We start from the raw sequence: 143,112 nt of genomic DNA, 5'->3' as shown, positions 1-143,112 counted from the left end.
GGGTCATCGAGTCCAACCGCTCCGGTCCGCCGCTAAACCGGATCCCCGAGCACCTCGTCTGCCCGTCTTTTAGACACCTCCGGGGATGGGGACTCGGCCGCCTCCCTGCGCAGCCGCTGCCAGTGCCCGAGAACCCTTTCATAGAATCGTAGAATCGCTAGGTAGGAAAAGACCTCTTGGATCATCGAGTCCAGCTATTCCTGACTGCCACTAAACTGGATCCCCAAGCGCCTTATCCACCCGTCTTTTAAACACCTCCAGGGATGGGGACTCGGCCACCTCCCTGGGCAGCCTCTGCTAGTGCCCGATGACCCTTCATGTGAAGAAGTTTTTCCTTATATCCAGTCTGCACCTCCCCTGGCAGAGCTTGAGGCCATTCCCCCTTCTCCTGTCCCCTCTCACTTGGGAGAAGAGGCCAGCTCCCTCTTCTCTACAATGTCCTTTCAGGTAGTTGTAGAGAGCAATAAGGTCTCCTCTCTCCCTTCTCAAGGCTAAACAACTCCAGTTCCCTCAGTTGCTCCTCATAAGACTTGTTCTGCAGCCTCTTCACCAGCTTCATCAATGGAAAGACCTTGGAGATCATGAAGTACAGCCATACCTGTCCATCACTAAATTGGATCCCCGAGCACCTCATCTACCTGTCTTCTACCTGTCTTAAACACCTCCAAGGATGGGGACTCGGCCACCTCCCTGCGCAGCTGCTGCCAATGCCCAAGAACCCTTTCAGTGAAGAAATTTTTCCTAGTGTCCAATCTGAACCTCCCCTGACACAACTTGAGGCCATTCCCTCTCATCCCATCACCTGAGAGACCAACACCCTCCCTCACAACAACCTCGTTTCAGGTACTGGTAGACAGTAAAGTTACTTAGGCGAGACTGAGTTAGAGTCAGGGACTGATCCTAGTTCCCGCAGTTCCTTCAGTTGTTCTTCTTAACACTTGTTCTCCAGCCCCTTCACCAGCTTCATTGCCCTTCTCTGGACATGATCCAGCACCTCCATGTTTTTTGTATAGTGAGGGGCCCAAAACCAAACAATGCCGAGTACAGAGGCAGAATTATTTCCCTGGTCCTGCTGGCCACACTGTTTCTTATACAGGCCAAGATGCTGATACATGAAATAGTTACTATTACAAAAAGTGGAATACATTTTTACTTAAGCTAAAGTAAAGTTTCATTTAAGTAATTGTAATTTTTTGAAAGTTAGACAGAATGTCACTCTGATAGCATGTTTTATTTCAAGCTGCATTTTTTTCCAGACACTATTCATTCTTTGAGGATTATAATGTCTTCTGTTCCATATGATCTGTGCTGAACAGATGTGTCTTCTTCTGTAATCACCTCTGTTTGCAGTGTTTCTCTCTCTCTAATGCAGGGTCAGACAGAGAGCTGGAGCCAGCTCCAAATTAGCAAGAGTTTTGACTATTGTGAAGTTCATAATAACATTATAATTAGACCTTGGAAAGTAATAGAATATACATAAGATTTCTGGGAAAATTTATACATATGTATGTAAGTGGGAAATACATTCTATAATCAGCTTTTGTCTCCTTGCACACAACTGATGGAGATCACTCCCTCCTGTTGCCCTGGCCTGATAAAGGATCCTTGCTTTCTAAAATTCACAAAATTAGTCTTATTTGCTGGCATTTTCAGTATCAACTCAACCATCTCCCTGGGCAGTTTCATCATTACTTAGATGAAGCTAAACTCTACTTTTGCTTCAATAAAAAATATTCAATTTTTTTCTAATAGTAACTATTTCTTGTATCAGCATCTTGGGCTGTATAAGAAACATCATGGCCAGCAGGACCAGATTCTGCCCCTGTTTAGCACTGGTGAGGCTGCACCTCAAATGCTGTGTTTGGTTTTGGGCCCTTCAATATGAGAAGGACATTGAGGTGGGATGTCCCTGCCCGTGGCAGGGGAGTTGGAACTAGATGATATTTAAGGTCCCTTCCAACCCAAACTGTTCTATGAATCTGTGAGGTGCTGAAGTGTGTCCAGAGAAGAGCAACAAAGCTGGTGAAGGGGCTGGAGAGCAAGTGTTATGAGGAGCAACTGAGGGAACTGGGGTTGTTTAGCCTAGAGAAAAGGAGGCTGAGGGGAGACTTTAACTCTGTCTACAGCTGTCTGAGAGGGGGTTGTTCTGAGGTGGGAGTTGGTCTCTTCTCCCAGATGATGTGACAAGAGGGAATGGCCTCAAGTTGTGCCAGGGGAGGTTCAGACTGGACATTAGGAAAAATTAGATATCATTTAGTAGTAGACAGGTATGGTAGGACTCTATGATCTCAGAGGTCTTTTCTACCCAAGCGTTTCCATGATGATTCTATGGCTACGTTTCCCTCTGGGCAGCCCTGAGCCCTTGCTTTGCTGTTTTGAGCTCCTGCATGCTGGTGGCTTAGGTTAATCATTGGATGCTGCACAGAAATTAAATAATAATCTGTTGTGATTTGAATTAAAGTAGGATCAGTCCCTGACTCTAGCTCAGTCTCTCCTAAGTAACTTCATTTACAGATTTGGTTTCTGAACAGGTACTGTCTTTTTAGCAAAACCGACCTTGAATTGATGCCGTAAGGCAAACTGAAGATCAGATACATCCAGGTAACATGCAGTTTGCTTTCAGAAAACGAAATTACTTAGGCAAGACTGAGTTAAAGTCAGGAACTGATCCTACTTCAACTCAAACCACAACATAATCATAGAATTGTAGAATGTCACGTAGAATTGACCTCAAGGATCACCTGGTCCAACCTTTTTAGGTGACTGATAATTTAAATGAGGTGGCCAGCAGCCTGTCAAGCTGAGCCTTAAGAGTGTCCAATGCAGAGGAATCTACCGCTTCCCTGGGCAGGTTATTCCAGTGTTTAACTGTTCTTGTGGTGAAAAAATTTCTTCTGGAATCCAATAGGAATCTTTCCCAGGGGCAGTTTATACCCACTACTCTTCCTCTTTCCACATGACTCCTTGTAAAAAGGGAGTCTCCATCCTCTTGGTAAACACCCTTTATGTACTGGTACCTGGTAATAAGGTCTCCCCTAAGCCTTCTCCTCTCAAGGCTGAACAAACCCAGTTCTCTCAGCCTTAGTTGGTAGGTTTCCTAGTCCTCTTAGTTGCCCTTCTCTGGACCCTCTTCAGCCTGTCCACATCTTTTTTTTTTATAGTGGGGACCAAAACTGAATGCAGTACTCTAGGTGCATGGGTGTTTTGGTTTTGTTTTGTTTTTGGTTTTTTTTTCCTTTTTGCAAGCTAAAAGCCTCTAATACATATTTAAATAGAGTTTTCCAAAAGATTTGGACATTCCCTACCAATAAGTCATTTCAAGTCTGGAGTCTAAATAGGCCATAAGTGGAACAGACAGAATATTTAAGTATTTAGAGCAATCTAAGCCACCTGGTGCACAGACAGTAAATTCCTATATCTTTGGCTGCCTGCTTGTTAAAACAAAGTACAAGGGAAATGGGCAACAGCTGTGCAGAGCAGGGTAGGAGCAAAGGGGAGCTCTGTGTTGAGCAGGGCGACTGTGGGAGAGCTGTGGTGTCTTGTTTTCCCTGCAGGTTGGAAGTACTGCGGCTGAGAGGAGTAGGAGGAATGTGCCTTAGAGGGAAAGGTGAGGAATAGGCACGTGAAGCAGAAGGTTGCTGCACCTGAAGGCATTGCTCAGAAGAAGAAGGTGTATGCTAATGAGTAAGTCAGTCTTTTGAAGATTCAGTTTGTAGTACTCCGGGCAATACCGAACCACAGAATGAAATAAATTTTGTAGTGAAGCGCGGAGTTTAGAAACTTGACTGCAGCCAAACAGATTAGTTGCTAAAAAAACAACAACAAAAGAATGAAAAGGTGGAGTGGTCTCTTAAATGAGAAAGCAGGAAAGTGGGAGACTTTAGGAGGAAAAGCTGAGGTTCTGCTTTTTTCATGTGTAGTTTCAACAAGCAGCAAAGCCAAATATAGGAAGAAAAGCAGCCTTGGATCAGGAGGGAAAAGTAAGTGTGAAAGTCATCAGCACCGACGAAACTGAGCGAAGTCACCCAGAGGCCAGGGCAGTGGGAGGAGGGAGAAGAAGAAAAGAAGCTTACTAAAGCCAGAAACCAGCAGAGTGAGTTTTCCTTGTGTTTGCATAAGTTAGCACCTGTATTGCTTGCAGCTGGAGGAGAGTACGTGGGGGGTGGGAGACTCGTCTTTCCCTGGGAAACACCGGGGTTACTGTTTTACATATGAACGAGACCTGATGACAGAAAATTACTCCAGTTTTATGCTAATGATGAAGCACTTATGCTGGTAATACTATTGAAAGTAGCATTTCCAGCGGGGGAGGACCTACGGCTTTTATTTCCCTGCAGGATCTCCGCTAATCTCCATTATAATATCACACTTACAGTTCATTGTTTCCCTCAAGTGGACCTGAGGGAAGGGCGATACGTGGACGTAAGTGATACGAAATGTCTTTTCCACCTAGCTTTAGTGTTTATCTGGAGCGAGAGCCCTGGTGTGGAGCTGCCTTAAGTTTCTTGCCACAAATTTGCAACGATGTATTAATAAATCGTAAAACTGCTAGTGTTTTGTTTGATTTTTCTCAAGTAATGGCAACACGAACTTTAAAGAGAACTGTAATGTTGTGTATTTTCATTACGGGGTATTTCCCTAAAGGAAACGGTGAGTGTGTGTGTTAATACTGTTAGATATGTGGCTGTAAAATGATACTCTAAGAGAAATCACAAACAACAAGTGACAGGCCAGATATACAGGCAGGGAAAGAGACACACAATTACTTAGTTTAGAACGCTAAATGAATAATTGTGGACATACCACAGATACAGTGTTTCTCTGAGCATTGTTGGAGTATATCCTCTTTCTTGTAATCAAATAGTGAAGTTGAGTGACACAGAAGTTATGAGCACTGCTGTGAAGTTGAATTTCTCTTATTTTAACAGTGGCAGAGTAGACGGACAACTTTATTGCTAATGTTCATAATCACCAGATAAAGTTAGTTTATGCAGTAGTTCGCATTACCTGCGTACGAGATAAATCTACTTGTCCCAAGATTGGCCAGTGAGACTTCAGCAGTTTTCCCATTAAACTGAACCCTGCTGCTTGTTTTCATTCTCTGCCTGGGAAAGCTACCCTCAAGTTGTATCTTTTTGTAACCAAAAGGTATTTTGTAACACTTCTGTACCACAACAAAACAGTCTTTTCAAAGTGTGCTTTTATAATATTATGGTGTCTGTGATAAACAGCTTTTCTGAAAGATGTCAGCGTTAGAAAAAATCCCCATGGATCCTGTTAATTGTGTAAATTATTTTAATGTGTAGATTAAAGTGTACAAATTCAGATGTGTATATAGAAGTCATATTAGACATGTTCGTGATTCTGAATATTGAAAATATTTGGTTCTTCTGTTAGTAAAGAAAGTTTTAATTTCAAATGCAGCAATTACTTGCCATTTAGGAACTGAGCTTTGGTGGAGTTTAACACCTTCCAAACTGTAGCTCATGACTGAGTGTCCATAGGCAGCAATGACATTGTATGTGGTTATTTCTCAAGTCAAGGATTTGATATAATATATTTTGCTGAAACATAAGCTAATACAACTTGTCACTCTACTTAAGAGGAAAATCTAAATTACAGCAATATGTGCAGCATACCAGCCTGGGACAGTAATGAATTTTTGTTGCTCAGTTCTTTCCCTAGATGAATGGTCTCTGCCTGGAAAAATAACGTAACAAGTCCTTTATAGAGTCAAAAATGTCGTGTGATGGTTAGGAGACAGATCTAAGTGCTTAAGGTAATGCTTTAATGGGAATCGTCTGCCTAAGGTCCGAGGAGTGATCTTCAAAGCTGCAGCATGGGCTGCTGCCTCCAGATGTGGCTGGTGTGGCAGGAGGCCTGGGCTGCCTCAGCTGCTTGCTGACAACCAAAGGGTAAGGCCGTGCTTTCCCCCCTTCCACCTCCCCTGCTCCACCCTCCTGCTCCGAGGGATGCACTCTGGCCACAAGGTGAACAGTAGATTCACTTCACTGGCAAAGGAACATTTACTTTTTTTTTTTGCCAGACGTAATTTTTCTGTAATTTCACTGAGCTGAGTCAGCTTGCTTTGCGTCAAATGAGCGCTTGCTCAGGGCAAGCTGTGGTGGTGGTGGTGCAGCCAGAGGCTGCTGGAAAGGGAAAGGAGATGACAGGCAAAAGCAGGGAACTTTTGATGATGAGGTGTTGACTTTACCTGTGGTGTATTTGGTTTAGAAATCTTTGGAGTCTAGGAGTGCTTGAGGATATACCCCTGTAACGGGCTTCTCTGCACAGATGCCAGTTCAGCCAGAAGCAATCCAGCTCTGTTGCTGAACTGTGCTAGCTAATATACGCTGCCCCTTAGGGAAGTTTCCCTGGTTTCGTCTTTCTTTTTAAATAATTTAATTTAATGTAATATTGCTTTTTGAGATCTAGTTTTAACATAAACAGCAGTATATGTGATTAATCATAACTGAAACCAATATATCAACCACAAGTCTAGGGACAGAATGATGCTCCAGTTCGGTCTTGGCATTGGTTTATTTATTTGTAACTGATTTATTTTGTAGGTTCTGTGTTGCTTACTGTGCTATTATTATTACCCATGTCAGCCAGTTTTTGAGTTGAGTGTGATTGAGTATGTTGTACATGTAAAGACTGGACAGGCAGAAGGCTCCATGGTACGTTACGGTTTTAACAGTGCCGCAGATGTTAAATACCAGGATAACACCACTGAGGGTCCATGTGTGTGCAGGGGCAGGTGTTACTGAATGGGGTGATTCTTCATAGTGCCAGCAGTTGCTGCCTGTGCTTTTGGCATCCTTTTCCCTGCAGGTACAACAGACCTGGCTCTACAAGGCATTTCCAATGTCATTCTAGCCCTGTATGCCCTCCTCTTCCACAGAGGGCACTGCTGCTGTCCTTCGCCTTTCCATAAAACGTGATCCCTGTGATGCCTAGTTTTGGTCTTGTCCTGGCTCTGCCTTCATATTGAAATGCCAAAAAGCCAAATCTGTAAACTGTTGATTTTGCATCAAAATTTTTACTATGCTTCAGGGTGGATTTTGATGGGCTGAAAAGACTTCTGAAAGAGTTGTCAGTTGCACATGCTGGATCAGCAGCTTCAGCTGTTGTTGATGGAAGATATTAAAGGCCCAGCGTGCAGTTAAGGCTGCAAATCCGAGATTACAAATTGATTGTTGAAAGTAGACAAAAAAGATTGTATTTCAGTTCATAGTAGTACTTTATTTTGAGTCCTGGTTTACTAACAAATTCTAAAAAGACCACCAAATAACATTTGTGTGCAGTGTCTTTCTCTATTGAACACTGATGGACAGCAAGAATCTACTTAGAGGTGGTGGATGCAGCACCTTGGTTTATGGGCTGCCAGGCTGTGGTGCCTTCACAAGCAACAATTAGTAAGTAGTTCAGCTATGGTGCCGTGATGACATGAGGCTTGGTTAGGCCTATTATTAATCACTGACCACATTTTTTTTTTTTTGGTTGCAATTGTGATTCTGAGCAAAGCAGAAAGTTGCAGTTGCTTAACAGATCAGATTTTGCATTTAATTTGGCACATGACCTCCTTAAACATAAAGCTAGACATTTAGAAATGTGTAAATAGGGAAGAAACTGTTGCCTTTCAGAGAACACACTTGATCTTGGAACCTTACAGCACATTTTCTCTTGGCATTGCTTTACATGCACAAGTCTGCATTGACTTGATAAAGAGCTTAAGTGTATGTACAAACAAATTAAGCAAAATCTTCAGAATTCATTCTACTAAACTAAAGTTGATCTACTAAACCACAGCACTTCTGACATGACAAGAGGTGACTGAGGAAGTAGGAAGGTCGCTGTGGCAGTGAGATTGGAGGCCTTATTTTCTTCACTTCACCAGTCCTCCTTCTGGTCATGTGGTCACACACCTTCCAAGGTGGAATCACTGGCACTTGTGCTGATCCAACTCACCCACTCACAAGAAAGCTGACTACATTTTTGTTGGATGATTTAAGATGGATTTGTTGGATGATTCAAGAGGGATTCTAGTGCACCAGAACTAGCAGAAGGCAAGTGGGTAACACATAAGTAAAAGAAAACTTAAATAAAACCTTTGCGCTTGAACAAACTCATAGTTTTAATAGGGAGTATTTTATTTCAACTCTTACAAAGTATTTTCCTTTGTATCATATCTGTACTTGGAATTTAACATTAAATACTGGATGCTTAAGTATTTGACGTTTAGTTAGTAGCTACTGATTTTAGAAAAGTTAAACTGAAGCTGCTTGAACAACTTGAGTGATTGCAGGTGTTTCTTATTTCCTAAATGGACTAGGCACTGCACCAGAAATATAAAACCTGTTATAAGGCCTTTTCAAAATTTGCATTTCATTGTACCAGTTTCTAGACTGAAATATTTTCCCCCAATCCTTTGAAGTCTGGCTGTTGTCTTTGTTGTGTGAGCTTCTAGAGGCTCCCAGAACTTAGGCAGCACGATGCCTGTGTCTGATGGCCCCTGCTCTTTTGGTGTTTCTTTAGTCTGGGTGCTGTGTAAAGAGCCCTGAGGACTCAGAAGCAGAAGGGGAAAGAGGAGCTAAAGGCCTTGCTGTCTCTGTGAAGAGACTAGGAAAGCTGTGCAAGAAGAGTGTTTTTCAGAGAATGCGAGGGAACCAAGTGCTTGGGAACCATGTTGAGGAAAAAAAAAAAACCTAAATAAGAAGCAGCAAACGGGTGAGTGTGTGCAACAGCAGGTTATGAATAGACACAGAAAAAGGCATTTGAGAAGGAAAAAAATGTTCAAGAGCAAATTATAGGTAGGACAATAAGAAAAGAACAGAAGGAAATTAAAAGTTAAATGTAAAACAAAAGTAGTTAGCATAGTTTTATGCATTTTGAGCACAGACAAAATTTACTGCATCAAAAATAGCCAAAATACACTTGCTCTTGTTCCATTAATTTCCACATAAGCAATTGCGGTTGACAATGTGAAGTTATGTAAAAGATAATTATGCATGTGTGGCAAAATAGAGGAATTGTGTACACCTAGTGAAAAATTAGATGAGGTTGCTCCTATAGGGTTCGACAGCAAACTGAATTGTGGTTTGAACACTAATGGAAGTAGATGCTGGTGCTTCCCTTGTGGGCACATTGTGGGATGTGCTGCTGTTCACAGCTGGAGCTGGTCTGTTGCTGACATTGCAGTATTTAGCCAAATTAGTCAGGGCAGATTTGCAGTAATTGTTTTTGACTTTTCAAAGTGAATGGACTGGCTTTCTATTAAATGGACATAAAGATTAAAAGGTAGATGGGAAATCATATTAATCTGAGTTTTGGCTAGCTTTTTTTAAAAAAGTGATGTCAGGATGATGTAAATTTGCTCAGCCTCCACATAGTTTTCAGAATTGTTGAAATCCAGTAGATACAAGCTGCTCTTTTTTGTAGTTGTGAACTGTATAGTCCTAATATTGTAACCAAATGAAATAAGAGATTTTTCCGCAGAACTTTTCCCAAGACTTCTAATGAGATTGAAGTCTCTATACCCCACCAGCTTTATGCCAAGTCTAAGTTCAGTTGACCAATTAAAAAGCTTAATTGGATATTAAAATGTAGGAGGAGATTCTTGTATTCTTTGGGGAGTTTTAACCAGCTAACTCAGCTTGTTTTGTGCGGATGGAAGAAAAAGCACAAATCTGACTGTTGTCTTCCAGTGGGCTAACCAAGAGTGGCATAATTTAGTGTAATTTGCTGTACTGTAGTATTTCCTTTATCTAGCTGCCCTCAACTATCCCTCCTGCCTCTCTGCAGAGGTTTGTTCTCATCCCACGACTTGTACCCTTACTTCAGTTTGAAATCACTATTCCCTTCAAGGAAGTTCTGTTCCCCGTGTGGCCTTTTTTGTGCCTGTTCTGGTCCTCACTGGTGTAATCTTTTTTGGCCACATTATTGTGTTAAATCTTCTTACCAAAGGTCTGGTGAAAGTCAAGGAAGATGGAAGGGTACAATGCCTGATTCCGCTGGCTGGTTTGTCTTTAAAAGTTCATCTTCAGTGACTGCAGTTCATGGTTCAAAACCTCAGATGCTTGAGTGAACTAAAGCAGTGAACTAGGAAGCTTCTGTCCAGAGTGGAAATAGCCCATGTTAAAAGAAAACAAACCATGATCCTTTCCCCCTGATGATTGGTGGTGTAGGGCATGAAGAACACTGTATGCTGTTACAAACTTCACTTAAAAATCAACGGGGTTGTCAGAGGATTTTGAACTTTTAACATGGGCTGAGTTAGCATTTTCTCTTTCTGCATAATTAACCAGCATAAGTGCTTATTTGAAAATTGTTTTGCAAAATAATAGAGACTAGCAGAGTTTGAAACGTTGCTACCCTCTTGCTAATAAGATGACAGCACTTAACTTCAAAGTTAGAATGAAAACATAAGTAGTGACAAATGCATTCAAAAGCTGAGTAGAAAGAAATATGTTCAAAAGATTCAGGAAACAAGAACTGTTTTCACAGTTCAGAAATGTCTGGCAACGGTTGAAAGTTACCACCTGAATAAAAAGCAGGGTATTTGTGAAGGTGTACTTAAAATTTTTGAGAGGAAAATACATCCAAGTTCTTGACTGTGGAACTGATAGATAAATTTGTGTGTGATAGGAATTAGTTGAAAGACATTTACAGTATAGAAAGAGCAAGCTTAAAGTGTTTGAAACCCCAAGTTTAAAGCCATCTTTCCTTCCTGTTCTCTGCAGCACACGGAACAAGTGAGAATAGCAGCAATAAAACTTTTGTCGGCAGATAATACTGTAGGGAAAAGTGTGTTGGTTTTTTGTTTGTTTGTTTTTATAAGACTTAAATGAACTCATACTGCCGATCAAAGGATTCAAACAGTGTGGCTAATAACCTTCTGGTGATTAATGCGATTTATTCACAGCTGGTAATCTGAGGAAAGACAAGGAGTTTTGCTATGCCTTCCAAATTTCAAATATGCTTTTTGAGGGCAGATCAGCCTCAAACATTCTAGTTAGTAAGAGTGGGTATCATTAGAACAATAGAATGCTCTAAATCAGGTTTGGCAACAGCATTGTGGTAAATAATTTGGCAGGGCATTATATTTTATATTACCTGAAGTGATCAGTTTTTTCATTTGTGTCTCCAGTCCCAGTTCAGCTGAAGCCAATAAAAAGCTTGCCATAGGCTTTTATAGGATCAGAATAAAATCCTTCACGAGTCACATTTTCATGAACTGTGGTAAGGAAGTGCGCTTCTGTTTGGTACTTTGGTTTTGCTCTTCTAATGAATTCACAATAAACTCCCAACGATCTCCCTTCCTCCTCCCTCCCCAAAAAACCCCACAACCACATACTGCTTGCATTCATCAGAAGATTTGATTAATCAGATAGTAGGCTTTCTTATTTCACTGAAGAAAAAAACAGGTTATTTGTTTTTTGGTTGACAGAGCCAGAGCCCACTTCTCTTACCCTTAGCTACTTGCTCTAGCTAATAAACTGTCCTGATGTATAAAATGTTGCATGCTGTAAGCTCCTATAATGCTGGAAGGGCAACTTCTTGGAAGCAACTTTTTTGAAAATTGTTCAAGGCAAGGGCTAGCAGCGCACAGTGTGACACGTTCGAACCTGTTCTGAAACAATAAAAGTGCTATGTAATTTTTCCCAGTGTTTTGTTGGGACACTTCTGTTTTCAACTGTTATACTGTATCTCTTTTAATTCACTTAAAATCCACTGCCTTTCTTATTGGCCCTTGAAAGACAGACTGGAAGTCAAAACATCGATGATTTACATCTGTAGAAAAACCAGATAAGACCTGCTGCTGCTTTGCTCCTCAAAAACTACCTCCTACTTCTCATCCCATCTAAGGATACTTTACGTTTGCTGCTTTCCATATTTTAGTAGCATCTGCATTTTCAAAGGAAACTGTAAAATTTGGAAATGTGGCAACACTTCTGAATACACAAGCCATCACCATAGTCTGCCTCTTGTTGATTTTTCCTCTGCTAATCCTATGGAATCGTAAGGTCTAAAAAGAGACAAGATACAAGGGTAAGAGTGTCTTGGGCCAGATGTCAATGTATGAAAGAAGAAAACCAAATTCGACCCAAATTGCCATTCAAGGGAATTTTCTCCCTTTACAGTGAGAAGTAAATTTACCTTACGTTCCACTGAACTTTGCTCCTTATTTATGATAAGCAGAATGTATCTTGTAAATTATGTTACATGCAACCAGTATTTGAATGTCAGTCATTGCATGCTTTTAGTATCTTCAAGGTCTAACATGAAGATTCTTTGAGTAAATTTATAGTGTTTTACTGCCCAGAGCAACAGCACTGATGATACTGAAAACAGTTACACCATCTTAAGTTTTTTTTTGTTAATGATGAAGGTCAATATTTTTGCTTGCAGTGCGTGGAATCATTTGCAAATGATTTGTAGGAATAGTGGAAGAATAAAAATTCAAGTGATTAAATAGGTTTCCATACAATTTCTGTAGTTTATTGAAAAGATGACTTTGCCAGATGCATACATCGCTATAGTAACAGTAAAGAATCTCTGGATTCTCACCAACCCTATGAAGTTCCTCTCCTGGAAAGTGCTTATGTCAGTCCCATTAAATTAGTCATTTTTTGAGTCCTAGGACAAATCTAGAAAAAGAGAGTGCTCTAGAGCTTGAGCTGCATATTAATGAATCTTAAAAATTGTTAGCTAAATGACAAGGAAATGTGGGAGAAATTTTTTTGCAAGCTTATGATTCCACAGCTTCGTCATAACTCTGTACTTTGGTTATCAGCGGTGATGCCACACAAATAATTTATTTCAGTCTTATAGAACGGTAACCTCCAAGAACTTCAAAATGCTTTTACAAGTGGGGCAAAAGTGAATTGCAGCTATGACAACAAGGGTGTGCTCCCAACAAGAAAAAACCTCCAAAGAGGTTTATGACTAGTCATAGACTAGAGCTTTAGGAATAGACTAGACTGGAGCTTTAGGAATAAGAAGAGAGTCCTATGTCCACTGATGTCAGCCAGGTTGTACATCAAGGGACAAAACCTCCTTGATATTTTAATAAGTTGTACAGTTAAGGGTGGCTACAAGGGGAGATACAGAAATTGTGTTGATACAGTTAACCAGTAACTCCCTGAAATTATTGACAGTCGCTTTGTGGATACTGGTTATTTATCAAATATGATGCTTCATCCTACTAAAGGTCTTATTTTGTCATCCCAATAAGGCAAATACATACTTCTGCAAAGTGCTTCTGTGGGGTAGTTTGCCCTGTGATTCCATAAGCTAAATGTCTTTTCCAACATCATGTTTCTCTTGCAGCTTAAAAACTTATATCTATGAAACCTGGGTACCTTTTACAAGGGACACATCTCTAGCTATCTGCTTAACATCACCCAACCCAAAGTACTTGCTCAGTGCTAAATACCAGGTCAAAGTGAATATCAAAACCATTTGATAGAACTATCCATTGTCTGAATGGGTAATGTGCTGTATAATTAATGGTTCCTTTTAATCCAAAATTATAATCACAAAAATACAACAGATAGAGCTGTGCGTTAACCAACAATGTCTAAAACACCAGTGTAATTCAGAAGCAGTAACACATATACACTTAAAGATCAAACCAGGAAATAATTTTCAGATTCAAATCTATTACTAGAATGAATAGAAAATTCATGCAGCAATTAAGTGAATATCTCAAACAATAAAGCAGACTTTGTGCAATGGTTTAAAGTTATTAATAGTCACAAAAATGGTAGTGTTAATAAAACCAATTAAAATACTGTTCCTTCTAAAGAAAAACAAAATTAAACTATTAATGAAACATCAATAGTACAATGAGATGCCTCAAAGTGTACATGGAAGAGGGTGGCAGTATGAGATGTACTCTTGTGCAAAGAATAGTCCTGGAGCCTTTGCAACAGCTCACCTCTTTACCCAAATGGGATTTTCACTTGCTTCTAGTTGTGCTAAAGATGTTTCCCAAACTGTCTTGCAATATGCAAGGTAGCACACACTTTTTAAAAAAGTATGTTATGCGTCAGTAATCCCCCTCTGCCCAGAAGGAGGTTTGTGACTAAGAGGCAGGGAGTGACATAGACTTCCTAAACATCCATGCCCCTTTTGGTGGCCCTGGATAAGGGGGTGGTGGCACATCATGTTGTCCGTTTGCAGTAACTGCTTGCTCATACGTTGGTAGTCCTGAATCGTCAGTTCTGAGGGGAAGCGGGTGTAAAGAAAACTCTTCATGCCTTCTGAGGATGTTGGAGGAATTGCGTCTTCTACTTCGTACATAATCCAAGTACCTAAACAAAGATAACAGCATTATAAGTGGCAGCTTCTGTTTTACAGGGCAAAAAGAAACCCCAAAAAGCAAACCAAATGACCACACAAAAAAAACCACCAAAACCTAACAAGCCACCCATCAAAAAACACTTGCCTTCAATGCTCAGAAAGACCTGAAGCCAAACCACAGGGTAAGAATAGCTCAGTAATGTGAAATTTGAAGGGAAGAGGAAGTACAGAATCCTCTTGTGTTCCTTTCCCCTTTAAATGAAGGATGAAGGAACAAGCAGGGCTGGAGAATTGATACAGAAGCACTTCTTCCAATGTACTTCATCTCACATCTGGGGTAGACCACATACACAGAACAAATTACACTTTGACTTGTGGGCCTCAATGTATTAAAATGATTCCATGCTTTTAGTAAGGATATTTTGGAATCAAGAACACACACAAACCCACACAAAGGTACATGAGCCATGCAAGTGTTGTTTCATGGTTTTGTGTTACTAACTTCAGCATCACTACTGCTAGTGGACTCCCAACTTTCTCTCCAGGAAAGTAAGAAAGAACTAGAACTCCCATTGGATTCTCTGAGAATACAGTTAGACCAACCCTCTGTGATTTTTAAATTCTGCTCTCAAGCAAGAGTTTGTTCTGGTGTTTGGGTTTTTTTTAAGCAGTAACATTCCTTACCCTGGTGGTTGCCTTGATTTGCATCTATTTTTGCAGCAGTAGAAGATAAGCAGTACAATTATAACTAACAGTACTCCAGCAGCAACTAGACTGATGAGAAGTCCTGTAACATTAATCTTTTGTAGTGTCTCATCACCTGAAGATAAAACATTGGTTATTGTCATTCTGTGCTCTTTCCATTTTCACAGGATACTGTATACACTATGAAATACTAATTTTACTGTGCTTTAAGGCAACTCCTTCCCACAAATGTCTATCTTGCTGTGAGAAGCCACAATATCTGTGCAACAGAACCCAACACTATCATTCACACTCAGCTTAAAGCAGAAGTGAGTAGGTACTCCCTTTGCTGTACATCGAACTGTTGAGAAGTCTGTCTTTTAATGCCTCCTGAACCTGAATCAGTGTTACAATAACTATTAAACATACTGGGGGGGTGAGCAGGACAGGCAGCAAACAACCAAACCATAGAAAGCAGCCACAGAATTACTGCAAAGTTTACCGATTGTGTAATAAACCAAAGAAATAGAAAACAAATTTCATATTGGCTTTATCTACAAACTTATAATGGATCCCACTGCGAGTAAGACGCTTCAGTGAGTATGTGTTATTGTATCAGATAATGCAATATACTTGCACAGTTCACAGTGAATTTCAGTAAAAAGATCAATTCTGGTTTTGCTAACTGAGTGCACAGTGTATTTTTAAGAGCATACTATTATTACAAACATAACATACTGCAATATAAGTAAAGAATAAAAAGATGACTTACCTATTTTTATTTTAGGCCCTTTAGTTGAATATTCTTTCCAAAACTCCATCTATAAAAACCACAAAGGATCAGTTATAGGAGATACATAATTGGCAGGCTTATTGACAATTTTTTTAATATGGTACTGTGGGCAAAAATTAACAATGGCATAAACAGAAGCAACTCTCACTGAAGGATTTGCTCTTATTTATCCCACCGTATTTTTCTCATACATTTTAGTTTGCATAAAAATTACAATTTTACAAAGAAGAAAATGCCAGCTGTTGAAAAAGAAATGTGCATTTAACTTTGTAATGCTACCTCATATTTCTGCCCGATCACTGTGCAAGTTAGCATATATTCTGACACTAAAAAGCGCTTACAATTAATCTTTGTAAATCCCTACATAAGAGTATTAATGAGGCAAAGTCAAGTTCTTAATAATCAGACATTTGTATGAGCAGTATTTGAATTGGTATCAGCTAGGAGACATAATGGGATTTATTTAAGAGAAAAACCTTTACGTTGCATGATTATTATGCATTAAATGTGTTTAGCTGTAATTTCTAGTTTTGCTACCCAGCAAAAGACTCCATCAAGATTCCAATTTAACATACTCGGCTTTTTCTTAGGAAAATGCTAGCAATGGCAAACATTTCCGCCTTCAGAACAGGAGTATGTTCCTTGCTCTTTTTGCTGGTTAGTGCAGAGGACACCTAGAATCACAAAGAGATTCTTGCTGCGTGCAGCAAGAGTCAATTTTCAGACAATCATCATGTTCCATTATTGGGCTGAAAAGTTTCTTGTGTATTTTTCTCTTTTTTTTTATACCAGTTTTCTCCCAAGTTGTATGTAACTAGTGATTTAGAAAATAATGCTCTAGGAATATACAGCAATAGCTAGACTGTAGATTTGCTTATATTCCTCTCTTCTAAAACACTTGTTTCGCATGACACAAGGACACGATCAAGCAATTAATACATACAGCACGTGGAACACGTTCAAATTGGATGTTGAGAAGTTACTAAAAAACCCAATGAGTTTCTGAAAACACATACAGGTATATCCACAAGCCGTCCTTCTGAAGTTTCACTTGTATTTGTTTACAGAATTGGAGTCCATATCTAAAGTCCTTAGGGCAACAGTACCTATTCAGATATTTTCACTGTGTATTGAGAGCAATAACTCCACGTAATCAGGCCTCTGCTCTTACAGCAAAATAAGCAATCATCTTTTTACAAGTGCTGTTTTCAGAAGGCCTACAGTATTTATATACAACAATGATTTAGTCAATAACCTCCTTCAATACATTAACTTCAGTTTGAACAGTTACCGTTTTAACAGGGTCTTCAAATACTTCTCTTGCTTCTTCATAACTGCACAGCTCTTCAAAGCATTCTCTTTCCAGATTATCTGCTGTGAATGCTTCAAAATCGAATCTGTTATTCAGAAGGTGTCGTCCAATGAATGAATTGGCCTCCTTTTCTGATGTGAACACTAATAAAAAGAAATTAAGTAGATTTAAAATAAGTTAGGAAAACTATATTTGGTATTTTAAAGGAATGTTTAATTTCCTAAAGAGGCACATTGAAATCATGTCTTCCCCTAGGGTCTCCCAACCACATACAGGAAAATGAAACATCAAGGTCTCCTCCTCAAATATTATCTTTGCAGCTAACTTTTCTAACTCAACATAAGATAAACATATTTTCCTTTCTCATAAAGCATTTTGGCTATTCCCTGTCCTGGCCAAGAAAATTTGATTCTTGTGACAGTTCTTGTTCGAGTTCTGATGTTACCCCGTCCAGGATGTGGGCATCAGTTATTTACTGGAGCTCTTAAGAGCAAAGTAATAGTTCCATGAATTCAGTCAGAGCCAAACCCAGCAAGACACTGACCTACTGGAGGAAGGAAGCAAGAAGGGAAAAAAAGAAGGAAAAAAAGTCTTTGTTCTAAAGAATCCTCATTTATCAATATTCTGGTATCTGTGAATTCCAGGCTTCGTTTATGGAATTTGGATTTTATGTCATGGCAGCAGAGTCCTATTCATTTAACATTTTTTTCTTTTAACAATTGTGGGAGGAAAGACTGGCATATTTTCAAGTTTATTTGTTTTAAATTAGTCCCTGATAGGCATTTTACTGACAACAGGCACTTCTGAAGACATTTAGTTCTTCTCTGCTTTTGTGCTTATTACAGGCTCCATGAGGCCTCATGGACTAAGTTGCAAGGGGAGATTCCAGAAGAGTTAGTGAAAGCTTTGGAATACAGGAATGCATTTTCTCACCAGGCGTTTTTCCACAGTCAAGTTTTAGCTTGCTCTTGCTACAGCTTCTTTAAAAAAAAAGAAAATCTTTATATGACAGAACTAGTTTTCTGGCTTGGTTTTCAGTGAAAGCCTAATCTATACTCAAAAGAAATTCAGAGTATTTGGTTAAGCGAAATGACTAGAGGATTAGTTTTGCAACTGTAATGCAGAAACAGCATTGTTACATACAAAGCCAGACAGCTAAAAAAGGAGATGAGGTTCAGAATAACATTATTCAGCTACAAATTAACTCTGTGTTCTTGTTAGCTTGTTTGGCTAGATTATCACATCATTCAGGAATTTTTACCCTAATAGTTACTGTTAGATCTTGCAATGGTATCTCAACATAGCTTGCTCTCTGAAAACTAAGAAAACTGCAGTGTAATTTGCATATTCATTGTTTATGTCTTTAATATTATAGTATATTGAAGGAATAGTACAGCATATATTTATATAATTTATGTTCCATTACAGTATATATTGAAGGAGCCACACGTGGGCACACGTTTGCATAGGAAGGGAAATCTGTTATTCTAAAGTAATTGCAAGGAAGTCTATATCTAAGGGTAACCAGAGGGAAGGACTAATACAAAAACAAAACCCCCACACCCACAGTGGGAAGGGAAAAAGAATTAAATGGAAAAAAATATTGTCAATATCTTAGCTGAGTGCAAATTGTGAGAATAACTTCAATCTTCTGAAACAGAGATCTTCAGTTTTGCTCAGAACCATTTCATTCCTTACGATGGAAATAGTATTTGCTATACTTCCGAATTAACTTAGGTAAAATAATTGATGCATTTTAATTAACGTGGAATGCATAAGCAAGCTGCCTAGAGCCTAGGAGCCCTAATTCCCAGTGGTATATGCTCCTTTTCCTTTTTGAAGAATCTTTATCCATTATTTTCACTTTGCAGGACATGGTCAAAGTGCACTGATCTCCATTCCAGCAGGAATTGCCTACAAGCTGGTAAGTAAGTGAAGAATGAAACATGGATTTGAATTCTCTCCTATATGTGAGAGAAATGAATGCAGTCCTGCAGTCCTCAGGCCGTGGCTCAACAAAATGGTAAATCCCATTCTAGGATGCCTAGCATTTAATTAAAAATGCATCCATGTAAATGTGCTGAATAAAGTAACTGCTGATAAAAAAATGTTAGGAAGATGCTGAAGGGGTCACCTCTCCATGCAGGTACCCTGAACTCTGGGCAGCTCTTCACCTTACTAAGTTACTGGATAAAGAGTTGGACCCCTCTCTTTCCAACTCAGTCTTTAAAGGAGGAGTGATCTGGGCCTGTTGTCAGGCGAGGGTTCTGTACCATGAACTCACAGGAAAGAGGCAACCTGGCAGCCTGACGTTTTATGCCCCAGAGCAATATGGATGGATTTTAATGAATAACCTGTCTCGAGCATTTTCTGCTAGCCAGGTTTTCTGCTCAAAACACTGCCCTGAAGGAGCCTTTTGCTCAATGTGATGACGTTTTAAAATCTGTCTTAAGGTTCCAACACTCCTTATCCACTGAGGAGACTGGACAGCTAAATTACAAATGCCTTTTTGAAGCCTTGATGCTTAAATTTTATGCATCACACAGCTTAGCATGGTGATGCTTGAGTCCTTTTGGGCAAGTTCATTTGTTTTTACCTCAATTTCTCTTCACTTCCCTCCCTCTGCTGCAGTAGCAGCACTATGTTTATCTTTCAGGGTGGTGTAATCTCAATCTGGCATTGAGAAAAAACATCAATCTCAAAAGCCAAGGAAATATACCTTTTCAAATACAAAACAATTTTAGGTCTACAAGTAAAACTGTGATGTGCTCAAGTTGTACCGAAGCTGTGTTAATACAGATCCCAGACTATTGGAATTTTGATGTTACTGAGAGGATTCTGGTTACATCGATGACAATATTCCTAGAGAAAGCTCAGCTGTCCCAATCTGCACTTACTACTGGATCTAATAAATAATTATTATTGACACCCAAGTCAATTATCAATCCTTTAAGCAAAAGATATTAAAATATTCTAAAATTAGAATCACAGAATCACCAGGTTGGAGAAGACCCACCAAATCATCGAGTCCAACCATTCCTATTAGCCATAAACAAGCTTATTTTTTAAAAAAATTCTGTTTAAAAAAAACCCCAAACAGTTACATACATAAAAGGATTTTTCAACTGAAGCGAAGTTAGGTATGGTTTTATTTTGGAAAACATAAAATCACATTAATAAATAAGTTACCGTCTTTCCGTTCAGGTTGCTTCAAGTTATCTAATCTCCCTCTGCAGTGAGGAAACGCAAACACCATCCCAGGCAGTTGACACAGCAGGACCAAGGCGGCAAACATGGTGTGGTATCTGTCAGACAGAAACCAACCTGGGTTAAATGAGAAGTGACGATGCAATCTCCTGAAGTGTCACTAATGAGCCCTTAATGAATCATAGGATAGTTTGGGTTGGAAGGGACCTTAAAGATCATCCAGTTCCAACCCCCTACCACGGGCAGGGACACCTCTTACTGGATCAGGCTGCCCAAAGCCCCATCCAACCTGGCCTTAAACACCTCCAGGGATGGGGCAGCGACAGCTTCCCTGGGCAACCTGTGCCAGCGCCTCACTGCTCTCATGGTGAAGAAATTCTTCCTTATATCTAGTCTAAATCTGCCCCTCTCGTTTATGCCCATTGCCCCATGCCCTATCGCTACGAGCCTTTGTAAACAGCCCGTCCCCAGCTTTCCCGTAGCCCCTTCAGGTGCTGGAAGCTGTTTAAGGTCTTCTCGGAGCCTCCTCCTCCCCAGGCTGAACCACCCCAACTCTCTCCGCCTGTCAAAAATTTCGGGAGGGGAGGAACACCCGTCAGTGCAGTCACCTAACGCAACCCGAATACCTGCACCTACACGCAGCTGCGCCGCGTGGATCCCTGGAAGGGAGACCGGGACCCAAACTGGTCCTGCGTGCTGGGGTTCGGTTGCACAACGGCGCCCGTGCCCGGCGATGCCTCGCGGGGAGGGGGGCGCATCCCTCCTCTCCCGGGGCAGCCGGCAAAGCAGCGGGCACGGATCGCAGCCGAGGCGCTGCGGGTTCGCTCGGGAGCCCCGGGCAGGGATGCGAGAGCTCCCCGACGGCAACGGCCGTACGGAAACCACTCAGCCCGGCGACAGCCGCCGGCAGCCTCCCCACGCCCAGAGGAGAGCCCGCACTCCCCTGCCCGGCCTGACTGTAGGCGATAAGAATGAAACGAGACCTGAATTCTTCCGAGAGAGACGCCCAGCCCCGAGATGAACACGATCGCCGCCCGCGGCGACCACCCGAGGGCACCGGGGGCGTCACCGGGACCCCCGACCCGAGCAGAGAAAGAGAGCGAGAGCGAAGGGACCGGGCAGAGAGAGCGGGGGGACGAGGGGCTCGATGTGGGGGAAGAGGAGCCGCGTCCCACTTGGCCCCGCGCGTCCCTTACCTGCGCGCGCAGAGCGGCCGGCGGGGCAGCGTCCCGCGGGGCTCCTGCTGCTCCTGCTGCTGCTCCGGCCGCTCCCGCCCCTGCTCCTCCGCTCCTGCCCCTCCTGCAGCCCCGGTGCTTCCTGGAAAGGGCGCGGCGGAGGTTCGGCGCTGCGCCTGAGCCGCCCCCGCCCGGGCTGCCCCGGGGCAGCGGGCGGAGCCGAGGCGCTTCCACTCCAGAAACCTGCTCGTTCTCCCCAGCTCCCCGCCGCGGTCCTCGCCAGGTCGAGGTGGCCGTCCTTTCGTCTTTTCTCAACGCTTTTCGCCGTTCAACCTGGCTTTGCGCTCCCCCTGCCCCTTCCCCCGGGTTAATCGCTAGGCTGAAAGCCTGGTTTGGGTTTTTACTCCCCTAAAGTAAAGCCGCTGGGTGCCCGCTGAAGGGCCTCCCTGCCTGCCACCTGCTCGCTGGCTGCTCACCCGCACCTAATTCTTCATCTACCAGCAAACGGGAGTGTTTTGCCTCCACCAAGCTTTTCTAGCTGGGCAGCCAACCACAGGGGGAAGGGACCAGGGTGTTATTTTGCACAAGTGAAAATAACACTGATGGGTTTATTGAGGTTTTTTTAAATAAGTCTTAACGTAAATCTTAAGCTTAAAGGCTGGAGAGAGGCAAATGTGCTTCCCTGGTCTCCACTGCCCTGGGGTCTCCTTCGCTCTCCTTCCCAGCCTGGATGGAAGCTGGGTTCAAGCACATCGACCTGTGGCTGGTTTGGCTCCTCCAAGGGCCAAGAGAGAAGCGCTTAAGTGCTTCACGTTTGCTTTAATAGTATTTCCCCAAACCACGTGTGGTGTTTAGTGAGGACAAGAAGTGGCACTTGGAAAGCCTTATAAAAGGTAAGGCTGAGAATGAATTTTGCTGTGTGCTGGTAATATTACATATTGGGAGAATTTTTGATGGGTTGGGTTAAAAATTACACATGAAATAAACTCTTGAGACACACAAGTAGAATGATTTTGCTACCAGGAGACCCAGGGACTGGGTATGATCTGTATCTCTGTTAGCACAGCTCCTCTGGCGACTCTGGATTGCATTATTTATTTAAGTGCTTGTATATAAGGAAGCGGGAAAGAGTGGAATGAAGGTATTGGATAATACTGGGGGAACTGATCAGATATTCCCCAGGGAAAAACAGAAACTTCTGATGCATGAAATAAGGAGAACTGTTTGGAGGTATGATAACTGTAGTTAAATATTAATATTTACCTTATGACATAAACACACCAGGGTTAAGAGGTGCTGGATGAATATGTAACTTAGAAGCAGGGGTGGCTCTAATGCTTTTTTTAGCTGGTGGAGATCTTAACAGAAAGTTTTGTGATGTGACTGTGTGTGTGCCTGTAACACAGTGAGGGTAACAATATTGTGTAAGAAAAGAGCAGAGCAGTTTAGGCTGTTTATTATCTAGATAATGCTAAGGACTTGAGAATACTTACTTGCTACATACTGGAAAACAGGAGAAACTGCCATTACTTCATTAAGCACCTTAGAGCTTCCTCCTGTGCGCCTCTGAGTTCTTGCTGCCTCCCAGAATGGTGTCAGCCAGCGGAATAGCTGAGAGCCACAGTGCAAGGGGATGAGTGCACGGGAACCCTGCGGTGCGTTTAAGTGTAAGTAAAATACCTGCACGCCTATGTGGAAACTTTTTATGTGTCATAACAACAGCTTCGTATAAGGAACTTCTATTGTACAAGCAACAGGTAAATCTCCATTGTGTTATGCCACCACTGCGTATTGTTATTAAGAGAGAAGGAAAAACATTTTAGAGTTGCTGATGTGTGTCATCTGGGGAGTGGAGGTGGAGCTCGCTGTCCTCGCAAGAGTGACCCTTGTGCCCAGCCCTGCAGGTGTGGACTGGGAAACAGATCAGCCCCATCTGAACTCTTGGCTGGGCATCACCCCTGCTCTGAAGGTTGACGAGTAATGCAGTGGAACTCTGGCAGGAAAGGCCCTCAGATCTTTAACACTTGCTGGTGGTTACTCAAATGTTTTTCCCTGTGTGGATCTTGGCAGAAAATTTGTGTCTTCTGTCTGTGTGTGCATGGCTGTAGTGGAGATTTTTCAAAATCATACCATGCAAAACATAAACAGTATGCGTTATTTATTACTGAGAGGTAACAATAAAAGATTAAGTTGTTATACACCAGAAAACAGGAGAGGGTGGTCCTCACCTTGGAAAAGACTCACTTTCTCCTACGTGCCTCTCTCTGAGCTCAGCCTGCATTCCCACGTGCCCATCTCTGGGATCTGGAGGACTGTCTGAAATCCTCAAGGAGGGCTATATACAGGCACACAGATGTGTGAAAACTCTAACAGGTTTATATGTTAATCTTTACCAACAAACGGCAAAAGCTGTAACAAGTCTACGTGACTCCTCTAGTTCCTTCTTGTGCTAACGTGGTAAGCATTTCTTGTTTTATGCATCCTTACAACAAAGTCCAACAACAAAGATGGACTCAGCGAGTTTATTCTCATGCCCCATTGGGTGCGGATTGACCCCATTATTCCCAAGGGAGGAGCCACCCCTGTTTCAGAACCGTAGGTGAATTTTGCTGCCCCAAACCAAAGACTGAAGTTTGCTGTTTAAAGCAGCATTACGGACGCAGGTGTAAAGATGACAGCAGTGTACACAGTTCACGCTACTCATTACATAAGGAAATATTAAAATGTTAGAATCCTGAATCGTATGTTATAAATTTGTCCCTTGAAGTTCTCGTATTTGTTAACGAAACTTCTGTCCAGCTAGCCTGATTTCGAGATAATGCTTTTTCACCAAAGGGAATCACAGAATCATAGAATAACCAGGTTGGAAGAGACCCACCAGATCATTGAGTCCAACCATTCCTATCAAACACTAAACCATGCCCCTCAGCACCTTGTCCACCCGTGCCTTAAACACCTCCAGGGAAGGTGAATCAACCACCTCCCTGGGCAGCCTGTTCCAGTGCCCAATGACCCTTTCTGTGAAATTTTTTTTCCTAATGTCCAGCCTAAATCGCCCCTGGCGGAGCTTGAGGCCATTTCCTCTTGTCCTGTCCCCTGTCACTTGGGAGAAGAGGCCAGCACCCTCCTCTCTACAACCTCCTTTCAGGTAGTTGTAGAGAGCAATGAGGTCTCCCCTCAGCCTCCTCTTCTCCAGGCTAAACACCCCCAGCTCTCTCAGCCGCTCCTCATAAGGCCTGTTCTCCAGCCCCTTCACCAGCTTCTTTGCTCTTCTCTGGACTCGTTCCAGAGCCTCAACATCCTTCTTGTGGTGAGGGGCCCAGAACTGAACACAGGATTCGAGGAGCGGTCTCACCAGTGCCGAGTATGGAGGGAGAATAACCTCCCTGGACCTGCTGGTCACGCTGTTTCTGATACAAGCCAAGATACGGCGTGACCGGCAGGTCCAGGGAGGTTATTCTCCCTCCGTACTCGGCACTGGTGAGACCGCTCCTCGAATCCTGTGTTCAGTTTCATAACTTTCATAACTTAGATTGATTGGCTTTGTACGTTAATGTCAAAGGGCCTTCATTACCAGATTCAGCAACAAGCATCTCAAATGAGTGAATCGTATCAGAATCTCAGATAATCCCGTTGTCCTTTTCCACATAGCAGATACTGTGGGGAGGGTTTATTTTAGACCAGGCCATACCTGGTAAAGACAATTACTTTCTTAGGTACCCCTCGGTGTCCCTTACACCTTCCTGAAGGAATAAATGCTGGGTTTCCCAGCTATATTGGTTGCTCAAAGAAAAGACATGATAAATAATATTATGTTGTTTGACAAACTGTTGTCAATTAAATCTTTACTTGGAATCAAGATTGCTATTGTAATAGTGCTACAATAGAAATGTTAAGTTTATTTTAAATACACTTAAATTTCTGATACACATAATACTGTTTTTAGTTAACCTCCCAGTTTGTCCCCACAAGACGTGATGAAGTATTTCAAGTGTGTTGGTCATGAGATTCTTTGGAATTGAGAGGTTGAATTTAGCTGATTAAATTCTGCTGACATTATTGTTTACTTCTTTAAGGGGAGCTGTAGTGATTTTTCTAATTAAAAACCGTGCTGGCACCAGAAAAAAACCATGAAATGAGTTTTTTCATAGCAAAATAACCAGGATTTCAAGGACAGGTTTGTAGATCAATGTCAGTTGTTAAATTTCACAATGAGGGATATTTTTTTTCCTAAAGATCTTTGAGGAGAAGGCCTGCACCTAATTAGAATATTTAGTTATCAACCACTAAGCTGTTGAGATAGTTTTTACTGCTCAGAAATAATGGTATCCACTTGTAATAGCACATAAATAACAAAAGTAACCATACATCCAACTAACAAAGTTTGTTTTAGTCAGTCCTTATGGGAAAGTTATTCAATAAAAAATGCTTACAGGGGGTCAATTAAAGCCTTTCAGGGCTGAATTTCATGCACGCTCATCTCTGTATTCAGATTTTGAAAGCGAAAGGACATGTGCTGATGGGGAAGCAAACACCCACTCTGATTTCAGTAACAGCCCTGGTGCTCCCGGATGGTGAGTGCTGTCAGCTCCCACTGAAGGCATCAGGAATGCTGCTCATCTAATAGGATTAAAATTCTGCATTGTCAGTTGCTCAAAATATTTTTAGATGCAGCAAGTTTAATAAGGCCGAACGTTTTTGTCATTGGAAGGACCAGTGTGTTGTGAGGCTTATGCGGACGTGTGCTGATGTGAGGATTCCACAAATGACCTGTGCAAAACTGTCAATATAAATTAGCTTTTTAAAACAATGTCCTCTCAAATATACTCAAGGTAAAGAAATTCATGTCAAAACTGTCTAGCGCCGTGATAAAAATCTGCTTCCTTGATACAATTTTGTCTTGTTTTAGTGAGATTCTTTTTGACTAACAAAATCATCCTGTTTAGTTTTCGTATTTAAGGTCCTTAGGCGAGAACAAAAAATTTTGGCCTCGGTATGTGTGTGTGAATCTCATGGATGTGCACAAATATTTATTTGAAGGGAGGACGTAAAGCTGATGGAGCCAGGCTTTCTTCAGGGGTGCCCAGTGACAGGACAAGGGGTAATGGGCACGAACCGAGACACAGGCAGTACCTCCTGAACGTAAGGAAACGTCCTCTTACCGTGAGGGTAGCTGGCACAGGTTGCCCAGGAAGGCTGTGCAGTCTCCATCCTTGGAGATATCCAAAAGCCCCTTGGACATGGGCTGGGCCACTGGCTGTTGGTGGGGGGACTGGACCAGATGACCAGCCTGCAGAGGTCTCTTCCAACCTATATTGCCCTGTGATTCTAGGGTACTGTTTGCTTCTAACAGAGCAAAAGCCTTGATGTTTCAACCTCATCTCAGCTTTCTAAGATCTGGGGTTAATATTTAGCTCCTTTACTATTTATTTTGCATCTTTTTTTTCTTTCTTTTTTTTTTTTTTTGTCTCAGTAACACATTTCTCTGTATAATCGATATCTTGGACTTCAATTATTTCTTGTTCACACCAGAGGGAGCTCTCTGGCCTTTCATCTTACTCCTGCAGCTCTGCTTTCATTTATAATTCTGAGTGTTCTTGCAAAGAATCCATTATCAAAGTATGCAAAACAAAGCTGTATAAAACGTGTCTCGAAAATATATCATTTTCTAACAAAACTGAGCTGTTCAATTGTTTGTAGGTGAAGTAATGTAACACCAAATCGGCCCCTTTGGCTGTGCTTTAATTTTGGTCAGCTGCGGCAGCGATGCAGGCTTCTGACATGCATTAATGCAATAGATACTGATGTTTCTGTTATGCTTGGCATTTATTTTGGTATCTGTGGAGATATATTTGTAAACTTTGTATATGTTGCTGTGATACAGTCAGTTTCTGTTCGGTATGTATTTGGTTGATCCACAAGGAATTTGTGCTTGTGGGAGGGTTGCCGGAAGACTTAAGGTGAGAAAGGGATTTTTAAGAAGTTTTCTTTAGGCATGTAATCTTAAAAATTCAATTTATTTCCACTGGTGAGTAGAAGCCAGCTTTAATTGGATGAGGTGCTTATTTTAGATGCTTTTATCTAAGCAGATGTAATGGTTGTTAGGGTTGACAATAGATCAAATTTTTACTGTTTTTTATGATTAGTAATTTTATAGACAGTGGTGTTAACCTGTAGTTTTTTCCTGCATATTGTAATTTGCCATTCTTTTTATTACAGTTTCTAGAAAATGGTCTAGCAGATTAGAACCAGGAAAAGAGCCAAATTAATTTTATTGAATGTGAGGAAGCAATTGGAGAGTTTTCAGGTTTTTAGACCAAATGAGAGAAAGCCACGTGTCTGAGGTTAAGCCAGTGCAGGTCTGTTGATGATGCAGTTATTCTTTGCTATTGCCTAAAACCTGATACTAAAAACATTTATAGGCTTTACAGAAGCAAAGATTTTTGTGGAAATGTTATTCAGATCAGATGTGACAAACTGCCTAAAATGTCTCTCTGCCTAAGAAAATTCATAGAAAATTTAGGTAAGCAGTCTCTCCAAAGAGAGGAGGAATTTTTGTGACATAGAGGATTGCAAGGCCCTCAACAACCTCCTCCATGAATGCACGAGGCAATCAAAACAGCAATAGTGGTAAAAGCCTACTGGACTTTAAATTTTGGTAAATGATTGGAAGACACCATTGGAAGGGGCTCCATTCTGTGCTATTTCAATTATGAGGTGGATCCTAGATATCCTTCCCTAAGGAAGAGAATTTTTAGTGATAGTTCCTTTGATCATTTCACTACTGACTTATTTCCTCAAGCAGCTGAGATCTTGTCTGCTACTAAGTTTTTATGCAGACTTCCTCTTGTTCTGCTTCTTTTAAGTTTCCCTGTAAGGGGGAGATGGAATTGAGGATTGTTTTTACTTCTCTATGATTAATGTTACATTTCTTCCTCTGGGCAAAGAATGCATCTTATTTTATCTTTGCAAATTAAGGTTAACATGTTAACAAAGATGCTATGTGGACTCACTCAGATTTTGTTTTTTAAATAAGCTACTAATCAAGCAATAAATTATCTAAGAAAATGAAGAACTTGTTCAGCTTTTTCCTCTCAGTTGCGTTTTGCAACTTAATTGTTGGCAGTTTTGAAAGAGAAGAATTATTCCAGTGCACTGGATTAAACACATAGGTTGAATCATGATGTGTGAATACTTTTGAGACGGTCTTGCTTTTGTTCAGTGTAAACTTTGCTTATCTAATTCCTATGCTCTCATGTGTCTATAGTTAAGTTATTTGCTTGAACACCCAAACAAGAACTTCCTATTAACTTCCTAGTAAAGAGATCAGCTAATTTCCCCCCGTTGATTAATTGCTTACTTGTATTCCACTTTTTCCTCTTCTCCTACAATGTGAATAATGAGCATAATCTTATTATATGAATTCACAGGAATTCTAGTTACATAAATTAAGGTATGTAAAAAGGAGGTAACTTGACGAACTTCTGCAAAAATTAATCACTGTTCTCCACCTAGGGCATTTTCTATCTTTGGTGTGTAACTTAGGGGATAATTTTGTGTTTGGATTTTTGAACCTAGAAAATTAGTGGAAAAAATATTACAAGCTTTTAAATAAATAATATTTTCAGGTTGAAAATAATTTTTAAGTTCTAAGTGACTATTCAGGACAATTCCCTTAAAGGTCATTGTTTTTCAAGAATTGCGAAGGTAGTTTGGCACTCTTCATTCATGGATTTTATTTAAAAGATAAATTACACAACAAGGCTTTTTTTGGTAATCATGACTGTCAAACAGTTATAGGTGTTACCTAACTCTGAGAGTTTGGTGGCTCTCACTTGGGAATTAGTGATAGAGGTTAGAGTATGAGTTTAGGTTTATAATAACTGCAGTGCAATTTCAGAAATACAAATGTCTTATGACCTATTTCTTAAGAATAGTACAGTAACTCATGTGAAAGATGGTAAAAGTTGGAAAGTCAGCCATTTAAGTTTAAATACTGAAAAATAAGAAATTAAAATAACCTGTGTCTGTATTGGTATAATTGTGGACATGATTACTTATTTGTGCATGGAGACAGAGGTCCCATAAAATAGCATGGACTTTTAATTGTCTCTGACTGAGGGATGAGAAATTATATTCTCTTTAATGCATTTGAGGTACTTGAGGAAAATTAAGTTGTAGGAGGCTCTGTCATGAATTTTCTTACTCTTCTGAGCCCTTAGGCCAGAAGTCCGTGAAGGACTTGACACTTTTAAAGGACTGGCGAATCTAACTTTCCTGACATTATAATCTCTTGGATCCGCTGTGCTATTCTTCTATTCAGGGCAGAGCTTGTGTTTGGCCAAAGCATGCTGTTTGCAAAGGCACCTAGCCTTCATCTGAAGATACTAGGAGATGGAAAAATCACTATTATCATTCGCAGATTTTTCACCCTGATGCTTAAATGTCCAAGTTCTTTAGAAAAATGTTTATGATTTATTTTTTCAGTAAGAAAGATGTTGGATAAAATTGCTGTGCTATTTATGCAATAGAAGGCTAAATAAAAATTCCATTGGCATAAGCTCAATTTGAGGTGATTTACTTCGCATAAAAGAATGTAAATGGAAGAATATAATGATGCAATGATGGAAGCACACCCTATGAAACACATTTACAATGAGAGAAAAACATTGAGTGCATAGGAAGTAAAGTAACTTTGAGATGCTTTGTAAATTCCTGAGTACCAATGTATCCAGACACCTCAAGCTACTTTGCTTCATTCTTCAAACTAAGGGGGTGATGCTTTTAAAACCTTTGGTTCCTGTTAGAGCAATCAAAAAACCCCCCATTTTTGATGCATGTACCTGTATGTATGAAAGTATAGACACTTACGGGCATGTAAAAAGCTGCAAGAACATAGGTAGAAAAATAACACAATCAGAGTAGGAAGAATTGAAGACTAAACAATATGCTCTTTAAGTAATACCACAATTCTTTATAAAAACTGTTTTCAGATACTCTTTTTCTATAGAGAGCTTTATTATATTGGGTTTATAGGACCAATATTTTTTCAATATTTTTAGAATATAAGAAAATGAACCAAAAAATACCCCACATGTGCTACCAAACTGCTTTGAAAATGTCTGTTTAGGATTAATTTAGAGAATTCTTTCAACCAAAAAGTATGTGTACATATTTATCACTTTAATAAAGATATATTCAATTAATTTTGAAAACCAGAGTAAGAAATTAATTTCCCTCCCACAGGCTTAATGAAGAAATAAAGAAACTAATTTCCCATTGCTGTTAAAGGGGTAATCCACTCCTTCACATATTAAGAAATTAATGTAACACATTCAGTTAGCCAAAGAGTCCCAGATTCTTCCCCTCCCCCCCAATCTTTTACACCAGCTTATTTTGTACAACAGTTTTGAAAAACAAGATTGAAAGTTATTTAAGTCCTTTTATGTCTTTCAGGTGCCATTATGTGCTAATTTTAGGTCTGGTGCTGTTCCCAATAAAACAATCTGTTGAATTTGATAGTACTTGCTAGTTTTGATTTTCTTTTAAGAACAACAGAAAAAAATGCATGTTTAAAATAAAACCCCTAAACACCTCACACCCTTTAAAAAAAGCCAGAAAGGTGTTAAGGAAGAATTGTGACTGATTTTTAAATACCTTTGTAGCATTTGTGGGGTTTTATGTGATCAAAAAGTCATCCTTTTTATTTGAGTTAAATACGGAAGAAAGATATTTTCTGTCTTTTTTATTTAAAAATTGTTTTGAATTTGCTACCATTTTTTACGCTAGGAATATATGTGAGCAGAGCTTAATAATGAAAAAAACAGGTGAACGTGTTATTTTAAGGTCTTGGAAATGGGTATTTGAGAAATGCTCAGAATTGCACAACTAGAAATTATTTTCTTGTCTTAAGATGGACTTCATCTTACATACATAAGTAGCTTGATTTTTGTTTTTAATTTATTCTTTTTAACCAGCAGTCCCTGCACAAGTAAGGCACCAGTTGACAGTGCACTCGGTGTGTGTGCAGTTTTATGTCCTTAACGTAATGAAGAAAACTGTGAGATTGTGTTCATGCTCCTTTAAGGAGGCAGTTTAGATTTAAAAAAAGGAGAGGGGATGGGGAGAACTCAGATCAAGGTCTTGGAACTTTTTACTTGTAGCAGACATTTTGGGCGTTTAATCTTTTTTTGATGCTGAGTGTTCAGTGTTTGTGTACATAACTAACTTGTGAATAGTGGCATTGATGACAAAAAGCTAAAGGTAAATATACATTTAATTGATTCTTTGATCAGGACTGCTTCTGCAACAAGTGGAACATCTGAGCTTTATTAGCCATCACTGGTTGGTTGTTTTGTGTGAATGTGGCATAGTTCAGAAAACAGTGAGATATCCAGAGCAAGAAGCAATGAAAATACAGCTGCTCTAAAGACAAAGGAGACATAATATATAAAGTTTTTTGGAAAGACTTTAGACAATAGAATCTGAAAGGATTTAAAAATCAAAGTTAGGAGGCCAAAGCCATTTCTCTGGTATGCAGGGATGATGGAAAAAACTGAATTTCCCTCCTTTGCATCCACCTGCCCATTCCCTGGTTTCAGCACAAGTAACAGAAACAGTGTAGGAAGACCAGCAGACCCATTTAATGTGCAAAGAAGAAAAGTGGGACTCTGGTGCTGAGCTTGGCAGAAGGTAAGAGTCCCAAATTCCTGTGAATTAGGGGCACCAGCACCATGACTGACTTGGAGTAAGCTGGGCTGCCTCCTTGCCCAAGGCAAGGCACTGCTGCCTGAGGGGCAGCATCTCTGTTCCCCTCACCCTGTGTCCAGTGTCCGCAGGAAGAGATGTCCAGCGACACCTGCCAGCCCCGGAGCAAGCCCTTGTGCAGCAGCAGCAGGAACTTTCAGCTCTGACAACTGCCAGTTGCTGAGGAACCCTCATGACTCAGGGTGCCTTGCCACAGGTACAACTGAACTCCTTCAGGAATCCCAAAGGGTGTGTTTCCCATCCTGGTGTAGTGCCATGCCACCAAGAGTCAGCCTGGGTGCAAAAATGAATTTGCCACGGTGAAAGAGTTAGCAGAGGGATAACAACCACATGAAGGTCCATTGCACCAGACAAAGGCGTGCTTAAGCTGTAATATATTAATTTGATTCATCTGGGCTGTCTTGATAGGAGGATGTGCTGTAGCTGGAGTAACCGTGGTACCTGCAGACACAGCCTCAGTTTTACAGATGCAAAACGAGAACAGAGGCTAAATTCAACCCCGTTTGGTAGATTCTGAGCAAATAATTACTTCCCTGTGTACCAGTGACTTTTTGACTCTTACTTTCTTCTTTAAAGACAAATATTTATTCTCTCTGGTAATTAACATTTTCTTTTATGTTTGCTTCCATTCCATGTGCAACATAACATCTCAGTAGTTATCATCTGAAAGAACCAACAGAACTGCCTTATGAGAAGTGTCTTTCAGAACTGTATTCCTGGTTTTATTCTGTTGTTGTTTTGATGTTTGTATGCAGCTGTATTACTTATTTGCAAAAATTAATCCCAATGGTTAGTTCTTTTACTCTGGTAGATCTTGTTTGCAGTATTTCAGAGACTTTTTTTTTTAAGTGTTTCAGTATTTTCTTCCATAGATTTCTTCTTGTAGACTCACTTTACTTGGTTGAAAACAATCAAAAAAAGACTGACGCTGAATTAAAAAGCAGCAGTATAACTGCAATAATTAATAACTTGGAGGAACATACAAAAAATGTTTGGGGACAGATGTTCTGCTGTGGTTCTGAGAGCTTGACAAAAAAATATGAAAGGCTGAAGAATAGTCCGCCTGCTGTAGTCTATCTGGAGCAGAATATTCCTTCCAGATGCATTAGTCTGATCATATTAAAGATTTATTAAAAAAATATTATGAATGAAACCATCAAATAAAGCTTTGTAAGCACAAGCCAAATCAGAGTTTTCTCATTTTCCCTCTTGGACATCATCATATCTAAATTACTCATAGAACATGTTAAAGCAAACTGTAGTCCAGATTATTTTATGCTGCTTCTGTACTGGGAATATAAATCTTCAAGCTCAAGTAATTAATATTTTCTGTAAGAATTTGTGGTTCCATGCTCTAGTTGTAAAATAATATGAAGTGAAAACACAAAGTGAATGTTTTCACTTCAGTGTCCCATGTTCAAATTACCTCACAAGTAAAGGGATATGAGTACATAAGGAACTCAAACACAAACAAAAAACCCACCCTAAACCCCACAAGACAAACTGATGTAACTGCAAATATTACTTCCTAGAAATATGTCACGGATTCCAAAATTTCTAAATAAATGTCATGTTACTACTTAATGAAATATCTCAAGTTAATAATGTTGTCAGTTCTAATTCTAAATTAACTGAGTCTGGGTTAAGCCTAGCAATAGCATCTGCTGAGACAGAAAAGGCATTTGTAGAAACAAAACATTTGATTGGCATGTTTAATTATCAAGTATACATTGTATTTAAAAAATGTGCATGTGATCTTATGTAGGTATTCACAATAAAGATGGATGCAGATTTGAGATAACGTCCAAAAATTAGTTATATGGAGGCTTTGTTAGAAGCCAGATATTGCTGAAATTATAAAGTACAAAAAAGGTATTTTAAAAATAATTTGGCTTTTCTTGAGAACGGGATTTTTGAAGTATAAAAATATATGATTAACATTATCAGAATTCTTAGTGAAAGCCATTAGAGCAATAACGGTTTGCTTAGTATGTTAATCTACTTAGATTGCCAAATGTATTTGAAAGATTGGAGTGCTGTGTTGAATTGCAAACACTATGATTTCCAACAGCCACCAGAGCCAATATATACTAATCTGGTGTTCATATGCAGCACTGTCTATAAGCTTCAGTGTGAGGGTCAGCCTTCTGCTCTGTTCGGTTTTTAGCCTTCCAACTGTGGCCTTGACAGGAATAAATCTCGTGTTACTGGTGACAGTCCAAATTGTGTCCCGGTCTAGTAGATCTAGATTACATATTTCAAAACTTCTGCAAAGGAATGCTTTCTGAATTGTACTTTGGAAAATATTACATTTCCAGGTATCATTTTTTCAAATAAATATTTTAGGTTTTGCCAAGTAAATCATAGGATTTCAGGGGAAAAAAACCCCAACTCGTTCCGCAGTGACTGTTATCTTTCCATAAAATGTGATTTATGTGTAACACAAAATGCACATAACTATTTGCTATGATCTTTATTGAAAGACACTTGCACTATACAATTTACAGAAATGATGCTTTCATGGAAGTTCATGCTGTTGTTGAATACTGTAATCCAGGGGAAATGCAAACAATATGGATTCAGAAACAAAGACCTTTTTGTACATTTATATTTGAAATTTATAACGCAGAAGAAAATAATTGAAAAGGGTTCCTGTATTACCTTCAAATTTGTGTTTTGTTTTCCTTTGAGGTAGGACATGTATTTCTGCAAGTCACTTTAGATCATTATTCCCCTTATCCAGGAAACAAAGTAGTTACCCTAAACTTAATTTAAGTCTCATGTTCATTATCCCTTTTTTTTTTCCTCTTTCAAGTTTGATCAAGCAACAGAAATGGACTCTACTAGCCAGATGACTTCAGCTCGCATTCCATGTTAAATGTAAACACTTGATAAATAAGTTTCTGCATAACTTTGCATTGTAGTGCTCATTTTCACATTATACTCCTATTATGCCTTGCCTGAGTTGCATGACTTTGCTCTTTGCCCTTTCTTGCCCTTATATCTGGGTTTCTTCCATAGAGCAAATCAGCATTGATTTATTAATGATATGAAGATAGTTATAAAAATGAATGTTACGTTTTGCAGAAAGCTACTTAACTGGTAAATTCATAAACACTACATAAGTAATGAAAACCAGCGTAGCTTATCTATCTGTCTAGAGATATATATATATATACACACACACCCCCCCCAAGCACATATTATCAGGTACCCAATTAAAAAAAATCCTATATATGTTAAACTGGAATGGTTTGGAAATGCTGATTTTGATATATAGTTTTCCCTTCCTCACGTGTTCTAAGAAAGTTGGGCTTTGTGCCTCCCAAAAGTCACATCACCTCCTCCTTAGTATTGTGTGCACTTCAGCAAGCAGTTGAATAATATGGTTTAAACAAAATCAAGAAGATAAATCTAATTTATTGTGCCAGGAAAAACACTGGGGGGAAACCAGTACAAACTTGTGGCGAAGCACTCCTGTGCTTCAGAACTACATAGCGGGATGTACAAGGAAAGGAAAAAAGTACCAGATACACCTTTAAAAAACAAATTATGTTCCCATTCATAGTGAATTTAGGCGCAGCAGAGTGAGGAGTGTGAGATGTGCATCCTGCATTTCTGTGTTGTGATGCATTACGGGTGCTCCAGGCACACAGTCCTCTGCCCAGGGGTTCCTTCTCCTTCCTTCTCCTTCCTTCTCCTTCCTTCTCCTTCCTTCTTCTCCTTCCTTCTTCTCCTTCCTTCTTCTCCTTCCTTCTTCTCCTTCCTTCTTCTCCTTCCTTCTCCTTCCTTCTTCTCCTTCCTTCTCCTTCCTTCTTCTCCTTCCTTCTCCTTCCTTCTTCTCCTTCCTTCTCCTTCCTTCTTCTCCTTCCTTCTCCTTCCTTCTCCTTCCTTCTCCTTCCTTCTCCTTCCTTCTCCTTCCTTCTCCTTCCTTCTCCTTCCTTCTCCTTCCTTCTCCTTCCTTCCTTCTCCTTCCTTCTCCTTCCTTCTCCTTCCTTCTCCTTCCTTCTCCTTCCTTCTCCTTCCTTCTCCTTCCTTCTCCTTCCTTCTCCTTCCTTCTCCTCCTTCCTTCTCCTTCCTTCTCCTCCTTCCTTCTCCTCAGGGATCTTTTACCTTAGTGACTGACAAGGACATTGTGTTTCGCTCCGCCCGCCATGAGGGGCGCGAGGGCGCTGTGGGCGGGAAGGGGAGGGAAGAGGCCCCAGGGAGCCCAGGCCGCCGGCCCTCGGGTTTAGCACACGGGACCTGGCCTCTTGCTTTTCACAGGGATTTGCTTATGGAATGCCCCATCCAGAGCCTGGAAAGCCTTATTTAAGTTTCTAGCCGGGCCATTCAGCTGTCAGCGCAAGAACAGTTTGATCGTGCTACAGGTCTGTGAGGGAAACATGTTGATACCCAGGGCATCTTTTGTGTCAGTGCCTGCTTTTCCAAGTCTGTTCTGTGTCCAAACGGGCAAAAAAGCAGACAAGAGTGTCTCCTTTTCCTCTGTCTCTCTCCTCCCACTTGTTACCTTCCCTTGGTTTATTGGATGCTCGTTTCATTGCTTGTGGCTGACTCCCAGCCCGTTTCAGCCTTCAGGCAGCGACACAGAAGGGTTCCTGGTTTGGTGTCTTTTCTGGTTTAGTCTCCTCTCACAGCCCAATGCCAGCTGCATGTCACAAAAGCCACGACGATAATTTTTGGCTGAAAAAATAAGTCGACATGTAGCCAAAAGCAGAGTGCGTCAAGTTGCAAAAGTTATCCCCAGTAGGAAAGTTTAATTCTTGTCTTTTGCTTAGGAATTTGACCAAATATATAAAACATCTGCGTTTACTGACTCGTACTGGTAAGAGCTCAGTCACGTCGCCTCTCAAATTCATGGTAAAGGTAATATGAAGAAAGCTCTAAAAATCATAGAATCAGAGAATAGTTTGAGTTGGAAGGGACCTTAAAGGTCATCTAGTTCCAACCCCCCCATGATGGGCAGGGACACGTCCCACTAGGTCAGGCTGCCATCTTCAGTATATTTGCGTCATCTTAGAAGTGTTGCTGTTTTGGTTTCTTATGCCCTTTGCATTCAAGTTTTTATTGCTATGCTGTGCAATTATGGTTTTCACTGGCATCTTTATGGACATGTTATGTATTCTGTGCTGCAAAACTCCTGTACCTGTTGAGTGTCTACCAAACTGGGTACCCAAAGAGGGGGAAGACCATCCACCTTCATCCACCTTTTTTCTGCAGTCTCTGGTGCTCTGGAGTTGTGGGGTGCTGTGGTGTGAGGAGGAGACATAAAACTCTGTGTTCTCGTACAAGGCAGCTCCTTGCCTTCTTCTGCCATTCCTGACCTCATAGAATCAGAATAGTTTGGGTTGGAAGGGACCTTAAAGACCATCCAGTTTCAACCACCCTGCTGGGAGCTGTTCCAAATCTGGTGCTGCAGAGTCATCCTTACGCTAGCCTGTAGCAGGATGCATGTCCATAGGATTAGGAACTTGCTCAAATGATGACCCAGGATTTTTTCTTGACTGATATCTACATTATCTGTGATGCTCAGGCAGGAAAGAAACAGTTTTCTTGTTATATTGTGCACCACTGAGATAATTTTCTTTACTGTAGGGCTCCTAATATATTAGTAATGTTAGTGTAAGTTGTATTGAGGAACAGTTTGTAGAGAGAAAAAAGTAGAACTTGTCAGACACATTTAAAATAAGAGAGAATAAAAGAAACTCCAGACTAGCCTTCAGGCAAAACAGTTCTTTCTGAATATAAATAGATAATTCCAGCATGTTGGAAAGAGTTAAATATCAGTAGTGTCTGAACTTGCTGACACAAGAGATTGCATTTGGTCCTCCTGCTGCTGTATCCCTAATCTTCTGGATTAGATTTAGCCAAGAGAGCAATTTATTCTCTTTAATTAGGCTGTCATGTAAGAAACACTCTGCTGTTTGACATAGTTCTGAATGACGCTTCCATAGCAGACAGCCTTCTTTAACTGATAAAACTGAACACCACTGATCTTTAGGTGGTCTCTCACATATGGGTGTGGTTTTCTTCAATACTTTACTTAGTGTAAATCTGTATAATGTTAATATAATATTTCGGACTGATCCCTTACTTGATGGGACTGAATCTAATTACTTCCTTGTATTACGCTTGGTATGGTTATTTTGCAACTATAACTACAAATAAGTAGCCAATACCACATCGGAAGGTTTGACTATATGATCTTAAAGGTCTTTTCAACCTAAGCGGTTCTATAATTTTGCATACATTTACTTTTAATGTAGAAAGTGAGTAACAAGTTGCAAATGAGTTCCAAAAGCTCCAGTTGCTTTGTGCTGCCAGAGTACTTCTGCTGGAAGATGAAATTGTTCGGAATTCTCATGGTTTCTGATACCTTGATGCTTACACAAACATGCTTTTAGGAAATGATTTAATTTTTATTCCATGGCTCTAGCTGTAATTGTGGTGCATTAGGTACGAGGACAGCATAGTTTGCTAGGTTGTCGACTAGGTGGCAGTATGGTGTTTAAAACGAAGGTAAACTGCTTTTTTGCTCACTAAAAGACCTCGAGATTTTTCTGTGTCTGTGAAATCTGGGTAAACCTGAGTTTTATTAATCCCTTGAATAATTAATGGCCATATACTAATAAGTAAAAGGACGGAGAGTAAACCTTGAAAAATCTTTGGATTTAAGGGTTAGGGAGAGTAAGAATTTAATCCGACCTACAAGCATGTAGTAAGCAGATAAACAGTTTTACAGTCTTAATTAGAGTGACACTGCCTTTTTATCTTTTCATAATTTGAACTGAAGAAAAATACTTTTTTCTGCTAATTTCTTAATAATCTTTTTTTATTTGTAGTTGAAAAAAAATCTGTTATTACCTATCTTCTTACAATATGAAATATACTGTGTAATTATTTTTGATTACAGCAGGTAAGGATCTTCAACATGTATTTGTGTTTGCTAGACCTACTAACCAACTTATATGATATGGAAACTTTAAATCACCTGTTTTTTGAAAATGCCTGGGCTGGTTGTAGAAGATTATGCATTTTAATCGAAAGTGTTCAAAGTACTGAAGATATTCTCTTGTAATGGGGAAAAAATGCGCAAGACTAGCAGTTCCAATCTCTTAAACTTCATCCAAAAATCAACAGGTAGCTAACACAGAGTTTGGAATAACTGACAAAATATGCTTAAAAATGTCACCCTTCAAGTTACATTTACTACAGCTCTGTATTTGATGCAGTAATCTTTACTGGATTATGATCTAAAAAGCTGAATTGGAGCACTGTGATAATTGCTTGAAACAGCTGCTTTCCTATCAAAATAAAGTATTGCAGATGGAATAAAAAAGACTCTCAGAGGCACTTTCCCATATGCTTTCTGGGTCATCAGTTTGGTCTTCTCAGGAATGTGTTGTTCAGCTTCCCTTTTTTTTTTTTGTTGTCATACGATGAGTACACATACAGCCCGCTTAGCCGTCACATTTAGATGGGTTTAAAACACAGCTAAAGATGTTAATCGTATCACCATATTTAATAACAACTCACTTATCTGTACTCCCTAACAGTAGCTTCACTAACGTGTTGAAACAGATTTGGAAATGCAGAGTCTTACAGAATAGCATATAAAAACTTCTAGGCAGACAAGGAAAATGAAACCAACAAACCAGACCCATTACTTTTTGACCAAGAAAACCTGAGGGTTCTAACAGCTGAGAATTCTTTTTTTAATACCTTTCCCACAATTTTATTAAAACATGAAATTTTGAAGAGATGTGTCACCCACCAGATTGTCTCAGATCACTGGTATCTAACAATGGTTTTGTCAGCAAAGATTCTAAGGCATATTTTTAAGGACAATTGTTGTGCTCTTTTAAGGATGTAATGTTGGTCCCTCTCCTGCAAAGAACACAATGCTTCCCTGGGTTTTGACAAAGGCAACTTTAGAACAAGTGTACGGCCTCCAGAATGAAAATCTTTACACTTACCTTGAATTTAAACAAATGCCGTTGAATGTAGGCCAGAAGCTTCTAATACCATAGGGAAGAACATCTTGATATGACTAGGACTACTTTTTTCTCTGGAAAATAAGAAATAATATCAAGTTCACAAATCTGTTCCTTAGGTAAAATGTGGGATATCTACTATATGGAATAAATCTGTTATTTTAAGCCTTCATCTGTCAGGGCAGTAAAGAACAACATCTTTGCTTTCTTTAGTAGCAGGCTATATATTATATTCAGTGTTTCAGAATTTCTATCATGAGCCCTCTGGCCAATTCTGTCCTGTGTTGTTAAGGTAATGTAGTAAAAGTGTAACCCTTAATTTTAGGAAAGAGCATGAAAAAGGGTAGATAGAGTAGACACAGTGAAGTATTACTAATCCATATAAAGGGATAGAGAATATTCTTCAGCAAAACCTTGAAGAAGCAATCTGGTTTCACCAATTTTCAGTGGTGTGTTGTCAAAATATAACTTGCTTGCTGATGGTAATGTTATACTTGGCTCTTGCACTATAAAAAGCAACACATGATCCAAATTAGTACTCCAAGCTAATTTAAAAATCCTGTAGCTGCAGGGTCAAGGAAAACTACCATTACCTTCCATTTAGTAGAAAAGCGTTACAACTGGACTTTTCTATATTATTGATGGACTAGTGAGGTGGAAGGAACCTTTGCCTTACTTGGGGCAACTGTTCTTAGATTAAGTGTACATTCACCAAACTGACATTTCTGTAATATATATAAACAAAAAGATCCTATGGAATATTAGTATTAATAGATATTTATTTTGAATTAAAATTAGTATAAAGGGGTCCTTATTTAAAATAAGTATTTTAACATTATTACTTGATTTGCTGTAAAATTCCAATAAATCATACAATCTTCTGTATTCAAAAGCCACAAGTCTGCCCTACCCTTCCTCTAAATGATTTTTGGTTTAAGACAACTACAAAACCCCCAAATATTATGTATTTATTTTCTTCTGGCTTTAATAAAGACTCAAGGTTTTGATAGTATATTTTCAAGAATAACATAATTCTCCGTAAGGGAAAACCAATATGCTGGTCTATTAATCTTACCTTTTAGAAACCAATTGTCTAATAAGATTGGAAACACACTTTTTGAAACTGAAAAGTTTGGGAATTTTTTTGAATTTATTAACTTTGAAAGCTTTAGAAACTCTGGAGGAAATACTGTGTTGTGTGGTGCTATGATTTTTAGATCATTGTGATACCAACTGACCACAGTAGATTAATATTTTTAACAGAACTGTAGAGGGTAATCATTAAAATGAGTTGCATGGCAGATTATCTCCTAGGAAGGAAATATTTGTTGCTAAACACCACCCCATTGTACGCAGACAAAATTTCTGCCGTTGCTAGAGGTGATACTTTCTTTCTCAGATCCTGCATTTTTGTGTAATGTTCAGGTTATTTGCTTTGTTTGATTTGTATGTGTGAATGAGCCATTCTCAGCTGAAAAACAGAACAGTTCCCCAAAGACACAATTGGAAAGAAAACAAAATAGAGAATGAAAACAACACAGCTCATTGAAGAGAGTGTGTTGCATCCACTGTGTGTTAACACCTCATGGGCAGTGTACACCACTGCCTGCCCTCTGGGACCTGAAAGGAGCTCTTGACGTGGTAGTAACCTGCCCGCTTAGCTTTGTCAAAGCTCAAAGGAGCTGCACCTTCTGGACCGGTACGGATGAGTTGTGGGTAGGCAAATCCAGTGTGTTGGTTTGTTGTGAATAGTGTCTGTTGTATTCAAAACTAGCTGTTTTGCCTAAAAGGATAGTGTATATTCCCGTTGGAAGGTGTGGGATGGAGAAGTATTATAAGCTTCTATTGAAAATTAAAAATAACTTATTTTTCTATAAATCTCTAAATTGAAACAAATTTTAACAATATAAAACATAACCCTACAGTATTTTTCAGTATTTTCATATGTAGAAGTTTAAAAATAAGTAACCATACCTCCAGAAAATCTCTGAATCTAAAATAGAAAAGAAAAAAAAGCCAGTTGTGATGGGGTGGTTGCTGTCTTCAGATTTTTTGGTTTTAATCCAAGTGAGGCCGAGAACTGTAAAAAGCTGAAACTCTCTTGATCCAGTAAAACTGGTGTTAACCCACTCTAAACATTTACATGATGGATTCTAACAAGTCAGTGGTTCTGACACAACGTACCTTATTTCAGATTTCTTGGTTGTTGTCTCTGCGTAGGCAATGGACCAAGTGGTCTCATATTCCCAATTTTATGGCACTGTGTGGGAGGAAACCCATCGGCTTTATGCAACCAAGGTGTGGCAGACATTGTGGAATATGGAAAATGAACACCTGCTTTTTTATCTAGTACTTTCTGGTGAGCTCTTCCTAGCATGATTATGGATTCTGGGCTCTTATGCTTCTGTTTTTATTTCTCTCCAATAAAAGCAGATGTTTGAATGATATCAAAAAGACATTTCCTTGGAAAGTGAAAATGTATGTGTGAAACTTTTTATCTTCCTTTTTATGAACGTGACAGTGCCTCTTTATGAATTTTGGTCCTTAAAAGTAACCTTATCCTTTGTGGTGTGGTTATTTAGTAGATTTATTTGTAATACTGATGAAATCTTCTATAAAATTCAATCATACTATGCCTTTTCTTGCATATCAATATTTTTAAAGGATTTTGATTTAAAAGTAGACAGTATTCTGTACTCTTCAGTTTAACAAGACAGAAATGGAGCATACTTGTTAGACTGTGAACTGACTTGATGGTTCCACAGCATCATGTGAAAATAAAAATTTTGAAAAAACAGTAACTCAAAATATTCAGAATTAAATTCTAGCCCTTGACTAGACATAACTGTATGTACATGGATGTATTATTACCTGGATTAATTTATTTAGTATGGATAAACTTGTACTGTTTTTCACAGACAGTCACAAAAGCTTTTCTCGCAGCTACGATGTCAGTCATAGTGGGCTGCATCTGAAGCAAAGAGGTGATAGAGTTGGTTCTTATAACTAGTGTGTCTGCATTTTACGAGGATGCCCATGCTTTTATTGCCATCCCTTTGACCAGAAGCTATTACTTCAGCAGGTAAAGTTTCTCCAATACTGTTTTCATTCCCATATTTCACCAAGCACAGAATTTGCCATTTGCACTGCAGTGGACTTTTTTTGGAGGTGGAAGTTGCAAGCACCTCACACATAAATGCCTGATTTTCTTAAGGCAGATCCCTTGTCTGTTTCTTGCATGTCTGTAAGTACCTATGAACAAATGAAAATCAATAATTATTTATCAAGGATGTTACATGCCTAAGAAATTATTCAGCCTACGTTGAAGTGGCACAAATTACACTATTTCTAAAAAGTCACTTGAGATGTTGCTAAAATGTACTTGAAGGAGATTTTGTACAAAATACTATAGAATTCTGCACACATGCAATATTAAAATGTGTTAAATCAAGTAGTAGGAGGAATGTATTTCAAAATAGTTTTTTTAAAGGTATTGCTATCAGTTGCAGTTCTGGCATTCAAGTGTTTTAGTTAATATCAAAACCTATAGTTGTTATTGTGGTAAAATGATAGTGTGAAATTGATGCTGTTATACTATAACAATAAGGACGTGACTCATGTATTTTATGTACACATGCATTCAACTGTAGTGACAAATGGCTTCATGCTGTGTGATTAAATGCATATTAGCATTTGCCCTAGGCATTTGATTATTACCATCTTTACTTCATTACATTACCACACTGTATGGCCATATAATTTATAAGATAATACAGACATCACTTTGTTGCTGATAGGAATTATTCTGTTTTATGGATGGTGTCCTTTAATTTTGCCTTTCATGGATTATAAAATTGGTTAATATCTGCTGAAGTGAATCACTGGAGAAGCAAATAAAGATGTTGGCCTCGGGTCACAGTGTCATTTGTGATACTGGCAAAATCTTACAGCCTCATTTATCCCTGTACATGATTGATAACACCATGGGTTAAATGGAGAAAGCTTTGCTTCCATTAAAGGATCATCATGAATGAAGACCTCCCACTTAAAAGTCAGGCGTGATGAGAAGACAAGAGACTATCTACAGGTCAAATTAAATAACTTAAATAATTTAAGTGGAATGACAGTGTAATTTGTTCATTCTGTGTTATTACCCTGACCCCTATCAGGCTTATAGGCTAACTTACTTTCTAGTGTAGGGTATTTAAGATGTAATTTTTAATAAGTGCTTTTCAAAGATATAAAGCCTTTTACAGCACTTAAAATTGTGTTAAAATGTATTTTATAATGTGCTTTTTAAAAAGTAATTTTTGTCCTTATTTTGTTAAACATAAAACAAGTAATAGGAAAGCAAATGTAGTAAATGCTTCAAATTAGGAACCTGAATAATTTTTACTTTAACTTTTAGAATGTTCTCTCATGTATGCTCTGCTTTATTCTTAAAATTATTTTACAGGTATTCTGACAAATAACAATTGTTAAAGTAAAAATACATCTACTTGGGAATATCTCTGATTACATGCGTATTTTTTTGTATTTTCTGTGTCAGAGGGCATTTATTATTATACATCTTTACTGTAGCTCTAGACAGGTGTATTAATGTGAGATATTGAAAGCAGGCATTTTACCAGTATGGCAGATACTTTGACGTCTTCTGTGACTTTATTATTTTATTTTGCATATTTTGGTTTCTAGTCAAGCATAGGATAAACTGTTCAGCAGGTAACTAATTTCTTTGATCTCTCTATGGTGGAGGAGACCACAGAAGTGTCTCGCAGTCAGCTTGGAGGAAGAAGAGAGGGAGCGTGTGTGACATACACTGTACCTTGCAGTTTGCAACAGCAGGCTGTGAAGCAATTTGTTGAAGTCTTAGAAGAAGCACTTTGAGTATAAATTTCCCATGAGGAAATAGTACTTACACAATGAAGGCATGGGTGAAGACGCAATGAGCTTCACTCAGAAAAGACTTTATCCTCACTCACTGCATTAGGCGGGTGAAGTCTTGTCTGTCAAGCGCTCCTGCTGCGATCAGTGAACTGAGAGAAAGCTTGTGGATGCCTGGGGCCCATTTTGTTCCATCCCTTAGAGTACAGCATTGGTTTGAAAGTAACCCCCCATGAAAATAATTCTCACATTGCTTCTGTGATGAGAAAGAAAATTGCAAGCCCCAGTGTTTATTGGTTAATACACATTCTTCTACTGACTTGAACAGATGTTATTTCATTACTGAAGTGCACCTTAGTAGGACGAAGCCCAGAGTCAGACCATCCTTCGTCTGTTGAAGTTTTCACAAGCACTCTTATTTTTTGTTCTTATTGACACAGGGTATCAGGGTTCTCCATTTGGTAACAATACTGTCTTGTAGACATTCATCACTGTAGAATCCCCCAACTCTGAAGCTATAATGTCAGCTGAGAGCGATAGAATTGGAGCATATATCGTGTCTTAACATTATATTTCCCTTCAGATCAGAACATAGCATCATTAAAAATGAAATCAAATGGCTCCTTGCCTAATCTGTTGTGCATAATATTAGCATTTTTATTAGTTTTGTAGCTATGATAATCTCCCAATACTTGATATGCCATGAAAAGTTTTGTTTGTAGTAGCGCTTCATGAATTAGTGGTACAATATCTGTCAGTAAGGAAACAATTTTGAAAACTTGGGTGAAAGAAAGAAATTTTTAATGTGCTTTTAGGAGATTCTGATTTCATAAATTCTGAATTCTTTGGCTAAAAAAAAAGTAGTTTTTTTTTTATCCTAATGCTTTGCTTTAAAAATAAAACCCAAACAACATAGGACTAAGCTGTGTCTAAAATGTATGCAGATTGGCTGCATGGTGCCTGATTCGTATTGGCACATTGACACAACAGATTTGCTGCCTGAAGTAGTACATGTTTGTACATTGTTGTTGCTCAGACTTTTATTTGCTGCCTTTTCAGAGGTCCTTTAAATGTGCACATTTTGACGCTGACAAAAGAACTTATGTAAATATTTCGTATTGGACAGTTCAGTATTAGTCACATGTTTTAAGATGGAAGAAAAAAATGAGTCTGATTTTTCTGTTTTTAGCAAAACCTTTATTTCAGTAACTTCAAATAACTGTTGTAGTTGGGCAACTAAGCCAGGCATCAATCTGTTATCCATGACCAAGCAGCTTAAATTTGATCTATGTTAGGGTTTTATTTAGACAACAGCAGAAAAAGTGGTGAGCTCTGATTTGTAGTTGTTATAGCCCTGTGATACAGACCAGGTCTCTGTTCTTCCTGCAGGAATTCCTTCCTAAGGGTTCTGTGGCAGTGGCCAGGTCAGTCATAACTCCTGTGCTCTACCCCTACCTCTTTAATTCTTGGTAGAGAAACACACACAGGGTGTCTCTAGGAAGAGATAGCGTTATGTATTCTTGTGGAATGGTGGAAATTAAGTTTCAAATATTTTTAAAAAATTATCTGGAAAGTATAGTTGGAATATGTACAGTTACCTGTTTGTAAATTCAACACTAAGTTTTTTAATCATCTCTGATGTGATTATACAAAAACACTCTGTCCCTGCAGAGATACAAGGATCCTTTGTTAAGCATAACTTCTTGCTTGAGAACAGTTGATGTAATTAGCTTAGAGTATCTTTTGATACTTGATCTTAGAGGAACAGAACCAAAAAGCTTTCTTATTAAAATTCAGAAGCAGCAACCATGGCTATCACTTTTAGTTCATAATTTCAAGCCACTCTGAAGGTCTTTAAAATTTAGCCTGCCTTGTGATTTTTGAAATCTTGAGGTAGGTAGTGTTCTACTCGTCCATGGCCTGATGGTGTCCATTGCAGTATCTTCATGCCAGTGCTGGGCGGTAGCTCTGGAGAAGTATGAACTGTACTATTTCCTTTTTCATGCTTGTTACAGTCTCTGTTTAAAAATAAACCCATGTCAAATACAAATACAAGGAAAAACAAATGAATGTGGTGAATTATTGATGAAGCTGTTTGTTTTCTTTTACAATATTGCACAGTAATTTAAAATGAAAATATTGTTGATAGCATAATGGCTATAACTAGTAGTTTTACTTTTTGCAAAGAGAATTTACTTCTTCATTCGTAAGTTTTGCAGTTTGAATATCCTCTTAAAGATAAACTGGAGAGTAAATACGCATTTTTGTTTTGCAGAAACAAATTCCAAGAATGGATGAAGACTTTAAAACACAGGGTCTTGACTCTACTCTTCAAAGTCCATCAGAGACATTGCTTTCAATTCGACTGTTAGACTTTAAAACAAGTTTATTAGAGGCAATAGAAGAGCTGCGTATAAGAAGGGTAAATGTGCTTATATTGCTTTATAGTGTTTCTTTGTCTTATTTCTGTCTTCTTTTATGTAATCACAGAAAATGCTGCTCGTATGTGTAAACTTCATGCTGTATTTCATGAACTGGGATTTATTTTATTTTTAAATACCATAGATTTAAGCAGTGTCTGTATTAGAAAGATCTCTGTAGGCAACACAAAGACAACAGGATTGCATGGGAATGAATTTGGCTTGCTATAATGTATGAAGTTGCTATAGCTGATCACCAGGTTATTGACAAAAATTATCTACATTACATCTTTTTAAATTTTGTTATAATGCTTCTCTTTAGAAGCAGTCTTTGATAAACAAAGGAGAGAGAAAAATCCAAGTCATCACCAAGTTCATAAGTCTTTCTTATTTAATGGATTGATTTACCATTTGCTAGAAAAGCAGTGGGTTTTAATTATTTTTGTTTGTTTACTTATGCTTTTCAGAATTACCTAAGAGAGCAAATAGCTATTGTGGTAACCAAATCCGCTTTATTTCACCATTTTTTAATTGCTGAACTATTAAGCTGGAGCCCTACAATAAGAGCGTGATAGTATTGGGGGGTGGGGAGGGTGTTTTCGTCTTGAAATATGAGTTTTGGCACTGTTGAAGGCAGCTATATTTTGCTGTGGTTAATTTTTCAGTTATATTTGTCTGTGGTTACTTTTTCAGTTGTATTTATGTAAATGATTGTTTCTACTTCTCACCTTAACATCTCTTAACTGTTGTATTTTTGAAAGACCTGAAGTATATCTTTCTGCATTTGATGAATTTGACCTGTTCAAAAGATGTGTATTATTACTTTAAAAATATTAGTATTGATGACATGCTTGATTTATGTTTATTTTGATCTAAGTTAAATGCTGTAATCCTCTTTTTAAAAACCATAAACTAAAGAACGACTGCCATAAAAAAAAATCCAAGGCAAAAGCTGCGTGATCCTACTTTCTTGGTGCAGTATTGTTGAAATTCACCATGGTCTGATCCCTAGACGTTTGTTACAGTGGTAGCATTTAATCTAGTCTTAATTATTTTTGTGTTAAAAAGTAAAGTCTGAAGAATTTAACTTTGATAATAATTATTGGAGTGTACTTTTCCTTGTAAGATCTGCGAGCTAAATTCCATTTGCATTCTTAACTTAACTTTACATTTTAATGTACTTAGTCAGAGCCTAAAATGTTTAAATTAGGCTATGGAGTGCTATGGAGTTTCATCTTTTGAGATTTTTTGGTTTGTCTTTCTTATATCTACAATGCTAAAGAGTAAAGGACTTGGATTCGATGATCGGTTGACTGTGGAAGGTGAATGTTATTTTGGCTTAGAGGTGATTTTAGTTTGAAAAGTGATACTGATGTCAAGAGCCAATTTTATAGTTAAGACATGGCCCTCAATTTCTAAATTATTCGTGCCTTCCCTGACCCTGAGAAAAAAAACATAGCTCTTTCTAGTTACAAATTTAAGTAATTTAAGTTAAAAAAAGTTAATCACTTTATAGATAGTAAATATGAAATCTTAGCGTATCCTTGGATGCATTTTTGTTATTTGCTTTGCTTTGACAATCAAATCAGGAATGCTTGCTTAGAATATTTGAAAATTGTAATATAGAACATTAATATTTTGAACAAGGATGGATTATAAAATAACATGGCTGTGCACAGCACCATTCATTTTATTTTTTTTTAAAGTAGAGCTCTGTATGGATGTTTTTGCTTAAAAAATGACACTACAAAATTCTCTTGTGATTTTAGCTCTGAATCTCTTACGCATCAAACCACCACAGTGTTATTCTGTCAGTTTATAATCAGCCCAGAGAACAACGTAGTTCAGAGACAAAAGCACAGCACTAGCTTGGAGAATTATAATACTTCTCTTCACTGTGGTAATTTCTCCATGAACAAGAACGGTACATACTAATTTAAACCGTGTCATGTGCTAAAAAAGAAAGTCAAGTCAGAGTTAAAGATCTGCTGTTTTCTTACTATTTTTTCCACTTCTTTTCCAAGCTGCTCATGAGCCTCACAGGAGACTGAGAGCCAGATGGAGTCAGTATAGCCAAATATAGTGGGTTTTACTTCTCAATTTTGTCTTTGACCATTGGCTTGACCTCAGATGAGATATTTTACCTCTGTTTGCTTCTGTTTCTCTTCCCATTGTTGGTCTTGCTTGTCACTTCGAAAGGAGTCTTTTCAGGACAGGAACTATCATGTATTTTAAGTTTAATAAACTGCCTCGAATGGTCAGTTGCCTGCAGTGTAATTTAAAATTAATAAAAATAAATTTCTAATGAAATTATCTTGTGTGAGGTTAGATGAATAAAAATTAAAACAATTAAGTATTAACATATTTTGAGTTTTGATACCATCCATACTATTTTAAAGTAGAAATTTCGTTTTGAAAAAAAAAATTATTTAAATAAATTCATTGAATTATTTCAGAACATCTACCTGATTTTCACTTTTCTTGGTTAAACGTATAGCTGTAGTTAAAAATAAGTTAGAGGAGTTTCCCATAATTCTGGTTTTTTACCTTGGAATTACTGTTTTGTTATTTTACAGATGAAGTCCCAGCTAATGGTAGCTGTGCATGTTTATTTTGGAGAATACATTACTTAAGTTGTATTTGATAAAGCTTTGCTTTATTCCTTTAGCTGTTTGTAGAGTCTTTACTCTTAATATGAACTGACGTAATATGAATATGTATGTAATTAGAAGCTACAAAATATTATATTACTCTTTCCTCTTGCCCCCCAGGGATCACTTCACGCTCCAATAGTTTGAATGTCCTTATATTTTTTTGCCAGTTTCGCTTTCCTACTCATCACGCCCTGATCAACTCAGTGATTGTTTTGTGGTGAATATCTCATTTGCTTTGTTCCAAAGCCTGTAAACCTTGGTCTGCAATCAGCTGATTTCATTTTGTTGAGTAATATGAGACAATCCTTTTCTTAAGGGATAAATATAATTGATTTTGACAATGTAAAGTTGCGGCATAGTAGGTCAAATTGGAAGTCTTTAATGCTTCCTGAAGTACAATACATATAGGAGAAGTGACTTTAAATTTAAAGATAATGTTTACAAGGACAAGAAAGCACCTATGTTGTGCATTGAAATATTTTATTCCTTTTACTAGCTACAGAAAAACTTTCGTAGGCAGAAAAGCTTGTAAACAGAAGAAATCAAGGAAATTCTTCCTTACTTCCATAGAAATGTATTCTAATACCCTAGAGATATAGATCTTTTTGGTAGCAGTTGAAGCAGGGGAGGTGTTGATAAGTTGAATTCAAGAAAGATAGGTTTTAGTGATGATTTTTAAAATTTTACTCACTTTCTTTGGTGCAAAGGACAAGATGCAATGACTGGACCTGATTCCATACCTGAGAAGAAGCACCTGTTGAGGATCTTTCTGATGTTGACTGGGACATCACAGAGTCTGGCTAGTCCTGTAGTTTGTCATTTATACTTTGGGTTCATTACATTTCATACCTTTTTTTAGTAAAAAATGCAAGGAATAAATTCTGCTTTTTTACTCTTTGAGCAGTTATCATCTTGATATAACTTGGTAGTGCTTATTTTTTAACTAAAATGCTTTCCTTAAGATTTTTTTTCCAGCTCCCGAATTTTCTTACATTTTCCGCAAAGTATTTTTTTACCCTAACCATAAAAGGAAAATGTGTTGTATTAAAGAATATTAGAGTTGGGCATTGGGATTAGCCATAAAAAATTTTTATATGTTCAAATATTTTAATATTTTAAATAGGGCTCTTTAAATATTTCCTTTTAGAATCCTGAAAGCCAATCTCCACCCCATAATTTTGTAAATTGAAGCCATATTGACTTGTTGTTATTGGTAGTTACCATCCAACTATTTACTGTCAAGCACTATATGAAACTTCTCCCTTGCCTGAGCTAAAGGAATATGTTGACATAGAAGGTGGTATTAGAATCAGCCACTGGAGGTGGGGAGGAGATGTCTGATTTGCCAGGCAATTTCATATCTGTGCTCACAGCATGGGAACATAGGGGCTCAGGACTTCTTGTGGACAGGGATGTTTTTGAAAGGCCAGTTGGTTCTATCATTTTGCTGCTGTTGACTGTAGTCTCCTTCCTTGCCCCTAATGCTCTTTCTCTCTCTTTTACTTTTCCCTGTTCTTTTCCTAGTTTCTGTCCCTTTCCATCTTCTGTTCTGCCTTCTGCTTCAGTACAAATTAGACCTCCCTATTTGCTTACCAACTTCCATGCCAATGGTCAGTGTGCAATCTCTGAGAAGGAAAACACAAGGATATTTACTTACTTATTTGCAAAGTGAGAGAAATCCTGAATCATATCTGTTGTCATGACACAGACGTCATGGCTCTCACAACACTCACCTTGTTTTTTTTCTAGTTGCTGTTCTCAGGAGCTGCAGCTCACGCTAGTTCTGCAGAGCAGTATGTGCTCTTCCTTTCAGATAGTTTTGAGCAAGTTTGTCTCAGTTCCCCTTACTCTACCTTTGTTGTGACTTTGGCTGTTTCCAATCCAAGTTCTTCTGCCCAGTGGCCTAATTTTTCTTAGGCGGAGGACACAACGGAACTTTTCTCACCCCTATCTGCTCTCTCCCATTCCTAAAATATACTTTGGCTTTCTGGCAGCTATGGAGGGGGTTGCAGTGCACAGTGTAGCACCACATAGCACGTTATAGCTCAGGATACCTGATTTCAGAATGGAAGAGATGTACATGGCTGTACAGAGCTAAATTATCTATTTGGCAGTGTTTCACAGATAAGATCGGCGAGAGAACTTCAGTATTGAGAGGAGAACTGGAAGTGGCAGAATAAGGCTTGTATTTGGAAACATCATTTGGGTCTAAAAAGCAAATTTTATTTTGAGATAATAAGAAAGTTGATGAATCCATAAATGTACTTATCAGAAGGAGCAAAGCAGATGGACTAAAACTGAGTTATTAGTGGTATAACAATATTGGTGGAAATGCCAGTTATGATCATAAGAGTCATATTGGTTGTGCTATATCTAAACCTAAAAAACCCCAGAAACATTAGAACACACCCAAGCTAAACCTTGTTGGAGGCGTGTTCTGCAGGAGAACTACCTCTTTCAGAAGTGTGGAATAGCAGAAAAGATTAAAAGGGCACCAGAGGCACCTGCTGTAGCTCAATAGACAGCACTGTGGGAACAATAATCTACAGTGACCAAAAGGTGAGATTGAATGAAACTGTTGCAGAAATGAAGATTTTGTTTGTTTGTTTTTGATGAATAAAGAGCTTGGGTTTAAGCTACCTTCAGGTGGTTGCACAGGATAAGTATAGAATCATGAAAGAAATAAATGTTTTAATACCATATTTAGAAATTTTTATTCGTGAGAAGGATTATTACTATTTTAGAAAGTAAGGCAGAAGCGTTTTCTAGAAATAAAGATGTTGCTAGGAAAATTAAAGATTTTGGTGAGGTTTATTGCAAGCAGCAATTCCAACTGCTAACAAATAATAATAATAGTGAAGAGCTTGATTTGATTTTCTTAAAGGATAGAATAAAAAGGAAATTGCAAGGGAGAGGGGAGAAACAATAATAAAATAACACAGAAAAGAAATGCAGGTGGCTTTTTTGTTTTCTACCTACGTTGGCAAACAGGACACCACTAGCAGAGGCTGCAGAAAAAGAGAATTAAGACCAAAAAATGTTGTATCAGGAACTAAAGGTAAAATAAAGCTGCTATAAATATTTTCTCTCCTTTTAACATTTGTCCTGGGAACAAAACTTAAGAAGGATATATAGAAGTTATACTGGACTGTTTAGTTCAGGAAAGGTATTCTAATTATAGTATTAAACAACTTGAAACTGTAGTTTCTGTGAGTACTATTTGATTGACCTGCATGAGAAATTGGATGTGCAATTTTGTAGGAGGTAGATTATGAGTTTGAAAAAGATAATAAAAGTACCTAGCAGCAGTTTTGGCTGTTTGGACATGAGCCAGCTGTACTCTGTTCCTAAATCTGTTCAGGGTCAAGAATTGAGGGGGCTTGACCAATCCACAGCCCATCTTGTAAAACTACAGCCTGAAGCAAGCACTTTAAAGAAGGCTTGACACTTTGTAAAGGTTATAACGAGTAAATAAACCAGCAAATTACTCCTCTTTTATTGTTATGGTAGCCTTTTTTATAAAAACACTTAAATCCATGTAGTCCTAAGGCGTCTAATAAAACATGAACACTTTTAAGGTTTTGTGGGTTTTTGATACCTCCTCAAAGTTATATACAATATTATTCTCCGAAGTGCAACAAAAATGTTTTCATTTTATTAAACAGCTGGTGAAACTTCTAAAAACAAGTGCTTCACAAGTTTCAAAAGCTTTCAATTTCAAGTGGGTAAACTGTAAACGTCCTTTGAAAGAAGTAAAAATGATTGATAAAGCTTATAATTGCTAGTGATTCTACATGAGAACATTTTTAGCACATAATTGTCATTTTCAGTTTAAGTATTTATGTTGTTTATTTTTTTCAACAGTAGTTACATGTATACACTTTTTTGATAGCTTCCAGATTTTCCTTTATAATTTGGGAGTAAGTTGAAGGAGTGTTGTTCACTTAGAACTTTGATTCTTATCCTCTTTAGTATTCAAAACAAAGGGCTTAAAATGGATTTTATTGCAGTTTTCAAACATGTATTATTATATTTATTCAGTTAAATGTTAAGTGTTTGGTATGGGTATGGAAATTAACAGTTATAAATATCTTAAATTTTAACATCCTGTTTCTTAGAACAATTGAAAAAATTTAAACCAAGTATTGGCACAAGAATGTATTTCAGTGTCCTAATTAGGATTTAAAATACTTACACATTTAAAAATGGAAATGGTTTATATGCTTGATTACAGACAGTCTGCAAATTCCATTGTTTATAAAATCTTTTTGGGGTTGTACTAAAATTACTTCTTTTTTATATACACCAAAGGCTTGGTTTCATTTAGCTAACTCTTGCATTTTGGTAAGCCCAGTCTATTTGAAGTTTTCTTTGTCAACAGTCTCTTGTGCTAGTATCTGCTGCATTGCTCCTCTTTAAAATATTGCATTCTTTTCCATATATTTCATGGTAAGTTTAATAGAGATAGATACTTGTTGATCTCCAACAACCATTGAGATTACTCATATATTTGCGATACATTTCAGTGAGGTCAGAATCACAGTGCACATGTTAAACTTTATCTCTGTTACAACTTTATCTTCATAGCTGTATTTCTTTTCTGATGCTGGTTGCAGTTTGAAGTTTGTTTTATAATTGCTTTACACTTGAGCTTTCAGCTTATAAGAAATACGCCAAACTAGATGAGTTTACAAAGAGAAGAAGATATAGTTATATGCATAGATCTTGAAGAAATGCAGAAATCAACGTGATTAGTTTACATATTTCAAAATATATACATGAAAGATTACCTAATGTGTACTAGGACTCAATTTTGCAGGCACTTGAAGTATTCTGGGGACCGTTTTACTGTCAATTATATTGACCTAAGTCCACATTACATTTGCAGCAACATGTTACTGTTGCTTCTGTTGCACTGGTACCTATTCTTGGGTATCCAAGAGGTAAATGATCACCTCCTTCTGCCTGGTTAGTTCTGCTCTCGATCAAAATCTGATTTTGTCTCTGAAATACCCTTACATACACTAGTGCCTGCAAAGGGGAGTGGTGGAAATGCATAGTCTGGACTTGGGGAAGAATACTGCAGCAGTGCATTTTGATTAGTTTCGGAATGTAGCGTGTTTAAGGGTCAGATTTTGTAATCCTTACTTCTTACATTTTGAATAGAACTTTCACTAATGATATATCATTTTAATGGCATTTGTTGCTTAATGATGTAAATTGCTTAAGATTATGCTTCTATAAACTGTAAGTCAATCTCATTTATTTTTATCACTCCGGGGAACTTAGGGGGATGTAGTTTCTTTCAGTACTTCTAGATTAGTATCAGAAAACATATCCATTGCACCTCTGAAGTACTATTGGTTAAGGCAGAACTGGGAAGTGTTAATCTTTTCAATTCTCCTAATTATTTTTTTTTATCATAAGGCATATGAAATCTTTCAATCCCTTCTCCATCTCCATTCTGCTGCTACATATCAGAGAAGCAAAAGCTAGCAAAAGGAAAAACTTTTCTATAGTTCTCTGAGCCAAATTTTAATGCTAAATGTGTGTTCAATATTTCATATGTAAAATTCATGTGAGTGTGGAGGCGTATTTTCAGCTCCCACAAGTAACTGTTGAAATCCTTAGAGGTAGACTCCTGTGGATAGAAGTGTGTGTTATTTCTGTCCACATGTGTCTGCAAACTGCCTGTTAATCAAGGAAGTCAGTTTTGATCCTAAAACCTGTAAAAGATGTCAATTTCAAAAACCTGTTTTAAATCACCTGAGGACATATTTTGCTGTTTTATTTCTATTGACAGTACAATGGGACTATGGATCAAACTTTATACTAAGTGAGAAAGGGTTGCAAAATCTTTAAAGCAGTTTTGTGCAAATTGTTGAAGTGTTGTAAATGACTTTGTATTAAAAACTTGCAGTTCTCATTTGTACTGGGTTTAGGAGAGAATTGCATTGATTAAAGATAGAGCATACTTTATACTTCATAGCCAAAACAGTTGTATTATATGCCTCACTGTGGAAGGAGGAAGAACCTCAGTTTGCTCTTTCACTGCTTCAGAAAATTTATTACTTCATTCAGAGGTGATTCCCCCCACCATAGTAATTAATAGTTGTTCATGGTGTTGCAGCTCAGTAGACTTTTACTTATAACTTGATATCAAGAGAAGAATCTTTTTGAGGCATGCTTTTAATTTTCTACTAGAGAGAACCATAAATGGCTTTTTTTTAAGCTATCACCATTTCCTGTAGGATTATAGCGACTTTTGCAGTGGTCTGGGCTGTTGAGTCATTTCAAGAGTGCTTTTATTTTCATCAATTCAGAATGCAGATTTTAAACTGGAGTGGGGAAGTTGGACTCAGAAGAGTATAAGCATAAAGGTGCAAATAATACATCAAAATACAGTAATTCAGTGAGCACAGTTTGAGTGTTGAGAGAACTTTTTTACTCTCACACAATCAGTTTGGCCCTTGCTGGAGTGTGTCCAACACAAGACCTCAGTAAATGTTACTAGTGCACCAATTCATCAAAGAGAAGTCAGTCTTACCTTAATGTGGTTCCTCTTTCAAAGTGATCATCAATATGCAGAGAAAAGGCAGGAAGTTAGCCTACTGAAGCTCAGAACAAAACATTAATGTAGCTTTCTAGGTCTGTAAAGGTTGTTCATTATTTTGACTGTATGCAATAATAGGACAGCAGGGAGTTGCTTATGATATACATCAAAACCCTAAATACTGTTCTTTGAAGAAGTCATGACTGATTGGGGAACCTGTTGTTCTTCCTTTGAGTATTATATTTGCAAAGGAAGACCCGTGCTCATAAAATCTTGACCCAAAAGGGAAGGTGATTCCAGTTAGGAAAATTTAAATTTAATACCAGAATATTTTAGGAGAACTCAGATAAATTTTAAGCAACTCTGATTATCAGCAGATCAGTCTCATTTATTATCACAGTTTGATTCTTGATAAAGTGCTTCTGCAAGAACAGGAGATGTAATGCACCTCCTGTTACTAGCGCACCTTCTAGATTGTGAAGGAAACTTCAGTGTCATCAGATTTTCAGGTAGCTCATCTTATCAAAGTACATGTTGATTATCTGTGACTTCCGTTTAACTGCTTACATTCATGTGTGCATTTGAGTCAAATTTATTTATTCTGCAAATTTTCTGACCAAAACAGCTGAACTCATCTGCTATTTCACCACGTTCAGAGCTTTTGTTTCCTTTTTTTGCTGCACAGTATGTAAGTACATACTGTTCTGTGTACTGGACTGTAAAGGAAGAAGAGTATGGCTACACAACTTGATTGCTGGTAGTGTCTTATGTAAATTTGTTTTTTTGTTTTTATTTAGGAAACAGAAATTAATTATGAAGATCAAATAAGTAAAATTGTTGTAGAGAAACAGGAACTCGAATGGCAGAAGGTAGCTTTCCTATATGTTTTTAGCATTTTAACTGCTGGGATTTAATTTTAATATAGTATTGATATGGACTGTGATTTGGTACAATTCCTGTTTTTTAGGGCTATTGACATTTCTAATAGTTGAATATGGTGCCAATAGTTTATTGCTGAGCTATGAACTTCTGTAGTTTTTATATTGATTTGGATTGCACGTGATCTGGAAATCTGATTAACAAGAGAGTACCCTCATAATCTTTGGCAGAACTGGAAATCTTCAGTCAAAAGGGATATAAATACTGAAGCAATAAGACGTTTAGCTTAACATGAGGCATGTTTACACGTTAGTGTGGGGGAAGCTACACAGCAGCTTCTCTGTATTATGATTGTCTTTGACAAGTGCAAGTACCAGCAGAGTTGTACAAACAACTTCACTTGCAATGTTTTGGAGGTGACAATTTTCCAAAGAATTATTTTAAACAGCAACTTCTATGTTAGACCTGCTCAGAAGGGATTTGTCAGCTTTCAAATGCTCAGAATGAAGTTTTCAGTAAAATAAGTATAACATTCTTCTTAGGGTTAGGGCTCCTGAGGTTATGCTTTCATAGGAAATCCATTCCCTTCTCTAATACAATCAAACCTATGACCCCTGTCACTAGGTCACAAGATAAAAGGCTCTACTCTGTATATTTTATGATCACAGAAAAAACAATAAGTTCAGTGCTATCCTTGATCTTGGGATATTTAACATCTTAGTAGTAAAGGAAGACTATTTCATCTTGGAGTTCATCCTAACCATCTTAAATTAATAATCCTAACTATGTGGGTTTTTTTTTTCCTGCAAGATATATATGTGCACACAGAAACAGGAAACATTTTATATTTGTAAAAGCAACAGTGCTTTCAGTTTGTTACCCTTTTTTGCTTTGCATTGCAGTCCTTAATAACCTGAGTTCAAAAGGGATGATTTCCATACATGCTGAGACCTTAACAGCAATTTAATTTACAGTTAATAAAAAGATGGGACTTGCAGGCAGATAGGTGAACTTTTTTTTTTCTTGCACTTTGCATTTAACATTGGGACATGGCAAACCTAATGTAAACAATGAGTTGTAGATTTTAGGAATTTCATGTAAGCACATATGTACAGCTCTGGAACTTCAAAGGAAAAAGCTCATATGAGTTTCCAGTTCTGGAGATTCCAGTAAGATAAAAATGCTAAGTATGACATTTAAATTGAATATGTGACCTGGTGGTTTCTGAATGCAGAATCACATTGACCTCGATAGTAGTTCACTAGGTGACAGCTTCCCCTGGCTTATCAAATGTTCTGTTACATTTTCTCCTTCAGTCAACATTTCTGTGTTTTAGTATGTGTTTTCTTTTACCTTAAATTTAGCAAGCTAGTTTAAAATAAATACATGACTTGAACTAAGTTTCTGGTTTAGTATTACAGTTCTAAAGCAGATGTTTGTCTGCATTTTATGAGTACTGTTGCTGCTCTCGGAAAAAACCATGCCAGAGTAGGGAAAACAGAATAACTAGAGACAAAATTCCTTTAAATCTAATGACTATACATGTTATACTTAGTACAACATCCAATATCAAAGGTGACTTTGCTTATATTTTTGAAAAGTGACTTTGTTCTTTACTCTCCATGCACTGCCTGCATGATATGTGTGGAAAATTTATACCAAAATTGTTTTTCTGAGAAACTTATATATAATAATTTTATTTAATTGTCACAGCTATGAGGCCTGTTAGGAAATAAATACCTGTAGAAACATCCCGGTCTCTCTTGTATAGTAAAATACAAGACTTACATACATACAGTACAAGGAAGACATATTATGAAGAGCTCAGTAGTGCTTATTTCCAGGTATCACTGGAAATCATCAATGACATCAATGACAGAACTGTATATAGGATGACAGTTTTGTGAAATCAAACTTATATCTACATAAATCATAATATAATATTTGCTTGAATGCCTATAATCTAAATCTATAATCCCATAATCCTAAATCTAAAAAGTGTTCATTTAATTGACAGTTCTGTGGATATAAAATTTTATTCCTATGGCGAGTAGGAATAATCCACTGAGAACAGCTGATCTGCTGCTGCTGCAGTACTGTTTCTGGCTTTCTAGCATTCTTGGCACACCCTTTTACTACCAGAGAACCTGGGTCTTTGAAGACAGATCTAAGATCAAAAATTCACATTTTTGAATATTTGTCCATGTAGTATTGTTTGTTAGGTGCCAATCAAAACTTTCTCTGCCTGTCTTACAAGGAATTAATGAATGTGCATGTGAATATGAAACACCTTACCTTCACACACTCTTGCCTTGTATCAAAGGGCAGTAGCTATCACTTGTGGACCTTGAAAAGCAACACCAATTTGCTGGAGAAAGTAGCAGTATTGGAACCAGCTTTATGTCTGTATAACTCTCCATTAAGACAGGAGAAGAAATTAGACTTCCTGTGTGAAACAAATGGTTGATTTATTTTCTCCCAGTCATTCTTTTTTATATTCTCAATTTTTATTTTTTTTAATTATTTACTACTTCACACTAATATTTCTTAGCCTAACACTCATCTGTATTTTGAGATAACTGTTCAAGACAGAGCCTTTTGACTACCTTTACCTGATGTTTTTTTAGTGTCTAGAACTTAAAAAACCTGATCTTACAAAGAAACCTTCCCCTATTACTTCACTTTGATTATGGGGTGTATTTTGCCTGCCTTGTATAGGAAAATGATGCTTAAAGATGTTAAATATTTCCATCTTGCAGAGTGAAATATTAGTCTGTGAGATTATGATGTGAAATAATAACAAGAAGAAAACCAGTAGTACATCTTTAACTTATTTTCTTGTAATTGTGGATGAGAGTAAAGCCAGGCAATAGGATGATAAAAATCTTACTCTATGACCTTGTGCTTAATTTTTTCTGCCCTCCTTCAGCTTTTTCATGTGATTTGTTAAATGACTAAAATTTAACTAAAATCAGAAAAACATTTTTTTTTTAATGGGATTATATTATTGTTAATGGAGATAATAGTTAGAATTCTGTTAATAACTACTTGGATCTTTGGAAGTAGTGAAATATTTCACAAATGTCTCATAATACTTAGCCTGTTAATGTAAATTATTTCAATAATGAACTATTCACTTCCTTAAAAATGCCTCCTTATTTATAACTACCTGGATCTGTGTCAGGGAGCTGTCTTAAAATTGCAATAGGTGTTGGATTGCTTCTGCAGGTTGATAGAATGGGTAAGAGTTGCTTGTAGCAGTCTTGGCAACAACAAATCTGAATTCCACAAATGAGAATTGTTACCTGCCATGAATTAAAGAGAAGCCACTACCAAAAAGAGGATTACTGGTTAAACAACGTCTCTTGATAGTCTAAAGGTTCTGTTTTGAGTCAGTCATCTTTCTAAAAACATTTAACAAGGAATCAGATTTTTTCTGAAATACTATATGTATGTTTTCCTCTAAATTAATATTTAAAACTCACTTGTTATTTCACATGAGCAGGAAACTCTGCAGCATCAGACGGACACATTGCACCAACAAAACAAAGAAGCTATGGCAGCTTATAAAAAACAGGTAGCAAAAGAAAGCCTTCTAGCTTTGACTATAAGATTTTAAAATACAATGGTATAATAACGAGTTATCAGTTAGTATTAAAATACCTTTCTGTTGCATACAAAATGTTAGAATATACAGCTTGAGGCAATCAGGTCTTTTTCTTTCTCCAAAACACAGTATAATGCCTGTATTTCGACAGCTCTTTCCAGTAAATCAGTCTTCCTGGGATTTTTCATTTTTATTTTTACAAAAATTTCTGGAGAAGCTAATTCTGCTCTTAATCTCTTTTTATTTTTGCCGGGGAAAGTGGTGATGTTGGTCCCCTCTCCAAGATGGCATGTCCTCTGCAAACTTAAACATAAACCATGGTAGAGGATCTACCACATAACTTACTCTGTTCAATATTAGAAAGTGTTTCAGTCTTTCAAATCAGGGTTGTGGTTTTTTTTCTCTTTCTCTCACGCTCAACAAGCGTGAATTCTGAAATAGCTTGCAGAGAACAGTCTTAGGAACTGAAACTGTTGCACATTGTGATGAAGAGTTTATCACTGATGTTTTGTGTCATCAGATCACACAAAAAAGAAATTGAGAAGCCATTAGGTTTTTCTTTCTCAAACAAATAATTTTTAAGTCACAAGCTTGTGACTGTTGCAGAAAAATAGCAGGACGTACACTACTCTGCAGGCTAATAGAACTATTTTATCTTGTCAAGTTGTATGAATAAAATTAAACCCATGTGCTGTATTGATTTGGCTTTCCTTTTTTTGTTTTAATGCCACTGACAATCAAGTTACAGGCAAGGATGTTTGCCATGGAAGAAGAAAAGGTACTCTGCTACAATTACCTGTTATTTGTAGTCAAGTGAAGTGCATGAGCAAACAATAATGCTATGTAACTTACTGAAAATGGTTAAGTATCAAGTACAATTAAATGATTTTTCTTGTTGTGGCCTTTGCAGAAGAAATTTCCTTATAACCTTTTTTTACTTTTGCTTTTTTTGTTTATAGCCTGTAGAATTTTTTTAATTACTTGTGAAATGTCACTTTAAAATCTGGTAATGCTAAAAATGGAGAATAAGTCATCTTTGATTATTTATTGTAGGGGTTTGGGACAAAATGTCATGAGAATTTTCATGTTCTAGTCAAAAAATAACAAATGTAACTGGTTTAATAAACCAAGATTTTAGTGGTGTTTTTATTTACCTCAGCTGCTTTCCTAAGGAACCTGGGCTAAATTGAAGAAGGATATACTTAAACCTGAATTTCTAAGATTTTTCTTAACTAAATGAGTTTTTATATCAAGCTGAGTGCCTGCTTCCTCTTCTGAATATTTACATTTGGTATACTAGGAGCCTGTTTCAAAGAGTGAAGCCAATGAATGTCTACATGTAGACTCTATTGTTTCACTTAACTTTCCCAATGATAAGAGTGGATGAGTATGCTATATATTCCATAAGAACTTGCCCAGAGATTTGCAAATAGTCATGTGCATGTATATGTGTGTGTATACATGCATATATATATATATATATAAAGTATAAAATGTGCTTGTATGTGTTTAGTAATTAATGAAGGCTCAGCTTGACAGGGTTCTGGGCCATCTCATATAAACTATGTACTACCTAAAATGTTGGACCAGATGATCTCTGAGGTCCCTTCCAGCCTGGCATTCTATGGTTCTGTGATTCAGTGTTTGTGGACTGGAAAAGCTGAGAAGGTTGTTTCTGTGAAGATACTGCTACAGTGGATAAGAAAATGGATTTATCTGATACCTTCTTTGTTATTTAGTGTTTTTTTTAAAAACTACAGTAACTTATTAACTCTGCCTTTCTGTCAGGCTCATCTCTCCCTGAGTAGAAAATTTGAAAACTTACTAACTAGCCTTAAGTGGTGAAAACATACTGTCACGTTGTCAGTTTTCTTTTAAAAGCAATATATATGTATAGTTTAAAATTATTAGCTGAATTTTCACCTGTTTTCACCAATGAATTTTTCTGTCATAGCTGTATAGTGCTTTATCTTAGTAACATTCTTGTTGATAAATTCTTGTTGTAAATGCATTTATTCTGCCCAAATCCTGAAGTACAGCTTTTGTTAAAAGGGAAAATATCAAATTGCTGTAGAAACAAAAGAAAAAGAAATCGGTGGACTGAAAGAAGCATTGAAAGCATTACAGGTAAACTATTACTTTTGCTAAATAACTTCCCTTGGTATGCAGGGGTCTTGATTTTATGGGTTTTTTTGCACTGGTAAGAAGAAGGTTATTTTAAGAGAGTCTTTAAGGCCTTCTCATATAATCTTTCTAGTACATGTACACCTCACTCTCTAACACTGAGTTTCTGTTCTGGTCTTCAGTGTCAAGAGTACTGTAAGTTAGCCTTCCAGCTGAAGTTGTTCTACTCCAGAGAAACTGCAGACTCAATAGAAGACCAGATAGCGTGTGAAATGTGGTTTTGTGTCATTTTCATGATCTTCCTCTTTCTTTTTGTTCTTGTCTTCTTGCTTCTCACCTATCTGGAAAGTCTGGTTTTGGACTCCTAAACAGAAACAATTTTCATACTCAGCCTCCAACTCACAGTACTACCTGGTTTTTATTCTATTCTTTTATTTCACTTGGAGGTTTCTGTATTTACCACTTAATGCATGGCTTTCTAATGCCCATTTGTCAGTAAAAGTAAAATTGTTGGATAAAAGCACAATTTACTCTGGTGCCACTTGGTGTTATTTTTGTGTTGTATTTTATATTGTTATGTGTTGTTGAAGCACTTGTGGCTCTGATTCAGTTACCTGAAATAAAGGAAGGAATAGGGACATAACTAGTATTTAATTTTCTTCTAAAGACCAAGGTAGGTATATTGAAAATGGAATAAAAGAGTAGAACTGGGAAGGGTTTTGTACAACACAGGAGAGATTTAGCATTGTAATGCATTGCCAGGTTTCAAGTGTTGTCAGGAACTAATTATCTTTCTACACAAAAACTGAGCAAGAGGATAATTAATTCTTTTGAAAACAAAATGGTTATAATGGATTATTAGCTACGATTTTGCAACGTGTTTGGTTCTTACTAACATTCTCTTATAAAGGGGTGCATTTACTTGGTATCAGACTGTTTAATCGTTAGTTAACACTGATGGTAGTTAAGGAGCAAAAGAAATTTATTCCCATGGCTGGCCACCTGTGCAATAGCTGTAAATGATTTTGTTGCCTTTTTCAAACTCGGCATAGTACAGATGATGTAGAATATCCCTCCATGGTCTGCTGAACATAATACGTGGGCAGCAAAGCAATGAAAGATTCCACTGGCATTTCTTTTGTAAGATAAAACAGAAATTTCAAAAAAGAAGGCCTAACACTAGATGTTTAATGTTCACAGCTCAAACATTTGTGTACCAGTGTAGTTCAGATCTAGGAAATTCTATGGTGACTTGAGGAAGCAGGAGGTCACAATGAACCTGTGAACCCAGAAAAATTGTTTGGAAATCAGCCTGAAATAAGAGTGAGGAATTTCTGGTTTGGTTCTGTAGTCCTCCCTATCCACAGTGTCAGATTTCTGCCTTAAAATGATAGTTCTCTAGGCTTAGTGTTTTTCTAGAAATATTTTGTGTTTAAGATTTACACACATGGGGTTCTTTGACATTTATATTTTTGTTTTCTGGATATTGTCAATGTTTTTTTAAATGTTCTAAGAGAAATGGAGAGTGAAGCTCTTGCAATCAAAAGTGTTATGCTAGTGAAAACTCTGATGTTAATGGTGTGTGGAAAAGTGTTTGAGTTCAATTGTCAGTACCACATGTTTTGTTAGCTACCATTCAGAGTATCTACCTAGATTTTTTTTTTTCCTTCAATAGGGAACACACTTATATTCCTCTAGGACCTGAGGGAATACCTATTTTCTTCTCTCTCTGTTTCTAGAGTCTAGTTTACAGACTGTAGTCCATGTATACATTACTTTTTATGATGCATGCCAGAAAACACAAAGTTTAATGCATTTTCAAAATTCTTCTAGTAACGAATCAGCATAAAGCATTTTTACATAGTTTAGATATTGAAGTGCAATTACATAATGTGATCTAATGATAAAAGAAATAGTCTCATCATTAATTCAAAACCAGTATAACTATATTAGATTGGCAATAAATGCTATTAAGTTTTAAGTATGAGAATACTTAATAAGCAGGTTGTTGTTAGAACAAACATAACTGCAATTTAACTCTTTTGTTTTACAGATTTCAAAATACACTTTACAAAAGAAACTGAATGAAATGGTAAGAAATTAATAAAAGTAAAAAAATACAGAATAGTTTTTATGAAAAGAAAATGTCTGCTTAGAGTGTAATGTGAATGCTAACCAACTCTAGTAATTAAATGATGTGTGATAATTGTTGCAAATAACCAAAAGATGCGGTATCAGCTTTGAATCTGAAAATCTTTCAAATACAAAGCTTTTAGTCTTTATAGCTTGATAGCTGCCATTTATCTAGTGGATTTTTTTTTTCCTCACTGCATAAAGTGGAATTAATACATTTGTTCTCTTTCTATATTAGAGTGAAGATTTTTTTTATAGCATGCATTTTGAATAATGTAATTGTATTACTCTTATATTTACTTATAGTATCTAGCATATTCCTCTCAAAGAAGTAATAGAGAATTCCAAGTAGTTTTTAGGATTTTTTTAAGAAAAGCTGGTAATGTTTTTCCTCTCTCGCTTTTTCACTCCTCAGAATTACTTCTTAACATCCGCTCCCCTGAACAGTTTAGATTTCATCCAGTCCAGCTTACTCCCTTTGACACAGAGAATAAATTTATATAGAGTGACAGCATAGTTGCTCTGAACCCTGTTGTCTGTTTTAGGAAGTGAAAGAGTGAGCACAGAAACATTGCTAAGCTTGATTGAATAAATGCTGTGAAAATTCTGCTGCTGCTCAACTGGAAAGAATAAAGATAATATTGTCAGACCATTACAAACTGTGATTTTAATTAAGAAGCTCAAAAAACTAGAGTCCAGTTTAGCTTTAAGTACCATGACATTTGTACTGAAAGTCATCTTCAACGCTACAGTGGTTTTACACAAAATATGGTGAAATTGAATAATGTGCCCTCTGACCTGGGAGATAAGGCTACAAGTTAAAGATCAAAGGCAACATAAAATGTGTTTTGTCTTACTTCACTTTTAACTGATACTTATTCTTAAAATACATCTAATCTAAAAATGTGTTTAAAATATACAAAATTATTGAACTTACATTTAGGTCATTTCACATATTACTTTTCTTTCATAACTTACAAGCTCAGTCTTCCATATGAATGAGACTATTTAAATCACAACTCTTTTTCTCTAAGATGGAAATATATCTGTGCTGCTTTCTTATTCTTATAAACTTTTCCAATAATTGATTATTTGAATATTTTTAAAACATTGAGGTTAGAAATTCTCTTTTGTGTGTAGCACTAAACATAACGTATGGCTTGGCCATATTAATGTGAAGTGATGAAAACAAAAAAAGCACAAAGTAAACACAAGTGAATTCTTTCCTACAATCTTATGCAGCAGGGGGCTAATACAGTTTAGTTTCTGTCGGGCACCTTAGAAACTGTGCCAGTCAGTGAAGTAGCTTTTGTATGTGCTGGGAATTAAGCATGCCTTATTCAAGTAGCATTTTGTTCTTGTTTGTTCCCTTAGTTCTGTTCTTTTAGTCTAGCATATGCTAATATATTGCACATACACCATAATTTAACATGCCATCCAGTTAAGTTTATGTAAAAATGTAATGACAATATAGTTCTTATTACCTCTGCTAGAATTTTCACAGAATTGCAGATGACCTGAGTTGGAAGGGACCTGCAAGGATCATTGAGTCCAACTCCTACCCTTTCATAGGAAAACCCCAAAATTTACACCATGTGTCTGAATACATTGTCTGAATGCTTCTTGAATATTATAAGGCTCGGCGCTGTGACTGCCTCCCCGGGGAGCTGTTCCAGTGCTCCATCCACCACCCTCTGGGGGAAGAACCTTTTCCTAATATCCAGCCTACACCTGCACTGGCACATCTTCCTGCCATTCCCTTGGGTCTTGTCATTGGTCACCAGAGAGAAGAGATAAGCTCCTACTCCTTCCCTTGTGAGGAAGCGGTAAAATGCTATGAGGTCCCCACTCGGTCTTCTCTTTTCCAAGCTGAATAGACTAAGTTACTTCAGACACTCCTTCACTTTTGAAATAGTGGAAGGTTTTGTTTCCTATTGAAATACTGTATAGAGACAGAGAAATAGAGGCTTTATTTTTCTTCCATCTTTCCTTTGTTTCCACAGTAAGTATTGGTTATTGTGTGCAGCATAGTCGCTTTGCACCTCTCCTCATATGGATAGTAGCACTTATGCAATCAGGAGGCTACAGGATGACTAAAGCTAGAGTCTGATAGAATAAGCTTGAGTGTGGGTTCTTTCTCTTGCTGCTGAAATAAAGTAAAAAAATGGAGGAGAATGGCCTTGGTCAGGTCTTGGTTTCCTCTTCATGCATTTGCTGGCAGGTGATACAATGTAGAAGGCAAGAACTCTCAGCGTAGAATAAAAGCTGATGCAGGGTTGAAAAAAAACCCTGAAACACTTTTCATCTGTTCATGTGTTGCTTTGAGAACTGGCATTGTCTAATCCTGGGCATGTCTGAGAGTGAACATTTAGAGTTATTTGTCTTTTGTAGTACCTAAATCTTAAATAGATATCATGGTGCTAAAATGTAAAAAGACCCTCAAGAATGAGATTAAGGCCAGCATGGGTTGCTTGGTTTAGAGACCAAAACTCATGTTGCAGTTCAGAAGAGCAAATCTGGAGTGCAAGATCTCTGTGTAGTCAATGTGGAGACATCACTGCCTACAAGGTAGTGATTCAGTATATCAGTATTAATGAGTAAAGCAGATGGGGTGACTGCCCCTCTGAATGACTGGTAATTAGTCTAGTTTCACTTGCCGACCGTGTTTATACTAGTAAACTAAATGTTTGTGGGACCATTTAGTGAAGCTGCAGTCATGTGATATGAAATGGTTTAGGTTCATTAAGCTGTACTACCCTTCAAAAGAGGGAAGCTGCATCCAAATAACCCCTGTTGTTCCCAGTAGACAATCTCCTGAGCTGTGCCCAGGATCTCCTCACATGAGTGCTTCTTCACACAGGCCAACACGCCCGGCACACTTTAACAACAGTACAAGCATTTCCTCAGAGCTTCCCTGTCACCATTTAGTTTCCTTATACAGATATAGTTGCCAAATGAATGAAAAATTAATTCCTGTAAAACATTAAATATAATTTTAAAAGTTAGTTTGTTCTTACTAATCTAAGGTAGGAAGGTTATTGTTATTTCTTTTCCACATTGTGTAGGAATTTGCCTGTAATTCTACTATGTTGTTTAAAAATATGGTGAGAAGGCAGTGATACAGTATAAATCAGAAATAATTATTTTTAAGTAGAAAAATGGTGGAAACTAAAGGACTGTTTTGAAGATTTACAGTTGGTAACCCTTTGCATAATTTTCACATGAACTTGCCTTGGATCTCCATGCCGCTACAACTCCTTTGTTTCTCTGACACTTTCACCTCCCAATTACCACCTTCTGCTTCACTGAGTAACTCTGACTAGTGACTCAATTTCCAGAATATCTTTGAGATATGAGCAGTTCCCTCTTTGTCTTCCTCCAGTCACCTACCTGACCCTGAGCTATTTCTCTGGTCAAGTTCCACCAAGAAATCATTGTGCCTCAACAAACCATATGGCCACAATCAGTTCCACTCCCCATCCCAGCTTATCTTTATTACTGGTGGAGGGCAGGGCAATAATTCCTGTTCTTGCAGTATCAGACATTAGGAAGGAGAACCAAGATTTTGTAGCTCTTACTCCAACTCCAGGGTCATACCCTCCCTATCCTGCAGTATCTCCTGGTGTTTCTTGATTGTCTTCTATGGGAGAATGTTTTAAGACCTTTACACTATGAGCAACAGAATCACATACTCAGGCTTTTATTATACTGTTGCAGTAAGCCTGGAGAGCAGCTTGCCTTCAAAAATCATAGGTAGGCAAGTGGTAAGCTCTTAATAAAACTCTTAAGCGAGCCAATCCCTTTTCTTACTGGAAAGAGCCCTGGGTTACTAATGAAGCATATTTCTACTTTTCTAGTGAGAAGGAGGAACTAACATGATCTTGCTGACTTAAGAAAGAAATTCAGAGAACACAGAAAAAGTCCATATAAAAGGAAGTGCAAAAAAACTCTGATCTTGCCACAAGCTGTCTAAGTCTTAAATTAGCAATGCCTCCCTGTTCATTGATCTCTTAGATAAATGCACCTGAACTACTATCAGGAAAAACAAATATAAATTTTCCTTTTTAGTTTTTTTTCTATTATAAATTCGCATTGTAGCATTAGTTAAGCACAGTTCATCGACAGTTCACTTCTGATTAGGAGAAAGAAAGTGTAGGAACATTCCCAACCTACATCTCTTGCAGTGATCCTGTAAGTGGTGGTGTTTCTTTACCAGTGCTTCCATTATAACTTTCCATTTGCTGTAGTGTGTTTAATTTCATACCTTATAAAACATGATAAATTTGTATTGTATATCTGGTTTTGCTAGCCTTATGTTGGTAATTTCTTTTGATTACTAACAGCTTTTATTATCCTCTGATGCTTTGTCCTGTATTACATTTGTTACAGTATGGAAATGGAGCCTTACGGAAGCCAAGCAGACCAGGCCAGCTTCATCCTTGTGTAATTTTGAATTTGCACACAGGAGTGAATTTGGCCCAATTCATTTTAATTGCTGTGTTGTTCTACTGTAGAATAAAAATAGATTAGGTGCCTAAATAAATGGATATCTTTTCTGAAGAATTAATTTAACCCACTCTTCTCAGGGAAAATGAATTCTAAAATCGACCAAATAGTACCTACAAAGCTGTTAACAAAAATACAGTATAAAAAGGAATGCAAAACCCATGGTGTATGTGAAAGAAAGATAACAAATAATTTTTTTTTTAAATCAGTGGCATCAATCACTTAACATAGACTCCTGTGAATGTTTTTTTTCAATCACCCCCTCACAACACAAGAGAGAAATTAGTAAAGTTTATGAAACTTAAATGCATTCTACTTAATTACCTTGTGGGATTAATTGCAACAAGATATTACTTAGGCCAAGATGTTAGTAGAAGGAAAAATAAAATCTTAGATGCTTGCAAAAGCACTTAGAATCACCACCCTTACAGATACGTAATCTTAAAGTATTGAATTTATCATATTTCAAGATACTACAGCTGCTAATCGATACTGAGGAATTAATAATTATTCATTCGAGTTTACTTATGTTTTTCTGGGAAGCATAGCATATTAATCTGCATTTGAACGCTAATCTAAATCAGTCACCACCATTCTTTAGAAGTAGTTGATACACTTCTGGTTTTTAGCAAGTATGCTAAAATTCTTTTATTTAAATTTTTCAGATACACAAATCCTTTCCCAATTGTTCTTGCACTGTGTCATTTTTAGCAATCCCAGAACTGGATGAGGCTGGCAGGTATCTCTGGAAGTGGCTTAGTCTGACACTGCCCTGCTCACTGCAGGGTTGCTTAGAGCCAGTTGCACAAGGCCATGTCCAGTAAAGTTTTGAATATCTCGACAGATGGAGACTCCATAGCCTGTCTGTGACACCTGTTTCAATGTCTGACCACCCATACAGCAATTTTTTTGCCCTCAAGTTTAACTGAGATTTCCTGTATTTCGCTTTATGTCAGCTTTTTGGTGCCCACTGAGAGAAGTCTGGCTGCATCTTCTTTATTTCCCCTGCTATCTGTACACATTGATAAGATCCTCCCTCAGTCAACAATTCTTCAGGCTGAAAAGTCCTAGCTCCACTCCCTCAGCCTCTCCTCATATCATGTGCTCAAATCCCTTGATTATCTTTGTGGCCCTATACTTTGAACAGTGCTGTATTGGCAAAACCTCAATATTTTCGTTTGAGTTTGTATTGTAATATAGCTTAAAAAGCTTTCCTTGTTGAGTAAGACCAAGTTATGCTGGAAAGCATTTAGGACCATAAAAGGAAGATAGCGCTTTGACTACTGGTTTTACAAAGAAGGCTGAACACTGTTTGCATAATAGATTGCTTTTTTAAAGTAACAGAAGAGAATAAATGTCTATAGGCCTTATTTTCATGATGCATAGGCAAGCACTGTTGCCGAAGTTAAAGTGTCTCCAGCCGCTTACTCATTTCTGCCCTGTGTCTCTCTGTGAAGGTGCTGGGGCAACTGGTGATGGGCACTGTGATTTAAGCTGTCTATAATTTTTAAACAAGCCCCATGTTTTGTTGTGTTGGTGTGACCTGAGAGTGTGGTGTACTCAGATTTATGTGCTGTAGGGGCAAATAAGCAGCTGGGGCAATGAGGTACAAACAGAGCTGCTGAAGCCACTGTATTGGTTTGAAACTGCAGCCAATGATATGAGCAGGGAAGGCATAGCTCATGTGAGGTGGGTACTGCATTAATGTGCATGAACATCCTATATCAAAGGAATAAGAGAGTGCAAAGCTATACTGAGTGGTAGGGCAGGAGGATGAGCATTACCATTTTAGGCTGTGTTCACAATACAGTGGCAGATTAAATAAAATGATTAAGACATGTAACAGAGGAAAACTTGAAATCAGGATTTGAAAACAGATAAAACAGTTCTGCAGACATTTACATAAAAGTTCTCCTAAATAGAAGGGATAATGTGAAAATATGTTAAAGTGTCTTTTTCATAATCTAACATACAGTTGAAGGTCTTTGGAATGAGATTATAGAATCACAGGATGTTTTTGGGTTGGAAAGGACCTTAAAGATCACCCAGTTCTGACCCACCTGCCATGGATAGGGACATGTCTCACTAGACCAGGCTGCTCAGGGCCCCATCCATCCTGGCCTTGAACACCTCTGGAGATGGGGCATCCACAACTTCCCTGGGCAACCTGTGCCAGTGTCTCCAAATTCTGTGAAGAATTTCTTCTTAATGTCTGATCTAAATCTTCCCCCTTCCAAATTAAAGTAATTCCCTCTGGTCCTATCACTCCATGCCCCTGTTAAAAACTCCCTCCCAGCTTTCTTGTACGCCCCTTCCAGGTGCTGGAAGGCTTCCATAAAGGTCTCCCAGGAGCCTTCTCTCCACCAGGCTGAACAACTCCAACTCCCTCAGCCTGTTCCCATAGCAGAAGGGCTCCAGCTCTCTGATTACCTGGAAATGGGAACTGGTCATTAGTTATGAAACAGACAACTGAGGTATTTGAGGAATTACTTTGAATTTAGGCTATTATGTTAAAAGGCATTTGGAGAGTTGGTTTATACATGCTAGTTACTGTCTTTAAGTAGGTGCTTCATTTATGTTTCCAACAGGATCAAAAATTACAGATGCACTTAACAGCAAAAGAGGAGCATCATAAGAAACTGAATGAAGTTGAGAAGTGTTATGCTACTATTGCTTGTCAGTTTGGAATTGTAAAAGGTATTCACGGAAAACTAGAGCACAGTGGTATGTATATCTTAAATGTCCTCCAAGATTTGTTTTTCTGTATTTTGGCAATACTGAGGTGGAGACAGCTGACAATTCGGAAGAATCAAATATACTGACTGATGATTACTATACCTCAGTAGCTTCCTTGGTGTGTCTGTGAGAGTGCCAGGTTAAGCAGCACAGGCCCTGTACCTCTTCTGCTCTTTGCTGATACTCTGCTGCTGTTGTGTCAGTAACTAGATAGTAAATTATATTGAGGAGCTGATTTGTGCACGAAACAGCCTACCAGCAGACCCACGCCTTCCAGAGAAATAAAAAATCATGCTTAATTTGGATCATCTTCCCATTGCCATTCAACATAATCAACATAAAAAGTTGTACTAGCTCAAATGAGGGGATGAAAGTAAAGGAATAAGCAAATAGGCGAAATACTAGTTAAAGTAGGTTTGATGTTGGGAAATGGACAGAAAACAGTAATGAAATAACAAAAATTCTTTTGTTGTACAGAAATATACCATCTTGAAACCAATTCAGTATATAAATAGGGTGGTGTGAATAATTTTATGCAGTTACTAGTGTTACGTAGATCTGACTATATGGCTATTCAAGCTTTATAAGTCTATACCTCATCCCTATTCATGTGTTGAAACAGAAAAAATTACTATTCTGTATACTTTTATTTTATATAAAATCATAATTTTTATCCATAAAATAATAAAGCTGGTAACCTCTGGTAATAAAAATACCTAATTTGCATTAAGTTTATACTTATTAATTTGAGACAAAACCTTGTTTCTCATAACGAAGTGATAAATTTCTATGCAAACCGCACTGTGTATGTGTAGTATGTGGAGCTGTTTATTGTTTTGTGTGCCTGCAGTTTTCATCCATGTAAATGCATACACAGGACATAAAAAAAAAGAGTATTATTTTTTCGTGAAAGAGAGAGGTAATTCTATAAATCAAAACAAACAAAGAAACCCCCAAACAAGCAAAAAAACCCCAAATCACACACACACACACAAAAATTTTTCAGATCTAGTTTGATTACATTGGTACCATGTTTTATGTGTATTTGTTGTATTTCAGTAACTCAAGCTACCTTTTGTATTCAAAACTTGTAATAGTTTAATACTTAATATTAAAACCAAAATAAGATAAAAGCGCTTTATTTAAATTGGACAGGGCTTTCCTGTTCTGTCAGATGAAGTCTTTTTGCAGTTTCATAGAAATATAACATTTACTGTCACTATTTACACTATCTAAACTGCATATATACACTTTTTTGCCATGTTCCTACTTATATTTATCAGCAGTTCCAACTGAACCTGTAGAAAAGATTAAACATGTTACTAACTGCTTCTGTTCAAGAAACTGATCTGTCCACCAGCTAAACTTCATTGTGTCTTTTACTGCAGAGAGAATTCAGTTTGCATTGCAGTGTGTAAGATGTGCAGTTATATACGTAGCTAACTTGTAAATTCTGGGCAAGAAACTGCAGTCAGTGGAAAAGTCAGGCAGAAAGTATACGAGCCATTTCTTACGCAAATTGTTTCAATTTATAAACCGTTCTCTATCGGCTGTATTAATGCAGTATCTAGGAAAACAAGAAAGTGAAATTTGATGTGTTATAGTACTGTATAAGGAAAATACCACAATTTATAACAAAACAAAAAAATTATTTCCTAACCAACATCCAAGTACAAATATTTCAAAACTAGAGAGTGAACACATGACTCTTGTTGAAGATAGTAGATAGTTTTGCCAGTTTTTGCCTGCTTGCTTGCTTTTGTGATTTTTTTCCCCAAGTTGTATCAGAAGGTATTTGTTACTTTCTTCATTATTTTCTTTTGTAAAGCAAAATTGCTTATTGTACTGTAAGGCTGTTGTCCATCATTCCCCATGATGCTTACCGTCTTTAACAGAAAAAGAACTAGGAGGAAATGAAGAGGAATTGGGAAACAGAAAAGGTTGAAGAGAGACCTCAGATGATCAAAATACTAAGATTGAATAGAGGTGACTGAAAAATTACAGGGATCAGCGAATATCTTCAGCTTTTCATAGTGAAACTTCAAGCAGCTTCCTAGAGATATCTTGGTCTCCTTAAAGACTAAGAGAAAATACCCTTTCATTTCAAAAGGGACAGAGCTTATTCTTAGCATTTTCCTCTCCTCTTTGCTGTCTTCCATGTCCCATATGCATATAAGTCTGTACTTCTGTTAACTCAATTATTTGAATATTCTGTGGTTCATTATGTTAAAAAACAAAATTAGGATTAAGACTTAATGGAGAAGCGATCCTAGTAAAGTGACACCAAATGACACTAAAAATTAAATTATAATTTTTTTTAAAAAAAGCAAAACAACTTACACAGAAGTCCTAACTCATTGTTTGAGGTATGGAACAACTGGTTCCGTCTGATATAATCCTCCAGCATAGTATCACACTATCCAGAAACAGTAGTTGAATCATATTTTCAGTCTAAGTCTTAAAAATTGAAGTTATAAATCAAATATTTATTCCAATATGAAAGTAGATATTAACATGTTTTAACTTCTGTTTAAAGTACAGGAAGCAATACAGCTCAATAAGAAACTAACGTCAGTGAATAAAAGGCAAGAGACTGAAATAAGCAATCTGAAGGAAGTGAGTATAGTATGCATTTCTGAATGTGTAAACGGGATTCCTCAGGACTTCTACAAGCTGCTGTTGTATTTATAGAAGTAGTGGACAAGGAGTAGAACTGTTCACTCTTCTGAGTAATGAATAAATTAGTCTTATGCTCCCTTGTTATGCACAGATACTTCAGTTAAATGCCAATTAAACTTTGTGCAGCTCTGAATGGTACCTGTAACTTGGGAATTTTTATTTACCTCTATGGAGTCCTACTTGTTTCTTGTTAATTATTAGCAACCTCTCTTCTTTCTGTGCTGTGTTGTCATTGTTTCTCCCATCTGATATGGAAAGGTAGCAGTGGTGTTTTCAGTTTAGTCAGAGAGGTAGAACACAAAGAGCCGTTGTCCTAGACATGAGCTGGTGTCTTGAATGAAGAATAAAAAGTGTAACTGAATCTCCATCAGCAATGGGACAGTTCTGTGACAGCGCAGCTGAGACATTAGATTAATAGTCTGACTACAGACAAAGACGTTGTTTGACCATTAAGCTCTTTTCTGCTCTCTATTCAGAAATGACTATTTGCCAGGTATGTTTCAGACTTGCACCCTTAAACGTATGTAATAGTGGGAAGAATAAAGTTCTCTTTTCCCTTTGTACTGTTTCTTAAGTGCTGACAGAAGATGAGGGACCCTCTGAAATCAAAATTGTCCTGTAAACTCAGTATCTTTTCATATCACATCTTTTTCATATTTCCTCATCTTTCTATTCCACTATTTTTTCCCCCTTTGATTCTCTGAGGATTTTATGTAGGGAACAAATACATACTTTCTTTTGGCATAATGTTAATCCTCAGCTGCAATAACTTGTAAATGAGGAGAAAGGGCTATGACCATGTTATATTTGGGTAAACTGATCTGATATTGGATGTTTACCTACCATGACTTCTGTTTGCCTGAAAAAAGAGATTTGAAGGTACAGAATTACTTGAAAACTCTTCCTGAATCTAGTTTTGTTTTTGTTCTTAAGAGCACACAACCTCTTATCATTAAGGTTCTCTGGAGTGTGGTGCCTGTAGAAGCCTGACATAAAATTAAATTTTAACTTAAATAGAGACTTCTATAAATGGTAAAGATTTTAAAATTTGTTTCATTTCTAACTTCTGTAGTTCTTTACTTAATTTTTATATTTATTACATGAAGATATTGTAGCCACAGTAAAGATTAATCATGAATTTAATCTAGATTTGTTTAGTTATATACTAGAATATAACATGGAAAACCTCAGTGTCAAAAAGATAAGTTCTGAAGTGACTGTTTGATTTCAATGATTTCAGAACACTTACCATCACAAAAACAGACTGAGAAACACACTAACAGTAAAGCAGAACACTAAAAAAATTCTCAAATTAGTTTCTAAATCACAGTTAGGTTTTATGGCATTTAGAATTTTTTATTTAGCTGCACAATTCAAATTACAGGTTATATATTTTTTATATTTTATATAAAACCTATATATATTTATCTGACATATTTGATGGATGGAAGAGCAACAGAAAATCATTGAAGTTGTTAGTGGTGGTAACTTTCCTCTACAGAAGAGCCATAGTTGTTAGAATGCTGATATCATCATAGTTGTGAAGGTCTGAGGATAAATGTGTCTTGTGTCGATTGGGTATATTACAACTGTACAATACCTCCTTAAAAAAGGAATCCTTTTTTAAAAAAGGTATTGTAATTTTTTATGTCAGAAAAAGAGACATTCAGCTAAGAGACAGCGTATCTTTACTGTAATATATTATAGATATCAAAATCTAGAAGTGCTAGGAATTTTTATGCATCACAATAAATTCGGTTTTTTGCTTTTGGTTGAGAAACAAAGAATAATTGTCTGAGGGTAAGTCATTTGAGAGGTAATAAAAGAAAAATGTTTAAGAAAATTTTGCATACTGAAATTTCTAACAGAGGTGTGTGAGATAAATGGATAGTGATTTATGTACTCTGGTAATCAAACATTGCTTGTTCCATTTTTTTAAGCTGTACTCTTGATTTGTAAGGTCACCAGAGATGAATTTTAAATAAAATACTGTTAGATAAGCAGATGAAGGGGCCAACTGAAACTTAACCTGGCCTTCTCAGTTCACCAGGAAATGCCTTTATCCTGGTTATTTCTGAATTTCTTAGAGGTTGTTTAGTGTTTGACTATCTCGTTCTGAATTTTGATGGAAAACTGAACTGGAATTTAAATGCTTAGCCTTTTATTATTCACATAGTGCTGCAGCACTTTGCTGCAGCAATGATTTATTCTGAAAAAAGTAGGCAATTTTTTATTTTTACATATAGTTTTATCAATAAAAGTTGTATGTAATTGAAAGACATGCTTTTGTCCTCAAAATGCAGAATTTCTACAACAAAACAGAGTTAAAAATTAACATTGTAATAAAAAAAATTACAGCCCATTTTATTCCCTATTTCAACAGTTTGCTTATAAAATATTTTTGAAAGTTATGTGCTGAGAGAGTGCATATCTGAACGATAATGTAGTGGCACTTTTTCTGTTCGTGATGGGCTCTGGATTCGCCTTTTGGGTTACTCTGTAAGAGAAGAGAGAAGTGGTGCTTGGACTGAGCTGTGCTGGTGTAGTTTCTTTATGGTTCCTTTGTTCTTAGCTTAACCATTGCAAAAGTAATACAGACACAGTGCTGGGACTGTGTCTGTAGAGCTGCACAGATACAAAGCAACGAGAAAACTTGGATATCTCGAAGAGTTTGGAAGAGGAATTACCAGGCTGGTTTCACTTGCTACACAGCTGAAAAAAGTCATATCCATAGCACAAGTTGGGAAAACTTATAAAGCTGGTTTTATCTGCCCTAGAGACTTGTCTGACCTCTAACAGCTCTGACAGTTTGTGGGTTCAAACTTCTTTCCTCTGTAGCCTCAGTGCTGGAGTGGGAGTGACTATCTTTAGTACCAAAATCTTGATTTGGCTGTCAGCTTTCATCACAGCCATTGCTTTGACTCAGAGCAGGATGATCTCACACATTTGTTCTTAATGGGAATATGAAGTTAGTGAATACTATTCAACATTTTGGGTTAAAAGTAAACTAGTGAAGCTATGAAAATACTTGCATTGAAATCTGACCAAGAAAAGCAGCAGAATGAAACAAACCTTTAAAAAAAAGGCTATGCTGCTCAAGGACTGAAAGATTATGAGAGTTGCACTGAGATAGGAAGAGAGCAAAATGATATAGTTGTAATTTTGGATACGCTTAAGCTTGCGTAAGATGTATGCACAGTCCTGGGTAGTGGTTACATCTGCCTGCCCTGGCTGCCTTTCCAGTTCCCTACCACCACTTTGTGCTGGCACGTGTATTTGTGTGGCCTGGAGGGAAATTAGAATGAAAAATTTGTATGTATCAAAACTTTACCAAAAAAAGGGAGTAAGTTTTAGTTTAGATAACTGCCAAAAGGCAAATACATTTAAGGGAAAAGGACTATTTCTTTTGTGGTGATCCTGACTTACACTGGCTTGAAGTGTTTCTGAAACCATGTCCCTGGGCATTGGCTGCTAGAAACACATCAAAGGAATGGGTTTAAAGCCTTATCATTCCCCAAAAACTGATAAAATTATTTTCCAGATTTGATTTAATTTATAGGGTTGGGAATACTGAAGTGATCTTATTAATTACAAAAAGCTACTAAAAATAAGCAAAAACTCTGAGGGTGATTTTTATTTTTAATTTCATAGTACAGATATATATCTTATGTATAAAATTATTTCATATTATTTTTACAGCTACATAGTTTGTGCTTTCACTCACCATGGAAAACTTTCTCATTATTTTGGTGATCTGGTTTGTGTTCATTCTTTTTGGGGTTCTGCTGCATTTTGGTGGTTGGGTGTTTGTGTGGTTTGTTTGGTTGAGTTTTTTTGCTGCTTACAGCTTTGGTAGATTAGCAGATCTGAGTTTGGTTACAGATCAATTATACACATCCACCTGCTATATACAAAGAAGAAAATCTAGTCATCTTTTCCACTACAAGAACTTGTTCTTTCCCCATGGCAAAATAAGTAGTGAGATTGTTCTGCATGCAGTAAACTCTTGAATTTTGGAAAATATATAGTAACAGATCCATAGCGGCTTTTGCACCTGCTTGTGCAGCACACAACCTGTGAGCTGTGTTCAGTATACCATTAATCTAGCTCTCTGTGAAGATTGACACAGGGCACCTTTTCAGTTTTACAAAGTTAAAACTACTTGTACCTTTTGCCACTTCAGTGTAGGAACTCTCCTTGCATATTTCATTACAGAGCCTTTTAGTAAAAACAGTACAATTCCTACGTGTTTTTACTGCAAAAGGTGGAAAAAACCTTACTAGGTTACAAAATATCAGAATTCTAAAGCATTGCTGTCTTTCGGTTTTGTAATTGATTCTGCAGTTACACTTAGTACTTACTAGATTGTTTTAGATTTATTTATGGCTAAGATACCTGAGAAATAAAGCCTCTAGCAAAAAAATGATTTATTTAGAAGTAGTACCTAAATTTGTATTTCCCGTAAAACTTTGTATTTGTGAATTTCAGCTGTAACATGATCTTCCCTTTTTCTTTTGTACTGTTATATGATTTTGTCCAGAACAGTTAAACTATTGGTCTGTGATAAGATGGAATTCCAGTTTTGTGAAGAAAAGTTAAACAGACCAAACTTAGTTGTTAGATAAAACTATGAGCATTCTGAATGCTTGGTTCACCACTATGGCATCATGAAGAATTCTTGATACTATCTGTGAACAGCATTCATAACCTCTGCTATTTGTCTGAGTAAACGTCAGAGCGTTCAAGGAGAGAGCGATATTAAACAGACTACATTGTACCAGAATGGGAGGGGCGGGGGAGAACAGAGCACAATATTTATGACTCCAGGAACTATAAGTTGTAATTTAATGAGATCAAAGCATTTACTGTTTATTTGCTGCAATAGGAGCTTGGAATAAACTGGTTAGAAAACAGATACTGAAAAAAGCAGGATATTTAAAAGATTATCAAGACTATAAAATCAAAGGCATATTTTAGATGAAAATCATGTTGTAGAAACCTTTAATATAAAATTAATTTAGCATTCTCCTGAGATTAAGTAATTAATGTTTCAGGAAAAGCAAAGATCTTCCAAATTTGTAGCCACTTCCTGTTTTTACCAGATAGTCACTGTTCCTTTTCTCCTCCCGATTCCCAGGAACATAGACAGTAGTTATAATAGGTACTTTATTCCTATTGTGTAGCCCAGTGGAGGAGGCTTTACCAATACCAACTTAATGTCCACTTCTACTATACTTCTTGGAAGGGAAAATAACAAAATGGCTAAGTATAATAAATGCTTCAAACTTTAAAACTAGCCCAATAACATTTTACCTCTGGAAATAAACTTCTAGCCATATGTGACAAATTTAAAATTTAGCAAGTCAGTCTTATGAATATCTGTTCCTCTAATTTATTCTGTTGTTTCGATACATTATTTAAAGGTAGGGCATGACTCAGGATAGTTTAAAAGATTTGTCATTGTTTTGAATTGCAATGCCAATAGTGGATGAACTATTTATACGTGTTTCCTGTGTTAAGGAACTGAAGAAAGTAACTACAGACTTGATAAGGTCCAAGGTCACATCTCAGTACAGGGTGGGAGAAGAAAACATCAATCTTGCAGCAAAGGAAAAACAGCTTCAAGAACTGCAGCAGAAAATCAGAATGGTATTTGGGAATTTAAACAAGTTAATTTTTTGGTTAATATTTTCTGTTCTTTATTCAGCAAACATTGTGGCAATGATCTCTGTCATGCATTCAGATGAGTGATTCCTTTCAACAAACCGCATATTCAATATAACAGAATAATTTCCAGAACAACTTTTTCTAGGGAAGCAAATATGCAGTGAAGAGAAGTATAATTTTGTAGTGAAAAAAGTGGATGAAAAGACATTTCAAAATAATTCAGTTTCTTTAAATAGCCTCACGTTGATTCAAAATATCATATTAACACAATATTACTAAAGAAAACAGACAGTAATTTTAAATGCCTCTTACTGTTCTTCATGCTTTTTTTTAAGGAGACAGCAGTTAGTAATAAAGTTCAAGAAGAAAATACTCACATTAAAGAAGAAAAGCTGGTGAGCTGTTGATATACCTTTCCTATTTAAAAGTCACTTAAGAATATCTGCACTGTATTTTAGATTTAAGTTTCTTAAATGACTCCATCAAGTTTTTAAAAGTAATTAAATTAACTTGTTAACTTTGCAGAAGTATTTTAATACTAACTTAAATAGGATCTTGTCAGTTTTTAGAAAGTGTATTACCTGTACAAAGTACATTATTTGACACCTTGTTCCAAGTTTTAACTTTTTTCTTTGAATTCAGATGGGAGAAGTTTGGTGTATCCACCAATACATATTGGTTCAGTACAAATAAGTACTAAGGTTTGCAAAATATGCTTGCTCTCCTGCTTTGTGGTTGCCAGCAGCTTACTGTAAAAACTGCTAGTATTGGAACCAAGTAAAATTGGAATTATTTGCCACTTCTATGCAAAGGAAATAGTGTTCCGTTCATAAAGAATATTAAGCTATACCTGTACAGAGCTGAATAGAGTTAAGAATGTCTTATATTGCAAACTCAGATATGTTCCAGATATGTTTTACTTAAACAGCTGCAGAATTTTCATTCTGTAGTTCATTAAAACAAACATTTCAGGAAAGTGTAGCATTCTTGTTCTCAGAGAGGGGCAAAAGTGGTTACATGCTTGTATACCTACTGAGCACTCATTGGAGGCTTACCCAGCAGTACTCTTCCAATCCGTAAAAGCCTGTTTGCATTTTGAATTCACTTTTTAAACCTGCTTGCCAATAAACATGGGGAAAAAAAAGAAAAACATGGAATCATAAAATAATGGAATGGTGTGTGTTGGAAGGGATCTTAAAGATGCATGGGCAGGGACACCTTCCACTGGATCGGATTGCTCAAAGCCTCATCCAACGCGCTCTTGGACATACTCAGACCTCATTACTCCCATAGCCCTGAATGCACTAAAAGCATTTATGTGGAGATGCTTGTAGCATAATTCATATGCATATTCAATTCACAACTCTGTTGTGTTTCTTTGTTTTGTTCTGTGTGAATTGCTCAGCGTTGGTTGGCTTTTAATATATGGAGAGTTTGGGTATAAATCTGGGGAGGGCTCTAATATAGAGATTAACTTCATGTTTTCCCCAAGAACTTGGGTTAGAAGACCTTGATTTCTGTATTATAGAGCACTACAAATTCACTGTTTTATTAACTGAAGATATTGGCTTCAGTGGTTCGTGGACTAAGGTTGAATATATTATCTAAATTACAGCTGATTTACACTGAACTGTATGCAGAGAAGCAGTCTTGTCTAGTTGAGTGAACACTGTACCAGATTTAAAAGATATGGCCGGCTCTGCTCCTTACTAGTGAGATGACACTCATTCCACATCTCTGTGGTGCAGTTTTGTACATGTAAAATTGAACTAAAGATAAATTAAGCTTCACTGTAAAAATGCTGTTTCTCTCTGCATGAGAGTACACTTACATGAAAAGGAATGAGAGTACGCCTGAAATGACTGCATTTTTAGCAGATAGCTCTATTTGTGTTTATGGTAGAACCAAAAGTAGACAAATTTGAAAGCTCTTTTTAATTACTTTGTCTTAATACTACTTTCCTCTGTCAATATATTTTTGAAGCAACTGAACACATTTAAGACTCTCTTCTACCTGAAACTCAGGTTTTTTTCCTGCGCAGATGGTCCTTTAGTAACTGCTGTGCTGGTCTTTAGGGAGCTGAGACTGTCTTGGCTAGATCATTCCTTCTGTCTTTGATTTTTTAGAAATGTGTGTAGTGTTGTGAAATATAACATGACTCTGTCTCCATTCCACCCATGTTTTCAGCTAACTGGAAGAAATTTAGTGGCAGGACCCATGGGTTTGTCAATCTATACCACCACTTATTCTTCTTGAAGTAACAATATAGCTTTTATGAAAGTACCACAAGAATTCAGATAGTGACTGCAAAATCTGATTTACTTGCACTATATGATGCAAAGTTGATGTGTGTTAGTTCACATATATTAAGATTTAATTTGTGATACAGAATAATGTCACATAAGGATGATCCATTAATGACAGTGATTACTTGCCTGTCACACAATTTCCTGGGATTTTCCATAGTTTCCAGAAGTATAATATGATACCAAAAAAATACTCTAATAGAGCACTAAAGTACGTTTAAAGCATTAATGAATTGTTCATTTTGATTATAAGAAAATTCCCTGAAAAAGACTATTATCTTCTCCAGGACAGAAGGCCAGAACAACTTAGAGTTGTTCTGATTTCTTCCTACAAGTCCTTCCCCAGTGCCAATGTTGGAATACATTTTTATATATGTAATTTTGTAACATTGGCAGAATAAAAAATAAATATGTTAATGAAAAAGACATAAATTATCTAATGTTTAAACTTCAGAAAGAAAATCTTATTCACTATATCTTAATTTGTTTGCTTTAATAAGGAAATTCTCAGCTCTCTACAATGTGTGCAGGAGCTGCTTCAGCGCATAACCCAAACGAATGTTAGACTGGAAAGTGAATTAAATGCACTGAAAGAAGAGTATCAGGTCAGATTTTTCTTGATTAGACAAGCTGCTACTATCTATTATGTATTTTTTAAGTCCAGGGCTGTTAAAGACATCTGTGTGCTCTTCAGAACTTTTGACCTCAATTCCATTGCTCCCTCAGCTCCCTAACTGTCACTGTGAACCTTGAAACGCAGTCTATGGTTTTTCTCTTTTAATTCTCCCCCTAAAGTAAATCATGATTGCCATTCTGATCAGCCATTTCTGGAGGGTAAAACAGGAACATATTGAAGGTTGCTTTTGAGTATTTTGAAATAAAATGATTTTATGACTTCTGTTGCTTCTAATTTTCATGTAGGTATAGATTTCTTTTCTGGAAAATTTCAGATCTTCACAGCTAGAGCTTGTCTCCAGTTTTGTTAGAGTAGAAGGCATAAAAAAGAGCATATCTGTAGCCATTTCTTGTTGTGTTGTCTGGTGTCATATTGATGCTTGGGGTGGTAGGTAGTCATGCTGGAGAGTGTGGAGTTGCAGGGTTCCTCAGTTCCTCTTTGAGCATGTAGAAGTGTCTCAGAACAATTTAGAATTTAAATGACACCAGCAGGTCAGATTGGCTGACAGTGCATTAAAGATGAAGGTCCTATCTGTTCTGGACAGATGTACCATGCAGGGTTCAGGTGCAACCATTAATTGGACTGTTAATGCAGGGCTGGTCTTCAATTTGGCTGTACATAACCACGACCCATTCCATTCTTTGCTTGGCCTCTGAGGCCAAGGTTTTGAACTAGGATCTCAGTTAATTTCAGAGTAAACTTCCTGTGTGCATGTATACTTCTCTTTCTAAGTTAACGCTTCTGTGCTAAATTGAAATAAGATTTACTTCCCATAAATCTTTACTTTGTCTTTTAATAGATGTAAGCAGTTTGCCTTCTGCTACAACATAAATGTATGAATTTTGGATTTTGAAGAAACAAATAAGATTAAAGATGAGTTATGTTCTCCATCAGAAACTAGCTAGAATTTCACCAGGAATTCATGTACCTGCTTTGTAGTATTGGATAAAGCTGTAAGAGGAGTCACTGATTTCTGATGTCCAGGTTTCAGTTCATTATGAATCTTCAGAGTTCTCCAGTTCCTTTTACATATATTGGCTCTTTTAAACAAAAAAATTAAATAATGAAGCGCAGTTTAGTGGGAAAAGGTTTGTGGTTTTCTTAGCATATTTGAAACTTTTGGCCAAGATTAATTTGGGCAATTCTAGAGCCAAGGGACTGTTAAAGTAGCAGAATTTACTGCAACCTCGGTCTTTGTACATTGGGTCCTGTGCTGGATTACTTGCTATTCATACAATACTGTTTTCTGTTAAAGTAAGACAATGCAGTTTATTTTTTTAAGATGATTGAAATTACTCTGTAAATTAAGCTAGAAGCTTGAGATAATTGTTATATAACCTTAATGATGATGACTTTCAGAATACAGGCAGCCCTTTAGGATCTTTGTGTCTGGATTATTGAATAGCAAGTGCATCCTAAAAATGCTTTTTCTGATACTGTTTCTGAGCTCTCAGATAAAGTTTATAGTATGCCTTAAAGCTCCAGCTAAAACTGTGAATGGTACTGGCTAAACTTACCTTCGAAGACTCCACATAAATATCTACAAGTCTAACAAAAGTATAGCTTGTTTTCTGGTTGTTAAGGTATGAATTGAGTACTAATCTCTGTTTTGCAGCCTGTACAGGCCAGAAATTTATTTCTAATTGCAGTTATGCTAATTGTGATTAGAGAGCCTGCTTCGATTTGGGTTCTGTTTATATTAGACATTAGGAAGGTATTAATGTATTCTTTTTTTTTTCTAACTACAGGACAAGCTATTTCTAGTCATCAAAACTTCAGTGTAGTCTTCAAGAGTAATTTCTTGCAGCACAAGTACTTTAGATAAAATTTGTGTTACAAGACTAACAAGAGCCTCTTTGAAAGCTCTGTTCACTGTTCAAGGAATCCTCAATACTTTGTTTGATGTAAATATTCCTTCTTAGCCTTTATTTAAGACGTGATCTCAGGTGCATTTTGTGAGAAAATCCTGGGCATTCTTATGCCAATCTCAAGCATTCACGTTTGAGACGTTCTCACTTGAGAATGGGAATAAGGTTTATATAAGGAAGCATGAGTGACAGGCTTTCAAGAAATCACATCCGGGAACATAGAAGTTGCTAGATGTTTTAATAGATGTCCTTTTTTTGTAAACCTGATAAATACAACCGGAAAATGCAGTGATTCACTTAAACAGCATGATGTAAATACAGTGCTATATTAAAATTGAATGTCACATGTTCTCTCCTTCTGCTTAAACAGTAGTCAAAAATGCTGTTGCTTTTTATAGCTGCTTGTTTGACAACAGTTTGATACAATTACCGGAATAGTCCAGGGAATGAGACAACTTATAAAATAGGGAGATAAATATATAACTTCCGTGCCAGTTTGAGAGCTATTGCTTTCAACTTTGTTAATTCTAGAATTGCAATATGATGAATGGGGTCTGAAAGTCATGTATAATTCCTGTGCTGTACCCTACTTCCCTGTTGAATTTGTGGACCATGCTCATCAAGAAAAAGCATTTCTTCAGAAAAATAGAAAAAATGGAAAGGGTGATTGTACAGTCCCATGGAAATATTTTCATTCTTTTACTCATGAAAAATTACTGCATATTTTTAGGCTTGAGGTGAAGGAATACATAAACATGCAAGGTAACATTCAAGAAGTATCATACTGTCCTTTCTCATTCTATGTATGCATACTTAGTGCTAGAATACCAAAGTCCTTAAGAGTTCAGAAAAACAAGTCATAATTCTTTAACAGATGACAGAATACTTGGGAATGCAAGGAATTCAGGTATTCCCCTCTCTGTACAACTGGCTTTAACATTTGACCAGTTCTATCAATCTACTACTTCTAAGAGCTATGCTGTGAAAACCATTCTGTTCCATCACAGGGAAGGTTGCATTTGAGAGACAAGCAAAAGAATCCTTGGAGTTTAGGGCAGGTTTATCAGAGAGGAGGTCTTATACTCCTAGTATATAGAAACAGATGAAAAGTGCTACATCAGAGTGTGATTATTCACACAATACATTGTTGAATTGTCTCATGTTTTTAACTGTATAATCTCTCAGAGAAGATCTGTTATATTCTTGTGTACAACTTTTTCCTTGTGTCTAAAAATGCAAGATAGCCTGAATATTCCTAGTGTTAATATCTGTAAAATATATTTGTATTAATAGTGGAGCTAAATTAGTGTAGGCATTTAAAAATTGATGCTAATTGAATCGAGAAGTAGACTTATTTTTAGTTAAAAGATTAAGTAAAAAGGAATTGCTTTGGAGTATTGCCTCCATATATTAACATTTTGGAAGTGGACTTTCAAAGAAGCTCAGCAGAGTCACAAATATGCAGCTGGTCATACAGCTATAAGCATTAAAGTTATGTTTACGTTATCAAATATATTTGTGTCACCTATATAATAAATAATGGATGCAGTAAGTCCTTTGTCTTCCTTATTGTTCACTATAAAAACATGATAGGATAAAAATCCCAACAGTACCTGAGATGAATGTGAAGCTACTTTTGATTTATACAAGACTGCTTTAATTTAGCACAGTAAAGCTGAAACAGGTAGCCCAAAAATGTTGCAAGTACAATTATGATAGTATAAAACTTAGTATTACTGTTATTTTAATGCACTCCTATTTCAGGGATCTAATAAAAATAAATTAAAGGATAATCAGACATATTCTTCATGTTCAGTAGATATATTTTAGAATATGAAATTTATACAGTTTATAAAATAGGCTAATAAACAATTTAGGACAGAACTGATCAGAAAAATAAAAATACTTTCTTTGAGTATTCATTAGTTTTTTCTTTAAGTACAATGGGTCTAGGTTGTGCTACATTTCATATTTCTCATCCATGGACTTTATATTACTTTTTCAGCACATTAAAACTTATGCAGTGAAACTGAATAATGGCAAGTGTTTTTATACCCTTTTATAGCCATTTCTTTTTTCATAACCTCCCCCTGTTTCCTGTTAGCTAAACTATAAGCACCTTTCTGTTAATTTATGAAAATTATTGTTGAGATAGCACATTATCACTGATCTGCATGGCACTTCCAGCATGTTAGAAGCAAAGGTCCAAGCAACATAAAACACATCAAAATTCATTAATGCGGTATTGATTATTTTTTGGATAATTAATTTTATTGCAGACCCTTGAAAGAGATAATGAGCTGCAAAGGGAGAAGGCAAAAGAAAATGAAGAAAAGTTCCTTAATCTTCAGAATGAGCACGAGAAAGCACTAAGAACTTGGAAAAAAGATGTAGGTTTATTAAATTAAATGTTAGAGTATTAAAAGGGTTTTGAAATAGTCATCGAGCACTTTGGGTAATACCTAAAAGCCAAGAAAATATTGCAGAAATAATACAATAAAATCAATAAATTTCTTTTCCAGTAATGGAGACTCTTCTAGAAAGGAAAAGACTACCTTTTAAAAGGTAGATTTAGGAGAAATGTTGACTTCTGCACTCTAAAAGGTCAGGGCACTTCCTGCAGTTCTGTAAAGCAAGAGCCAGGGTATTAGGTGTTACCTGGAATTTGGCAGAAAATATTCCAGAATAAAAAATTTGTCATTACCTAGACATGGAAGCTGATACAGTTTTCAATTTACATTAAATTTTATGTATTTTTCAGAACATTTGTGAATTTTTACATAAGTTTAAATATTTTGAGAACAGCAGCATTTCTGGGCTGCATCCTGAAAGAACATCAATGAACTATAGTAAAATAATGAATGTAAACCTACATAGGCTGAAGCAACACAGACTAAAAGTATTTCTGTAGGGCTGTATGCCCAGAAAAAAAACAACCAACAACCTCAAACTGAATCGGGTAGAGCTGCTGAAGGCTGGCATTACAGCAGAGGTCCTGATTTGACAGGAATTATTCAACATTAGACAACTGTGGGGTGAAAGGAAATTAAAAAAGGTAACCTAAACAGTAATTTGTCTTCAATATTTACCATTCTTTCTACTACTTCATTATATTTAAAGGATACTTCAGTAATTATTTAATCCAAAATAATTGGCAAAATATTGTAGCTGTGAAAACTGTCTGCAATAAATAAACGCATGTTTCCAAGTATAATACTTCTTCAGTAAGATAAGATCTGTTTAGTGTGTGGGAACTAGACTCTAAGCAGTGTTTGTTTAATCTGTCTTTTTTTATTTCTCTGTAACTGGCACCTACTACCAGAAAGGTTTTGAATTTGGTGGAGAGATTCTCAGTGAGGCTGTGGGGAAACAATGCAAAGTTGTCCTTGCAATCCTGTTGTGCTATGGCTAACTAAAAATCTGGTCTCTTAATATCTTGATCAAGGTGTAGCATCATCACATATAATGTTAACATTATTATAAACAGCTCTGGAAATATCTGTAAATTAATTTAAGTTATTACTGTAAAATTGCCCTTCAGTTCTTTTTACAACTTGTATTTTTTACTATGATTTTTGTAAAATTAAATAAATTTTAATTGTTACAAACCCACTGAAGAAGCATTAGATACTTGAGGCTATTTACGGACATAAAGTGCCAAGCAAATTATCTGCTGTTCTATTTTCTTGACAATGTAGGTGGAGAATGAATGTTGACTAACATGTTTATCTTCAAGACAAACAAGTACGAAAGCTACAAATACAAATCTCATTTTTTTTTTTTGGTGCATTGCTACTTAAAGTAAATGGTGAAAAAAACCCAATTAATAAAAACCATAGTCTTTAATGGAAATGTGGTTAAGATTTTGAGTTGAATGAAAGGGATCAAAATTACCTTACTTTGTACAAAGAAATTCCATAGCATCTATACTTTCTTCTAAGGATTTACTTTATTTGCTAAGTTGTTGATACCCCTGTAAAATAGTGGCTTACATAATTGAACATGCAGTAAGGATCTGTGTTTGTGTACTCTGCATACCCTCAATTATTACAGGAGGAAAATATGAAACGAGAGATAGATGCTATTAAAAATCAGCTGAATTCTCTTAAAGGAGTTCATAGACATCTTGAAGATTATCATCCTCCTCAGGGAAATCAGCATTCTGAACAAGTGGAAAATCTGCAGGTAAGTGTGAATTGTATAATGCAAGTTGTGTAACTTCTAAATATCATTGTTTCTTTGAATGAAAATGAAATATGAATTATGTTTAGGATGCCAAATCAATGTGCGCAATCAGTCTTTCATGATTAACAGTATTTGTGCTTTCCATGATAACCCCATGTGTTTGCAAGTAGATAAGCTTAAAGCTTATCTTATATGCTCATAAATGAAAAAAAAAGTCCGAGATGTCTTCTAAATATATATCTTACACTATCTGATGGCAAGTTGCCATACCACTTTGTGTTGTGTGATCGTAAGATATCAAAAGCCAGACAGGTTAGACTGAGCCAAATCTCCAGTGGAACACTGCCAAGAAATTACAGGAGCTGCAGCAGAGCATATTGATTACTCTAATTTGCAGAATTTCACCTTGTATCAGTAATGAGTCAGTACCTAGTAAAACATAAAAGGGCAAGGTGTTGGCTATGATTTGGATCTTGACTATGGCTCCAAGTGTTCCAAGGAAATATGCATATACCTATTTTTACACCTAGTGCAATCTGAAATCTCTGTGATTATTTGTGGGGCATGAAATTTAGAATGTATGTCAACTTCTTCATGGTGATCATCTGTGGGATAGTAATAGTAAACAAAGGACTTTTTTAAAGAAAGGTACAATGTCAGACCTCATTAGAGACTCAAATTGCAATTTAGTTTAACTTTACCATGCTTCACATTTAGTTTGATACACTTTCTAATACAGCTGTGTACCATTATAGAACAGGGCTACACCAGCAATGGGTTATTATCATTCTTTTGTGTGAATACGTATAGGGAGAAGGTTTTCAATTTCATAGCATGAAATATTACATTGAGGGAAAGGTCATCTTAGCTGTATCTGAGGTGTATGTATGTTGCTTAGTTAGATTTTACTAAATCAAACGTTAAAAAAATGAAATCCAGGTTGGATGCTCTTGATATGTATGCAGTTTATGCATCTTGGACATATTTTTGAAGGGCTGAATGGCCACTTGAATGGAAACTAAGTTTATTCAACCCATCTGAAAATGTGAAAAGGAATTGTGTAACCTTCCTTGCTTTCTAAGAACTCTTTATCATGTTTATTTCAGATGCACTCAGCAGTTCTGCCCATACCACAAACTATGGTTAAGTTTCACTGTGGTATGAAAGAGTAACATGCATAGTTACATTGTGGTGTTTGGTGTTTCTATCTAAAGAAACAGCTCCTAGAAGCAACAGTATAAAAAATATGATGATGAGTTGGTGTTTCTGTGTAAAGAAACAGCTCCTAGAAGCGATAGTTCAGAAAAGATGATGATGATGATGGTGATCATTATTATTACTTAAAGCTTTCATAAAAGAAAAAGGAAATTTCTCCTATTTGTATATGAAAAGGTTAGCTTGAAAATGTGGTGCCAAGGCTGCATGTAGCCAAGAAGCAAAATTAATTAAAAACTTAGAAAAAAAGAAGTATAATATTTACAATTTCCAAATCAGAATGACATAGAAGATGATAATAAAACATGAGGAAAAGAGAAAGAAATTTCAGTTGAGACTTCAAATTGAGGTGGAGTATTTGGCAGAGGAGAACTATTTTTAGGACTCTCCTCCATTCACTATTACTTCCCCCTCCCCCAAATCAGCAAAGCTGGGAGCATCAGCACCTTTTTGTGACCCGCAGAAAATTGTTTCCTGTAGACTGGTATTCTACATCACCTACTATGCTACCATTGCCATAATTCCATTCCTTACCGGTGTTTTCTCTGTGCCTCCTTCCATTTTGCAATATACCCTGTGCTCCCCACACGTCTGATACCCAAGGACAGTGCTTGTAACTCCCTCCCACATCCCAGCCTTCCTTTTGCTACACCTCCAGTCACCCAACTATCTTAATCTTTTTATGGACTAAGCAACACCCCTCCTTCCGCTCCCTACTTTTACATCCTGTCTTTAGGGCAAGAACCAGCATGTGCTTCTGCCTTCAGATGCCAAACAGCTGCTGCTGATAAAGGATCCATCTTATTTTTGTCTTTTATTTTTGGTGGTTTTTTTATTATGGTGATTCTTCATTATTCAGGTCCCAGTTTGCACAGAACTTCATCAAATACAGTTTTCAAAAAAAAAGACAAATACAGACACAGTAGTACACTGGTGACTTAAACTTTAAGTAGACACATCTTTAAGGCTCCTATTCCTGTTGAATTTGCATCAAATTGAGGTTAAAAAGCCATCTGGGAGGGAATAAGGAGCTGACAGACAGAAATTGCAAATCCATAAGCCTTGTTTCCCTATAAAATTAGATTAAAAATCCTAGATGGTTTGTTAGGAAAAAAATAGCATTAATATGTGCACATGCACATGTGTTTGAGTGCAATTAGTAATCATGCAGTTTTTTTCCCACATGTAATTACTGAGAAGGTTGCTGATTTAGCCAGCAGAGAGAGGGACTGATCCAGTCAGCCCATGTACAACACATATTCCTGCCTCTGAGAAATTCTGTTGACCTGTGTAACTTTTCTCTGTGGACTGTAATATAGCAGGACCTAACTTCTTTCCAACTCTCGCAGGATATTTATTAGTCTGATTTTCTTCACCATTTTCTTTAACTTTGTACACTCCAAGTGAATTATCTTTATTCTCATCAGAATTGTAAAAATAATTTTAAATCAAAATCCTGAAATTTAAATCTAATCAGTGACTGTACTAAATTATTAAAATATGAGTAATCTTTTGTCCCCTCTTATGCTAGAGTGATCAAGAACACTCAAAAGACAGTGAAGTACAGGCTATTCAGAAAGAAAATGAGTGTATGCAATCTGTAATAAGAAAAGACTGTCATTTTGGACACAGTGAAGAAACTGAAGTAAAAACCACAATGGACAACTCTTTAAGCACTGAGGAATTACAGACAGAACAAAGTAATTACATTGCATGGGTAATAGAGATAAGTAGTATTGTTGAAGAAAGGATAAACGTTCACAGATACAGTATATGACGAGAATGCTTGAATCCTGAATCAAATGCTGTTGTACTAATAACAGTAAAATTCTTGGTGTCAGTAGTGCTCATCTATGATAAATTCACAAAATTCTGAATGAAAGCACAGTACTTCTAGTGGCTGCCTTGACTCATTAAGTAAGATCTGTATGCTGCAAGCCCTCAAGCTCCTGTAATACTCTTTCTGCGTGCCACTTCAAGAAGTGAATAGGGGTTAGGAAGAGGTTAGGAAGAACTATAATGTGTATAGAAATGGTTGGAAGCAAATCCAATGACTTCCTCTTTCCCCCCCAAAAAAATTTTAAAAGGCAGAAAGTGAGTGGTTGCACTGCACAGGACAATGAAGGTCTGCTCATGTGGATAATTGTAATACTTATATACAAAGTACTTAGTAACTCCAATAAGTGTTTGAAGCCACCTAATGGAAATGTACTTAGTCTCTAAAATAAAACAAAGACAAGTGGAAATTTAAAAGTTTATTATGGGCAAAGTGACTACTTTAAAGGATCAATGCTTACAGCCTTCAAATGTGTCTTTCAGAAAACATCTTTCTGATATTGAAGTGCTTGTTGTTCCTCACTGGCCCACTACCATCAAGTTTTGTTTGGTTTTGTTTCCCATTTAGCTAAAAATGCCAGTTTCAAAAGTAAAGATAAATAGAGTTGCAGTAGTAGCCAGCGGCTTAAACTTTATGTAGACACACAATGGTTGATTAAGTATGTCTTAGAACTTCATAATGAAGACCCCTTTCAATAACAAGGCTGACAGATAGCAGTTGGGAAATATTTCAACTATAAAGCATATCTAAAATCCACAGAATGATCATGTGTTTTCTGTTTGAACAGTTTATAAATATTTTACAAGTTACCATAATGCAATACTTATCTTCAGTTAACTTTTTTGATAGAATTGTGTGTATAATGTAAGATAAGAAAAATCAGTATCAATACTAATCTTCAATTTATCTCTATGGAAATTTTAAACTGTAAAAATAAAGCAGGACTTAACTGCTGGGTTTTCTGTCACTAACTAGACAATGCCCTTACTCCAACAGATTTAAAAGTTCTTGAAAACAATTTTAAGGATGAAATTAATGTTGCTAGCCCTTATGAAGAAAAGCAAAGGGAGGCTCCTCCCAGGAATACCCTCTGCACAGATACTGATTTAATTACCCAAGGACAGACCTCAGAAATGCATGTCGCTGAGTGCAAAGAAGCAGAACATCTAGGAGCAAAATGTAGAACGTTACTGGAGGAAAACAACGCAGATTTAGAACAAATGCTACAGGACAGCACTGAGCTGCTGGCAGCAGGCCACACACCAACAAGAAAGGTCTTTTTGGACAGTACTGACACAGCAGGTATCTACAAGAAAAATGCAAGTCAGGAGACTGACTCTAGCAAGCAAGAATTATGCAGCACTACAGGTGGATCAATTTGTACTGAGGCAGACAAACAATCAAATATCATACAACACAACCAAAGCATCCTGACACCTGAAGCACCCAAACCCAAGCCTGAAGCAGTTCTGTGCACTGAGAAGAAAGCTTTGTGTAAGAGAAATACAGATAACCATGCAGCTAAGGAATTACGTTTTGGCATCCTATCTTGTAGTCAAGAAAATTCACAAACAGAATACCAAAACTGTAGCTTGCTGGACAGTGATAATTATTCAGGTAATGGATTACATAAAACAGAAAAAAACTTGTTATATCCAAGTGATTTACATAAATTTCCTTTAAAACAGACTCAAATAGATGCTGAAGACAGAAATTATGATAGTGCCAGCAACATAAACAGAAACAGTGAGCTGAGGAGTACTGGTGTTTCAGCTGCTGAAGCTCAGAATCCACCAACTGTGTATTGTGATAATGCAAGCAGTGATGATGCCACAAAAGAACACAGTGATAATACGCCTTTTCTAGGTACTTTCAATTTATGTCCCCGCAAAACAGAAAGAGGAAGAAATGTGGATGACATGCAGAGCAAGCAGCCTGAACAAGACAGTAGTGAACAAACAGGGAATGATAGAAGTACATGTACTTTGAACACTGAAGCTGTATCTCCTGCAAAGGCTGATGGTCTTGAAATAATTGCTCATAAAAAAGCCCCAACAGATGGAATTAGTACAGATGGACTAATTCCATATAAAAAAGTTAATGATGATATTCAGATACACTCCATCAAATACGGCCTTTCCCTAGAGATTAATAATTCAACAAATAACCTATTGTTAAAAGAGAAAAAAGACTTACTGAACACTACAGTTCCAGGAAGGAAGTTTGCTGAGGGTCACCTGAAAGAATCATGCTCTTTACCCATGAGAACATCTGGAAATTTAGTAAACAGAAGTGGAAGGTCATCCTTTGATCTTTCAGATAAAAAAGCTGAGAAAACTGCAGTATACTTAAAATTTTTAGACCTCAGTTCTTGTTCAAGAGTAAATCAAATGAGAGGTCAAGCAACATGGACTTCAGCTTCCAAGGAACCTTCCCTTTTGAAAGAGAAACTGCCATGCTTAGTGGAAAATGCAAAGGTTATTTCAAAAACACAGTGTCAAAACCTGAGTGAAATTGTCAACAGAAGAGAAACAGGACTAGGTAAGAAAAATAAACATTTATGTTTTGTAGCATATACTGAATATAATTAGAAAAACTGTCAAAATGTGAAATTTCTGCCTTGCATTAGAAAAATGTAAACCTTGTGAGATTTTTTGTCATATGGTAAAAAAAAAATTGAAAGATGACATTTCTCCATTCACTTATGTTACAAATGCAACTAAACAGCTTTTGTTGGCTCAATTATCCAATGAAATAAACTTTTTCTTCTTTTTCCCTTTGTGAAAAAAGCAGTGCAATGACAAATTGAATTTTTACAGGCATTTCTAACCCTCCTGTAAAGCACACACTGTCTCGTGGCTCTGCGTATATCTGGAAAGCACTGAGAAGCCTTCCTTTCTCAAAATGAAGCTTGCATGCAGATTCTATTTTTGATGCATGTTCTAAGCTTAAAAAAGCGGATGATCTCTCAGTCTCTGGAGGAAATAAAAGCTCCTCCTGTTGTAGAAAAACAGAGCTTTGCTGCTTAGATGTTTTTCAAAAGAGCGAGATTCACACCACAAAAAGCCTGTGTCTACTTAGGGTTTTGTTGATGTAGTGTTTTGAGCTTTGCCCCGTGAATATAGAAAGAGCAGAGTGGATTCCAGTCCCTCAGTTCTGTAGCCAAGGGCAGTGAGACAGAAAACCAGCAGTGTGGTTTCTTTATTTTCTGATGTTATGAATTTAGGTTTATAGGTAATTTTTGTTTCTCTGGTTGGACTCTTGCTCATGTATTTTTGTACACAGATGCATCATTTTTTTGAAGTTAGTTTCAGAAAGGTCTTTGTCCCTAAAACAGCAGTAAATGGTAGCAAGGTAGCAGATCCCTGGTCTCACGATATGTTTGTAATGTACTTCTAATGTGAATTTTGATACCTGTTTCAAAAAAAAACAATGCATGGTTTTGTGATGTCTTGCATGCATCTTCTCTGTAGGAACAGGCAGCACTACCTGAAGTTCTTCCATGTTCCCCTTTGTGGTAGCGATTTTGATAAAATTCTTAATTCCCCAAATGAGCTGCCCAGTGACCAGCAGAATAACCAGGCCTCTTGAATTCTAGCAAAACTTCATAGTTAGGATTTCGGCCTGGGTCCCAGATGTGCCTCTCACTCTGAACATGTTGCCTAATTTAGACAGGTCCCTACATCAGCTTGCTGAACCATCTGAATCCTGCACCTCTTTTGAAGGCCAGAGAACCACAATGCCAGGGCGCGCAAGAGTTAGTTGTTGTGGTACTCAATGCTGCAACTTCCAAGATTTATCGTGGTTGGGTTTTGCTTTCTTTTGACATATTTTCCCAAATGGCAAACCTGGAGTAGAACCCATGAGGGTCCCTAAACTTTTATTTTTTTTTTACTTACTGAAGCACAAACAGTTTAGTCATACGGGAGACTTAGAAGTGAAGAGCATTGATGTGAGGGATGAGTAAGCCTGTCTGAGGGAATTCCTTTTACTGCCTAACCACAGTGCAATTTACTCTTTATACAACTCTGGATCCCAGGGAGCAGCCACTCCACATCAGTGAATGGAGGAATGAACTGGCAATGGGCAAGATCTTCCTGACAAACTCTTAAAAAACAAACACAAAATCATAATGGTTCTCCTCTTCCTCCCAAGAGAAAATGACAGTACTCTGAATTAACTGTTAGGTAACCATGAGTGAATATGTATTTTACTATTGTAGCAGTGATCAACAGACATCTGTGTCGTGACAAAACAGCTACTGATGGCATTATGAGTAGTTGTAAAAATACGCTCATGTCTTGATCTTGCAAGGAACTTGATATTGTTTTCAACTGAGTCGAGTAGCAGGGCACAAAGCCACTGCAGGATTGGAGCCTTATATTCTGCTATGGTTAATCTACTTATTTGCTCCTCCTACCTCTAGTAGATAGCTATAGCCTAATTTCCTGGAGTATTGGTTATAGTCATTTACAAAAAGACTACTTATTTAAAATGTTCTTTGTTTGTCTAAAAACCTTTGCTTTAGAATGTGTGTTTTATTACAAGTCGCCCTGGGATATGCTGTCAGGATGGCAGTAATTATGTATTTTATTATTATCATTATCATGTGAGTTGTAAAGCGATAGTGTTTGAAAAAATATATTCAGTTAGAATACTCAGAATATAGACGTTTTCTATATATATCACAATTTTGTTATTAACTTTATTACATGAAATGTTTTTTAATTGGAGTAGCAATATACCTCATCTTTAGAGACAAAATAGATGAAAAAGTATGTGAACAGAAAAAATGAAGAGGAAAAAGCCTACAACAGAAATTCTGTGATTAAAAACAAAAATATTTGATCTTTTAAGATCAGAGGTAAACCAGAAGTTTAGTTACTTTACATTAAGTACCTAGAGACTAAATTGCAGTTGTTACCATTTCCTTTTTGTCAATCAGGTTCTACCAGTTTTAACAGAGCTGCCGACACTTTGAATACCTCAAGTATCCACTGCGACCCCCAGGGAGACCCTAGTGAAGAATGGAATGCTATAGCAAAGACTTTTTATGATTCTTCTTTTCCCACAGAACATGTAAGTCAATTAAAAATATTGCGGACCAGACCTCAGTGAGCTAATTCCACAGATATTTGTACAACTGTACGCATCTGGATACTTTAAGACTGAGTCAATCTCCAAAATAATATCAAAAGGGCAACAAGGCACCATTTTTCACAATTAAGGTTGATAGAAAGCAGCAGGAAAAAGTCACAGCATATGAATCAAACAGATGCTAACCAGTCTGTTTGGGAAGGGAGGAAGGGGGTAGTTCATTGTGTACCCTAATAAAAATCATCACCTAAGTAAAAGTAGCAGGTTAAAAAAAAAAAGTAGCATATAAAGGTATAAAAACATTGTTTCCTTTATTACTTGATAGGAATCTTTTATTTAAAATAATCTGTGAAAGACTGAAAATTCATCGTATCTATAAATTAAAGCTTATCTGTTTATTCTGTGCTGCAGTTATGTGATGCCATATTTAGTTACCTTATTATGTAGTAGGCTGACATTACACAAACATACGTAAAAGCAGAGAATTAAAAAGAAACCTATTGTTTCCTTTGTAAGACAACCTCATTCAGGATGACACTAGCAGTGTCTGTTAGATTGCAGAGCTGGAGCAGATAGAACTGCAGCATCAGGATTTGACCCAATGCTAAATGTATTGTTCAAAAGTGATACAATAATTTACAACTGCAGTTGACCTTCCTCTATAGAAGTTCTAGAGGTATTTCTTGAGGAGCTTTGGTTATCTTATTTGGATGAATTTTGAGGTCAGAGTGTATAGAGTTTTCAAGTGACAAAGTTGGCTGACTTCAGTGGACTTAATCAGCTCTCAATGTCATTAGCTTTCACATTCTCTGAAATTCAGAAGTAAAAACTGATGTTTTAAAGTTACTCCAACTTCCTAATATGACTCTTGGAAATGACTATGAGTTGGATTTTTCACCCATCACGGCAGTGGTATTTACTGTATCTCTTGCTTTTTTCTCACTGAGGTGGAGCCAGGAATTGAGTGAACTACAATACCTAATCTACAGCTAATAGAAAGCTGCATTTCATTAACTGATTGTGGTTATATCTACTTTGTCACCTCCAAACTAAAGCCCCTTATGTGCTGGCTAAGTAAAAGCCAAGATGGACAAGAATAGAGTGCCTTGCAGGCTTAACCTAAAATTATTTTCCAAATACTTAATTTATGAAATCTCAGCCTGGGCTGTTGCAGAGCACTCCCTCCTTCTGTGTTGGTGTCAGTCCAATACTTTCTGTCCTCAAATTTGTCATTTTTATGACCAATACAAAAAAGCTGTTTAGATATTAAAAACAGGCTCAGCAATCTCTTTTGCTGCTCAGCTTATTTGTTTTGACTAACACGTCTGACTGTAACTAGAGCAGACTTGGGTAATCTCATTCAACTGAAGTACAGTACTCCAGAAAGTGATAACAATTAAAGAGAAATGCTACAGGTGCACTTAAATTCTACAAAAGATATGAAGAACTGTTTTAAACATTGGTCTGCACATACCTGAGAACAAAGGTAAGGATGAATAAGCATCTCATGCTCAGCTTAAACACAAATTCCTATCCCTGCAATCATATTATTTGCAGCAGTGAATGTTTTCTACATGTCCCCTAGGTTGCCATATTACTCAGTGCTGGCAGCAAGACACATTTTACTTGTATTTTATGGTGAAAATGCAGAGGTCTTTGACAACCAAGATTATTTTTTTAAAGCTTTTCTAAATCCACTGTCACAGCACTGCATTAAAAATGCTGTATGTATTACCTGACTACAATTACTTCTTCAGAGAGGTCTAACTGCTTATTATCTTCAGTAAAATCCAAGTAACATGGCAATGCTTTATTTCACTGGAAAACTTCACTTCCATATGTGGAAGAGCCAAATGAAAGCTCTTCTCTTGGCTTAACAGTACAGGGCAGATGCAGCCCTGTGTGCTGTTCCACAGAGATTTTAACTAGCGGCTTGCAATGAAGTTTAATCTGTTTCTTTCTGAGGCCTTGGGAAAAGCGCACAGGAGAGCATATTGATACAGGCACTAGAATTAGCAGGTTGAAAACTTCATTGCTTGAGTAAAGAAGTTACTTCCTTACATGGTGATTAGTCATTGTTGACCGTAAGTATCTTCAGCTGCCCGGCAGTAATGTTGTTACAGATGTGATAGGCTAAGTAAGAATTTGCATGAAGTATGTATTTTGAACTTCAAGAAATTCTTGTGTACTAGGGAAGGAAAGCCTTAGCCCAGAATTCAAGTGCTAAAATAAAGGCAAGCTTCATAAAGACTTTGTAGCTTACGGTTGGTTGGGGTACAGTTGCCCAATATTAGAAAATAATTGAGCAGAAGGGAAAGGCCTCATCTTGCAATCCCTGTAAGAGAATTACCCTAGCATGCAACCACAGCATTAGACACCCCATTACAGATCCCCAAGAACCACTGCAGTACTGGCTTTGTGTGACATGGTGTTGTGCACCAGGCTCAGGCAGATGCCTGGTGCTGCTGGCGAGAGCCACGCACTCTTGCATTACAAGTGGAAAACTCATCATTCAAACAGAAAACTGTTTTTCTCCTGTGAAGCCATGTGTTTGATTTGGATAGATATGAAATACCTATCAAATAGTAATTAAAACTATTCAAAGAACAAAGATCTTTTACACAAAACCCCAATGTAGTACAGACCTTGCATTAGTTAATGATGTTTGCTTTCTAATCTATACTGTGAAGCAGAGAGGGAGTTAACACCATAAACCTCATGATTTTGGGTTTTGTTAATCAAATGCTTGCATAGCAATAGAAATGTCAACTGCAACATTAAACTGTTTAATTAAACTATTTATTTTGCTAATCTGCATTCTAGAACAAGGTTGTCTCTGTTTTTTAATCATAGTCTTCTGTACTAAGCAAGTCTGACGTTCAGGTTTGGTTTATAAATTTTGCAAAGCTGAAGCAAGCACTTGAAATTAAACTTATTTTTTTCCAACTGACCTATGTGTCTCTTCACATTTCCTTGCTTGCTTAATGGTCAGCAAAATCAAACAAATTGAACATTTGTACTAGAATTTCGCTGGATTATTAACTGCTAAGTTTGTATTCTGTCAGGTGAAAGAAGGGGTTACTGCTTTACAGCATGAGCAGAAGTCTTCTCACCCAACTGTGACTCCAGCAAGAAGTGAAAATGCACTCAAAGATAAGGACAGCTCCTCTACCTGTAACTCCATTATACAAAACCAAACAGACCAACTTGAGAGATTCCTGAATTTGGAGAGACTTCATTCAGCAAGAAAAAGAAAACATGAAGAAGACCAGTGAAGATCAGTGGCAGGAGATAAAACGTATGTCTTCTAGGCACAGATAAGTCACTTACATAAACCAGATTTGCAGAGGTATTCCTGCAGAATACAGTATATATGCACCATGCTCTCTTGTTTAATACAGTGCATAGATTCTTTTATGTTCAAAAATGGATACAGTCTCTCCTAATAATGCTAGTTCTCTGTTTCTTCAATCAAAACCAAGATATTATGGGCTTTGCTCGAAGTTAAAAAGTTCATACATTTATGTTTTACTATTCAGTAGGTAAAATTAAACAATTACGTAAAAGTAACCTTCTCCTGCTCCTGAGAAGTTCTGGCTGAAATACTTCAATTTGGTTTCTCTGTCAGACTGCTCAGTTTTCAAACAAAATCAGCTGCAACTGCTTGAAAATACAATGGTTTCTGCAAACATTTACAGTAACTTAGAGCAGTGTTAAGTGGCAGAAGAACAGGAAAAATCTGCTTACCCCTACTGCCAAAATATTTAAACATATCTGTTGTACTTGATTCTGTATCAATTAGGTCTCTTTCAACACTAAAGCATCAGGTATGGATTACAGAGATAAGGCAGAGGATCTTGCTTCATAAAGCTCCACTTCTAACTGGTTCACATTTTTCCTCCCTTAGGGTATAAGGAAAATTTTCTCTTAATTTATAATTACTTGGGCTATCTCTTTTTCCTGATCCCCCTCCTTTCCTTCCCACACCTCTTGCAAAGACAAAACCTCATACTGTGAGCTTAAGACAAGAAGCATAACCAATATTTACTGTTTGTTGTTGCTAGTTATGTAAGACAATCAGCAGAAGATATTTTCCCATGTTGTTTTTATTGCGCTTTGTGTTGCAATTTAGAATATTTATCTTTAAACCAATTGTATACATTTTGGAAAAATTCACAAATTGTCAAAGTTTTGAATAAATTTCATCTATAATGACATCATTAGGTTAAAAAACAATTTTTAGGTGTCTGAGAGACTGAGGAGACTGTTTTTCACTTGATTCAAATTTTGTTTCCAGGTGTTTAGAGTGTCATACAATTGCTGCCATTGCTGCTTTCCAAAAGTCCGATGTGTGCTGTGACTAGAGAAGTAAAACAAAATTGGAAGATGATTACTAGATGTCATGCTTACCGAATAATTCCCTTATGGCATTACTTTCACAAATGAAGAGGAAAATTTTTTTTATTTTCTGTATTTAAAAGGCCACACTTTACCAGTTAAAGAATTCTGTAGCCTTCCCAAATATTTAGAGCAACAGTCATTAGTATTCTTGTCACTATTAGGTCATTAAATGAAATGTGCTGGAAAATAGGACTCTTTCATTAAATAAGCTAATCACATTCAGTGTGAGCTTTAATAAAATTATGATAAATAGCAACTATTTAACTACCAGCAACTGATAGGAACAGTACCTTGCTTCTAGTTAAAATATTCTACAAATATAAGTAAAATAATTAGAACACATGAAGTTCTGCAAAATGCTATGGAGATTTAAGTCTTACCTGACAACTACTTTCCTCTGTGTCTGATCTATTTTGCAGTACACCATCTTTGTCTTTACGGCTGCAAAAAAGCAATGCTGTTTTGAACAATATTTTCAAGATAGCTCAAAGGTATTAAACTGCATAAAAACTGTTCAAAATTAGAGCAATATAAACATAAAACCACAGCAGTTCATTCCGTATTGTTTTGCTGTTGGTTTTAGCAGCTTAGTAGACAGAAAAGCAAAGGGATGTAACAAGATGAAGGTCATGCATGAATCCTATTGTTTGATGCCAATCTATTAAAGCAATATCCTGTACAGTTTTTACGAACTTCTCTCCCCTACAAATACATCCTGTTTCAACGACAGCAAACAAAACCAGATGACAAATTAAACCTGCAGACAATTTATTAGTTCTATAAAGAATTATACAAAATACAGTTCCCATCACTGAAAAGAAAAACACCATTTAAAAGACTGGCTAGCCATATCTCCAAGCAGGAAGTTTTGCTGCTACATCCTGTAACAAACACAAAAACTAAAAATTCATATTTTCCTGAATATTTAGCATTAGTTTAGAAGACAGTGAAAAGTTCTGTTCATTAGCATTGTGTAAGGTATGGTACTACGGTTCTTACCATCAATAACAAATGCTTCTACATCATCAGCTCCAATCTGAAGTTCCTGTTGCATTGTGTCAAATGATATTTCTTTATTCTCTACCGCCATTCCCATGAATGTAAGTAGCCTCATTTTTGCCATATTGTGTTCATGCAACAAGCCTGTGTAAAAGCGTTGATAGTTTATGGATATGAATTATAATTCAATAATTCATTAATTTTTTCACGTCCCTTTTTACTATATATGCTTCCAACAATTTAAAATTTATTTCACATCAAGAAAATATTCCACCTGCCCTTATCAACATTTTTGAGGTAAACCATTAATTCTCGCTCCTTGTGCAATAGCTGGCTCAGTTGAGAATCCATCAAGACTCATTTGTTGTCGGTAAAAGGTGACAAATACCTACAAAAACGAAGCACCAAGAACATCACCTGAACGTGAAGGTGCAAATGAAGTTTTCAGTTGCATCATCTGGAAGAGCAGCAGTGCAACAACAAATGGAAAATATATGACTGGTAATGTCAAAACCTTCTTACAGCCTCACATAGTTGCTTGAAAATAAAACTCAGTAATGGTTGAGCAGCATAACACGTTTGTGCCATAAGAATGTGTTTTGGTGCTGGATTAACTGTTCATACCACAGGAAAAGCATCATGAGTCAAATGCACGCTGACAGCATCTAGTCTGGCAGAAAAGTGCTTTTCAAGAATAAAAGAAGATATTGGAAGTTATGTTAGATCTGTTACATGAGTGGGTGAATGGCAACATGAGAAAATGAGCTGAGGGCTGGCATGTCTAAATGGGAGACTGGTTTCCTGACAAACACCCCCAGGTCAACCAAGTTTAACCACTCAGATGAACCAAGGCACTTCTTGATCCAAGTGCTGTGAGGAATCAACTGAGATTCAGCAGAAGTTTCTTTAAAACATCAATCATTTTGTTTTGGAATGACATTATAAATATTTACTGAAGCAATGTGAATGTTTAAGTTTGGAATTTATAACATCCATACACTAATAGGGAAGCACATTAGTGCAGGACATCATGTTGCGTTAATTAGCTATAATTATGATGCAGGTTCCCTATTTGGCACTGATTCAAAAAAAAACATGATCACCATAATTCATATGAATGAGGAGCACCAGCAACTATACCTAACTGGGTTTAATGGAACTCTACAAGCATCAAGAAATCAATTAGCACACATTAACCCTAATTAACAAATGCAAATGAGATGCTGATTAACTTTCCGAAAAAGACTGCTGATAATACCAGATTAAATGTGGACATGTTAGGGCGAGTGAGTTGACACAGATAATGCTACTGTTGGCCTAAGTTGTCAGCATTAATAAAACAACAATTGTAACAAACTGATGCCACCTGTAGGAGCCTTCCCTGCACAGCTTCCACAGACCAGTTGAAATTGGTGCTGATCCAGGAAATGTTAGAACCAAAGGTGATGCTGTACTGTCACCGAAGTCCTGTTATTAATATCCTTGGTATTAAAGGCTAGTATCTTAGCAAGTTAGTTGAAAAAAAAATTTTAAAGCATGGTTAAAAATTTCTTTATAACAGTTCGCAGGTGTTGTGAAGAATTTCTGAACACCTCATCTAGTAACTGTATTGCTTTCCATACCAAACTGCCCTTGTCTTTCAAAAGCATGGCTGAAACACTGGGAGCAAGTTCCTGGCACTCTGGGCTGCACTGCCTCAGAATCTCTACCTTGTCCATTGTTCAAAGACGTTCTGAAGTTTGAGCACACCATAAAACAGGTATTTCAAAGCAGTTACACAGATACTTAAGGATTTTACTAAGATTATATGAATCCTATGTGAAAATGCACACACTGCTATATTCACAGAAGTAAACGCTGACACAGGCTGGGAAAGCAAAAGAAAACGCGACTATTTTATACCACACGATTAATATTACATGTATGTGTAACTAATCTTCCATTACTTCATTCAAACGTTAGCACAACAGCATTTTCAGCAAATACTTCTGGGGACAAATAACTGACACGAGCCATTCCAATACATAAAAATCATTACAACACAAAACCCACGTTCCCCCTAAGAAAGAAAAGCATTAGATGTCCACACATCTGATGTTCAAATAGGTATTTGACAAAAGGTATGCTTATCCTACATATGTGTTTACCGACTACCAAAAGCTTGCAGCTAGTTTTATCCACAAAAAGACACACTGAGTATTAAAATGATGGAAATAGCAAAGTACCAGCATTGCAAAGCTTTGAGGGTAATTATTCTCAGAACTATACCACACTCCATTAAACAAAATAATGCATGTGTTAAAAGGCTGCACAAAACTCTGTTTTAACAAAACTACACCTTTCCTCAAATGCATTCAGCCAGCGCTCAAGTGTCATTTCAAAATCAAAGTTATAAAAAAAAAAAATCTGATTTTTATGGAAACATTTATTCATTACCAATATGTCAAAACCTTAATGCAGTAATAAAAAAACCTGCATCATTGAGCAATTTCTGCATTGTCACTGACCCCTGTCCTAAAAAGCTGGAATATAAAAAACGTAATTTTAATGCATGCAATAGCTTATGAACCAGTGCTCCTTTGAAACAGTCAATTACACATCAACGGGGGAGTGTCAAAGTGTTAATTACTACTCCTTTTTTCCACAGTGTGTAAATAAAGAGGGTGCTGACATTAACATTCCATCACATTGCTTCATGTGATGAAACAAATTAACTGGGACAGACTGTGGCTTGCTAGGTCTAATGCATCAGCACATGCAGACACACACACACACTATCTGCATGTTTTATCTTACAGTTCAGGAAAAGTATTTGCTGTTATAGTTAATAATTCAAAAAATTGTAAGAGATTTATACAAGCTGCTGGCTTACTCAATAAAGTTGTGATCTCTGGCCTAGCCTAGAGTATCAATGCATTAAAACTCCCTTCCTGAAAGTCTTAAGAGAGAAGTGGGGAAAAACACAGTTCTCTTCCAAGCTCATAAACCAGCTCGTCCTAGTAGAACAAACCACAGTTAGATGGTCCATTTATGATCTAACAGAGGGTAGAGTCCACAAACTCTAAGCCACTCTTCAAAAATTCCTATTAAATTACCTCAGTTTCAATATATGGGTTCAAACCAAAGCTCATTCCAGCCTCCATATGTTAAGCCATGTAAACAGTCAGAAACGTAATGATCTGAAAACTTACCAAGGGAGTCAATGAAGTCTTTGTTGTTCTGATAAAACTTGACATAGGACGCTAGTTTAGCACTTACAAAAATTGTCAAAAGCTAGAAGACGGAAAACAAATATAAGAACAGTTTCAATATTATCTACGCTTCCCTCCCTGCAAACTGGATAGATATATAGATACAAAAACTATTGGTACTGAACAGAAAAATAAACTGTTAAGAGTCAACAGCGGAGGGCCATCTGTGCTGAGCTTTCTTCCTTTTCTCAGGCTTGAAAGGCAGTATTGCTACAGAACTCACGTGAGGGCAGGATTTGTAAGCATTTCACATGTAATATTTCAATGTTTTATTTCTAAAAGCGTTAAAAGAAATAGCACATTGCAGGTCAGTATTACTGACACAGCTATTCTAATGAATTTCAAAAGACACTAAGATAAAACAAGGCACTCTACAGGCAGCAAACTATCTTGCTAAAAACAAAGTTACTTACATCATGAATAAGTTCTCCTTCCAAAAATTTGACTGGTTTTAAGGCAAGAAGATGATCGAAGAGGAAGGTATTGGGATCCTTCAATGCTCGTACAATACATCTAATTAGAAAAGGAAAATGCGTATTTTTACAACCATACACATTTTTATGAGTAAGTGTAACTCAAATTGTTCTTCCTTGCCTTCTAGGAAACATCCAAGGATGTTCAACTCTTGTTAAATGTAAGACATGTCACATTCCCATTTTAACTTTCATTTTACTGATGGAAAAAAACAACAAACAGAAAACATTAAGTAATTTGCCCAGTATCACAAAGGAAATTAGGCAGGTGGTAAGACTACAGATCACCCTACTGTTTCCATCTATGCATTTATTTCCAGCCCTGCTTTCATTCCTAGAGGTATTTTTACCATCCTCCTAAAATTTAATAGAATTAAGTTGTTTAGGAAGATTGATTAAACTTGAATACATGACACAAAACAGAGAAACAGCCGATACCAAACACTGCAAGGCCTATGATTTATCAGTTGCAGCTCCAGACTATAAACACTCCTAAAGCATTTCTAGAACTCTAGATGAAAGCTTTTGTTCAGCGGTACATTTTGCTCTGACGGCCAGACTGCATCCCTGCCACATAACATACACCTAGCAGAACCTCGGGTCTGCAGGCACGGCAATACCATAAACCCTAGGCAGCAGTGTTCGTTCAGAGGCAAAAGGCTTCAGATTGCTGTAGGGTAGTCAGTGACGTTTCCATTCATGCACAGGCACTCTAATTTTCAAAATAAGTCATCCTGATTTTCCTCCATGATCAAATAAAAACAACTCTGAGTACTGGTTGTACACACCTGGCAGAACTACATGACTTATTAAAAATCTAATTCCTAAGAAGAATCATGAGAGGTAGAATATAAAAATACAAGCATTTACTCATTTTGATCATTGGGGAAAAAACACTGCTAAGAATCAACTTACTCTCAGCTCGTCCAACAAGTAAGTTTAGTTCTGTGCAGTTCACATCCTCATAGAAAAGGGAGCAAGGATTTCTTTTCAACAAAAAGTGTTATTTGAAAAGAACATTCAAAGTTAGAAAATCAAAACAATTGGGAAGTAAAAAATTTGAAAGAAAGGATGTCAATGCACGTTTTGGATGCCCAGTTGATGTAAATGAAGTCCTTACCCAAGGCTGATCTCGCTCTCAGCACTGACCAGAAACACCTGTGCACTCGCACAGTGGAATAAACCTCACTCTGCCCTGGAACAGCCAACCCTACAGCAGACTGTACGGATAAATCCTTGATCCAGTCAGCTGCTCTGCAGGAAAGAGGCTGTGACAGGACTCTCCTACCAGGCCACTCAATACTCTTAATATTAAGGTGATCAACATAACTCAGCAATTGAGAAAAAGCTACTTTTGAGAAAGCCGCGAAGTCAGTATTACCTGTGAGCATCAACTCTCGCCTGGGAAGCATTGTCCTCTGTGTAACTCCCCAGAAGTTCCACCATTACTTTTGCTGCATTGTCACTATAAGAAAAATAAAGTTACCTAAGGCTTGATGAAAAAATCACCCAAACCAGACACTCAAATATTTAAATAATTCCATTATGATGTTATAGGTCAAATTAAATTACACTTGAAAATGATGTAGATGATCTATTTTAATTCTACTGGAGAGAACAAATTAACTAGATGTATTCTTTCAATCCTTGTTCTACAAAATGTTTATCTTCACCCTTCATTTCATTCTCTTAAATTGATAAATTACCTGCTGGTTATGGAAAAAGCTTTCCGAGCTAGGAACAGCTTTATATGGTTCACTAGAATGCTCCTCTTATGCACATCTGGATTTAATCACTGCAGAATAAGTAGCACTGCAAAGTTTATTTCAAATGTAAAATGGCATATCTTAAAGGATATTTATGGTCAGGAAAATGACTGCATAAAAGCTGCCTTTTCTACTTTTGCATATTCTCTCTTCAAGTATTCAAAGCAAGCGCTGCGCATTTTATTGACGACGTCAAGCAGCCTGCAATGAGATTGTCTTAGGCTGCTCTGAATCAAGCAAGCAGCTTCCAGCATTGCTCCAACAGAGAGCTTTCAGCAATGCATTCTAAGAAAACTGAGTAAACCTACTGCCTCATCTACCCGGATTACTTTGTAAACAGCAGCTCATCAAGGTACCGCAAACCAGCTCCAAGATCGTTACTGTGCCATTTTAACAGATTTCTGATTTATTTTCACTTGCGAGGCCAACAACTGCTGATGCATTTTACAACACTTTCAGAAAAAAATATACACATTGAATATGCTGCCTGTGTACACAGAGAAAGCTGTTTCCCGTTTCTCATGGAATTCTTGCTAGTTATTAAAATAGAAAGCTGTAACAATTCTACAGGGAACAGATTTTGCTGATGCCATCTTACTACGTCCTTTGAACAAGACAAGGTGTGGATGTAGATCAAAACTCGACAGTGAGAGAACCAAAAGTCAGTGATACGGGCACGTGCTTTGCAGAAGTCTCCCATGCATACACAGCCTGGCAACTCCTTTGCCAAGAGTTCTTTCTCAGTGGACAGGAGGAAACTTGGATGCTGCTCTCTAGAGTACAGCGAGTTAGAGCATAACGCTCAGCTCTTCCTTCAAAGCAGCTCATTTTCAGCTGCAACAATTTTCCCCCTGGGGTCTAACAGGCCTACAAAATTTTCTTTAAAAGTAAAAATTGTTCAAGAATAAAGTTTCAATTCCATGTAATTACTTAATAGCATAAATTGAACAGGAAAGGAGCAAATCAACACAATTGACCCAGTACATGCTGTGATACAGGTGTAACCCATAGTGCAACACAGGTCTGAATGGTTTTTAGAGTGCAATGACACTGTGTTTATAGGGGTATTTATTTTAAATCTCACACTAGTACTATTTGACCACTTCTCTATAGGGTAAAGTTTTGTGCTCCTGGAAAATAGATTATTTCTTTTTAAAGTGAGGAAGGAGTGGAATCTTTCACTTGTATTTCTAAGAAACATCTGAATGCAACAGTTACTGCCAAACTTTATGCTAAATTCCTGTGAGCTCTAGCAAATATGGCACGCCTTTTAATCTTACTAACTCTAGTCGGTCTCAGATTACCACCATAAATTACACTGTTAAAAGCAGTAATATAGATCACTAATTTACCAAAACTCATTACTAAGTGCATATCTCACCTACGATGCAAATTTGAACATTTTCTCTAGCTTGCACAAGTACTCTTGGCTCCACTTGCCAGTCTAGATGTGTAACTTGACAAAAAGCCAATGAGAACTGAAGAGTGATGGCAGATAAAAGGAAGAAAAACAATAGAGAGCATTCTGAGACTTAGCAAGATGTTGGAATCAAGTCCCTCTAAATTATATGATATTACATGAAATTAAAATTAAATTAAACAAATATTTAGCAGATGCGTGACACACCAAGCTTTTTGCTACAGGTATGAGTAACCAGACTTGCCTGACCTGCTTCAATGTAAGCTTGGGCAGGACTAATCCCACCCCGAGTCCTGCTAAGTCAGTGGCAGAGACCAGCTGCGAGCTACATTAGGCTGGCACCTGGCAGGACCTCACAGCTGAACTCAAATCTCTGGCTGTGTGCATGCATGCCTGTAAAACTCCATCTATAACTGAAAAAGAAAACAGACTGTGCTACCTTGCAGTTTCATACACACACAGCTTGGAAAATGCTGAAGACTGAAGTGGCTGAGGCAAAAAACTCTACTGCAGAACCTTTATGGCACAAAACATAAGCAGTGAAGAAATAATTCATCTCTTGCAAAGTTCAGCTACCAAGTATGGATCTCAAAAAAGAAGCCACACCAGCCATCTGTTTTGCAGCCACCATTACCCAATCTTTCTTCAGCTGATCATGGGAAAGAAAAACCACTCTTCAAACCATTTTGATCATTGGGAAGAAGAAACTTCAACCAGAAAGTGACTGGAAAGACCCGATAAAACAAACTTTCACTTAATCATTGCAGGAAAATGAACAGAAGAGATAAGATCTGCATGATTGACTTTTCACAAGCTACAAATCTGTTCACTACCAACTTATCCACAGGGGAACAGTCTACTAGCTATGGAAAACCATCACTTCCTTTGCATTGAGTGCTGTTAAAACATAAAATGAACAAAAAAGAAGTTAACTGTTTTCACCAAGGAATACTTTTCCCTCGATTATAAATCAACACGGTAACCAAGGTATGATTTCGATTACTTTTTTTCCAGTTCTCACTTATCTTCCCATATCACTAGACAGAACAACATTCCTGAGTGCTAAAGCTGGAATGCTGCTGTGAGTTTCCCATACTATTGCAAATACTGCCCACTGATCCAGGAGAGTGAACCAGGTCAAAGGTGCTAGGGTCACTTCTTGTTTTCTTTTCTGGAAAGAAGTGTAAGTGCTCTGAAAAATTGCTCCGTTCAGTGCAAAGCTTGCGGCACTCAGGACACGGAGTGCAGGAGTCATATATTATAGGGTTTGTGAATGTTTTTAATGCCTAAGATATCACCTATTAGTAATTAAAAACCATTTGGCAGCAAGGTTACTGGTTTAATCCACAGATTTGATAACAAGACTATATAAAAGTAGTCAGCAATTAAGTATGGGAATTAAGCTAGTTGAAACCTGTCAATAAATCAATAGGTTGAGAAGTGCTTAAAACACCAGGAACATTACAGAGTATCACTAATATTTCTGAAACAAAGTAAGCACTAACCCGTGGGTAAGATCTCCGATTACATTTCTCAAATTGTTTTGGCCATCTAAAATTTGTAACAGGAGACTATAAATGCAAAAGCATTTTAATGTCAGTAACAAGAACAGGAATTCCCAATAACGCTGTAGCTCACAGTGTAACCACTCCATGAAGATTAATCATCCCTAAACTGAGTGCAGTTAAAAATGATCCTGCTATGCCGATGCAGCATTTCCAGGCTACAATGTCACCAGGCCAGAATAAGCCAACTCTCCCGCCAGAAGAAACTCTTCCTCCTATGACAGCTCGACATTTGCCTTTTTTAAACCCCAGCGCCCAGTCCAATCCACCGTACAGTTGCACAGATGCCTACACCAGCGCAGACACACACAGGCAATGGTAGCTGGAGGGGACAGGACAAGAATGGGGGGTACAGGACAGAATTGCTTCCTTCTGCAGCAGGGCAAGGCTACGCAAATGTAGAAAAGCAAGTGCCCTTCTGCTCCCAGTGAGAGGCAGCAGTGCAGAGGTCTTGACACTGCTCACTATGAAAATTAACAAAAGTTTAGAAAACTAAGTCAGAAAACAGAGTGAAAGGGAGAGGCAGGGGGAATCAACACAAATGCACCACACGCTTATCTCAAACTACAGCAGGGACATTTTAAATAGGCTGAAACTATTGTGGAACTACATGTTGAAACTACTTTCTGGACACTAGCCCATGTCTACAGCCTTGGCCAATGCAGTCAACAGACCGTATCACATCTCTAAGATAAATTGATGACAGGTCTCAGTTAAGACTCACATTAATTTACAGGCACGATACACACAGGAGTACTTTACATGCCAGAAGACACCAGTCTGCCAAGTTTATTAGATCAAAGATGCTTCTCGTGATCCAGGATAATAACTTTAAATGGCTAAGCAGGTATTCTGTGGACATTAATTTCCATGACTAGTGGAAAGCTGTCCTGCAGGTAGTGTTTACATAAAGCCTGATTCTGTTAACTGTGATTGATAAGCCTCCCATCATCATTTAGTAAGAGATAGCACTACCATGCACTAAAATGTCAAAAGTGCAATTAAATAATAAACCTGGCGTAATGCTACAATGCTCAAAGATTAATATTTACAGAATGGACTAGTTTTATTTTAGGAGTCTGTCATTTGCAGCTAATTCACTACTAAATCTAATATTCTTGGAAAGACTGATTTACTATAAGTGCTTAAAAACATAAAAAAGAAAAAAAAACATGTATGCTTGGATTATCAGTACAGATTAATTTTAAAAGTACTGTGAGAAATAGTTTCGCTATAGATCACTTACAATACACCAAATAAAAATAAAGTATCTATTATCTATGACTTGCCTTTTGTACCTTTTTTTGCAGTCTACTAGGACATCATAGAGCAGTCTCAGGAGAGTGTGCTTTTTCTCTGTGCCAAGATTCCAGTCAGAAATCCATTTTCGGACCTAGGTAGAATACAAGTGAAAAGAAGCATTGGGGAAAAGACTAAAATAAAACTGAAAATATTTCTCATTTTCTCTCAAGCAGATAAGGACTGAAAAGATCTTGCACAGAGATTCCCTCTTTGGGTCCTCTGGCTCTCAGTCTGTCCACACAGAACCTGGAAGTTCTCCTGTGAGAAGCCCAAAACCACCCTGACTCCAGAGCAAGGAACAAGAACTCGATTCCTCACTCCTGATCAAAGCTTCTCACTTTCATTACTATTGCAGGCATCAGATTCTTCTAACTATGCTTAGCATCAGAAACGGCAACTTGATTTAGATTCTGTAGACAGTCCTCCAAAAGATAAGAAACTCTGTACTCCGCATTTCTTATTTCACTAGGCTCCAGCAGTTTATAACAGAGATGGACTGTATCAACTCTGACCAATATTTAGTGAGATGAAACATGGTTAATACAAAGGCCATAACTCGAAGCACCACATTAATTACCTGATCAAGTTCAGTTGGAATGTACTGGATGGCACCACAGGAGGAGGCCACTTTAAGAAGGCTGCAGTACACTGTGTATCTCACAGGAGTGTTCTTGTCCATACCATGGAAGAGATTGCTCAGTCTAAACCACAAACAACGAACATCTGAGTTAAGAGTTTTAAAAAAAACCAAACCATAACTGGAATGCACATAAATGTGTCTATTAAGATGTGTGCAAGTACACACAAAGCACCTGGTGGCACCTTACGTTCATGATGAATTGTAATGGCTTCCAGGTTTCTAACAGTTTTCAGCAAAGCAGCTTTTAATGTTGTAATACCCAAGCAAAGACAGTACACAGGTACTTCTATTTTATGATACAGAAAGATGTGGTAAAAAAAAAAAAAAGAGCACTTCCTGCAACGTAGAGATATCTGGAGACACGCCACATTTGATTTAAAGATGTACAAGATAATCCTTCCTCTACAGAGGATAATATCTTTGCAAAATACCATTGTCCCATGTTCCTCTGTACAGTACTTACAGCTGCAATCGAAGAGATGGGCGCTCTCCTTCCCGAAATTTTACTAACTTCTCACACAGGCTTTCAATCAGCCCTTCTTGTTTCTCAGGTTCCAGGATAAGCAGCAAGGAGACTACGCTGTTCATCACGCTCTCAACATCTGCGCAAAACAAAACACGCAGGTCTTTAAAACTGCAAGCAGCAATCCTCAGCAGCTATTTAGTGCTGGAGGTTTAGGCTAGACGTTAGGAAAAAATTCTTTACAGAAAGGGTCATTGGGCACTGGAACAGGCTGCCCAGGGAGGTGGTTGAGTCACCTTCCCTGGAGGTGTTTAAGGCACGGGTGGATGAGGTGCTGAGAGATATGGTTTAGTGTTTGATGGGAACGGTTGGACTCGATGATCCGGTGGGTCTCTTCCAACCTGGTTATTCTGTGATTCTGTGATTCTGCTATGAATGATTATTTTGCATCAGCAAGAACTGCAGAAAAAACAAATGCCAAGATAACCAATCTGGGTATTCATCAGAATGCGCTAGGGATTCGGTTCATGTAGACTTTCACCAATACATCCCCACCTGAAGCAAGAGTTACCACTGTAAGGTGAAAACACATTTTGCTACTTGGATTCATGTTTGCTCCAAGTTTTCTGTTCACACATAAAAGAAGTGAGGGGAACTTCAGGTTTTAGTTGTAAAAAACCAGTCACTTCCTCCTGCACATCCAGAAAACTGCCCCATGGTTCTAATGGGAGGATACCAATACCTGGTGCTCAAGAACACCAGAACGCTTCACCAGGAGCACAAGGGATACCCAGACAACAGGAAAATGCCCACAAGAACAAGTACATTTAAAAGCTTTGCCAGCTGCGTTTTAAGCATGACATTCTGTCCTTGCCAAACAAAACCAGACAGGTTTTGTGTTTTCTATTCACAGTTATGTGAGAGATAAGAACAAAATTCATTGCATACGAAAAATATTTATTCTTCAAAACGACACCTGAACATCAAAGAGCAGAGCAATAAGCTTCTCCAGTGTTTCACACTCGTTTGCCTATAGTGAAAGGCAATGTGAAAAATAATCTTAAGTACTCCTTCTTAGAAGGACCATGCATTCTTTCAACCACCACATCTTATTCATGTTAACAACTGACTTTTTACATATGAAAGTTATAAATTCAATTTGTATATTGGTACAGAGCAAAGCAGGCACTGAAAGATCACTTAAGGCTCCTGCAGAATTATCAGTGTCACCAAAACACATTGGTGCAGTTTCTAAGGATCTACAGCCCTAACTCATAGTTACAGACTACTGAAAATCCTAGTGGTTTCAGACAATTATAATAAATGTTTAGGCCTCAGCACTTTTACTTACAGATCTCTAGCCCTAAATTCGTCGTTACTTTAACTTTTCCCTGATCTGTAGCATTACAGCTGTTAACGGACCGTAAATCTTATTTTTATCATACTTCTTTTTCAAGGAGAAAGACTGTTTTACATACAACTCCTAAGAAGCACAGTCTAGCTCAATTTCTGACTTCTTCAAAGGGGCCTGGATGTTTGGAGAAGGGAGGGGCAGAATATATGCAAATTTTACATGGCAATGATGGAAATAAGTACTTCCAGTTTTAGAAAGATGCATGTGTAAACATGCAAGCCATACAACATACCTCTAAATCCTGCCAACTGATACTGTTTGGAAGCACCAAGAGATACGTTTAGCAAAACCAACAAGGCTTAAAGGTGCAAACCTTTGTCATCTTCTTTTAGACACACATCACAAACTTCAATAATCTGTGCCAAGTCCACGTGAAGGCCACCTTCAGCATTTTCTTCAGAGATCTCTGCTCCTTTGGATTTCAGGTAAGCTCGAAGTTCTGCAGCCTGAAAAAAAAACCCAAAAGCAACACATGCAAAACAAAACAGCTAAAACAGTTGTTTTGTGAACAGCAAAGTCAAAGTAATTAAATTTCTTAGGGACTTTTTGTTCTGCAACCACTGAACTGCTGTTCGCTCAGACTTCCCCTCACTTCTTCCTACTGTCCCATACCCTGCAATGCTCCTTCTCCTCCACTGTAAGGTACAACCCAAATACCAACTTGGTGTGAGGTGCTGCACATGCTTTGACTGCTTTGCCAGGAACTGAACAGATCACACAACTGTTCAGCTTTCTCACAGTACAACCATGTCACTTCCAACCAGTTAGAAGGCAGTTTTCTTCTTATGAAATTTTTTTTCTTATGATTTATTCATTATATTTTGCTTCCTCTGAAAACTTCGAGCGAAACAACAGAACCAGTTAGTCGCTTCTTCACCAGAAAATAAAAAGGGCACAAGCAAAACCATTCTCAAACAGTACACACAAGCTAAAGAGAGCTCCCAAACACAGTGGGTAGGGCCTGCCTTACCTTGTTAGGATTTAAACCTACATTAAGAAAACCCCCTTCCCTTAGAGACAAGCCTATGCATTAACTTCACAACGTACAGTTTTGGCAGCAGAGCCATAAGCCTCCAGAAACCATCTGTATGAGGCCATATAACTTCTGGCACAAGGGAACTCTTACCAGGATGCTACTGTAACACCAAGCTCGATGTCAATAGGGTACCATAAAACACAGCTAAATGCTCTAGGACCCTTCAGTCTATTGAAGATGTTTCAGACTCACTACTTGACAGGGGTGTGCCAGACATTATGGCAAGTGAAAACCAGATTGAAGGGTAGTAGCTGTGCATTCACCTCACGCATATTTCTGATGATGTATAATACAGCACTTAAAAGCCACCGGGAACAACAAATCCTAAAATTCAATAACAAAACAAAACAGTGGCTCAAAGACAAAATTTAGTTCCCATGCCTGTGGTAGAGAGAATCCTGTAAATGCAAGATGCAGATGTAACGCTTCAGCCCTCACTCAGACTAGTTTTCGTTTCCTAAAAAGTGATGTCTAGGAGAAATCATTGAACCACAAATGGTTTGGATTGGAAGAGACCTAAAAGATCATCTAATTCCAACCCCTCTGCTATGGGCAGGGTCACCTCCCACTAGACCAGGCTGTCCAAGGCACCATCCAGTCTGGCCTTGAACACCTCCAGGGATAGGGCAGCCACAGCTTCCCTGGGCAACCCGTGCCAGGGCCTCACCACCCTCATTGTTAAGAATTTCCTCCTTATGTCTAATCTAACTCTACCCCTCTCCAATTTATAGCCATTCCCTCTAGTCCTATCACTAGAAGCCTTTGTAAACAGTCCCTCTCCAGCCTGCAGACCCCTTTAGGTGATAGAAAGTCGCTATAAGATCTCCTCGGAACCTTCTCTTCTCCAGGCTGAACAACCCCAACTCCCTCAGCCTGTCCTCATATGGGAGATGCTCCAGCCCTCTGATCACCCTCGTAGGTCTTCTCTGGACCTGTTCCAACAGCTCCATCTCCTTCTTATGTTAAGGTTTCCAGAACTGGACACAATACTCCAGGTGAGGTCTCACAAGAGAGGCACACAGGGGCAGAATCACCTCCCTCGACCAGCTGGCCACGCTCCTTTTGACGCGGCCTTCTGGGCAGCTCTCAATCTCGTCATCCCCCATCGTGTATTGAAAACGGGGATTGCCCCGACCCAGGTGCAGAGCCTTGCACTTGGCCCTGTTGAACCTCCCGAGGCTCCCACGGGCCCACTTCTCCAGCCTGTCCGGGTCCCTCTCGACGACATCCCGAAGCGTTCGGGAGGTGAACAACTTTGAAGAGGAAACTGCAAACACAGACTGGCCTTCAGCCCGCCTGTCAGATCGCCCTAGCCCAGAGCCCGAGTGAGCTCCCGGAGATGGGTGGCCCGCTGAGACCGCCACCGGCACCGGTCCCCGCTCCGCCCGCCAGACCCGCCGCCCCGCGGGGCTCAGCCCCCGGTTCTGCCGCTGCTGCTGACCTGATCTTCCTCCGTGATGTCGATAAACGCCGGGACGCTCATGGCGGCTCAGGCTCCCGCGGCCGCGCCGAGCACGCCGCCCGCACCGGAAAGGCTGAGCGACTTCCGGCGCCGCGCACCGCCCGCTTCCGCTTCCCCGCAGCTGGGCGGGGCCGGCTGCGGACTCGGAGAGGAGGGGAGGGCGGGGCGAGGGGGAGTGACCGCGCCCACAACCAAGAGGCCACGCCCATTCACGGCGGCCACGCCCACCTCCTTACTCCACACACTACCAGGCTCCACACCCCCCTTGGCCCTGCCCCCCGCCCCCTTGGCCCCGCCCCGTCTCCCCGCGCGGCGCGTGCCCCCTCAGCTGCGCCCCGACCCTCTGGCAGGGACAGAGGGAGCTGAGGTGGGAGGGGCCGGCGTGGATCTGAGACTCACAGAATGGTTTGGGGCGGAAGGGACCTTAAAGATCATCCAGTTCCAACCCCTCTGCCATGGGCGGGGACACCTCCCACGAGATCAGGCTGCTCAAACCTGCCCCTGAACGCCTCCAGGGCTGGGGCAGCCGCAGCTTCCCTGAGCAGCCTGTGCCAGAGCCTCACCGCCCTCAGCATGAAGGATTTCCTCCTTATGGCTAGTCTAAATCTTCCCCCTTCCAATTTAAAGCTATTCCCTCTAGTCCTATCACTACAAGCCCTTGTAAACAGTCCCTCCCCAGCTTTCCTGTAGCCCCTCAGGTGCTAGAATGTCGCTAGAAGTTCTCCTCAGAGCCTTCTCCTCCAGACTCAACAACCTCAACTCTCTCAGCCTGTCCTCGTATCCTCGTATGAGAGATGCTCCAGCCCTCTGACTATTCTTGTAGCCCTCCTCTGGACCCATCCCAACAGTTCCGTATTCTTATCTTAGGGATTCCAGATCTGGACACAATACTCCAGTGGGGCCTCACAAGAACAGAGTAGAGGGGCAGAATCACCTCCCTCGACCTGCTGGCCACACTTCTTCTTGTGCAGCCCAGGATACGGTTGGCTTTCTGGGCTGCAAGTGCACATTACTGCCTCGAGTCCAACCCCTATACCTTCATTGGACAACTCCAAAACTCACATCGTGTGTCTAAGGTCCTTGTCCGAATGCTTGTTGAATATTGTCAGGCCTGGCACTGCGACTACCTCCCTGGGGAGCTGTGCCAGTGCTCCAACATCTTCTGGGTGAAGAGCCTTTTTCTAATATCCAACCTAAACCTGCCCTGGCACATCTTCCTGCCATTCCCTCGGGTCCTGTCATTGGTCACCAGGGAGGAGAGGTCAGCTCCTCTTCCTTTCCTTATGAGTAAGCAGTAAACTGCTATGATGTCCCCTCTCAGTCTTCTCCAGGCTAAACAGACCAAGTGACTTCAACCACTGCTCATACAACTTCCCCTCTAGACCCTTCACCAACTTTGTAGCCCTCCTTTGGACACTCTCCAGTAGCTTTAGATCCTTTTTGTGCTGCAGCACCCAAAACTGCACACAGTACTCGAGGTGGTGCCACACCAGTGCGTTCCTGCCCAAGCTGTTCCCCCGTGCCTCACATCAGGGCATCCTAGGGCCTTTTGCCTCTGTGCCATGGGCAGATGTCATATCAGGGCTCCTGCCCTGTGGAAAGAAGGAGATCTTTTTCCTCTCTCAACCTAAAAGGAGTATTTCCTACTCATTCTTCTACCCTTCAAAATGTAAGTTCTTACTTAGTCCTCTTTCCTGGAAGAGTTTAAATAGTAGACTTGGGTTTAGTTGTGTTAGGATTAAAACATGGTCAGAGAAAGGATGAAAGTTCCTACCCAGATGCTGGTAACCATCTGCTTCACTTGTCTTAATATCTTCGCTCACACTCCAAGTAAAATAGCAAACAATGACTTGGTTCTATCAATGTATTGCACATTATTTTTAGCTGAAGAGTAAGACATTTCCAATTCACCAACTCTGACAGACCAAGAAGGACAGAGCTTGACTTTCCTGATGTTTCAAAGTAGAGGAAAAAAAGAAAACCACAAGCATGCTTGTATTTCCCCGTGTCTTATGCTCAGTGCTCATTGGATATAGAAATTTTAGAAAACACTGAGACACGTTCTGAGCTATTTTGGTTAAATATTTTCTAAACACTTATTTAATATGAGCTGGAGGATTTTGAGAGAAGGCTTTGTGAGTGGTGCTATGTAGCAGTACTGGCTAGATAGTAATTAAGAGCTTTTCATAAATCTAAAAATCATTGAGTAGTTAAAGATACATATTTCTTTGGAGAAACACAGTCTGACAACCAGTAATGGAGTTTTGAAGTGCCAGGAGAAGAGAGCTGAGGTGGTAACTCTGCTAATGAGAAAGCTGAGGCTGGTACTTGGGAGATGCGTTTTGTGTTGCTTACATTAGGAGGTGTGAATCATCTTGTTGAACAGTGTTTTGTAAAGTCCTGTCCCTGATGTAAAATAACTAAATGAGATATCATTCACTGGCACTGGAGGTAGTGTTTTATGTTTCAAATGTTTAAATAAATAGTCTGCAGTCTGAAAAAAAGTTATATTGATTTATTGATCATGCTATTGAGTGCCTTCCTGGTGTGGATACCGTTTAGCAGAAAGAGCCATTGCTCTGTGGTCAGTGAAAGGCTCATTTAGCCCCAATTTTACAAGTGAAATTTTAGCAATAACTACAGAAACACAAATAAAAAATGGCCTTAACAACAGTATTTGATGTTCACAGTCGTTTGTATTTAGAAATCATTTATACAAACTTTGGAAACTCATTGAATACTAATAGCAGCCTTGGAGTTTTCAAAGAGGTTTGCCAATATATTGGAAGGTAACTTGGAAAAACTAGCAACTGAGAAGCAGCTCCAGGGATGTGTAAACGATGCCACTCCAGATAGTTGCTGTGCTTAAAACATAGCAGATGCTACTTTTGGTGTCCTGGAAAACCCGGGTGAAAATTTTTAATTCTCCAGTAAAACAAATCTTGCTGAATTCAACGTGGGGAATGGGAGTTCCTCTCCTCCTGCAAAAGCTGAAAAAATTAATTCTGCTCAGGAAGTACAGGGCAGTTTACAGGAATCGAAGTCACAGTCCAAGGCCAGGTAAATATCTTCAGTTTGCACGACAGCCTTTGCCCCTCTTGGTTCTGTACTTTGAGTTTACACGTTTGTATCACAACTAACACACAGAGTATGGTTCTGTCTATAACCGGGTTTTGTTTTGGGTCCCCAGATGTTGGGGGAAATGTTTCTAGTATTGTTTTATATATAAAATATGTAGAAGATATTGAACACAATAGGAGCTTCAACCTCTTACCAATAAAAGGTTGAATTAATTATTAGTCACATCACCTTAATATCTTTGTAGCCACCATAGTTTGCAGAGATAAAAAATTACCTGAATTTCCTAAGTTGGTAAGATTGCTATGCACAAACCTCCTTTTTTTTTCAATACAAACCTGACCAAATAACAAGCAGACTTCGTTATTGGATCTGATAATCAGAGCAGGGGTAGCATCTCCTTCTGAGTTTCTGCAGCACTGAGCACAATGAACCTGATAAAAGATGCACGCTGCCTTCAATAAAGTTCATGACTCAAATTGTTTTTCATTATCTACCTACTTGTATTACTTTCAAATAATGATTCATCTATTATTTTTTCTATCATCCACATCCTGGCTAGTTAATTTAGGCTAGGTTCTTTTTGAAAGAATATTCCTACTTTAAGTGATGAAGCTTTACTAGAAGTGATTTTAAAGTGGATGTTTTAATACTGTCTGATTGATAATCTTACAAGTATTTTGTACTTCATAGGTCCACTTTCTGGAAGCTATAGATAGGTACAGAGACAGGTCTCTCTCTCCTTTGAGTGCCTGATCTGGAATGGGATCTAATTTTCAGAGAATGAGCGTGTAAGCATTTTTAAAGTGCAGTTGACTTTCATTTAGTATTGCTTAGTGCAGTCCTATGAGTACAAAGGTAACTGAGTGTCCAGCACACTAGGGGAACAGGGAGGCGTCACATACTTGATTTGTGCAGACCCATAAGGGACATTTCAGGTGCTGAAGTGTGTTTGGGGTCAGTTTGCACTCTGGGATATCATACATGGCTACAAGTTGTCATGAGTCTCCTATAGATCCCTCGCTGTGGCTGTGATTCCTCTGCAATGTCTCGGATACCCCAGGGTCTTTAAATGGGCAAAGTCGTGTAGGGAATTGACTCCTAACCTCACTGTCTATTTTTTGTTTAGCTCGTGCACCCAGATGGAGATTTGTCATGTATTGTTTTATGTACATGAAAATCAAGTAACCATTGATCATGCTGGGTAGACAGGACATGACTCTGAAGAGCTCTGCTGAAATAGCCACATATGGTATGTTGCATGATACTTTATTTGTCCCAGAAGAATTCAGATGATAGATGGTAGCTGGGGTTTGAACTTGTGCATCAGGAAGTCCGCTTCAAATATAAAGGGAACAGTATCTGTTTTGTGAAGCTACCAATGTAAAGAGAATGTAGTGGAAGAATGGGTTTCAGTTTTATTGGAATAATGACATTTCTGTGGAAGTGAGGTGATTGTTTACAGTTTTGTGTGCAGTTTTTGAAGCCAGTTCAGAAACCAGGCATGGACAGGATTGAGACTCTGCTGGGGCAGCCAGAGGTCCCTTCTGAGGCTGCCAGGGTTGGTGCCCCAGGGCTGGGGAGCCTCAGCCAGCCCACGTGCCCTGGAGCAGGCAGGTCTGCAGGGTGGAGTGGGAGCAGGAACCAAAAGGAGGTCTCTACGGTTTCACAACTGCCTGGTGCGTGTGTCTGTGTATGTATACACATGGAGAAAGAAACATCCAAGTAAGTCTTGGCTGCTGAAGGGAAAAGAAGAATTTCGCTGGCACTCACTGTAAACTGTTTTGTTTTGTTTCTGTAAGCAAACCAGAGGGTGAGAGAGATGGAGTCTAAAGAAGATATATTCTCCCCTGCATGCTTTGAACATAGTGACTGAAGAAAAGGAAGTTCTTCAGGTGACACATCTTAAAAAGCAGTTTTTATGAAGGCAATAGCTCTTTGAAATCAACAGACAGCTTCTGAAATTAAAGGGTTTAGGGTTGACTCTAGAAACTGATCCTCGTTTGTTAAAAGCGTTGATGAAAGATCTTCAATAGAGAAAAGAATAACAGACTCTATAATGGCATAGTTTTTCCTCTTCAGAATTTTATCTATCTATCTATCTGTCTGTCTGTCTATCTATCTATCTGTCTATCTATCTATTTTACAGTTCTTTGTCTCTAGTGATGAGGTGGGAGCTGAACTGGCTCTCTGTAAAATGGGTAAGGATAACTGCCTTCTGTGATAAGTGAAAAGTTCATTCCTGAACGTTTTGTGCTGAGTGCCCTCTTGAGGTCTCTGGCACACAGTGACCTAGATGAATCCCGGGTAGTGGGACTGTACCTGAGCTGGTTGTGTGTCCTTCCTTTATTAAAGTTTTCCCTCTCTTTTTTTCTCCTTTGGGAGGAATGTTCTAACTAGCTGAAACTGGGGAAACACAGTTACATCAGCTGTTACTTTAGGTTAGAACTACGGACACTGAGTTACTCAGAAAGGGTAAAAAATAATTCAGAACTTCATCCCGAATCCCAAACGGCCAGACTAAATCTGTCTCAAATTTGGGAGCTTTGATTAGCTTTATCGATGATAGAAATATGCTTCCAACTTATGTTTCTGGTTTTTCCCTAGTTCTGGCTGGGACTAAATGGAAAGTGCTAAAATACCATTAGAGCTCTTTTTGCAACATGTGTCAGAGCTCTTGGGGGAAGCCTTATTCTGCCTTATTATGTCCTTATTCTGCCTTATTATGTCCTTATTCTGCCTTATTCTGCCAAGCTCTGTAGTTGGAGGAACTCTGGATAACTTCATTCAGTATGGTAACTTTTGAGTGCTTAACTGGTTTTCTTACAGACCATACACTTTCAACATTTGCCCACTTATTAGAATTCCCCCAAATGTATCAGTTTTTAAAAAAATACTTGCAGTCATCCTGACCAGCATGCTCTCTTCGTTCACAATGTTGATTGAATATTCTGGGTTTAAGAAGCAAAATTCAATACTGCATTACTATTAATAATTTTTGTGTTCTGGCGTGGAGTGCTTTGCTTTGAAAGGCATTTAGAAATATATTTTGTTTGGACTCTGGATATATTTATTTTGCTGCTACTGCAGCAGGTGTTTTTCTTAACCGTTTTTTAGGAGAAATCCAAAGTTTAGAGGAAATGAGCACTCGATTATTTAAATTTCCTGAGATTAGAGGAAGAACACGTTGCCAAACAATGCCTCTTCACTTCAAAACCTCTCCTCATAAATTATGTTAGGAGATCTTATTAAAAGTCTGTAAAAATTTCCTATTAAAAATGGTTGATTGCAGTCCAGACCATCACAGCTTTTGTGCTTTCAGTGAAATACCACAGCTGTCGCAAAGAAATATATTGCGAGACAAAAGGTTTTGTTTCCTTAGTCATAAATTATTTTTGTGATATCTGAAGTAAGATAAAACTTTCACTTATGTTTGAGTGAAGGAAGATTCTAGTGATATCTTGTTCAAAAATCTATAAAAAGAATATAAGAATGTAGATCTAGATAGCAAATTAGAATCAGACTTCCTTTTTGTTTAAGGAAAGCAATTATTTCTGAAGTCAGTGAAGATTATAACCAGGGATAATAACATAACTTTGCAAAGTACAGTGCCTTTATCTCAGTAGAACCTGAAGTTTAAGCTTTCACATCTGACCTTCAAGAACTGTGCAATAGAAACCTTTCATGTTGTCTGGTTTTTAAACCTAAGTGAAGAAATTTTAAGTAGTCTGTTTACTAATAATACTTACAAAAAAATTAGACCTTTTTTATTTTAAAGAAGTATGAAACAAACTGGCTTTGACTATTTTTGTTTTTCTGCTGGCAACTGAATTTTCTTTTAAGGAATTCTGCAGAAATAGCAGCCTTTTAGAGGAAGAAGGGCTTATGTGTACACTGAATGGGCTGTGAAGTGTTGACTGGCTGGAGTGGATTCCAGCTATATTCTCCCAATCAAGAAGTAGAATTATATTCCACGTATGACCTATGTATGTAATGAAAATATAAAAGTACAGTTTACATAGTAAAGATTATTTTCTGAAATCAGTTGCCAGATAATTTTGAATGAAAGATGAATTAGGATATTAACCATTTGCTCATACCTCATTTCTTTATTTATAAAGGTCAAATTTCCCAGTCTCCTCCTCTGCTCTTCATAGAAATTGCTCTATGATGACAGAGATTACTCTATGACGATAGAGATTACATTGAGAATAAAGAAAGATAGTACAGGTGCTAGAACTCAGAGTTGGAGAGATGTTTTGGGTTCTTTATGGAAAAATCAATATGCTTTTTCTAACTATCAACAGTACTCATAACAAAGACAGTTCTCATTACCTGTTACACTGTGCCATCACAAAAGTTTATGTTGTTTATATTTATTTTTAAATCAGGAGCATACAAAACAAAAACACAAGGTGGTTTTCTCCTCTGCTGTGTAATTTAGAGAACTAGAGTAGGCAGCCTTGATCATTTAATAAGATCCGTTAGTATAGCCCCCTACATTTTTTCCTCTGAGTGATTATTGTTATAAATCAAAATCCATCTTTGAAGTGCTCTTTTAGGGCAACTTGTGCTATGCATTCTTCATCTTGCTCAAACTGAAGGAACTATGAAGATAAATAGCATAAGTAGAATATTCTAAAGTAGAATAATCAACCTTTTGGAATTATTTCCTTTGTGAGGATGTAGATGTGTATTTCATGTCCCATATACCCGGCACAGGGCAAAGTGAGTCTCGTATTTGTATTGGGGACGTCCAGGCTTCGATGCACATCAGTGTAGATGAGGTGCCTCAGGCACACAGTCACTGCTCAGCCATCGCTGAAGGGCATATGGGGCACTTTTGGGGTTAGGGAAAGTACCTAAACCTCTGTAGTCCTCTGTACCCTGTTAAGATCTAACTCTGTGTTCTCACTCATGCTGAACGGTCTTTTACAAGTAATCCCACTGATGTCAGCGAGACTTTTGTGTAATAAAATGCTGTCTGACAAGAATATGGATATCAGAATCTGGCCCTGCTTGTACTAATTCCATTTTAATGAATACTTAAATGGAGTTGTTATTAAAAAAGTCTATTTCCTAATATTCAATAAATCACAACTATAAAATCAGTTTGCCTGTTGTTGCCACTCTAGTCAAAGCCAGTTTCTCTTCTATTGAAAATAATAGTACATACTGTCTCCATTCAGGAGGGATTAATTGTAATACTTTTATCTGCTTCATAAGATTTATTTCTAATAATGCAGAGTAAAGAAAAGTAGGGGAGCTTTAAACGTTTATTATTTTTACTACAACATCATATATTCATGAGATGTTTCACAAACACAGAATTTACTTAACTTACGAAGCTTGTTTCATGAATGAGCAACTTCAAAACAGAATAAAAAAAACATGATTAATTTCTCTGCTCATATCTATTTAATTTTATAAGGTGGAGCCTTGGCACTATATACTAATGCAAAGATACATATTAAACCCTGCTAAGATTTTTGAAGATTATTAGAGCAGTACTGTAGCGTGCTACTGGGGAAACTACTGACATGAATCCACACTGTTGTGAAACAAAGTTGGATTCTCTGTACGAAAAATGTTTTGGATTTGAGATGATTTCTCCCTATGCATGAAAGAGGACTGACCTGCTCAGTTTCCATGGTGACAGTCATACCAAGGGGTAGGAAGTATGCTTATGATGCTATTTGACATTGTGGCACATTGACAAGATATACATAAAGTACAGTAAAAGGGAGGTCAAAAAAAAGAAATCATTTAAGTAAAAGATAAAGCTGCCATTGTACAGAAAGCTCAACAGAAACACCCTAGTGGGATGTTATTTCAATGGAATTTGCAAAATCTTTGAAATCCAAATGTTTCACAAGGGTGAGGAGTGTTCAATTCACTCAAGATGTTCTTCTAGACAACAGGCAAGTTTCCTGATTTTATATCTTTGCATGTGCCAGGTTTCCAGAGTCTCTAGCTTTGATGCAGTCCATTGGACACCCTGATGTAGGGCCAAGGACGCTGACTCCTCCATTGCTCTATAGCAACCTACCAGGCTGTTTTTATAAATTACATATTTTCTCCAACCATAAATATTGCTCCTAAAAGGGATACTGAAATGTAGATAATGTGACTTTTCAGTAATAGGTCTTCTAATGTCAGCCATTCCATCTAAACTGTTCAGTTTTCAACAGAATCAAAGATCTACGCAGTATATTCTGCCTCCTGCAGACTGGAGTTGTTAAAAGAAAATAAATCTCTTAAACAGGGTCATGAGCAACAAAGGCCAATGTAGGTTCAAAGTTTACAGGTCTCTGCATTTATCAGGTAGAAATATGCTACATTTCACTATTTCATAAAATATCCTTTTATGAAAAAGTCATCAATCTTTGTATGTCCTACTAAAACTGATTCTGCAAATGAAAGAGATGAATGATGACACCAAATCAAGAAATCGTTTATGAGTTTATATTTTTGCAAGACCACCATGAATTTCACATACGTTTTCAATTTTGGTAAGGATGTGATTATCATGTGGATATGTTTTACTCCCACCATCTGTACTAAGGGATCTGTCAGGGCTGCGTACCCTTCTCGGGCAGTTCAGGATTTGTTCAGATTTTTTCATTAATCTATAGTCTTTTTCATCCAGTGATAGTTATCATTTCTGTACATTATCTACAGATTTTCTGGGGTTTATATACAGATACATATATAAAATCACATATATCATATACAAGTTCACATTTAAACTAAACCTGCATCTAAATGACTTAGTTATATTTCAAAGATTTTTAATGTTTCTTTAGAATGATTTTTATGTTATTTCTGTCATACAGTCTACAAAACATCATCTCAATTACAGAGTTTCTGTTATCCTTCTGCTCTTTCCTCACCATTGCTACACTTCCTGCAGGAATCGCCAAACTCTTTGGCCAACTGGAAGACTGAGATACTAAAAAGCAATATTGCATTTTCACACTTCAGGTATTGTAGAACCACATTACAGTGGTTTGGACAGGAATAATATAAGAAAGGAAAAGTGATTTCTGTTCTGGTAAATGGTGCGGTTTCCCTTTGTGTCTACATAGAGCAAATGAGCTTGGGCTTTCTAGATCACCAGTGAAAATGGACCCAGACAAATTCGTATGGTTTAAGTATCAGTCTCATAAGATGAAGGTCTGCAGAAGTTAAACTGCACATCTGAGAAAAAACTTGATGCTTGTTTTTTTTTAGGAGGAGCATTTTCCTCTTTCTGCTGTGGAGTTAATTTTGAAAAAATATCATTCCTGCACTGTTTTTTAGGAAATCCACTTTTTTTAGTTTATTTGGGAATTATCTTTTTTTTTCTATCTTTGGTTCAGTGATGAAAACACAAAGTTAAAAAATGTTCCGTGCTTCCTTTGTAAGTGAGAAGTTAGACTTTGAGTCAAAGAATATCTAAGCGCATATTTATTCCCATCAACCTTCTCTTTTCCCTCCTAGGAGTGAAAAAACAAATGGAGTTTAGTTGTAATTTTTGGCAAGGACCTTTTGCCAGATCACACACACAGAGTAAGTGTTTAATGTGGAGTTAGCATTATCAGAACACAAACCTTGCTGCACTATGGCTGGCATTGCTTTTTTCAGCTTTTATTGTAGCTACAGGGTCTTGCATAGTAATTTAAACAGCCTCCTCTTGTGTGCGTGTGCTATGAAATACATCTTGTGACACCACCAAAGACTCTGGAAAACTTTACACACAGAGGAAACGTAAACATCTTTCAATGAGCACTTTACATTGCAAACCAAACATCTTCCCAAACCAGAATCTATCTTGTCTGAATGGACTGAAAAGTAAGCAAAACTTTCTATTCATCTGGTATTGAAAGTGTTGCCGTTACAGCAGACAAGATAAGTTCATGACTTTTTTTTTTTTTTTAATGAATCTCAGAAGAATGGTACTTACATGAAATTTGAGGACTTTTGTTCCATGGGCTCCTCAAAGCATCCTGAAAAAAATCCATGGAATTCTGTAACAACTCTCTCAGGTGCCAGAATAATGCCCCCAAATCACATACTGAGTTCAGTGTCCTTTGCACTGTACTCTGCGGTTTTGTAGTCAGGGGCCCATGGCTGATTTACACATAAAAAACCGTTCAAAGTAGCTGGAAGAGTCTGAGGCCATGTGCATAAAGTGTGAAGAGCACATAGCCCTGTTTGAGAAGTTATTCATCACTTAATTGATTCTCTACCTGAAGAAAAGCAGATCAAGAATTCAGCAGCTTTAGTTGTCAAAAAGGCAGTTTCCATTCTAAGTGGAATGGGAGCATTATCTTAAAAGTATCTTAGAAGCACTTTCCCTCCCTTTGACCTATATAAAATCTGTGGAAACCTTGTTAAATGTCCAAGATATGGCAATATTTTTCGAATGGCCAAGATAGTTAAATTCCATTCTTGTGACCATCTACACTGTCAGCAGTGCGTGTAATCTTAAATATGAACATGAAATCTCTAAAGAAAACTTCCCTAATGTGTTCTGTAAATGCATGCAGTTTTGTAATTACATTAGCATGGTCACATAGGAGTGTGTTGTAATGTGTCATGTAGTTTGGTATGTTGCATCTGAGCGTGGCTGTTGGGGGGTGATTTGAACGATGGTGGATGGAACTCCAGAACAGGCTGTCAGAACATTTTGTCCAGGGAAGGCAGGGGAAAAGGAGTGAGGAGGTTCTTCCTTGTGTCTTCTCAGCCACTGTTTGACATGCCGTGAAATGTAAACATAATTTCCTCTCTAATAAAACATTGAATGTTTTTATAATCTGTCATTGATTACCAAATCATAATGGTAAGAGATTTGCAGCTGATCCATGGAATCACACCGTTTTTATAGTGTTTTCAATTATAATGTTATTAAAGAGAGAGAGATGTTCTGTGAAAAGTATTGAGAAATATCTATTCCAAAACAAGTGGGAAGCTTGTCTTTACAATGTTTTAAACTCCTCTTCCAGCCGTAGTAAAGCCAGGCGTTCCACTAGTTAGTTATGTGCTGTTAACGCTTTAGTTTCATTATGTCATTTGTAATACAGACTCAATACAGAGTGCCTGTTTCCACTGTATCTTTCATTATTTAATATGCATTTGCTGAGGACTGTCTTACTTAAGAATTCTTGAAGCTGGATGGACCTCTTCAAGACTGTCTCTCCTCATCAAGAAATCTTTCCAGACTTCTAATCTTTTTTCTGTGGCTCTGACCTGCTTTGTGAGAAAAGATCCCATAAGTTGCTTGAAGAAAAGATTTTGAAGGGTACATCTCTAAGGTACCAGCACTATTGCTGTTGTGTAGAAGTCTCACATGAGAGCAGAGCTACCTCTAAAACAGTGCATCTTTCAGTGTCTGAAGAATCCCTCTGGCTAGGAGTTATGCTAGCATTGATATTCTCCCTTGCTATTTAATTCTATGAGCCTGGTATTTGCCTTGTTCTGTCCTCAAGGACACACTGATGTGCTGCTGGGTTAGAAACACTTTCTTTAAAAGTACTCAAATGCTGGGATGCTGTTTCTTCAGGGCAGCTGCAACCTGAGAGCATCTTTTCATAGGAAAGAGAACAGTTCAGGAACTTCTTAACCATTTACATGCACGATTTACTAGTTTTTGTAATGTAACTTTTTTTTTAAACTTACAATATATTATTATATAAGCTTTATATTTCAAATAAATCACATCTAATTTTTACTTTTTTCTTTCTTTTCTGAAGAGTCAACTTTTGTGATAAATCCCAGTTTCTTAAGACCTGTATCTTGCTTCCATAAATTGGGCACAGGCATTACACTTCATATTATTCTTTTGTTGTTTTTAAGTTTCCTATATCCTGTTGTCCTTCTTGTCTGAGAAATAACATCGGGAACTGCATGAACTCAGCACTGTCAAAAAATTTATGCTTTCACATTGGCAGCTGAGTGCAATCTGTGTGCTGCCATGTTATCCCAGCAAGGTTTGAACTTACTGAATAAGTAATGGTTTTAGATAACTATTTGAATGAGATGCTTCTAGTTGGACAGTATTTTATGCTCTTAATTCTTCAGTTCTCTGTAGTCCCGTCTCCTTTTTTTGCTGCATGCTTGCATGAGTAGGAACTGTTCAGAACTTACAACCCTGTAATCTTTTACAGCTCTGCTTGATTTACAGTATTTCATTTCTTGAATCACCTGTGAAGAATTCCAAATTACAAGCTCCCAGAAACCTCAAAAGAAAGGAACTGAATCTATTCTTCTAAAACACTTCTAAAAAGCACATCCTAAAATTAATATCATTAAGGGCTATAATAGCCTTCTAGTCAAGCTGTCATAAGGCTGCACAATGAATCTCAGTGGACAGAAGAAAGAATTTGGATCCTGGAGAAAGAAATGCTTCGTGTTCATATACTGAGGATAAGATTAATTTTGTCTGTTTAGTGTAGATGTCTGCATGTGATCCAGTCGTAGAATCACAGCTGATGAAGACAAATTGATGCTAGGGTCAACTCATTTTCCTTGTGTTAATTGTACACCTAAGAATGTCCATCTTTCTTACCTTCAGCTTAGTGAAGGGGCAGGTTGACTAACTCTCAACATGGTACAAGAAACATGCAGGTTAGTTTTTAGTGATGACTGGATAATGTAATATTGACACAACCTCACATGCATTCCTAAGTTATTGTCTCACACTATTTGTGAATTGTATGTTCCTCTGATTTAAGCAGATTTGTTTGCTAATTATTGTATGCAAAACTGAAAATTAACAAATTATAAAAAAACTTTTCATCTGAAAAATTATGATGGGACAGGACGCAGTGCAGAAATACGGGAAAAGGCAGCATTGGCAGTTTTACCATATGGCAGATTAATTTGCTTAATATGAAGTTCAGATCTGACTTGAAAATTAAACCCCCTTATTTAAAAAAGAAGTCCAAGTTGACCCCTAAATTAAAGGGCTGGCATCTTTAGTGAGCATAAATAGTATAGATGTTTCTTCAGTCAGTTGTCCACTATACAACAAATGCAAAGTGACAAAGTGAGCAAGAAGAAATTTCTCAAATTCTGCTAAGAAGTAAGCAATACTGTAATAGTTATGTGTAGCTTTGACGACTCATCTTCAGGGAAAGCTTGGCTCACTTGTTGCTGCTACTGAACTTTATATTGTTGAACTGGCTTATATGAACTGGCTATTGGCCAGTTTCAGAAGTTTAATTCCATTGACATTTTCCTTTCAAATCTCTTCTTCATTATATTAACCTAGCATTCTGCATAGTGAGCATTTTTCACTGGAAAACCACTGGTCAGAGATAATTTGCATTACAGAGTATGTTTGAATGTAAACACCATAGGAAAGGATCTTCTCACCAATTAAGAACTGTACACTCAAACAAAACTTTAATGGAAAGAGCTGTTTTTTATAATTTTAACTCCTGTTAGCATTTGGCTGGATTTTGTGTCAGTTGCTTAGTATGTATTGATGGAGTTTTTTACATTTGATTCTCACACATTTTCCAAACCACTGAAAAACCTATAAGCTTAAAGGATAATTATACAGCTGTGCATGTTCAGTCATCTGATGGGTTTGAACAAAAGTAGTCAGTTATGTCGCAGTGTGTGCTAGTTTTTAAGTGTCATTTGAAGGCTGACAGATCACATTTCTGTGTTTTGCTGCTAGGTCCAGACCACAGCCTCTGGAGGTAATGGATCTCTGTGAAACCTCACTGGAGCAGATCACCAAACAGTGCAGGATTTCAAGAGCTGATGCGCTTTTATTGCTACAATATTCTTGTCATGAAGGTGATGGGTTTTGTATTGTGGTTTCATATATCAATGTGGTTTTATGTCTTAGAGCCGAACCGTGTTGGGAAGCTGGATAGCTTTTTTTTTGAAAGATGCTTTTCTTTTGGTTGTTTCTAATAGGTTTCTGAGTGCATTGATTCACATATGCTCTAGTGAAAAGATGCCCGTATATGCAGAACAACCAGAATCCAATAGTGGCAACTGGAGGGAGGCTTTGCTGTTACTGAGGATTCCGGATTTGCAAAACTCCTGTGAGAAGCATCATAAAATGTATCAGAGTATGGCTAAGTCACAAATTAGATGGGTTTGCCCAAGAAAGTGACCTGCTTTTGGCAAAGTTGCATTTTGCTTTGAGGTCAAGTGATGAGCACTTTATTTGCTGCTGTCTCTCTCCTGTCAGAACTGTTAGGCAAGCTGCAAGCGCTTGCTGGATGGACTGTGTATCAGACTGTAGTCCCAATATAGCATTATAAAAACCAGAATAATCCAGCCATCTGGATGAAATTGCCTAGGATGCCAGTTTATTGCTCTAAAAATCATGTAGTTTTGTTTTTTATATCCCATCTTCATTGAATCAGACTTCTACAGGCAAGTTATGAAGTACTGGAATGTGTTTTGTATTAGATTTGTATGTTACAGTCATTTATGTAGACATTTTTGTATTTATTCTTTAATGAAGCAGAGAGCGTCTCTAACTTCACTGTTACAATTATATTGGTTCGGTTCCATACTCAGCAGTGATGATTCAGGTTTCCTCTTAGCTACCTTCTAATATTTACATTTACATTTGTGTGAATGTTCCAGCATGATTTGGGAGTCATGGCATAGCACTGCACTAAATAATCACAATCTCCTACAGCCAACCTGCAAGACAAGCTGGGTATTTTGGAATTCCAGTGTTGGCCTAGAAGGTCATTGCCTGGGAAAGTTAGGCCACGAGTGCCAGAGGCAGATTCTGAAATTTGAATGGCACACAGTGGGTTGAGAGTCCTGGCAAGCCAAGGTGTCTGTGGCAGATATTGCTTTGCTGTTCCTTGGTCCCACCAAACTCCAAGCTTAGCTTCCACTACCCAAGTCCTGGTCTCGTGTGCAGACAAGACATTCCTGACCAGCTGATTGGCAGCACCTTTCTTCTTAAGGAGGCAGCATTTTGTGGCCCCTGTGAGATTCCTATCAGAAGAGTAACCCTTTAATTAAATCCAGCATTTCAGCAACGATGTCTGATTTTGAAGGCTTCCTTTTTTCTGCCTTTAACGTGGATTTCCAGATATAATAGCCACTGAGGCCTCCACATTATCCTGACAAGTGGAGATGTTTTTATTGTCATATCTGTGCTTCATTTGTTGAAAAGCGGAGGAGCAGAGCTCTTAAGGGCTGTGTTCTGGGTGTGCTGGTCTCCAGGCTTTTCAGTTGGAACCTGGGAAGGACACATAGTTCTTTCACTGAGCGTAGACATTACTGTTAGCACTGAAGCATCTAGTTGAACAGCTTTAAGCAAGTATGACAAAACTTGAAGGGACAGAATCTAAACCCAAATACTTGGACATTAATTAATTTCACTTTAACTTTTTAAAAATTAATTTTGGTGAAGAATTTTTCTGTTCAGTATGGCAAGGTGAGGTCTATATAATTTGCTTTCCTATTTTTTGTGTTAAATGTACATGCCCATGTTAAAGATTTTTAGTGGCACTGAGTCTATTTTATGTTGTGCTCTTTTGAAAATAAGAAATGAGGTTTTTTAAAAGCTGTTATTTTTCTTGACTTCACCTTCATTAATCTTATTTAGTTTCTGTAAGGGGCTATTTTGTGAGCTCCTCCGATGGGTAATGTTTTCTTTTCCAAAGTTCATGATTCTCCTATTCAAATCACTGATTTTCATTGTTACACTCCAGTGGTTTAGTGCTTCCCAGGCCTCAAGGAATGAGTTTAATTAGCAATGCTGAATAAATTCTGGGACATGATTCATCTTTCTTGTCACTGGGATCTAAGTAACAAAAATGCAATTTTAAGATGTACTTAAAACCCTCATGAGAATGGCTCCTGTACAACGGGATAAAGATTCAGATGTAAATTTGGAAAAAAAAGGATTTTATCTGTCTGTTTTCAGTTTAGGTAAGAGATCTAGGATTCAGCCATCTGTCCTTGAAGGCATGTTGTTTTCAAAATATTGAGCTATGCACTTGCATTCCAAATGAAAACTGTGCCCTAGAGATTTTTTAGATTAAGTAATTGATTTGGCAAATTTCAAAACTATACCAGATTTAATGTGATTTGATTTGGGTTTGGCTTTTTGTATTTTGAACAGACCATACAGAAATCCAGTGAAGGGAAAATGCCATTTTCCAGTGATCCTAATTGTTGCAGTACAGAGGTCCAAACTTTGTTCTGTCATTTTCTCTAAACCAAGAGAAGCTGTATTTCTAAGACAAAGTCATGAATGAAAAATAGGGAATGCAGAAAGGGAGAGGAGGACTGAACTCAGGAAAGCAGAGGTTAAATTAAAACCTTTGTTCCAGCACATGCCAGTAGGCATTGCTAGTGGTACAGAGAACTGCAGCATTTTACCATGCTGTATCAACTTCTGTGCAGAAGGTTCAGAGCGTTTTACACCATTAATAGGTGACAACTCTGCCCCGCAACAGCTGTGAGAGGTATTAAATGTAGTTTTCCAGCTTTTACAAAAAGAGATCAAAATAGTTAGTAACTTGCCAAAGGAGAGCTGTAAGCCAAATGAAGCTGAACTGCCTGACTGAGAATCCCAAGTTTAATTCTGAGGCCACTTCCTCTGCTCCAGCACACAGACCACTGTGAATAAAAAATATGGATTGTTTAGCACCTTCCTCATCTAGGCACAAAGAAATTAAGGACAAATTGTGACTGAAGCTAGTTCCCTGGATTTTGTCAGATGCAGACAGATCCCAAATGTTATTTTAATGTAACCTTAAAAGAAACTCCTTACTATTAATTTTGTATTTATTGCAGTTACACTGACCCTAATGAATTATTTAAAATGAATTTGACAGATGTCACAAATATTTTCAATGCAGTTTAACATCATTAAGTATAACCTTTCCTAGAAAAAAAGTTCTATGAAGTGAACATAGGACAACTACAAATGCTGGATTCTGGAAAGTCAAGGGTGTTGCATATTTCTTAGTACACAAAATAGATGTTAGTGAATTATGTTTATAGAGCAACATTACAGAATTCTCCTTCCTTTAATTCCTCAGTATGTCTCACATAGGAGGAAAAGCTCCTTTAGAAGGGAATCTGTTTGTTAATTTAGCAGTTAGGTATTACATGTAGTTGGTTTTGCGTTCAGAACCAGAATCAGTGACTTGAAGAACATTTTTTCTGGATTTATTTTTTATTATTTTGCTTTCAAGAGATATCCAGGAGGGCTAAATAAAGCATCTGAAAAGTAAGAGTTATTCCATTTCTTTGGAGACATTATGTTGTTTTATGTTAAGTTTGCACAGTTTTTCGCACCTGGTAGCCCTAGTTCTGCTTGGAAGGTGGGCAAAGAATAACTCATAGTTCTTTACACTGCATGTGAGCTTGTGAAATGGTGCAAATGCATAGCTATAATCCAGGCCATCAGAAATATAACATGAATGATTTGAAGACCAGATTCTACTCGATTCCTATACTTTATAAACTTTAGAGCACTGGATGAGTCCCCAGCTGGAATATAAATAAAGCAAACCCTTTCAGAGGTTTATAGGACTATACTTGGTCCTCTCTTACTGCCTTAATTTATGATTGTTGCAAATTCACAAGCTGTGAAATGTGTTGGTCACAGAGCTGATAGCAATAACTTCAGAATATGAATGAGAGCATCTGGGTTGCTATTTACCTTTGTTTCACAAAGTCAGCTTTTAATCTTTGCATCATTTAACCTCAGAAATATAGCTGGGTTAGACAGGCATATGGAGCCTTCTGTGGAACAGAACACTTGCTTTCCATAACTTCATTAGTTTCTTCTGTGAAAAAATATACCATTTGCTTTTCCACCACCGTGCTAGTCCCCAACAAGAATACAAATCAAATTAATGTACATAAAATTAAGCAGCAGCTTCCCTCTGTAAAAGAAATAAGTGTGCTGGGACTCAGGAATATTTTATTTTATATTGACTTCGTAGTGAGTTGGATAAGATGAAGGCCCAGGCAGCAAGTCTGCATAACACTCAAATCACATTTAAAACCTACTTTGCAGACATTCATCATTGCGTATAAATTTTGCTTGCTTTTATGTACAGTTTGATTTCTCTGTGCCTAACTTTGATGCCTTTGAGCTCCAGTTTCCATAGCTGTAAAATGGTAGGGAGATGATAAAGCTTTCTCAAATATTTGTCATTTGCCTTGAGTTTTCCTTGGGCTGACACCGCTGGTATTGAGTCTTGCTGTTCTCCAAAAATAGGAATCCATTGTAGACCCTTACTGCATGCTGATACTTTTTTATTCTTGATGTCCAGAATATTTGAGACTAATTCAGGAAATGCTTGGTGTAAAGTAATGTTCTGTGTTACATGAGAGTTCAGATTAGGTAATGACAATGGCTACTGCGATTCTATTCCTCAGTAAGCTTTTTTAACAGAAAAAAAGAGAGCCTTAGCTCAAATGGTGCTTGGTGACTATGAATCAAGGCACTGCCACTTTGTGATTTCCAAGTCAGGATCACATCATTCTTTTATTGTGGTGCAGCTGGATATAACACCCCAGTCTGCATTTGTTTGAAAAGCCTCTTGAAACATTTCTGAATTGATAGGTTTGTATAAACAAAACTTAGAGATTATTGTCCCCATATCTCATTTTCTGTTTTCACTTGACTTGTGTCAGCTTTGCTGAGTTTATAGTAAGTATTATTTGAGATGCATCCCCTCGCCTGGCTCCTAGTGTATTTATGGAGACAATTTCAACTGCCTGAGTACTACTTTTACTGCCCAATGCCTCCAGGCCTCTTGGTACAACACATACATATTAAGCACTATGTTAAGGACTGTCAAGCTCTAGGGGAATGGATTGAGGCCAAAAAAGATATAAAGAAGTTTTTTTCTTGAAAGACACAACAAGTTTTTTATCCAATGAGGAATGAAACTCCACTTCCAGAAGTCTTTGGTCCCTTATGACCAGCCCTGGCACCTGAAACAACTTTCTTCCTCCTTTCTGATCAGCAAGAGGTTTACAGTCCGTGGCTCATAACTAGTATAAACCTTAGATCAAAAGGAGGTGAGTAGGGAACTCAGTTCACCTTTGCTCTCTTAAACTAGGTTTGGATTCAGGCTCTTTGTCAAACTGAAGAGAGATCTCAGACTGGATCACTCTAAGAACGCGCTGAGTGCAAATCCTGTAAACAAATTGGCAGTTCCTGATGGGATAGTTAGGAGAGAGGAGAACGAAATTTGTCCTTTACTGTTTGAAAGGTTAAAGATAAGGCTAAACATTGTCTACTGCTTTGAATAACTGCCTCTGGGCATGAACGCAGAGGTAGCCCACCAAGTGCATTGTGCTTTAGGCTGCTGTACTGCTGGGCTTGTTGGGGTACTGGTCGTGGAGGTGGCTCTTTGCAGGTGACCAGTCCAAATCACTGCTTTGCAGATACAATTTTCAGAAATACCAAGGAAGGAGGAGGCTGGTGCAGCCTGGAGCCTCTCATTCTATCATTTCAAGCACTTGTGTTAATTGTTCTGTGTTGATTTCAGACCAAACAAGAACAAGTTGATTCATTGACTTGTTTATGCGTCCCTAATGCTTTTTGAAGAGCTTATTTACAGAGGTATCAGCTTGCCATTGCTAATTTATCATATATATCATTTGATTGAAAAGCCAAGAAATTCAGTTAGAGAACTAGTCTTCCTCTCATGCATACCTTCTCTCTGTCTGGTCATGGCTTGTTTATTTTGCACTGTTCTTTGAGTTTTCAGGTCAAGACACATGCTGGGGCTACCTTTCTGGGGTTTGTTGAAAAACTCTTTGATAAACGATGTGAGAGGAACTCTACAAATATTTTCAAGTATCCAGAATGGCAGATGCTTTTGAAAAAAAGGTTAACATTAAAGATCATAGGTAGTGTTGAGTCCAGAGTGTATTTAGCATGTAATAGGTTCTGCAATGTCATTGTTTTACTGTGCTTTATATGATGTGGAGATAATTGAAATACCTCTGTAACGTGCTACTGGTAAGGATGTTTGTGGTGAATATATCTCTATATTTTTTTATGTTTTAACCTTTTTGAAAATATCAACTGACAATATTCTGTGTGGTTTTCAAACTGTAAAAGTTTATAGTTCTACCTTCTTTTCTTGGCTGAGAGAAAACTTTTTCTTAGCTGTCACAGGACATCATACTCGGGTGGCCTGTAATAAATATCTGTTATTTATATGTATCATTCCAACTGCTGAATTCTTCTTCTTTAGATGTTACTAATCTATTCTAGGCAAGCTTCACAGTTTATATTCATGGTTAGAACACCCCATGTCCAACAAAGGTACATTTCTTTTTCTGTGTTTCTTTTTTTTTTAAGATGTTTAAAAAGGAATATTTTAATCAGCTGGTGGGTGGGTGATTCTAACTTAGTGTTTCATTAGTGTGTTACGGTTTTATTTCCTCTGCTGAATGCTAGAACTGGAGTCACAGGGAAGTTCATCCAAGATTCTCTGTCTTTTACTGGACGATTAAGCTTCTAATAAACTTAGGTAATGTATTTCTAATTTGGATCCACATTCATTTATTTTACCATTGAAAGGAAGAATTCACAAGAGAGGCTCAGGTTCACGTCAGCGTTTTCTTCTAAGGTTTCCTCAGCCAAGGAGTCCCTGGCCACCACATATGGCTGAAGAGTCTTTCCAAACCTAATGATCTCAGGTAATTCAAAAAAAATTCCATTCTAGAGCTTGAAAGCCCATTGAGCCTCCACTGGTCTTCCATGATACTATGCTGAGCCCCACCTTTTCCCTAGTGTGATACCTGTAAAAACAAATGTAATCTAAGGAAAGATTAGATTAACCTTGATCGCACTGACAGCTTAATTCTGCCTAATTTGTCTGTGCCTGCTTGCAACAGTGAAGAAGGTTGATTAATAGTCTTGCAAATACTGTCTTCTGGAAACTTTCTGATTCCTTCTTTTTCTGATTGTATGATACCAAATGGGCAAGCAAAGGTGACTGATTGCACACAATTGTTATGCAAACCCTTCCCCAAGCCTATTTTAAAAAAAATCCTGATCTCTTTTGTCATGTAGTGAGTTGTGAGTTTTCATTTTAAGAAGATACAGTATTTATGAATTAAATTAACGATGATCATAACTTAGTGATGTTAAATCTGTGATCAGAGCGTTAAAGTTTTAAATTCTTTCCCAGTCAAATCTGAAATGCAGCTGTGGGTTTCTCACAGTGAGGACTGAACAAACAGAAAGGTCCTAGTGAAAACAATAACCATGGCATGATGCAGTATGTCTTGCTATTTTGCATAGTAGCTTCTGTAAACATAGAAGGATTTTGTCTACAGTTTATAAATAACTTTTGTACAACAACAGCTGCAGCAGAGCAGCTCAGATTATGCAACTGCTGTAAAAGAGCCTGGACTAAACTAGCCCAGTTGTAATCAGGGTGAAAATTTGTTACCTGGGAGTTGAGAAATGAGCCTGAAAGAGGCAGGAAATTGCTTCATAGGGATAACCAAGATTCAAATACTCAGGAAGAGAGCTGCAGTGGGCTGGAGTTCAGCCTGAAAGAGGACTGTGGTATTGAACATTACATTGACAGTGATGCGACCTAAACTCAGCAGCAGTAGGGTCTGCAGTTCATCAGTTCTGACATCCAGTAGGTGTCATTGCAGCCAACTGGGATTATCAGTCACAGAAGGCAAGGATGATTTGTCAGGGTGCAGGGTGGGAGAGAGGGAAACCCAAGTCAGAGTACATGATTTCAAAGCTGTAAATCTATGAGCACTTTCGGAAAAGGATGCCTCTACTTACGTTTAGATTTCTCCAAATACGAAGACCGTGATTTCTCATCATCAGTCTCCTGCATTTGGAGGCATCTGTGTTTAGTTTACTGCAGATTAAAAAAAGAAGTAAAACAGAAGAAAAATTTTCGATCTCTCCCTATGAATTTGGTTAGATTAAAACTGAGCATGTTTGTATGTAAAGAAAAGGTATGGTCTACCTAAGTTAGAGCATTGAGGAATTATTATCAGAAAGGTTATTTTAATCTGCAGTAGTTGATCTAAAATGGCAAATATTGCCTTGGAGAAAGTAGTTTGTCATGGGTCATAAAGCTAGAATGGCAGTGCTACATTCAGAGTCATGGTTTTATCTTAAAGGGACTTTTTCTTGTAAGTTGGCTTAATAAAGAAGCCAATAGGACTACTCACAGATGTAAGAGTAGTTCACTTAAGTTAGAAACAGCAAGTGTAAGCCATATCTTCATATTTGACACTGATGACAATGGCATAAAACAATATTCAAAGAGAGATGTCTGAGACCTCAATTTGCAGAGTTATGCGTTACACAAAATTACATTTTGATGCAATATTTTTTCTCTTGACAACCCCCACATTCATAAGATGACGTCAATGGTGTTTCTGAATTAATCACAGTAGCAGTTATTACGTTATATGTAAGGATTTGGCCTTTTACTTTAGAAAGTTCCTCAAACATCTTGAGAAGCTGACTTTTAATTGAAAACCAGGAAGCAATTAATGCATATGACTTCAATATCATTTAAAATCCTGATTATCCTTAGACAATTTTTATCCATTCAAGACTTACAAAAGTTATCTTCAAAGAACCAGCTTCTGCATGTTTAATTCAAAGGATTGTGTGATTAATGCTCAAATTAGATGTTTGGGAATATAATGTATTGCACACAAACCCTGCACCCCCTGATGTATTTGGGTTAAGAATAAAGGGTGTAGATTTTCTCAAAGCACATTTTGAAGTGTTTTCCTCGACACTTGCACAGCTCCAGACTATAAACTGTTTGGCTGGCCATTCGGAATTTATTTCCAAACAGTGGAGGGTACAACAGAAAAAGCTGCACGTGACCACTCCAGATGAGTTATTCATGTTAATATTTACTAAACAATACTGCCTAAACCAGAGAGATTATGAGTTTAAGTTAGAAATATATTTGGCCTGTAGCACACTATGTCCAGTACGCCCAGCAGAGGCACAGAAACATGGCAAGGCAGATAACAGCTCCCTTTACTCTCCCTAGAAAATGCTAGGACTACACAAGCAATTAGTGCTATTTCTGTGGAAACAAGATATACCCTGAAAGAAAGTTCCTGTGAAAGAAAAATAACAAAAATAACTTAAAATACACTTAGGAGATGTTGGGCCAGTTAAACAGAGGTGTAAGTAAACATGACTTTAAAAACAAGTGGAGCTGTTTATCAGTGGAGAGAGCTTCAAAATTGGCATAAATACAGTCAGCCCTTGCTGTGATGATACAAAATGCTTTCTATGCAATACTATAGGCTTCCAGTGAGTTCAGAACATGGTCAGACTGATTTGAAAGTGCATCTTTTTAGTTAAGTACCTAGTTATGGTTTCTTATAATTGGCACTTTCTCTGGTTACTTTCAATCTATTGATTGCAAATGCTTCCCATCAGAAAAACTTTTACTTTACAAACTAACAAAGCAAGAACCCATTTAGTTTCCACAGGAGGTGTAATTATGATATTCTCTGAGTCCCAGGAGACCAGAATATTCCTCCTGCCAAAATGAAAAGCCTGTACGCAGGATGAAAAGGAAAAGCAGCTGCCCTGTTCCCTTATACC

The 143,112-nt window shown here is 37.7% G+C and overlaps 3 protein-coding genes across 3 annotated transcripts; 1 reads left to right on the top strand and 2 right to left on the bottom strand.

Annotated features, from left to right (window-relative positions):
- Positions 1–13,997: 13,997 nt before the first annotated feature.
- Positions 13,998–20,467, bottom strand: PRRG4 (proline rich and Gla domain 4). Its single transcript, XM_069856996.1, has 5 exons — positions 20,286–20,467; positions 17,076–17,239; positions 15,764–15,812; positions 14,992–15,127; positions 13,998–14,318 (listed from the first exon to the last, which is right to left on the bottom strand). Exons 1-5 carry the CDS (start codon positions 20,389–20,391, stop codon positions 14,090–14,092), a joined length of 684 nt encoding a protein of 227 aa, XP_069713097.1. The 5' UTR covers positions 20,392–20,467; the 3' UTR covers positions 13,998–14,089.
- A 26,937-nt stretch (positions 20,468–47,404) lies between these two features.
- CCDC73 (coiled-coil domain containing 73) lies at positions 47,405–101,540 on the top strand. The gene is made up of 18 exons (XM_069857514.1): positions 47,405–47,545; positions 57,548–57,619; positions 61,135–61,206; positions 61,979–62,014; positions 63,289–63,363; positions 65,414–65,452; positions 72,588–72,723; positions 75,272–75,351; positions 80,935–81,063; positions 81,417–81,476; positions 83,888–83,992; positions 88,211–88,321; positions 89,985–90,116; positions 91,223–91,258; positions 92,863–93,031; positions 94,165–95,709; positions 98,114–98,247; positions 101,331–101,540. The coding sequence occupies exons 1-18, from the start codon at positions 47,414–47,416 to the stop codon at positions 101,538–101,540; spliced, it is 3,273 nt and encodes a 1,090-aa protein (XP_069713615.1). The 5' UTR covers positions 47,405–47,413.
- Positions 101,541–102,353: 813 nt separating this feature from the next.
- EIF3M (eukaryotic translation initiation factor 3 subunit M) lies at positions 102,354–118,571 on the bottom strand. Its single transcript, XM_069857513.1, has 11 exons — positions 118,437–118,571; positions 116,273–116,405; positions 114,546–114,684; positions 114,020–114,143; positions 113,439–113,533; positions 108,771–108,854; positions 107,330–107,429; positions 106,857–106,938; positions 103,666–103,809; positions 103,047–103,107; positions 102,354–102,625 (listed from the first exon to the last, which is right to left on the bottom strand). The coding sequence occupies exons 1-11, from the start codon at positions 118,476–118,478 to the stop codon at positions 102,505–102,507; spliced, it is 1,125 nt and encodes a 374-aa protein (XP_069713614.1). The 5' UTR covers positions 118,479–118,571; the 3' UTR covers positions 102,354–102,504.
- Positions 118,572–143,112: the final 24,541 nt, after the last annotated feature.

Source organism: Phaenicophaeus curvirostris, chromosome 5 (genome assembly GCF_032191515.1).
Source record: "Phaenicophaeus curvirostris isolate KB17595 chromosome 5, BPBGC_Pcur_1.0, whole genome shotgun sequence".
Classification (NCBI taxonomy): domain Eukaryota; kingdom Metazoa; phylum Chordata; class Aves; order Cuculiformes; family Cuculidae; genus Phaenicophaeus; species Phaenicophaeus curvirostris.
The sequence above is the reverse complement of the archived record's forward strand: the minus strand, read 5'-3'. Positions and strand labels throughout refer to the sequence as shown.

Coding starts and splice junctions, on each gene's coding strand:
- EIF3M (XM_069857513.1), bottom strand. CDS start 118,478: ATGAGCGTCCCGGCGTTTATCGACATCACGGAGGAAGATCAG. Junction 114,685..116,272: donor TCTAAAAGAAGATGACAAAG/GTTTGCACCTTT, acceptor TGTTTTGCGCAG/ATGTTGAGAGCGTGATGAAC. Junction 102,626..103,046: donor CAGAGGAAAGTAGTTGTCAG/GTAAGACTTAAA, acceptor TTACTTCTCTAG/TCACAGCACACATCGGACTT.
- PRRG4 (XM_069856996.1), bottom strand. CDS start 20,391: ATGTTTGCCGCCTTGGTCCTGCTGTGTCAACTGCCTGGGATGGTGTTT. Junction 15,128..15,763: donor AGGGCCTAAAATAAAAATAG/GTAAGTCATCTT, acceptor TTTTATCTTCAG/GTGATGAGACACTACAAAAG. Junction 14,319..14,991: donor AAATCAAGGCAACCACCAGG/GTAAGGAATGTT, acceptor ATCTTTGTTTAG/GTACTTGGATTATGTACGAA.
- CCDC73 (XM_069857514.1), top strand. CDS start 47,414: ATGGATGAAGACTTTAAAACACAGGGTCTTGACTCTACTCTTCAAAGT. Junction 91,259..92,862: donor TGCCCATACCACAAACTATG/GTTAAGTTTCAC, acceptor CTCTTATGCTAG/AGTGATCAAGAACACTCAAA. Junction 93,032..94,164: donor GGAATTACAGACAGAACAAA/GTAATTACATTG, acceptor TTACTCCAACAG/ATTTAAAAGTTCTTGAAAAC.